Here is a 144,179-nt window from a genome sequence, read left to right as displayed (position 1 = left end):
GCTGGTGGAGAGAGACACCCCACCCCACACTGAGGTCATTTTGAAGAAATACTAGGTATAAGGTTCTGTGTTTGATGATGGGGACCCAACACCATATAAAGGATAGCTCTTCCACTTGAGGAGCTCATAATCTAGATGACATGTCTAGATCAGTACCTACCATTCTCCTCCCCAACCATCTATTTACCACATTACCACAGCAGACTCTCCAACAGTAATCATACCATTCCTGGAAAGGATGTGTGTCTATCAATTGCCCTGTGACTCTATTGACCATTTTTGTGTCTTCTCTAACCAAAATTTCTTTCTCTTATCATCCTTTAGCTAAATACATCATCTCTCTCTATTAGCATGTATGGTCCTTGAGAGCAGGAACTGTTTCATTTTTGATTTTTTTGTATCCCCTAGCACTCAGCACAGGGCCTGCCACATGCTAAACACTTAATACATGCGTTATTATTCATTAATTCATTCATATGGGTTTGTTTTGACCTTTCATTTTCCATACCTAGAATACTTCTCTTTCCCTTTTTTCTTCCTTAACCTCATTTAGATACCATACTATCCTTCAAGGCACTTCTCCTATGTGTAGTCCAACATGGCTACTCAGGCTCTCCCTTTCCCCAACTCCCATCACTTAAAGTCCAATCCACAAGGTTCAGCAGTTAATCACGTAATGATACATAGCTATCAAATAGTTTTATTGTACAATTTAGTCTCACTGACTAGAGTTCTATAGAGAGAGAATGTGGACCAGGTTGCCAATCAACCCAAGTTCTAGTCTCAGCTTTAACATTTAATAGTTGTATAATTTTGAGGAAGTCATTCCCCCTTCCCCCTTTGGGTGTATGGTTTCCACATCTGTGAAATGAGGGAGTTTGACTAGGTGACCTCTAGGGTCCCTTCCAATTCTGACATGCGGTGCCCTGTTAGAAGGCCCTTTTCATCTCTAAGTCCCTGTATGGCTATGGGGCCTGGCATAACACTGGGCAGAATAGAAACTTAATAAATGCTTTTTCAAAGTGCTCTAGTGGGGCAGCTAGGTGGCACAGTAGATAGAGCACTGGCCCTGAAGTCAGGAGGACCTGAGTTCAAATCCGGCCTCAAACCAAACACTTGACCTTGCTAGCTGTGTGACACTGGGCAAGTCACTTAACCCCAGTTGCCTTAAAAAAGAAAAGAAAGTGCTCTAGCATACTTTTCTGGGGTCCTGTGGTTCAATCAAGAGTTGGTATCATTATAATTCTAAGCTCAACTTGAGCTAATGTTCAGAAAAAACAAAATCTTGATCCAGCAAAGCACTATTTCTCAACTGATACATAAATTTGTGACACTTTGAGGTTGATAATTTACTTGCAAATTCATCCTTTGTGTTTCATAATATCCTGGGTTTCCCCATGCTCTATTGCCAGTTTTTGACCAGGGGGTGGAGGATGGAAGGTGGAGGTACAGGAACTGCTGAGGACAAGAAGTGTAGATAGTAGGACCAGCAAATGATTGAGTGGGATCCCATCAAGATCTGTAGATGTGCCCCAGGTACTGATCTAGACATGTCATCTAGATTGTGAGCTCCTCAAGTGGAAGAGCTAGACTTTACATGGTATTGGGTCCCCAGTGTCAAGCACAGAACCTTATACTAGTATTTCTTCAAAATGACCTCGGTGTGGGGTGGGGAGTCTCCCTCCACCAATCATATCACAAATCCTTAGTAGATCTTCTTTAAAAGTTTCCATGGTCAAAAATAGAAAAAACATCACTTGGTGACAATCCCCTGCTGATAAACCTGTCCACTATTAGCAATGATGGTCTTTGGATGATGAAGAATACATGGTCTGTCATTAGTTTCATAGCAAAACCTTCTCAGCCTAATAGAAACTCTTAAGTAGGTATTTTTGCAAGTAGTTTCAGCATAACATTCATATTTCCTAATTCCCCTCTTCAGACTCTTTCAGAAGGCAGAGTCTAGGAAAAACCATTCAGCACAGGATTATTTTCCTACAATGTTATTATAAGATCGATTAGGGCAGGGACTATAGCCATCATCTTTGTACTTTTCTTATTGCTGAGCTCAGAGCTGTGCATATGGATTAATATCTAGGATCATTGATATCTTCAAGCAGAGACTAAATGGCTACTTGTCAGGAAGTGACAGAAGGACTCATGTCTCAGGTTAAGGGCGTACTAAATGACTTCTAAGGTGCCTTCAGATTCTGAGGTTCTATGATGCTATGAGGAGGGGAAACACAGAGACCAAGACCGGCCAAAACTCTGCCTCTTCTCAGGTTTCATGAAGATGAAACCAACAATAAGGGTTTGGGGTGAGAAGGAGCAGAGTAGGAGACATAGAACTATATTATGACTTCCTGGCTGGCTCTTGGGGACGCATATGAAGGGGCAAGAGAGGTTGTATAGCAAAGAAAGAATGGGAATTTCTGGAGCAGAACATTGTGGCTGTTTGAACAATGATGTGAACACCTCCTGCTCATATTCCCTAACAGTATGGGACAGGGCAAAGCAGGAAGTGTGGTAATTAAATGGTTAGAAGGAATTTGAGGAGGAGGTTAATTTGGGGACAGGGATGAAATAATTTTGTAAAGACCTCTTTGAATATACTGAATGTTTACAGCTTCCCCAGGGTTTCTCTTTTGATATCATGACAAGATAGTGTTTCAATGTCCAAGGTGAACTCTATAATCACTTTGGGGTTTCTTCTGTCATACACACCAAACTTTGGAAGCCATAACTTAGAGCTGATTGGCTTTCTCAAATACTTCACCATTAGCTGCCTTCCAGCTTAACTTTGAAAGGATCTGTAGCAATTTTCCACTCCATTCATTAGAATCAGAGCTAGAAGGAACTGCAGAGTGCATCTTATCTAACCCCAAACTAAATTAGAATCCCTTCTATGAAATCCCTGACAAGTAGTCATACAAGTTCCAAGATGCTCAGTGAAGAGGGAAGCCACTGCCTCCCAAGGCTTCCCATTACACTTGTAGATGGCTCTTATTGCTAGGAAGCTTCTTCTTATATTAAGCTATTGTTTGTTGGATTGGATTGGAATGGAACTGAAATCTGTATCTCTGTGACTGCTTTTCACTGTCCTGAGCTTTTTTCCCCTTTTGGAATCAAAAGCAAAACAAGTCTGATCCTTTGTCAACATGCCCTATGAACATTTGAAATCAGCCACTGTGTCCCTGCCAAGTCTTCTCTTATATGGGCCAAATATCCCCCTTTCATTCAATCAATCCTTGCATGGTTTTGGTTTCAAGTTTACTCACCATGCTGGACATTCTCCTCTGGATACACTTCAGCTTGTGAATATCCTTTTAAAAATATGCCCCAAACTGAACACAACAATCCACATGTAGTTTGACCAGAACAAGAATATAGCAGGACTATCACTTCCTTTGCACTGGACTCTAAGCCTTTGTTAATGCAACTTAGAATTGAATTTCTCATATTTATATCTTCTACTTTTGTGTAAGTACATGTAGTAGTATCCAAATGCAGAAATTTACATATGTTCCTTTTAAGTGTAATCATTAAATTTATTCATATTTAATCATATTAGATTTGATGGAACCTGTTTAGGTCTTTGGCGATCCAGAATCTTTCATCCAGAATGTTAGCATCACCTTCCAGCTTCATGTTCTCCGCAAATTTGATAAGTATTCCATAATAATTTGGTTCAAGTCATTCAAGTCCTATAATTGTCTACTTAAGATTGCCCTTTAAGATAACATGGATTTGTCTCTGGGTGGTATATTCAGCTTCTTTTGAATCAAGCCAATCATGCTATCTATCATCTGAAACACACCTCTCTATCTTGCAATTTTTCCAAATGTTTTGCTGGAATTTAGGTATTCCATGTCTATAACATTTCTCCCATCTACCAGTCAAGAAATCCTTAAAAAAAAACAGGGAGATGGTCAATGAAGTTGATCAGCCATGCCTTGTACCTTTTTTAAAATTATTTTTTCATTTAATAAGCATTTGCTTCCCCCCATCTCCTTTTATTACTCCTCCTTCCCCTGAAAAAAAGAAAACAAAACAACAATTATACATAGTCACGGAGGGCACATTCCTATACCATTCCTATACATTGGCCACATCCAAAAATGCATGTCTCACTCTGCATATCTAGTCCATCACCTCTTTATCAGGAAGTGGGCAGTGTTCTAAATCATCAGTCTTCTGAAATCACTGTGTTGATCAGAGTTCTTAGCTCTTTCAAAAGTATTTGCTTTTACAATGTTGTTGTTATAGTATAAATTATTCTCCTGGTTCTGCATCACTTCAAAGTGAGGTTCAGGTGCGACCTGCTCCCCCCCCTTTCCTCATTCATGTGATCCTACTTATATCCTCTGATCAGGTGAAATAATAAATTACGCCCCCCATTCTTTCCCTTTTCTCTCCTAACTTCTCCCGGCTCTTTCTCCATTATAAAAACAACAAAAATGACTCCTTATTTGACTTTCTCTATGACCCCTGCTGGCATCACAGTTCTTACGGCATGATTGTATCATCCTCCTCTCCACATTCAAATGAAAACACTACATCCTTATAAAATATTTTGCTCACTCGTAATTGTCTTTTTATCTTTCTCTTTCCTCTCATATTTGTATTTCATAGGTTTTACTTAGCTCCTATATTTTATCAGGAATTTTCTGCTGCATTAAAGATCTACTCTCCTCCATTATTCTTTTGGAATATCATAGTCTATGATTTCCTCTTCTTTAGAGTTGTAGCTGCTAAATCTTTTTTATGATCCTGACTATGGTTCTTCAATACTTACACTCTTTCTGACAGCTTGTAGCATTTTTCTCTTTGACTTCAAAGCTCTGGGTTTGTGTCATAATGTTCCTGGGCATGTTCATTTAGGAATTTTCTTCAGGAGTTTGGTTACCAGTGGGTTCTTTCTATTCACTACACTTTCTGGTTCTGAGAGGGCTGGGCAGTTTTCTTTTATGATTTCTTGAAATGTGATACTCAGACTCTTTTTTTTCGTCACAGATTTCAGCTATTCTAATGGATCTTAAATCGTCTCTCCTTGATCAGTTTTCCAGGTCAAATGTTTTTTATGTGAGATATCTCATATTTTCTTCAATTAAAAAAAATATTTGACTATGTTTTAATTTTTTTTTAATTTTCTCATCCAGTCATTCACTTCTGTTTGGTCCATTCTAATTTTCAGGGAGTCTATCACTTAAGTAAGGTTTTGTATATCTTGGGCCAAGGTGATAATTGTCTTTCTAAAAGCCTGGTCTCCACAGGTCTCATTTCTTTTCCAACTTTCTCCATTCTTTTCTCTCATTTCAATTAGAATAACTTTTAAATTTCAATTATAATACCTTTAAAAACTCATCTTTATCTCTTCATTTCTTCTAGGAATTCTGACTGTGGGGAATCTGTGTTTTGCTTTGAGGCTTTGCTTCTAGGTATTTTTCACTTATTCTCTTCTTTTGGGTTTATATCTTGTATCTTGATAAATGATAGCAATTTATCTTTTTTTCTGTTTAGTCATACTTCTAGTAATATGCTCTGAGCAACCTGGCATTGCTACCCTTGCTTTGGAGGTCTTTCAGGGATAAATCTTTAATCTTATCTTGTGTATGAGGCCCTGTTGTGCTACCTTCCTGGTCAAGGGACTGAGTTTATAATCTGTTATAGACAACCTCATGATGGGGGCTCTGGGTGTTGTGGGAGGAGGGTTCTGCTAGGAATTGACAGGGTTTGGGGTTCTGAGCCCATTCTCCTCAAACTGTGGGCCCAGGCTAGAGCTAAGTCTAAGGTCAGCTTTGGACACTTCTGCTATCCAATCCTAGAATGGAGTTCTAGATTGTGAATCTAGAGCTCCAGGCCCCTCTGGGAGACCCTTAGCTACTGGCCTAGGCTGTGGCTGAGCCTTTGATCAGCCCTGGACAGTTCTGCCCTGGAGACTTGGGTTAAAGCTCTGGACACTGAATCTGGTGAGCTCAAGCTGCTAGCTTGGGCCTGGGTCATCTTTGACATGGTCACTTGACTATAGTTTGGATATGTGATCTTGGGCTGGAAAAATGACCCAATGCTTTTTATCCTTTGATTTCTCATTAACTACCCAATCCAGCATTCTTCTCAGATCATTGCTGGAGTAGTTATGCTTGGGGAAGGGGGACTGATGTATTTCTTTCTCCTACTCTGCCTTCCTGGCTGGATCTCCCTGACATACCTGGTTCTTAAAGAACCTATGCTAGCTCCTAGTGATCACTGCTTTCCTTCCTACGTGCTCACAGACCATTCCTTTGATAACTTATCTTGGTTGTTCCTCTCAGCTTCTAACCAGCAATGATTTATAATCAATATTCAATATGTATTCGTGGGTTGCTAAAGGTACTACTCTTCTCCTAGGGCAAGGGTTCCTAGAATGGAGAATCATCCAGAGAGCCCCGAATAGAAAGCTTGGGGTTCAGTTGTACAGTGATGTCCCTTCAAGTGCCACATGGAATTTCAGAAAGCTAACCTGCTTCCCCATGCCCCTGAACTAGAAGAGTTGTTCTTTGCTTGTTGTATTAGTCATCAAAGATGCAAAGACTCCAGGTCTCCACTAGCATGTGATGAATTCTGCATCTCTGACTTCACTACCTGGACTTGGGGGTAGGAGCAGTATGGAGACAGAGGGCCCACAGATTCTAATCCTTTAAGAGATCTTCACAGGAACAATGGAGTCTGTTGCCCTGAGGAAATTTCTTGCTTTCTCTTTTTCGATGATTTTCTCATAAAATCATAGATTTAGGAAGGAACCTTAGAGGCCATTTACTTTAGTTGTCTTCTTTTACAGATGAAGAAACTAAGAACCAGAGAGGTTCAGTAACTTGCCTAAGGTTACATGAGTAGTAAGTGGTAGAGCCAGGATTTGAACCTTCTAAATCCAATTCCCACTGAATTTGGAGGGTCCCTTTACAGTACAGATCTAGAACTGAGCAGAAAGTTCTTCAAACCACAAAAGAAAAATATTTAACTCTCACAGCACAATGTTTTCTTGAGCCAACCCCTACAGAAGGCAAGTGAGCAGCCCAGCTAGATGCCATTCACCTGAGCTACAGGTTCCCAGAAATAACAAGTTTATCAGCAGGACTTGATGATAATGGGTGTGGATGATTATAGAGTTCAAGTGTGTGTATGTATGTCTATATAAGTGTATGTATATATGTGTAGGTGTGAATGTGAGTTTATAAATATGAGTGCATGTGCAAATAAGAATGTATGTGTTTATGAATGTGTCTATAAATGCATATTAGGGGGCAGCTAGGTGGCATACTGGATGAAGCACCGGGCCTAGAGTCAGGAAGACCTAAGTTCAAATCTAGCCTCATGGGCCAGCTAGATGGCCCAGTGGATAGAGCACCAGCCCTGGAGTTAGAAGGACTTGAGTTCCAATCTGGCCACAGTCATTTACTAGCTTGTGACCTTGAGCAAGTCACTTAACCCTGTCTGCCTCAGTTTCCTCATCTGTAAAATGAAGGAAATGGCAAACCACTCCAGTATCTTTGCCAAGAAAACCCCAAATGAGTCATGAAGAGTCAAACACGATTGAAACGACTGAACGGCAACATATGTAAGTCTGTATTGTGCAAGACTCTTGCTGTTTTGTGAGGTTAGGTATATGAGTATGTGTGAATGTAAGCATGAATGTATGATCATGTATGAGTGAATTTGTGTGTGTGTGCACCTGTGTAAGTGTGTCTGTGTTTTTTAGTGTATGAATATGTTGTTGTAGGGAGCAATAGAAGGGAGAAGCACAGAGAATCACTTTAGAATCTTTTCCTAGAGAGCAGGGATTAAAGGCTAACTAAGCTGATAGCCCTTGGGGCCCTGTGGGTCGGAATTCCTATCATAAAGTCATAAACACCAGAGGTCAGTGTAAGCGGCCAGCTGGAGCAGGGGGACCTGCTTGGAACACTCTCAGAAGAGAAATCCTCCATGTGTGCGTAGAGTCCTGGATTTTGGTGGCTCCAGAGGGCAAGCAGCTCATGTCAGTCTCCATACAGCAACACACCAAAGCCATGTTTTCAAAGACCTCTGAAGGAGGAGACGCTGTAATTCCCCAGGGCACTCTGTTGGCCCAGGAGGTCTGTCAGCCAAACTTGTGAGAAATTAGACTGAGCCAAATAAAGCATCAGACTGCAGCTAGGGAGAATGTTCAGGAAACAGTAATGCCAGAACCTGGGGTCCACCCCATGTGTAGATGCAAAGCTGGGGCTACCTCTGTGATAGGCTTTCAGGGAGCTCCAAGTAGGTTCCTAACTCCAAAATAACGTTGTTCCTGCTCAATATTCCCCCACTACAGCTTCACTCCTTTGGAGCCACTTGGTGTGGTGAAAAGGATACTGGATTTTGGAGTTGGGGAACCTGGCTTTCAGGCCTGGCTTTGCCCCATCCTCTCTGAATAACTTCAGTCAAGTCTCTGCCCTATTCTGAGTCTTTCTTCTCTCATGTGTAAAATGGTATCTGTCGGCATCAGAAGTTCTTAACTTGGGGCCAATGAACTTTTAAAAAATATGTTTTGATAACTGTATTTCAATAATTAGCTTTCTTTGTAATTCTCTCTATCTTATTTTATGGATTCTAACACATTATTCAGAGAAGGGGTCCTCAGGCTTCACCAGACACCAAAGGGCTTCATCACACCAAAAAAAGTCAATGCCCCCTCACCACAATGATCCATAAGCTCCTTTCTAGTTCTACTGTCGTAAGATCTAGATTTAGCCATCAGGTCCAGAATGAGTTCCAACCAAAGTAGCGATTAAGTCTTCTATTTACTTTATACCCCTCCCTCTGCCATAGTCCTCCAGTGTCACAGTGGGAACCCCGAGTCCTATGTAACTATGGGAGTAGAGCTAGAGAGCAAGCCCCGGCACGTCCTATCATGCATGGGAAAGCTGGGGCATAATACCAGCAATGGACTAAATGTCTATCATCTGATGACCAACTTAGCTTAGTGTAGAGAGGGGCAGTGCTAACCATTCACCACTAGCCTATTAATTTTTTGACCACACTAAGACCTACACTGCCCATTAAGGACATGGAGTTAATAGGATCTGGATTAGTAAAAGGAACATAGACTCTAATGAAATCACCATCTTATCCATTTAGTCTTTCCTGATTCTTCCCAAAAGTTGGTATCCTCCCTAACTTTTGTTATTGTTAAGTTGTATCTAACACTTTATGACCCAATTTGGAGTTTGGTTTGGTTTTGTTGGGGGTTTTTTTGGCAAAGATACTGCAGTGGTTTGCCATTTCCTTCTCCAGCTCATTTTACAGATGAGAAAACTGAGGCAAATAGGGTTGAGTGACTTGCCCAGCATCACCCAGCTAGTAAGTATCTGATTTGATTTGAACTCAGGTCTTCCTGATTCTAGGCCTGGCACTCTATCCACTGTACCACTTTAGCTGCCCTCCCTTCCTAATTACCTTGTATTTATTCTCTTTACATTTATTGTGTATGTTTTTATACAGGGTGTCTAAAAAGTCTTAGAGCAGTTTAAACATTAATAGCTTGGTAAGCTTTAATAGGTTTAATTGGTTTAAGCTTTAATAACTTTAACTACCCTCAGACTTTTGGGACATGTCGCATATGTACTTACTGTCTCACAGAATGAGACCTCCTTGAGAGCAAATATTGCACTCTTTGCATTCTTATCCCCATCACCAAAATAGTGTCTGGTACATATTAGGTGTTTAACAAATGCTTTTTGGTTGATCATTGTCTCCCCTGTTACAGCACGTGCTTTTTGAAACCTCAGCCTGTTTCACTTTTGTCTGTGATCCCAGCGCCTGTCACAGTGCCTGACATATACTCGGAACCTAATAAATGCTTACTGATGGATTGATTGACCGAAGTGATGAAAGTATGCTGCTTTCTGGAATTCTGTATATAGAGAGCACTTGATAAATGGTGTCACTGACCTACTAAATGGTAGGACATTTTCCCCATGATAGGTACAATATTTTCACTGTGTCAGTGAACAGTCACTGGGCCATGAGTTTAAGCTAGAAGGGACCTCAGAGATCATAGTCCAACCTCCCTCTCCCCCATTTTATAGATGAGGAAATAAAGTCACAGAGATTAAATGATTTGCCCCATCCTCACACAAGTAACAAGTAGCATAGCTCAGACTTAAATGGAAATCCTTTGACTCCGAATCCAGCCTTCTTTCTATTGTGCTACTCTGGCCTCTCAGCAATTTGTGGTTAATTTGTTAGAGGTTGGTATTGGGGAATAAGGACCAGACCAATCAACGTATGTTTTATTAGTGATATAGAAGTTGGCCCCCTCTCCTTCAGTTCCTCATCATCCATCTACAGCAATAGCCTCCTCATCGCTCTCCCAGTCTCTTCCCTCTAATCCATCTTCCTTCTACACAGCTGACAAAAGAAATCTCCAATATATATACATACTTGAATATCGAATTCTATCTTACCCAATAGGGAGATAGGGAGATAGGAGGGAAGAGGGATAAGAGACATGGAGTTGGGGATGATAAGGGGGAGGGTGGATTGGGGGAGGCAGCATTTGGAAGCAAGACAGACTTTTGATGAGGGACAGGATAAAGAGAGACAGAGAGACAGAGAGAGAGAAGGATAAACCAAGAAAAATGAGATGGAGGGAAATACATAGTTAGTTATCATAACTGAATGTGAATGAGATGAGCTATCAGAGGGGGGAGTAGATAGCAGAATGAATTGGAAACCAGAATTCAACAATATGTTATGTACAAGAGACACACTTGGGACAGAAAGACACACACAGAGATGAAATGAAGGGCTGGAACAGAGTTTATTATGCTCCAGCTGAAGTGAAGAGGTCAGGAGAAACAATCATGATCTCAGACAAAGCAAAAGTGAAATTAGGTCTAATTCCTGATAATCAGGAAAACTGTATTTTCTTAAAAGGAACCATAGACAATGAAGAGATATCAAAAAGTTTTACAGCATTTCTCTGATGAACGCCTCCTTTCTTAATCGAGTCAAATTTATAGACAAAAGCCATTCTCCAATTGATAAATGGTCAAAGGGTATGAACAGGCAGTTTTCTGAAGAAGAAATCAAAGCTATCTATAGTTATATGGAAAAAATGCTCTAAATCATTATTGATTAAAGAAAGACAAATGAAAACACTCTGAGGTACTACCTAAAACCTATCAGAAATGCCAAATTCTGGAGGGGATAAAGAATTGTTGGCAGAGTAAACTGGGTCAACCATTCTAGAGAACAATTTGGAACTATGCCCAAAGGGCTATAAAACTGTGTATACCCTTTGACCCAGCAATACTACGACTGGGTCTATATCCCAAAGAGATCAAAGAAAATGGAAAATGAGCTATATGTACAAAAATATTTATTGCAGCTCTTTTTGTGGTGACAAAGAATGGAAATTGAGGGGATGCCCATCAATTGGGGAATGATTAAACCAGCTATGATTATAATAGAATATTATTGTGCTATAAGAAATGATGGTGAGGATTTCAGAAAAAAAAAACATGGCAAGACCTGTATGAAGTGATGCAAAGTGAAGTGAGAAGAATTGGGAGATCATTGTGCACAGTAAGAGCAATGTGGCAATGATGATAACTCTGAAAGGCTTGACTACTCTGATCAACACAGTGATCTAAGACAATTCCAAAGGACTCATGATGAAAAATGCTGTCCATCCCTAGAGGGAGAACTGATGAACTCTGAGTGCAAACTGAAGTATAATTTTTTCCCTTTTTCACAATATGGCTAATATGGAAGTATGTTTTGCATGGTTTCACGTGTATAAGTGTTATATTGTTCGCCTTCTCAGTGGGTGAGGAATGGGAGGGAGGGGAGAATCTGGAACTCAAAATTTTAAAAGAAAAAAAAGTTTTAAATAAATAATTCTTAAAATGAAATTGACAAAAAAATAAAAGAATCTTTTCAAATCGCGGTCTCACTGTGCCTTTATTCAAATGTCCTCAGTGGTTCCCATTACCCACAGAATAAAATAGAAATGTCTTAACTTGGCATATAAAGTTCTGCTCAATCTGACTCTAACCTACCTTTCATGCCAGCTAAAAGTCATTTCTCCCCACAAATTCGCAAGTATTTTTATCTGGATTTCTCTTTTGCTCTTATTATATTCTAATTAGCATTATACTTATACATGTATAATATACACCACTCATTAGACTGTAAGCTCTTTGATCTCTCTATATCAAGCACTTGTCACAGCACCTTGCACACAGTGGGTGCCTAATAAAAGTTTGTAGAAAGGAATGGGGTGAAATTAACTGAATAGTAGGAAATTGTCCTTATGAAGGTAAGCTATGAATATTATCATAGTCTCCTTTGTTAGAAGGTGGTGCTGACAAAGGCATACTTATCAGTCAAATGGAATTTTTTGCACATTCTTTGCCAGGTTTCTTTCACCTTGGAGTGGTTTTCAGATTGTGTCTTGGTTACCTAGCATTTTCTCTGGGCCTTTTGGAAAGAGTTCAGTATTTGGAGACTGAGGACCTGGGTTTGAATCTCACCATGCTACTGACTATGTCTGTGATCTTAAATAAGTCACATAATCTCCTTAGGCTTCAGTTTCCTCATCTGAAAAATGAGGCGTGGCTTAGATGATCTCTAAACTCTTTTTCAGCTCCAGATCTTATGAACCTAGTGTATTTAACTTGTCATCTCTTTTCAGTATCTGTTCGTACCTCCTGGAAAGCCCTGGAGGCAATTTTCCTGTGGTTCAGATGAGAAAATGAAGGCAGATAAGATAAAATGGAGTTTAATTTGCCCAAGGTCCTGAAAAGAGAGGTCCTGGTGTAGCTGAGACTAGATCCGAGGCAAAATTACAAAGTAGATGAAATGTGTTCTTGGTGCCTTCAAACCTTGACTTCCAAATTCATATCTCTTCATGTAGTATTCCCTTCTTCCTCAGGTGTTAGGTAGCCATTAACCTGGAGCTACTCAAAGTTACTATCACTACCCACACACCATGCTGACCACCCCCTTCCAGACTTCCTTTCCTCTAGTACTCCAGATCTCAGCAAGTTATTTGCAAGAAAGCCGGATCCCTGTATAAGTCGTATGATAGATTCCAAGGAGTATTTGTGGTATAGTATGGTGAAAAGATAACAGGATGGCAGGAGTCCTAGGTTAGGGTCTCAAACCCAGCACATACTGGTTCTGTTACCATGGGCCAGTCATTTAGTTCTTTATGCCTCAGTTTCCCCATAAATAAAGTGAGGGTAATAATATTTGTGCTACCTAAGTCACAGGATCATAATGAGTAAAGTGTTTTGTAAACCCTACAGCACTCTATAGATGTGAGTTGTTGTTTTGATTGTTTAAAATAGGATGTTTGCTGGCCCAAATGAATCTCTAATTATGAAAGTTGAGAGGATGAAAAAAAGCCTTAAAATCTTAGAATCCTAGATTGTAGAGTGGGAAGGGATCTTAGAAATCAGTAAGTTCAAATCTATAATGTTAATCATGAAGGGAAAATTAGGTCCAGAAAGGCATGGTCACTTGCAGAACAAAGAATTTCAGACCATGTTGTCTGAACATAATCATCATGAACATGATGGGGGAGACCCTTTGGGGACTAGGGAAGGTCCTATCCCATTTGTAGGAAATCTTAGAATGACAATCACAGTAGGTGATGGCAGGGATGGGGATGAGGCAAGTGAGGAGAGCTACTCTTGACCTTCTCCCCTATTTACAAGACTTTTCAAAACGAGATCCAGCCCATTCCGTGATACTTGCTCCTTGACTGAGAAAAAAACCCACTGATAGATGTTCTGAGATATGAAAATTTCCAAGCAAAGACGATGTGCAGCAGCAAAAGCTGCAGTAATAATAACAATAATGATAATAATAATAATGATATCCTATTTCTATAGTGCTTTAAGATATAACAAAGCACTTTCCTAGCAACGACCCTGCAAGCCAGGTGGTCCTCTGCCAATTCTGCCATTCACTATTTGTGTGACCTTCAGAAAGTTATTGTATTCTCTAGGCCTCAGTTCCTCAGGTTTAAAATGAAGGGTTTGGATTAAATAACCTTCCTCCAATCTTTAAAAATTATAATATTTTGAACCATTTTATGGAGAAGGAAACAGACTAAAAGATAAGAAATGACTTGTCCAGGGTCACACAGCAGGTAACTGTCAAAAAAAACCCCCCAAGGAATTGAACTAACTTTAAGAGTAGGTGGTCACCTATGTGGTATAATCTAAGAGGCCCTGGGAAGGCCATCTTACCAAACTTACCAAGTGAGTCTCATCTCACTGTACTCTGCCCCAGTAAGACTTTATCTAGAGTGTTATATTCAGTTCTTGGTACTACTCTAGGAAGAATATTGACAAACAGGAACATATCCATAGGAAGATGACCAAAATGGTGAAGGGCACTTGAAACTGGTCAAAGATAGGTAGAAGGAACTGGAAATTTTTACCCTTGAGATAAGCTTTTAAAAGGAGAGGATTATTGATTATTCAAGCATTTGTAGAACTGTTGTGTATGGAGCTTGGTGGCACAATGGATAAAACACTAGACCTGGAGTCATAAAAGTCTGAGTTCAAATCCTGCCTCAAACATATACCAGCGTGTGAACCTGGGCAAGTCAGTTAAGTAAGGCATTTAAGAAAAGTTCATTAACTGACAACCTCTCAGCCTCAGCCTCAGTTTCCTTCTCTGTAGAATAGAAATGATAATAGCACCAACTTCAAAGAGTTGTTTTAAGGATTAAATGAGAACACATATATAAAGTGCTACATAAACGCTAGTTATTGCTATCATCATTAGGGCATGGATGTACGATTCAGCTTGTTCTGTTTGGCTCTAGAGAACAGAAAAGCAATGGGTAGATATAAGTAGAGACAGATTTCAGCTCAATATAAACTCAATCAACTCTAATGCTTGGAGAAAAGCAGAATTGGTTTCCTCACAGGATAGCAGATTCCCTCCACACTGAAGGTCCTCAAGCAGAGGATACATGAGCAAGTCATTAGGGAAATTGTAAAAGAGATTCCTGTTCAGGTACCAATTGGACTAGATGGCTCTGAGGACCCTTTTGCAATGTGAAGACTTTTTCATTACAGTATTTGGGGACAAAAAAGATCATTTGGCCTCTCTAATGTACTCTGGGAAATGGAGAAAGGGGGGATGCTAGGATGAAGAAAGACAGGTTTTGTTTGCTGTTTACATTGCTGGTATGGATGGCAATGCCTACACACACATACACCAAGACTTGCTCGACTGGCCCAGCAGGTCAGGAGGAATTACACGGGGAGGGAGGCTATCTCCACAGGCAACTACAGTCAGTTCTATACCAAGGAAGGAAATAAGGCATTTGTCATGCCCTGTTAAGTAGGCTGACTGCTGAGAGCATGGGACTGTGAAATGACAGAGCCCTCACATGCTTTCAAGGCAAATCATAGTCCAGGTGGTTGGTTTCCTGGGACAGGAAGGTCTTCCAGTGTCTCCTTGTGCTGGCTGTCCTCTACATCTGGAAGCCACTCGCTCCTTATAGAACCCCTAGCTTCCTTAGTGGGCTAGCTTTAGGACCATCTTCTAGAGAGCAAGGGTCCTTTGCCTTTCTGTGTGCCATGGCCCTCTTTGGCAGTCCAGTGAAGACTTCAGACCCCTTCTCAGAAGAAGTTTCTTAAATGCATAAAATAAAATACATAGCATTACAAAGGAAACCAATTATATTGACATAGAATATATTTTTAAAACAAATTCACATGCCCCAAATTTTAAAATTCTTTTCTAGAGGAAGCCTTTCCTGGTCTCCCAACTGCTTAGTGCCTTTTTACTCCCTTTCTACCACCTTATGTATGTTTTGTACATATTATTTTATATAGAGAGTCAGTCAGTAAATCAGCATCTATAAAGTGCCTATATCAGGCACTATGCCAAACACCGAGGATACAAAGAAAGGTAAAAGACAGCCCCTGCTATCACAGGCTACCTGATATCTCCCTCATAGAGTGTAAATTCCTTGAAAGCAGCTACAATGTCATTTCTGCCTTTGTATCTCCAGCACCCAGCACAGTGCCTGACATTTAATGGGTGTTTAATAAACGCTTATTGATTGAGTGTTGATTTCAAAGCCACTTTTCCTTACAGCTTTTTAGCTCCAGGGGACCATGCCTGAAAATTGCTAGAATGACTCTCAGAAGTTTACTAGTTCATCCACCCTGTGAATGAAAGAATCACTTAATGCTAAGTAGTTATCTAGCTTCTCTTTTAGCCACTGTTTTTTCTACACATCAAAAAAATTATTTTGGAGGTTGACCACATTTCTCTTAATCCCACTGCTCAGTTTCTTTAAGGCCATATGTCATGATTGATATTTGGCAAGCAGGGGCAGTTTTTTGCTTGATATGAAGTCCACATCCTTTTAAAATGTTTGTAATTTGACATATTTTTATCAAAAAATAATAGCCCATATGACTTGGACATAATACATTACATCATCTGTTCTGCATAGCCCTTGTGTGAGGTGAGGGAGTACAAGGAATATTAACACCATTTTACAGATGAGACTTGAACCTCAGAGACTGACAAGTCCAAGGTCACACGAGTAGTAGAGACTGAATCTGAACAAAGATCTGACTTTCATCCAGGTTATACCCTGGGCCCTCTTCTCTTCTCTCTCTATACGTTTAAACTGGTGATCTCATCAGCTCCAATGGATTCAGTTATCATCTCTATGCTGATAATTCTCAAATCTACTTATCCAGCCCAAGCCTCTCCACTGACACCCAGTCCCATGTCTCTCATTGCCTATTCAACATCTCCAACTGGGGGTCCCATAGACAAATACAACACTTCCAAAACTGAACTCATTACTCCCCCCTCTCAAAAGAAACCCTCCTTCTTCTAACTTCTCCTTAACTGTTGAGATTCCAGTCATCCAGACTCAAAACCTAGGTGTCAGGCTTAATGCTGATAAAATAACAGATCAAGTCCAAAATAATAATAAAGATGATGAGTATAATCTGAAATGATGTTAGTGGAATACAACTTAGACAGTCTATTGTGATAGTCAGGTGGATTTTTGAGTGTTCACAAACTGTCTGTTGAATACAACATTTTGCATTTTTCAAGGGGATTAAGTTCCAATGCACTCAAAGCTGCTGTCCAGAATCTATGTTCTCCCTCCCCACACCTTTCCCCTTCTCCAGTCTCCTGACACTTCTTCCATTCTCCATGAGATAACCAATAGTGGCACCTCACTCACAACTACAAGTTCTTGCGATACTCTGGGATGTACTTAAATTGGTCCTATGTATTTGAACCCATCCAGAGTAGCTTGGTACTCTTTCCATCCCCTCATCTACACAGGGCTTCAATTTCCTGTTCAACATAGTTCATATAATCACAGAACTTCAGAACTGGAAGAGACCTCAGAAGCCACTTAGTCCAAAGAAGATAACCTTCTACAATGTGCTTGACAAGTGATAAGGAAACTCATTGGCTTTTTCCCAATTCCACTTTGGGACAGCTCTAATTTTTAGGAAGGGTTTTCTTATATTTATTCTACTCTTTCCAGTTAGAAATACATTCTTCTTAGCAGAAAAGCCGAACCAAAAAGAAAAGCTGAGTTATTCTTCTGTCTCTCTGTCATCCATTAACATGGCTCATCAGTGAATCTGACCCTTTCCTGTTTTTCTTGACTGGAAGATACCTTTCTCTTGTCTCTAGCAAGCTTATGACTTATTCACAAGCCCTGGATCATTCTGAGGTGCAACATTTTTTTTGTGTCAGTGAAACACCCCTATTTTGATCTTTTGGAACTGTCCTTTTAAAAGCTGGGCTCATCAGAGAGCCCCTGAGAAGCCAGCAGTAGTTTCTTTAGCTTTCTCGAATAGGTGGTGTTGTGGATAGAGCCCTGAGACTGGAGTCAAGAAGTCCTGAATTCAAATCCATCCTCAGACACTTATTAGCTGTGTAACCCTGAGCAAGTCACTTAACCTCTGTTTGCTCCAGTTCTCTCAAAATGAGGAGGAGAATATATAACTCCCACGGTTGTTGTGAGGATCAAATAAAGTAATATTTGTAAAGTGCTGAGCATAGTGCCTGACAAACAGTAGGCATTTGGGTAAATACTGGTTTCCTTCCTCTCACGGAGCCTCCAAATGTCACAGAGAGCTCAGATATTTCATGACTTGAGTGAGAGTCTATGGAGCAAAGTATCTGGCTTTGGTGCATGAGCGTTGTGACAGCTATTTGGGGTCTCAGGGAACTTTTCTTTAGGCAGTTGGGGTTCAGTGACTTGCCCAGGGTCACACAGCTAGTAAGTGCCAAGTGTTTCGTCTGAGTCTGGATTTGAACTCGGGTCCTCCTAACTTCAAGGCCAGTGCTCTATCCACTATGCCACGTAGCTGCCCCTTCAGGGGACTTTTTAAAGTATGTGCTCTGTGCTAGGCTGTATTCTGAGAATACCTCTGGGTAAGTGGGGGATTGCTATGCTTCTTCACCATCTCTGCACTGGGCTGAGGAATGTTTTCGCTCACTGGAGCAGTGATATCCATAAGCACTAATGTTTTAGATAACCGCTTCCCTCAGTAGAAAGAGTGCAGTAGTCAGGGAAGTCTTCATAGATGTGAGAACATGGAATGAACCTTAGAACCCACATAGATACAGGGCTTGGTAGCACATATTGTAGTCCTTGCTACTGGGGAGACTGAGGCTGGTTGATCTCTTGACCTCAGCAGTGCTAAGCTGCAGTGGGTTAAATCAACCAGGCATCCATGCTGAATGGAGCACCAGTATAGCAGACCTTTGAAGGGCAGGGAGGGAGAGGGGGAGGGGGAAAGACTAGACTGAATAAGGAAGGGAGAACCTGGCCAGGTCAGAAGTGCAGCAGGTCAAAGCGCCTGAGCCAATAAGCATTGGGATCAGGTTTGTGAGTGCACACTGCACTTCCAGACTGGGCAAAATAGGGGGATGTACCATAAGGAAAGGAAGGGGAAGGAAAGAAGGGAGGGAGAGGGGAAAGGTGGGAGGGAGGAAGGAGGGAAGGAAGTAAAGAAGGAGGGAAGGAGGGATAGAGGAAAGAAGGAAGGAAGGAAAAAGGAAAGGGAGAGAGAGGGAGGAAGGAAGGAAGGAAAATGAAGGAAGGAAGGAAGGAAGGAAGGAAGGAAGGAAGGAAGGAAGGAAGGAAGGAAGAAAGGGAAGGAGGGAGAGAGAAAAGGGGCAGGAAGGAAGGAAATAGCCACCACCACCACCACCCAGCCTTACTTTATAGAAGAAGAAACTTAAGGTTTATAGAAGGGAAGCCATTTGTCCATGGCAACATACCAGGCAAATGGAAGAGTTGGGATTTAAACTTTAAGCCTTCTGAAGTAGCTGTAATGTAGTAGAAACTAAATGGATCTGGAGTCAAAGATTATGGTTCAAATCCTAGCTTTGTCACTTGCTCTGTGTGTGTCTTTGGACAAGTCATCCTTTCTCTAGGCCTCCATATTAACACAGATAAAGACATTGGAAGCTAAGACTCCTTCCAGCTCAAAATCCCATGTTCCTATTATTCCAGATCCTCTTCTATTTCTACTATTCCATGCCACCTCAGTAGAGCAGGTGAGATTTGACCTGAGCCTTGAAGGATGAGTAAATTTAGATCATTGGAGGGAGGAGGAAGGACATTCCAGGCACCAAGAGCAAGCTGAGCAAAAACCTGGAGGCAGAGATGGGAGCTCCAGTAACACAGCAAAAAGGGCAGTAATTCAGAGAAGCCAAGAGCAGTGTGGGCTTTGGGTGGGGGCTGCAGGTGGGGGCTGATGTCAGGGCAGAGTTGGAGTATCATCAACCTGCAGGGCTCAGGCCTTCTGTCCTAGCACCCCGGGCACATCCATGTCTGCTAAAGAGTGATCTATTCCATTTAATTTAGCAAACATTGATTGAGCACCAACCAGGTACGTGGCTAGAGGCTATGGATACATGGGCTAGATACAAGTGCTGCTACACAAATCATTCTTAGGTTTGTATCCCAAAGAGATCATAAAAAAGGGGAAAGGACCTATATGTATAAAAATATTCATAGCAGCTCTTTCTGTGGTGGCAAAGAATTGGAAATTGAGGGATGCCCATCAATTGGGAAATGGCTGAACAAGTCGTGGTATATGAATGCAATGGAATACAATTGTGCTATGAGAAATGATGAGCAAGCAGACTTCAGAAAAACCTGGAAAGACTTACATAAACTAATGCTAAATGAAGTGAGCAGAACCAAGAGACCATTGTAAACAGCACCAGCAACATTGTGCAATGATTAACTAGGATAGACTTAGCTCTTCTCAGAAATCCAATGATCTAAGACAATTCCAAAAGACTTGTGATGGAAAGTGCTAACCACATCCAGAGAAAGAATATGGAGTCTGAATGCAGATTGATGCATACTATTCTCTCTCTCTTTTTTTTTCTTTCTCATGGTTTTTTCCTTTTGTTCTGATTCCCACATGACTAATGTGGGAATATGTTTAACATGATTGTACATGTATAACTTATATCAGATTGCTTATCTTGGGGAGGGAGGGAAAAAAATTATAACTCAAAATTTTACAAAAATGAATGTTGAAAACAATCTTTGCATATAATTGGGAAAAAACAAAATACTATTAAGAAAAAAGTGCTGCTATAAATATTTAATAAGCATTTAATAAGAGCTTACTATTTGTCAGGTACTGTGCTGGGGTTATTGTTTTGGGGGTACAAAGAAAGGCAAAAGATAATCTCCTGATCTCAAAGATCTCATGGTTCTAATGGAGGAGATAAAATGTAAACAACTATGGACAAACAAGCTATTTACAAGATAAATAGAAACTAATCAACTGAAGGAAGGTACTAGAATTTAGAATGATCAGGAAAGGCTTCCTGTAAAAGATTAGATTTTAGTTGGAACTTGAAGGAAGCCAGAGAAGCCAGGAGGGAGAGATGAGGAAGAAGGACATTTCAAACGTGGAGGACAGCCAGAGAAAATGTCCAGAGTTAGGATATAGAGCATTTTGTTTGACCAACAACTGGGAGGCCTACGTCACTGCAGCACAGAGTAAGTAGATGGGTAGTCAGGCGTAAGAAGATTGGAAAGGAAGTAGGAGGCCAAGTTTTGAAAGGCCTTGAATACCAGACAGAGGATTTTATATTTGATCCTATAGTCAATAGGGAGCCACTTGGGTTTATTGAATAGTAGGAAACTATGGTCAGAACTGCACTTTAGAAGATCCCTTTGACAGCTGAGGGGAGGATAAGACTGGAGTGGAAAGAGATGATGCAAAAAGATCAACCAGCTGACTTTTGTCAACTGATTTAAATTGAAGCTCTGACACCCACTAACTGAGTGACCATGGGAAAATCATCTCACCTCTCTCAGCTCCATTCCCCCATCTAGAAAACAGAGATAAAAAAATAGCTATATTTTTATGTAGGTATCTAGCTCACCAAAGTTTGTTGTGAATCTGAAATGAGATCATGTGTTCAAAATACTTTACGAAATTGAAAGCACTATCTAAATGATGCTTATTTTGTAGAGTGTACCACAGTCGTGCATTATTCCATAAGCCATCACAATTTCTTCCAAGGCAGCAAGGCAGTGAGATGCCACCTACCACCACGTTCATTCTAAAACATGAGAAAACAAGGCAAAGAAAGAGAAGATGGCAGGTAGGCAAGAGTAGCCTTTAGCAGGATTTCAAGTAGGCTCTCAAGAGTATGAGGCCGGCATCCCCAAAACCTCCAGGTTATCATGACTCATAAAAATAATGTTCCTTTCTGGACAGAGTGAATAAGCTAATAATGCATCCTCTGTGGGAGTGGGAGTGGTAGGGAACACAAAGTATTTCACTCCACACGGGCAACTGAGGTTTGAAATGGCAGCACTATCTGAAAAGGTACCACATTGACCTAAACTCAGAGTCAGATGTAAGTGATTGGTAGCATGTCTTTTCCAGAGCAGCTTTCTCACAAGAGGAGAGTAAGGCCACGCGTGAGAACACGGGACACCTGAGGCCAGTATGCACCAAGGGAGAGGGTAAAGGGCATGAGAGGCAATGTCTCTGTCACAATTGTGCCTTGGGCTGGCCCTGGCTGATCTCCTACAGAGGAACACTAAATAATAATAACTCCCATTTCTTCAGGTTTACAAAACACTTTCCTCACAATAACCCTGCAAAGCTGGTAATACAGGTGTGCACAAGTTTTATCATCTGCATCTTACATAAGAGGAACCTGATTCCCAGAGAGGAGACTTCATTTGCCAGGGGTCTCACAGCTGATAAGTGCCTGGGTAGAATTCAAACCCAGGTCTCTTGAAGCCATGCTCAGTATTGCTTTGACCAATACCATGCAACCCCTCCCCCATCCCATCACACCACTACTGAGGGGCACGTGGAAGTCCCAGGGGTCATAGAAAAGGTAAAAATAAAAATCACAGAGAAAGTAAAATTGTTGGAGAATGAGCCCCCAGAGGAAAAGTGAAATAGAGGCAATATCAATAAATTAATAGAGACCACTTGGCAAAGTGAGTTCAACCTGAGTTAAAATCTGTCCCCCAGACCCTTACTAGCTGAGTGACCTTGAAAAAAGTTATTTTACTGCTTTTAGCTTCTGTTTCTATGTCTGTAAAGTAGAGATAAAACAGCACCTACTTCACAGGATAGCTATGAGAATCAAATGACATAAGTAAAGTGTTTTGTAAGCCTTAAAGAGCTATATAAATGTTGTCTATTATTAGCTACTAATCAATTAACAAACATTTATTAAGTATTTATTGTGTGCCAAGCACATAATGCTTGGGATTCAAAGACAAAAAAAAAATCTTGCTCTCATAGAGCTACTCTAGTCCTTGGTCAAATGAATGGGAATTGATTCCATGGTGGTGGTCTCTAGGGATATAAAATGTTCTTAACAGTAGCTCATATTGATATATCATTTTAAAGTTTGGAAAGCACTTTACATGTACTGTCTCACTTGATCCTCACATAAATCCTGTAAGGTTAGTGCTATTATTATCCCATTTTAAAGATGAAGATACTAAAGTTCAATGAGATTGAGTAACTACTCTGGGGTAGACATTGAATCATCCAGATTTCCAATTAACATAATCTTCCATTTGCCTTCATAACCTCCCTCCATTGGTTTCCCTTATTCTCTCCCTTTCTAAATGAACAAAGTGTGTTCACCGCATTGCTTTTGAAGTACTGGTGCATGTGCATATTTTTAATAATATTTTGTTTTCCCCCTAATTACATGCTAAAACTTTTAAAAACTTTTTTTAAAGTTTTGAGTTCCAAATTCTATCCCTGTCTCCCCTCCACTCCCCCCTCTCTGAGATGGTAAGCAATCTGATATAGATTATGCATGGGCAATCATATAAAACATTTCCATATTAGTAATTTTGTATAAGAAGACAAAGAAAGAAAGAAAAAAGAAGGAAGGAAAAACAAAATAGCATGCTTCAGTCTGTATTCAGACAGTGTCAGTTTTTTCTCTGGAGGCAGAAAGCATGCTTCATCATGAATCCTTTGGGACTGTCTTGGGTCGCTGTATTGCTGAGAATAGCTAAGTCATTCACAGATGATCATCCTACAATATTGCGGTTACTATGTACAACATTCTCCTGGTTCTGCTCACTTCACTTTGCATCAGTTCACCTAAGTCTTTCTAGGTTTTTCTGAAATTATCCTGCTTGTCATTTCTTATAACACAATAATATTCATTACAATCATATACCCCAACTTGTTTAGCAATTTTCCAATTGATGGATATCCCCTTTTGAGGTACTTTTGATCTCAAGTTACTAAACACCACAGTGGATAGTATGTTGCACTTGGAGTCAGAGAGATCTGAGTTCAAATCTGGCTTTATAAATCCTTATGTTTGCTTAGCTATGTGACCTTGGGCAAATCACCTAACTCTTGTCTGTTTCCTCAGTTGTAAATGGGCTTCAAAGTAGCACCTATCTCACAGAATTGTTGAGAGAGTGTTCTCTCCTTCTACCTTTCCCCTAAAACTGGTAGCGGCAGAAGCCACACTTTTTAACCCCAATATTCTCCCAGCCATGCTAGGAAGATATGAATCATGAAATACCACCAGGTAAGAAGAAACTAAATTATATGGGAGCCAGAAGGAATGAAAAGACAGATGATCACCCTCACTCTTCTCCCTGGGGAGAACTGCTTTAGGTATAAGTAGGCTGAAGCCTATTATCAACAATAACTTGTGTTTAAGAAGTAATGTAAAAGACATGCTTAAGGACACGTATTCCCAGAAAAGATGGGCCGGTCATATATCAAGAGTCAGGGAGAATGGAGGAACACTCTGAATGCTACAGTGTCATCCAGAAAAATCTTAAAAGAACCAGAGGAAGGCCTGCAGTATGTTGGGTAGATCCACTCTAGAGGATTTTTGGAAAGACATGGCAAGAGAGCCACAAGGTAAGAATACCTGTGTGGATGGGTTTACACCAGCAATAAAAAAAAAAACTGTCCCTGACTGGTCCAGTTCAGAGCATCACTAAGTAAATTCCCATTTCTTTAAGCTTAGGGAACATAATCCTCACGCTGATGGGGTCAGGGATATATCACTGTATTCAAGTATAATGCTACATTGATGCTTTCTTTTCTCTCTTCACTAACAAGCACAGACTATTATGGACTTCAGTCCTGGTGAACTGGGACACAGGAACCAGAAATAGGTGATCAACAAGCATTTATTAAGCACCTGCTGTGTGCCTCTTCTATTTTAAGCCCTGGGAGCATGAAGACAGAAATTCAGTTGTCCCTGCTTGCCTCCAACGCCCTTAAATTCTATCACCGTGGCACAATGAGTCAAGGTCAATTGCCAGAATGGAAACAGAAAGAGAAGGAGGAAGAAGACAGTAAAGGCAGCCTGACTAAGGTCATTCTCACTTAATGTTTTCTGCACAAGTAGTACAATAGAAATATTACAAGATTTTCCATCAGGAGACCTTGATTAAAATCCCAGCTCTGACACTTACTGCCTGTGTGACATTAGATTTCTCTAGACCTCAATTTCCTCTTCTATAAAATGAAGAAGTTGGGTTTAAATAATCCCTAAAGTTCTCCCAAGGCCTTTGCAGCCAGCTTGAGCATCCATTACCTGAAGAGCAAGGAGTTATGTTTGGGGGTGTCTTCCAGCACCCAGACCAGGGTAGTTGAGACCAAGTCCTATGCAGTAGTCATGCCGCATCTGGACATGGATTTGGTGGGATGAGTGTTATGGAGGAAACATAGAGCATTCTCACTAATGTAGGGGAAGGGAGAGTGTGTTCCCAGATTCTGGGAGGGAAGGGAGGAGGAGTGTGTGTATATTTGTTCTTGCTATATCTTCAAAGGGGATTTCCCTTTGTAAAAGCTAACTGGTTGTCAAGTGAGTAAATAGAACTGGGGTATTGGCACCTGACAGTGGGCGAACACAGCCAACAGTGTTCGAGAAGAGATACCCTAACCACTCCCTCCCCCACCCCAGCCCTGAAAAAAAAAAAAGCTTTTTATAGAAGGTGGCACTTGAACTGGGTCTAAAAGAGTTTCCAAAAATCATTTCGGATCAAGTCAAAACATCTGAAGTTCAACATAGATGGATAGAGCATTGGATTTGAAGTCAGGAAGTCCTGGGTTCAAATCTCTACTTAGACACTTACCAGCTGTGTGACTCAGGTGAAGTCACTCAACCTTTCTAGGCCTTAGTTACCTCATCTGAAAAATTAGAGGATTGGACTTGATGAATTCTAAGGTCCCTTCAGCTCTTAATCTATGATCATCCTATGTCTCCCTCAAACCTCCCAACTTTCTCTCATTACTACTCTTCCAAGCTCAGTTCAGATGTCACAGCCTGCATGACATCTTTCCTGATCCCCCAATTGCTAGTGCCCCTATAAATAATCTTGTATTTTACTTTATGAATATTTATTTTGTGTGCAAATAGTTTATGAATATTTACACATGTGCAAGTTGTTAACATTGTCTCCCCTTGTAGAATGTAAGCTATTTGAGGGCAGGGGCTATTTTATTTTTATCTTTTTATCCCCACCTAACTCAATACTGGCATATAGTAGGTGCTTAATAAATGCTTGTTGGTTTTGCTGTTCTTTCTAGCTCTAATATCCTATGATTTATGATCTGCTTTGAGAGGTAGTGGGTTCTTTATCTGAAGACTATAGATCTTCAAAGACAGAATCACCACTTATTGGGTATGTTTTAGAGAGAATTCTGGTGGGCCTGAGTGGACTCTGTGGTCCCTTCCAGCTAGCTCTGAGGTACTGAGATTTGGATTCCTCCAAATGTAATTAAGTAGTGCATAAAAGCCAGCAGGAGAGCCAGCTCTGATGTTGGTGATCTGAGCTGCTTACTTTGGCACATCGTTTTGGTATGTGTGGATTGCAGACACGAGGCCTGATCAAGGCTTCAGAACTCAGAGACCCCCTCCATTTACAATAGCCTTAAAATTCAGTTCCTCCTCGCCCAGGAGAGTGTTGCTCATCAATACATTTGTTCCCATGATGATGTTGGTTATTGGGTTTAATTATTTAATGGGGTCTATTTGTTTAAATGGCTATTTCCTATACCCACACCCAGAGAGAGAGAATCAGTTGGACATCCTATAATTAATAAGCCAATAAGTATGTCCTCTTACCACTTGTGCAATGGTGCACTTGCTCTACCAGAATCTTTCCCGGTCCCTCAGTATTTGTTTATCTCTTCTCTAGGTCCTCCCATCTCAACCACTCATTTTAATTCAATTCATATTTGTTAAGCGTCAACAATGTACAGTACACTATGCTAGACACTGGAAACAATGCAATGAGATAAGATAAAATGTTCTTGCCCTCTGGGAGTTTACAATCTAGGCAAGGAGTATGACATAGGTATCTGTATATCATAGATGGGATATTAGGACTTGGGGTTCAGAAGATATGGCTTCACAACCAGGTGTGACCCTGAACAAATCTCTAAACCTTTGTGTACATCAGCTTCCTCATCTGTAAAATAAGAGCAGCCTGTAAGGCCTATTCCAACTTTAAATCGATGATATCAGATAAGTGCTATAGAGAGACACGAATCAGGTTGTGTTGTGATGTTAAAGGGAGAAAATGTTGATTATCAGAAGGGATCTGGGAAAATTTCCTGAGGAGGGACATTTAAAGAGTTAGAATTTAAAGGACAGATTAGAATTCAACTGGTTGGTTGGCTCTTGTCCTTTGCTCTCCAAGAGGACCAAAGTGACATCACTATGCCAGAGTCAAATTCCAGTGTGTCCAGCTGTGGCTGAGTAGACCAATACAAACTTGGAACCATAGGTCGGGCACGGATAGCCCCTGTGAACACTTGGGATGGACTCTCTAAATCTGCACATCTCACATTTCTTTTGAGCTACTTGAATTCTGCTTTGCTCATAGAGCACAGCACCTTCTCTGTTGAGGACACGTCATGCTAAGTGGTCCTGTGCTAGTGTCTCCCATGTCACACAATCAGTTCCAAAGTTCTTAAGAGAGACCTTGAGAATGTTCTTGTATTGCTTCTTCTGACCACCATGGGAATGTTTGCCCTGTGTGAGTTCTCCATAAAATAGTCTTTTTTGGCAAGCATACATTTTGCATTCGAATAATGTGGCCAGCCCGTTGGAGATGCACTCTCTGAAGTAGAGTTTGAATGCTTGGCAGTTTAGTTTGAGCAAGGATCTCAGTGTCTGGTATCTTAGCCTGCCAGGTGATCTTCAGAATCTTCCTAAGACAATTCAAATGGAAGCAATTCAGTTTCCTGGCATGGCACTGGTATAATATACTGTCCAGGTTTCACAGGCATGCAACAATAAGAATTCGACAGGTAAACAAGGGGAGTGAGAATACCCTTTGTTGTTCAGTCATTTGGAATTTTCTTGGCAGAGATACTAGAGTGGTTTGCCATTTCCTTCCCCAGTTCATTTTACAGATGAAAAAACTGAGGCAAACAGAGTAAAGTGACCTGCCCAGGGTCACACAGCTGGGAAGTATCTGAGGCCCAATTTGAACTCAGGAAGATGAGTCTTCCTGATCTGAAGCCCGGAGCTCTATCCACCTGCCACCTTGATGTCCCGTACTAGAATGAAAACACCCTAGCCATAGAGAATTGTCTACACAAAGGCAGGAGAGGAAAATATGTGTTCAGATAAAGAGGCTGGAGTGGAGGCAGTATATGGAGTGAGTAATAAGAGATCAGGCTGGAAAGGTATGGCAGGTCTAAATAGTGAAGAGCCTTAAATGCCAAACAAAAAAATTGAACCTGGTCTATAAATGAGATGAAAAGGCTGCCATCGCACCAGGTTTGGTATAGTCGTGGTGGGATACTCTTATCACTTCCACTCTTCGCCTGACTCATGTGCTCCTCCTTATCAAAAGGTCTCAGTTCTCCTGAACCAGGAAAAAAAAATAAGGCTTTCAGTTATTGACACAACAACTGTTCCAGTAGCCTCTGCAAAAAAATTTGGGGCCCTAGAAGCTGAAGTGCAGCTTGGAGCCCAAACTGGAAGTCACAGAAGATGTTTGTGCTCATTCAGATTCAACAAAATATGTTTACAATTCTTTTCAACCACAAAGTTTCCACAAAACATTGCATTTACACACAATACCCAGATGAGCTAAACCCTCTAACAGACCGGATGTAACCTACTTACTGAAGATCAATGACTCAGCTTCTTTGAAGGCTAATTCCTCCTGGGGTTCTGGTCTACTTGGAACCCTAACAAGACAATGGAAGGCAAGTAAGAGCCAGGCCAAAGAAGATGCTCTGTGCCAACTTTCTTTTTCTTTCCCAAAGTGGAAAGGCTATCCAGTCAGACCCTGTACTGGTGTGTGTGTGTGTGTGTGTGTGTGTGTGTGTGTGTGTGTTGGGTGGCGGGGAAGGCTACTTATGTTGCAAGTAAGAAAGAGCAAAGGGAGCCTCTGGGATTTTTTTTTTTAAATTGTGGGCATTATAGTTTTACATGATTGCATGTGTATAACCTATATCTGATGGCTTACCATCTCAGGGAGTGGGGAGGGGAGGAAGGGACAGAGGGATAAAATTTGGAGCTCAAAATGTTTTAAAAAAATCTTTAAAATTGTTTTAACATGTAATTAGGGAAAAAATAAAATATTTTTTTTAATTGTGGGCATTATATTTTAAGTTCTGAGGGCTTTTCATCTAAGTTCCCACCCCACCTGAACCAATAGAGAGCTATAATACTCTCACTTGAATACCAGCCACACTCTTCTAAAACACAAAACAATTCTATAGTGTTTACCCAAATACCAGGGATTGGCCAACTTTCTGGTCTGTGTTGTGCCCAGTGTTGGAAATTCTTTCCTGTTATTATGCAAAATTACAGAGGGTGGGGAGAAAAGCTGATGCCTTTTGATATCTGACAATTTGGGGAAGCTGGGGGTGTGATGAGGCACTGGCCACTCATTTGCACCACAGGTGGCTGGCAGCAGCTCTGACAAACTGTGTGGGGAGAGGGAATCACCGAAAGTGGCCCCCAGGGCCATGTACCATTGAAAACCAATGTGTGCAGCATCTTCACTTTTGTTACTGAGAATTATTTATATTGTGATGTAGACCTTGGAGGCTAGAGTCACAGATTCAATTACTGTCTCTAACACTTAGTATGTGAAAATGACCATGTAACTTCACCTTTCTGAACCCTATTTTCTTTACCTGTAATATTAGATCATAGGACCAGAGATATAGAGCTGAAAAGAGACTTTAGGAGTTTTCTAGTCTAATCTCTTCATTTTACAGAGGGTGGAAACTGAGGCCTAGAGAGGCTGAGAGACTGGCCCCCAGTCACACAGGTAGAAAGTAGCAGAGTAGCTACCTAACCAAACTACCTGTTTCATAGGATGATTGGGAGCAAAGTACTTTAAGACAATATAAGATATGAGTTATTATTATTGTTATTTTATCCCCTGTATGTTCAAATAGGTTTCCCCAAACATGGTGCCTGGTGTATAGTAGACATTCAACAAGTAGCGAATGAATGAATGAATGAATGAATGAATGAATGAATGCATTTTCATGAATGCTGCAGTGAAAAGAACAGTGCATGGGATGGTTGTGGTGGCAAGTTAGGGAGAGTATCCAGCTATGTTTAGTTTATGGCTCTTCAGTGAATTACTCACTACTCCCTAGAGCTGTTAGTGGAATGAGTGGGAGGAAAGAGCCTAGGTTTTAGATCAGGCTTTTAAAATTGGAATGCTTTTTTACCAGCATGCTAAGTTTTCATTGTGGTTCTGCCACCAACTAGCCGTATTTAGGCTTAGCCTTTCTATGCCTCAGTTTCCCCAAGTGTCAAATGAAGTAAGAGATTAGATGACTTTTACAGTCCCTTCCAGTTCTCAAATTCTACAATCTAAGGCCCTTGGCTACTGAAATCCCTATATTTGACAAAGGTGTTCTTCACCTTTTTGATGTCATGGACCCTTTGGACATTCTATGAATTCCTTCTCAAAATAACATTTTAAAATAAAGTATGTAGCACTACAAAGGAAATCAATTATGTTGATACAGTTATCAAGATATTTTTTGAAAACAAGCACATGGACCCAAATTTAAGAACACTTGATTTTGCAAATGAAGAAACTGAGGTCCACAGGTAGGAAATCACAGAACTAGAATTGAAACTGAGAATGCTTTCTCCAGATTCATTGCTCTTTCCACTATAGTATACTTCCTTCAGTTTGGTATATAAAATATTCTTGACTTCCTAGAAGAAATCAGATCATCTGGGAGGCCCCCTAATTGCCTCTAACTGTAACTTTTGGTTCACCAAAAGGCACCTGATCCCTGGTTTGATCCTTGGGCTTAGTTAAGGCTAACTGGTGCCCTCTTCCAGCTTCCAGGAAATCCCAGCATTCCTGCTGGATGAATCTCTATGTGGTGAGGGCCATGACCCCTCTCTTGGCACTTAAGGAAAGAAATTCCAATTGAACAGACCCAGTTTATGACCTCAGGCCGATGATCCCTGACATTGGTTTGGTGACAGCTAGAGGAGGGCCATGGAATGGCTGTGTTTTCTCTCTTTCCCTTGTCACTAAGGCTCTTCAATGACCTTGGTGGTGAATTGGAAAAAACATCCCCATTTGTGAAAAGTCCTGGGGAATGCTCAGTTTTATTCACTTCTAAGGTAAAATATAATTTTTCTATTGTGATTATAATGAAGGCCTGAAGTACAGAATAGTTCTGAATAAGTAGAGAATCATAGGATCATAGATTTAAAACAAAAAGAAAACTCGGAAGTTATCTTACCACATTTAAGCACATGTGCTTGGCACAGTCAAGTGCTTAATAAAAGCTTTATCTATGCAAAAAACTTGAACAAGACTATCAGAATTATGCTTATAGTAATGCTTAGTGAATCTGCTTTAATCAGCAGAAATTTCAATCAGCATAACAGTTGTATAGAAATGAATAACATTTAAGGGTTTAAAAGTATGTCCTCTAATCTAATCAGAGAAGCATGTGTAGCTCATTTCTACCTTCATGCCTAAGAGCCTGAACTAAGTAAAATTATAAAGACTCAAATTTTCACTTGATCTAAGGAACATCTTTTAACAGTTATTGTTCAGTTGTTTTTCACCCACGTCTGACTCTTCATGACTCCATTTTTTTCCCCCTTCGTGACCCATTGGGAATTTTCTTGGCAAAGATACTAGTTTGCCATTTCTTTCTTCAACTCATTTCACAAATGAGAAACTGAGGCAAACCGGGTTATTAAGTGACTTACCCAGTCATACCCACTTAGTAATTATCTGAGGTGGGATTTGAACTCAGGAAGATGAGTCTTCCTGATTCCAAGCTCAGTTCTCTATCCACTGTGCCACCTAGCGCTTCCTCTTAAGGGAGAGAGCTATCTAAATTGTAAAGGACCAGGCCAGTGGATTGATTGCTTGAATTCTGGAATTCTGAGATGCACTAATATGGTAAACCCTGGGGTGTGGGCATGACTACCAGGCTGCCCAAGGAGGAGCAAACTGGCCCAGGTAGGAAACAGGGCAGGTCAAAGCTCCCATGCTCCTCAATAATCAATGGGATCAGACCCAGTGAGTGGCCACTGTACTTCTAGCCTAGGTGAGATAGTGAGACCCCATCTCAAAAAAAACAAACAAAAATAAAGTGTAATGGGCTGCTTCAGGAGATTGTCCTGATGCTATGTTAGTAGTGATCTTTAAACATGAGCAGGATAACCACTAGTTAGATGCTGTAGATAAGATTCCTGTTTAGAGATAGGCTGCATAGATAACTTCTGAGGTCCATTCTAACTCTGAGATTCTCTTCATGAAGAAATAAAGGTAATGACAGTAACTCATTTATATATTATATTTATTTATTATAGGACAATGTGGTACAATGGAAGTAATGATGGATTTAGATGGCCTGGATTTGAATTCTGACTCTGGTACCTGTGTGACCATGTTTGTAAAATGGGGACATTGGACTAAATAACTTCTAAGTTCTTTCCTAAGTTCTTTAAACCTAAGATCCTGAAGTCTCCAAAGGGCTTTTCTCACAATGATCCAATGAGGCATGTTGTTCTCAACCCCTGCCCCACCATTAGCATGTCCTTCTCTCTCCTGCCTATCCCAAACCCACCCATTCTTCAAAACCCAACTCAAGTCTTCTCTTTTCCATGAAACTTCCTGACTTCTGCTCTCATCTTTAACAGCACTTACATTCTGAACCATGCTATTTTCCTATGTGTTCAACCCATTTCCCAACTGAGCTCATGGAAGGCAATAACCTTGCTTTTCTCAAACACCTCAGCATCTCCCTTATACCTAGTACAGTGAAGCATTGGCACATAAGGTCACTCAGCAAACACTTGTTTAATGGATAGCTGCCTGTGTGTGCCTCACCTTGGTCCAGGACCTCTAGCTCTGGCTATTTCAAGATCAACTGGATTTCAAGGTAGAAAAATCAGGATACATGAGAATTAAAGAGCATTTTAAACAATTGTTTGTTCTATGATAAACCTGGCTAAGAGAATCTTCAAGTTACAGTGGTTTTGAAGTAACAAATCTACAAGGGGACAAATGAGCAGGAGAAGTAGAATTTGGAAGGAAGGAAACTGTCTTTCAGATCTTTTCACAATAGTGGAAAACCCAACATCAATCATTCTGTGCTCCCAACTTCTGGTTCTTTGTTTTGAAATTTTCATATCATTTTTAGAGATGATATGATCCATCTGTTTCTAATTTATTTGTGCTTAAATCATCAAGCTGCTATTTGGCAAGTTCTTTTGAACCCTAAAGAGGCTTTCTGGTCTCTGCATTTTCTTCCTTCCTCCCTTCTCTCTTTCCTTTCCTTTCTTTTCCTTTCGTTTCCTTTCCTACCTCTCTCCTTCCTTTCCCTTCTTCCTCCCTTCAATCCTTCCCTCATCCTTCCTTCATTCCCTCCTTTCCTCCTTCCTTTTTTTCCTCAAAGGTGATTTGAGAATCATTGAATACTGAAAGATCCAAATTCACCAGCAGTGATATTAATTCATTCACTTATCTTTTTTTCTTTCTTCCTTTTTTCTTTCCTCCCTTCCTCCTTTCTTCCTTTCTTCCTTTCTTCTTCTTCCTTTCTTCCTTGCTTCCTTCCTTCCTTCCTACCTTCCTTCCTTCCTACCTTCCTTCCTTCCTTCCAAAATGTATTGAGCCGCTCATGACCTCAAATCTCCCTGGTGCCCAAATACCTTCACAGGATAGAGAGGGGAAAACAAAGGCTGAAGAATTGAACTGGTGTGAGGACTCTGAGCCCCTAGGCCAGCCAATGTAAAAAATGGTTAAACTAACATCACCTCCCAACTCCAGAATATGAGGGAGTGGCCCAGTGGCTCATGGAGCAATCTTTACTCTGATATCTATTGTAAAAAGTACCTATACGGGGCAGCTAAGTGGTGCAGTGGATAGAGCACTGGCCCTGAAGTCAGGAGAACCTGAGTTCAAATCGGGCCTCAGACCAAACACTTGACACTCACTAGCTGTGTGACCCTGGGCAAGTCACTTAACCCTAATTGCCTAAAAAAAAAAAGTGCCTATACCTTGCTAGAGATGGCATTGGAGATCTGGCTTACTCATTCACCATTCATCTTACCTAGGCATTTCTCACCAATGCAATCCTTAAAAGTCATGCAAGGTTGAGGTGAACTAGTAATGAGCATTAACTCAGGTCAGGCCTGCACTTATTCTTTGCAAGACCAGATTGAATCTCTTACCCACCCTGGATACCCTCTCTGGATGCTTTCCAAATTATCTGTCTTTTCTAAAATGCCTCCCCCAGAACGGAGCTTCATCCTCCAGATGTAACCAGACCAGAGCAGAGGACAATGGGACTATCACCTCCTTTGTGGGGATATGTCTCTGCTAATGAAGCCTAAGATGGCACAGCTGTCCGGTGGCACTGTTGACTCATGTTGATTATGCAGTACACTGAACACCCCCCCACTCACCCCCAGGGCTTTTTCCACGCAACCTGCTAGCTATCTACATCTGTCCCATTCAGTATTTATGTAGTTGTATTTTTGAAACCAAATGTTGGGCTTTATTTCTCTCATGATTAAATTTTATCTTATTAGATTCAGTCCATCACTCTAACCTATTGAGGTCATAGGATCACAGCTCTAGAGCTGAAAGGGATCTCATAGGCCATTGAGTCCAGCCCTCCCATTTTAAAGAGACTGAGCCCCACAGAAGCTAAGTGACTTCCCCGGGGTCACAGGGGCAGTAAATGTCAGAGGTGAGAGTCAAATCCATGTCCTCTCATTCCAGAGCCATCCTTCTGGGATCACATTCTTCTAGCCAAAATATTGATAATATCTTCTGATTTAATATGAGCTGAAATTTTAATAAGAACATTATCTGTGCTTTTAAGTCACTGCTAAAAATGTTGGGAGGCAGCTAGGTGGCTTAGTGGATAGAGCATTGGGCCTGGAGTCAGGAAGACCTGAGTTCAAATCCAACCCCAGACACTTACTAGCTGTGTGACCCTAGATAAATCACTTAATCTCTGTTTGCCTTAGTTTCCTCACATGTAAAATGAGCTGGAGAAGGCAAATGGCAAACTGCTCCAGTATCTTTGCCAAGAAAACCCCATGGATAACATTGGCATACAGGATACAACTGAAAGAGTTCAACAAAATTTAACACAATATTGAACTGAAAAAAGACAGAATGGGGCATTCATCTAGGTACCATCTCAAGTGATTTATCAATCACCACTCCTCAAAATGGCTTAATTCAATCAATTCTGAACCTACCTAACTGTACTAGCTTCCAGATCACATCTCACCCTGTTGTTCACAAGGATAAGCAAATAATCAACAAGCAGTTATTAAGTACCTAACACATGCAAGTCTTTGTGCTAGGATACAAGGACGAAATACAATAGTCTCCACTCCCAAGGAGCTTACCTTCTATTGGAGGAAACAACAGGTGCACATATAAGTAAATACAAAATATATACAAAGTGAATACAAGTAAATAAACATTTATTAAGTGCCTACTATGTGCCAGGTACAGTGGATAGAGTACCAGTTCCTAGAGTCAGGAAGACTCTTCCCGAGTTCAAATCTGGCCTCAGGCACTTACCAGCTGTATGACCTTGCGCAAGTCACTTCACTTTGTTTGCCTGAGTTTCCTCACCTGTAAAATGAGCCAGAGAAGGAAATGACAAACCACTTCAATATCTTTGCCCAGAAAACCCCACATAGGGTCCTAAAGAGTCAGATAGGACTGAAAAAGGGCTAAACAACAACAACGTGCCAGGCGTTGTGCTAAGAGCATTGGGAATACAAAAAGGCAATTTTTGCCCTCAAGAGGCTTACAATCAAAGGAAGGATGACAACACACAAAAAGAAGCTGAAAGGGCTAGGGGTGGTAGAGAGGACAGAAATACCCCAGAGTAGTGCAGCCAGATGAGAACTGAGATGTTCTGAACTGAGCTCCCTCCTTAAATGGAAGCTTTATAGTTCATGGCTCCACCCTCCAATCAGAGGAGCCGAGGGTAGTGATGAATTGGAGGCACTGAGGCCGAGGGCATCTAGTTTGGAGGGGGAAGACATTAGCGGCTTGAGAGGATTGGGAAAGGTTTCATGTAGAGGGCAGTACTGGAGCTGAGCTTTGAAGGAAATTACGCATTCTAAGAAGCAGAAGAAAATGGGAGTTCATTCCATGGGTGGGGACAGCTCTTCCAAATACACAGAATCGGAGATTCCATGATGTGCGTCGGCAAGCAGACCAGTTGGTCTAGACCACAGAGTATATAAAGGGGAATAACATAAAATAAACCTAGAAAGGTAATTTAAAGCCAGATTGTGACGGGCTTTAGATGGCAATCAGAGAAGATTGTACTTTATTCTGGAGGCAATAGGGAGCCAATGGGACTTCTAAAATGGGGTAGCTACAAGGTCAAATTTATGGTTTAGAAATATCTCTTTGGCAGTGAAATGGAGGATAGATAATAACATGAGTAATGTGGCTAAAACCTAGATTTACGACCTCTACCTGTCCAGCAACCCTTTCAACAAAGGAAATGGAGTTATTCTGATGTGACTCCTCCTCAGTGACTCCATGCTGGCTCACGATGATCACCCCTTTTCATTTTGTGCACTCGTGGGACACTCCTTCAATTAGACGTCCTGTCGAATCTTGCCAGGCCACAAAGCCAAGCTCACTGGACTAAAGTAGATAGAATCTACCTTCTTTCCCTCTTTGAAAATCAGGATAACATTTTCCATGCTCTAATCTGATTATAACTTCTCAAAGACAGGAAATTAATGAACACATCTGCATGTTCGTTCAATAATAATAATAACTAATATTTATAAAGGGCTTCTGCAAAGCAATTTACAAATAAGTACCTCATTTGTACCTCTGGATACAGATCACCTGAGCCTGACAATCTTAAGTTATTTAAGGCAGTCAGGTATCCTGTCAACATTTTTTGCTGGGCCTGGAGTCAGTAATACTTGAGCTCAAATCTGGCCTCAGACACTTACTAGTTGTGTGACCCTGGGCAAGTCACAACCTTTGTTTACCTCAATTTCCTCATCCATAAAATGGGGATAGTAGTAGCACCTATCAGCCAGGGTTGTTGTGAGTATCAAATTAGATGATAATTATAAACACATAGGATAGTGCCAGGCATATAGGAACATGCTATATAAATGTCATTAACATCATCATCATCATCATCATCATCATCATCTTGGAGTTTTAACTCCCTGCTAATCAAAGTCTTTGACACCCAAATAATTCCTTAGGCTCCCAAATGGTCATGACCAGCATGGCTCCCCTGCTTCTGTAGGCTTCTAATCTCCATTGAACTGTCTCTTGCATATTCAGCCATGGCCCCAAGTCTGAGACCCATTTAGCCCACAGACATAGGGTGTCAGAGGATCATAAAATAATAGGACTAAAATTGTAAAGGACCTCTGCGGCCATCTAGTCCGACCCAGTCATTTTATAGACCAGAAAACTGGAGCCCAGACACATTAATTGACTTGCCCAAGGTCACACAGGTGGTAGTGGGAAAAGCTTTTGATTTTCTGATTGACGTTAAGTTCCTGTGTAGCTTTCTAAGTGCAGTTCTAAATCCATGTTTGCCCTTAAACACTAACAACTCTTTCTTTGGATTTCCAGATAATAGAAGGGCCTCATTAGAAATGTCAAATTTTTCTGAGGAGCTATAGACATAGGAGAATAATAAGGGAAAATTTCAAGGTTAGGCAAAGAGTTGGTATTCAATTCTGTTCACCAAGAATTTATTACCCGGCCACCACATTCAGGGCACTGTGCTTTTCCCTAGGGGCACCAAAATGAAAATGAAAAAAGGCCCCTGCCCCCAAGGGACTTATATTCTACTGAAAAAATTCAAGGAGAGGTCAGTAAACTTTATTTTAAAATGAAAATGAAAAATGGCCCCTGCCCCAAGGGACTTATATTCTACTGAAAAAATTCAAGGAGAGGTCATTAAACTTTATTTTAAATAAGGAAAAAAACTTCCTAGCCATTAGAATCATCTAGAAGTTGCATAGACTGATGCCAATGAATTCTCCATCACTAGAAGGAAGGAATTCTTTTTTTTTTCCTTTTGGCTAGGCAATGGGGTTAAGTGACTTGCCCAGGGTCACACAGCTAGTAAGTGTTATGTGTAGGAACCCAGATTTGAACTCAGGTCCTCCTGAATCCAGGGCCGATGCTCTATCCACTGAGCCATCTAGCTGCCCCCTGGAAGGAATTCTTAATAAGCACTTACTATGTGCTTACTATGAGGCAGCTAGATGTCTGAAAGCAGATAGTTAGCTCAATGGATAGAGCATTGGGCCTGGAGTCAGGAAGACCTGAGTTCAAATCTAAAATCAGACACTTAGAAGCTGTGTGACCCTGAGCACGTCACTTAACTCTGCCTCAGTTTCCTCATCTGTAAAATGAGCTGGAGAAGGCAGTGGCAAACCATGCCAGTCTCTTTGCCTAGAAAACCCTGTGGACAGCATGGTCCATGAGGTCACAGAGTCAGATGCAACCGAACAATAACAACGTGGGCCAGGCACTTTCTAAATACTGTCTCATTTATCCTTGCACCAACCCCATTTTACAGTTGAGGAAAATAAGGCAGCCAGAGGTTAAAGTGACTCGCACAAAGTTAAACGGCTAGTAAGTATCAAAGACTGGATTTGAACTCAGGTCTTTCTGACTATTGACCCAGTGCTCTATGCACTATAACACCAATTGAGACTGGTGGATCATATGTTCCTGATGTTTAAGGGAGAATTTCTGACAGTGCTTCCCAGCTCTGAGATCCCATAATTGCATGATGCTATGAAATCACAAAACTCTGAAGTATTTTTGTCCCCCTTGGGTCTTCTGTCTTAGCCACCTTCTTAAGGATCCATGGGTACAGGTCTGTCAAATAATATTTAAGCACCTACTATGTGCTAAGCACCATGCTAAAGTGCTAGGGACACAAAGAAAGGCAGAAACAAAACAAAATAAAACACAACATCACTCCTCTCAAGGAGGTCACATTTGTAACAGACATAAAATAATACCTATCTTCAGCAGAAAGGAGGCACAGTTATAGTATACACCTACATTGGGAAAGGCTGCAAGAAAACCTTTTAAATTCCATAAGGTAGATCAGTAACCTTGAATTTTTAAAGCTGATCTCATGTATTCTACCTTCTACCTGAACTGGCAACATTTTGTTTTCAGCCCTCTCTTGTCCATATCTTACTCTTTTTCATGCTTCAAAAGATTTGTGATTTTGTTCATGTGCATATCCCCTTCCCCAATATTTCTCCCACTGACGTAGATCAACAGCTACTTACACACCTTAGTAAATAGTTTTATGATTTGCTATGGCCAAAGATGAATATAACATATGGTGACCAACCTTCCTGTTATGTGCCTCTTGGAAATTACAAAGGATCACAGATTTAGACCTGGAAGGGAACTTGAGTTATTTAGTTTAACACTTTCACTTCACATATATAAGAAAACTGAGGCCCAGAGAATTTAAGTGATTTGCCCAAAGTCTCACAGCAGGTAAGTGACAGACCCTGTCCTCTGACTCTAAATCCAAACATATTTTCTACTGAATCTTGTCTTGGGTGAGAGGCATATAGACTATCACTAGGCCAAAAACCAATTCAATAACTCAATAAGCATTTCTTATAGATGGCTGGTCGCACAGTGGATAGAGCACTGCACCTGGAGTCAGGAAGAGCTGAGTTCAGATCCAGCCCCAGACACTTACTTATTAGCTGTGTGGCCCTGGGCAATTCCCTTAACCTCCCTTTGCCTCAGTTTCCCCAGCTGTAAAATGGGAATAATAATAGCACTTGCCTCCCAGGCTTGTTAGAAAGTTCAAATGAGATAATATTTATAAAGTGCTTAACTCAGTCTCTGACACACAGTAAGTGCTATATAAATGCTTATTCCCTTCCCTTAAATAACAACTATGTGTGCCATACTGGAGACACAAAAAAAGATATGAAAAACATTTACTTCCCTCCAAGATCTTATTAAATTCTTACCATTCAGGTGTCGAGCTCAAATTCTTTCTTTTTTAGAAGGAACTGCCAAAGCTTCGGCTCCATTGGCGCACCCTTGAGAACCAAGAGTCTAACTGCACAATTCTAGGTGACATTATAGGTATTCATATCCACGACTTATTATCTCTCTTGTCATTGAGAAGTTATAGAGAAGGTGCCAACCTTTGTTGGTATAGGGAGTTTCTTCATTCAGGAATGCCTTTTCCAAGGAAATCAAAGGTCCAGTCCCCAGCTCTATCCTATCATCTCTCTTAGATTATAAGATTCTTGAAGGTAGATTGTACCTAACATGATTGCTAAACCACTGTCTGGAAAACTGTGCAGAATTAAGAGGCAGCTAGGTGGCACAGTGAATAGAGCACCAGCCCTAAAATCAGGAGGACGTGAGTTCAAATCGACCTCAGACTAAACACTTGACACTTACCAGCTGTGTAACTCTGGCAAGTCACTTAACCCCAATTGCCTAAAAAAAGAAAACTGTGCAGATTTAGATTGTTGTTGCACTGGAGAAAGCAAATGTCCTTATTAAAATTTCAAAAATGGGAAGGTAATGGAACATTAGAGAATATGTCTTCAATTCCAGGCAAAATTCTTAAATAATTTTTCCTATCTTTTTTCTTGTTCTTCTTTTTCTTTTCTTTTCTTTCTTTTTTTTACTCTTCCTTCCTTCCCTTCCTTCTTTCTATTTCTTTCTTTCTTTCTTTTTACTTCCTTCCTTTCTTTCCTTCCATTTTATCTCTTTATTTCTTCCTTCATTCCTCTCTCCCTCTCTGTCTTCCTCCCTCCCTCCCTGTCTTCCTTCTTTTTTCTTTTTTCTTTCTTTCTTTCTGCTACCTCTTCTCTCCCTCAAAAAAATAAAAGAAAGAAAAAACATGATCCTTAGAGCAAGTAAGAATACTCAACAAAGCACTTCCATACATTTGCCATGTGCAAAGAGGTATATCTTGCTCTGCACCTTGATTCCACCACTCCTCTATCAGGAGCACACTTCATTATCAGTCTTCTGGAGTCTAAAGCAAATTATTTTATTAATGGTTAATGAACATCTAGAAAAGTAAGATAAGAGCCAGCATGACTTCATCAAGAACATTGGTCATACCAGAATAACCCTATTTCTTTTTTTTTTTCCAGTGAAGCAACTGGGGTTAAGTGACTTGCCCAGAATCACACAGCCAGTAAGTGTCAAGTGTTTGGTCTGAGGCTGGATTTGAACTCAGGTCCTCTTGACTCCAGGGTCAGTGCTCTACCCACTGTGCCATCTAGCTGTTCCTCTATTCCCTTTTTTAGTGAGGGTATTATACTGTTAAATCCAGGGAAATGCTATAGATATACTTTACCTAGGTTGTAGCAAAATATTTAACAAAGTATCTCAAGTTATCTTTTTGAATGAGATAGAGAGATGTAAAGTAGATGATATACAGTTAACTATATTCAGAGCTGGTTGGATAGCCAAACACAGAGAATAATCATTAGTGGTTCAATGTTAACTTGGCAGGAAGCCTCTAATAAAGTGCAACAGGGATCTGACTTTGGCCCTATGCTGTTTAATTTTTTTTAATCAATGGCTTGCGTAAAGGCATAGATAGCATGCCTATCAAATTCACAGGTAATACCAAGCTGGAAAAGACGGCTACACTGTTGTATGAAAAAAATCAGAATTTGAGAAGTTCTCAGCAGTCCAAAATGTTGGCTCAACTCTTCTAAGATTAAATTTATGAATATGTGACCTGTGATTTCATAGGGAAGTAGAGATAAGGAACTCCCAGCATGGGAACTTCCTCTAGTAGTGGGTTGCCAATTGCAGCCCATTTACAATAAAATGTAAGCTCCTCAATAGAACGCAAAATCCTTAAGAAAAGAGACAGTTTTGTTTTTATTCTCTGTATCTACAATGCATAGCACATATAAAATGCTTGAGGATTCGTGTGTATCACATGTCATATATATGTATACACATATACATATACACATGTGTGTTACCTGCAGCACATATAAGTTGCAACATGTTCATGGGCACCCAGCTAACATCAGAAGCAGGATTTGGATCCAAATATTTCTGATTCCAAACCCAGGGCCCTATCCACTATGCCACACTGTATCAGATAGAATTTAATAGGGATAAATAAATCCTACACTTGGGTTCAAGAAATCAACTTCACAAGTTTAAGCTGGGAAAGCATCTTTTGTCAGCAAGTTGCCTGGAAAAAAATATTTGAAGCTTTTAGGGTACTATGTGTTCAACATCCATCAACTTTATGATGTGAAAGTTGCCCCCACCACCACCAAAAAAGGGCAACTGTGGTCTTAGATTGCATTAAGACAGGAAGAGTGTGGGGGACTAGGAAGGTGATGGTGCCACTTTAATCTGCCCTGATTAAACCATATCTATCTTTTTGTGTTCAGTTCTGGACACTACATTTGAGGAGAGACATTAAAAAGCTAGAGTGTCCAAGAGGAGAATAACCAGGATGTTAACAGTCTCAAGGTCATACTGTATGAGAACCATTGAAGGGACCACAGGTATTTACTTTAGAACAAAGAAGATGAAAAGGATACATTTGTTTGACCCCATAGGGAAGAACAAAGAGGAATGAGTAAAAGTCTGGGTGTCACTGCAAATAGAGCACTGAGCCTAGTGTCAGGAAGTCCTGAGTTCGAAACCAGCCACAGACGCTTACTAGCTGTGCAACCTTGGGCAAGTTACTTAACCTCTGTCTCAGTTTTTTCTGACCATAAAATGGGAGTAATACTAGTATCTACCCTCTAGGGTTGTTTTAAGGATCAGGTGAGATAGTACTTGTAAAGCACTTAGCACAGCTGCTGACACATAATGGATGCTTAATAGGTGCTTAATAAATGCTTAGTCCATCCACCCAAAAGAAGTAAAGCTTCCTTTGTCATAAGGAAAAGCTTTCCAACAATCTAAGCTATCTAAAAGTGGGATGGGCTGCCGTGGGGGAGGGGGAGTGTATTTCCCCCTCCCTATTGGTTTCTAAACAAACCTTGGAAGACCACTCATCATATATGCCAAAGAGGGAATTTCTGTTGAGGCATGGGTTAGAGTAGCTGGCCTTGAAGGTCTCTTCCAACTCTAAAACTCTGATTCTGCCTCATTTATCTTTGTATCTCTGAATTCTCGGCACAATCCTTGGCAGTGAGGCATTTAATAAATATTTTCCTCCCTGCAAATTGCAAAATCATAGAGCTGACAAGTTCTCAGAGCACAGATTTTTTTCTATTTCAAGATTTGGGACTAATCACAAATTAGTTTGACTCATCAATCTCTCTACGTTTTAACCAGCACTGAATTGTTTCAATGATTATTGCTTTGTAGTTCAGTTTGAGATCTCATACTTATATATCCCTATCCTTCTACTTTTTTCATTACCTTTGATGTTCTTGACTTTTTGTTCCATATGAATTTTATAATTTTATTCTAGCCCTATAAAATAATCCTTTGCTAATTTAACTGGTACAGATCTCTTTTCATTTTATACACTGTTTTCTTAGTACTGAAGTCCCTTTAGGCTACTCAACCAAATTTCCTCCACATCTACCCTTGGGAATTGTGTTCCAGGAAAAGAAAGCAAATTTCTAGGCAGAAGACCCCTTCACTCCAGTCAGTGATATGACTATTGAAAAGCCATTTCACCGTTGAAGGCATTAAGAAGGGCCCCTATATACAACAAAAATATTCATAGCAGCACATTTATGGTGACAAAGAATTGGAAACAAAGTGAATAACTATTAATTGGTGATGAATGAAGTGTAGTTTATGAACATAATGGAATATTATGATGCCATAAGAAATAACAAATATGAGGAATTCAGAAAAACTTGAGAAGACATAAAATCATAGTTCTGGGCTAGAAGGGGACTTAGAAGCACCTTATTTTACAGATTAGGAAACTGAGGCCCATGGGGGTTAAATGACTTCCCCAAGATAAGATAAGGAGTGTCAGGGGTAGAATTTGAAAGCAGGCTCACCCTGATCTACAAAATGAGACCCAGAGTGGTTTAGCAGCCTCCCAGAAATGAAGAAAGCAGAACCAGGATACAATATATAAAACTACAAGAATTTGAATGAAACACAATACTAAGAGGCGGCTGAATTCAGACTAACCGCACTGACTAATCTTGGTTCCAGAAAACAGATGATGAAATACTCTTTCCTCCTCTCAGCAAAGAAGTGATGAATTATGGGAAGCAGAACGTTATGTACATTGTCAGATTCAGTTGTGTTCTCAGTTGGTTTCCTTTACTGTTTTACTTTGTAACAAGAGAAGATTCAATAAAGTGAGTGAGGTATATTGGGATATGGCTATGGTCTGAAAACAGCATCAATACAACTTGTTAAAAAAAACTTCCCCTTTAAAGGACCTCCATTCCTCTTTTTATAAAACGTAGGCTTTGGATTGGACTATCTCCAAGATCCTTTTTACCTCAAACATTCTATATTCTATGCTTTAAAGTCTCTTCTAACTCTGGCATTCTATAATTGGATAATAATCTCATTGTTCCTTATTGGAACCCTTGTTAAATTTTGTTTCTTCTCTGTAGTTCATCTGTAGCTCCCCTCTCATTTGTAAGACACAGATGACTAGAGTAGCCTTAATTCATTGAACCATCTCCCCAAAAAGAAATTAACAAAGCTGAAAGCAAAAAACCAAACCAAAACAAAACAAACAAAAAAACAAAAAACCTGTTGAACTGATCAATCAGAATAGAAGGGTTTTTTTGGGGGGCACCTAATAAAATAGATAAATCATTAACTAATTTGATTGAAAAAAGAGAGGAAAACCAAATTGCCAATATGAAAAATGAAAAAGGAATATTCAGAACAAAGATTAAAGGAAATTGTTAAAAATTCTTTTCCCAATAATATGACAGCAAAACTGAAAACCAATGAAGCAGATGAATAATTACAAAATTACAAAATACTAATGTGACCAAAAATGGAAAAATTAAATAGCTCAGTTTCATGTAAAAGAAATTGAACAAGCCATACATGAACTCCTGAAGGAGAAAAAAAGACTAGGACTAAGTGACCTCTATCAAACATTCAAGGAATAATTAATTCTAATATCATATGAATTGTTTGAAAACATAGGAAAATAAAGAATTCTTTATAAATAAAGTAAGAATAAGTAAGAATAAAAATTTTATTATACAAATATTAAAACATTATACATTATAAGTATGTTGTACTTGGAGCAGAAATGCAAGATTGGTTCAATATTAAGAAAACCATACACATAATATTCATATAGTAACCCAAAAAAGTCCCATGATTATATAATAATATGTGCAGAAAAAACCTTTGTTTAAATCAGCATCCATTTCTGTTTTTAAAAATCACAAAAAAAAACCACATAGGATCAAATAGACTTGTTCTCAATGTGGTAAATAGTATCTCCATAAAACTAAGATCTAGCGTTATATGTAATGGAGAAATATTAGAGTCTTTTACAATAAGATCAAAAGTGAAGTATGAATAACTATCACTGCTGTTATTGTTCAATGGAGTTCTAGAGCTTAGGGTGTTCGGGGAAGGCTAGTCCCTCTGGTGTGAGTACTGCCACGCCCTTTTTAGGGCTATTTTCCACCTTTAGTATCCACCTGAATCAACCAGCTCTCCCCTGCAGCATGCATGGAAGCCACTACCACCCACCCACCCGCCACTGGCAAACTGGTTAAGCAGATGGGCTAAACCAGATTGAGGTAACTGAGGAGTCTCAGACATATTGGTGAGTTGGGGGGATGTGTACTCCAAGCACATGAAGAATTCCCCCTACAGAATGGGTGGATGAGAATAATTTGTTCCAACAAACATGAAGCGGCTGAAGCAGGTGCTATGCAGCTCTTAGAGCTTGGTTGGACATCAACTGTGAAGCTGGCGTAGGTTTCACAATTGAAACTAATCTAGTCAGTTCATATGCCTACCAAAAAAAGTGAATAACAGACTTTTGACTATGCATTTGCCACTTGCAGGAAAGTGCCTCGCCACCATCATCAATGCATATGCTCCCACCATGTCAAACCTTGATGGAGTCACAGAAAAATAAAAGGTTTTAGTTTATTTTCAATTTATGAAATAAAAGAAACATTTCCATAATATAGTAGAATTTTAAAAAGATGATTGCACATGAAACTGAAAATCTATTATGTACAACTGGCTGTTCCTTTCAAATATATAATAAAGTTATCATATCATTTTCTTTTTTTCCTTCCTCCCCACCCTAGAAATGGCTATCATTAGAACAAATATGTGTGTGTGTGTGTATGTGTATATATATATATATATATATATATATATATATATATATATATATATATATATATATTAGGATTATTCTATATTTATTTCTACTATCAGTTTTTTCTCTGGATGCAGATAGCGTCTTCCTTCATAGGTTCTATGTTGTTAATCTGGGTATTTATAATGGTCAAAATTACTTAGTCACTCAAAGTTGTTCTTAAAACAATATTGCTATTACCATATACAACTATCTCTCAGTTCTCCTTGTTTTGCTCTTCATTATTTTATGCAAGTCTATCTTAAAATCAATTAGCTCATCGTTTCTTGTAGCACAGTAGTATTCCATGATGGTCACGTACCACAATTTGTTCAGCCATTTCCCAATTAATGGGCATCCCTGCATCCCCAGCAAAATAACATTGTCTATGTTGTGTTGTAAGATCTTATTTGTTTTGTTAAACATTTCCTAATTACATTTTAATCTAGGTCAACCAGTGTCATTAAGTTTGATACCTCTGCTCTAGATAATTTAAGTAATAGGAACAGATTTTTTACAGCCAAGCCATGAAAAAAGTTCAAGCAAAGAAAGAAGTTCAAGGGAATAATTGGCTGGTCTGTGGAGCTGTTTTTCAAGGAAAATGGGATAGCTAGTTTTTGGCTTGAAAAAAATATCATTTGTCTATCAGATAAATAGAAATTTCTCCAAATGTGGATTCAGGTGAACTTTATTTGCATTTAATTTCTGTTTCTGATTCAGTGACAACCTTCAAGACGCATCTGTCAGACTGTATAGTGTCCTGTCTTGGCTGATGTCATATCATACCCATGTGGGCATGTTGGATAACAGATACTTGAGAATTTGTGTTTTTCTTTTAGTCGGATACCTTTGACACCATGAAGAGACCTAATATAAATATTTTAGAACATAGAGGTTCTTTTCCTTTTTCTCTAATCATCTTTGGAAATAGACCTAGTGATATTGCTGGGTCCAAGTGTGTAGACAGTTTAATAACTCATTGGGCATAATTCCAGATAGCTCTCCAAAATATTTGGATCAGTTCACAGGTCCACCAACAGTGAATTACTGTACCAATTTTTCTACATCCCCTCCAACACTTGTCAGTTTCTCTTTCTATCATTTTAGCCAATCTAAAAAGTGTAAAATTGTATCTCTAAGTTGTTTTAGTTTGCATTTCTCTAATCAATAGTGATTTAGAACGTTTTTATATGACTATAAACCATTTTGATTTTTTCATTGGAAAATTGCTTATCCATTTCCTTTGTTCATTTATCAATTGGGGAATGACTTGTATTCTTATAGATTTAACAAAGTTCCTTATATGTCTGAGACATAAAACTTTTATGTGAGAAATTGTCTATTAAAAAATTTCCCCAATTTTCTGCTTCCTTTTTATCTTGGCTACATTTGTTTCATTTGTACAAAATCTTTTTAATTTAATGTAATCAAAATCATTCATTTTATATGTCACATTGTTCTCTGTCTTTTATTTATTCATAAATTATTCACCTATCCATAAGTTCAGTAGGTAATGTATTCCATGTTTTTTTAAATTTTCTCATAATATCTCTCTTTATATCTAGGTCATGTATTCATTTTGGCCTTATCTTGCTAAGTGGTATAAGATATTGATCTGCCAATTTCTGCTAGGCTGCTTTCCAGTTGGCTCAACAATTTTTACCAAATAATGAATTTTTATCCCCAAAACTTAAGTTTTTATACTTGCCAAATATAAGGTTACTATATTCATATGCTGGTGTAAATTGTATACCTACTCTGTTCCACTGATCTACCTTTCTATTTCTTAGTCAGTACCAGATAGTGTTGTTAATTACTACCTTACGATATAGTTTAAGATCTGGTACTTCTAAACCTCCTAAAATAACTCTAGACGGTATAAAATACCTGGGAATATCCCTGCCAAAACACACCCAGGAACTATATGAACAACATTATAAAAACTTTTTATACAAATAAAATCAGATTTAAGTAATTGGAGAAATATTAATTGTTCATGGGTGGGCAGGAGCAATACAATAAAAATGACATTTTTATCTAAACTAATTTATATATTCAATGCAATCCCAATTAGATTGCCCAAAATTATTTTATTGAATTAGAAAAAAATCATAACAAAAGTCATTTAGAAGAAGAAAAAGTCAAGAATATCAAAAAAGCTAATAAAAAATATAAAAGAAGGAGGTTTAGCAAAGAAAAATTTTATGAAGACCTGGATACCTTCATCGTCAATGTGTCAAAAGAGGACAAGCTTATAATTCTGGATGACTTTAACAGGAGTAGGCACAGACCATCAGACATGGCAGGGACTCCTTGGAAGAAATGGAGTTGGAGGGGGCAGCTAGGTGGTGCAGTGGATAGAGCACAGCCCACTTACTAGCTGTGTGACCCTGGGCAAGTCACTTAACCCCAATTGCCTCACCAAAAAAACAAAAACAACAACAACAACAAAAAGGAGTGGAGTTGGAAATAGCAATGGTAGTAGTCACTTACTATACTGATGACTTGTACATCTCATGACCTTCTCTTAACTAACACTATTTTCCATTTACCTAAATGTAATAAAACTTCATCAATGCACCCTTGAAGCAAACATTGGCATTTATTGTAATGTTATTATATGGAAAAGAGACAGACTGGATATAAGTGCATGTTATTGTAAGGAAAAGAGACAGACTGGATATAAGTAAAGAAGATGATGTGTGGCAGAGTGCTGGACCAATCATAGACCTCTCTTCTACAAGCTAAACATTCACATTCAACAAAAGTAGCATCCCCAAGGCAAGATGACTACCAGAAGACAATGTTAACAGATTAGGGCACTTCTCTGAGTGTAAACAGTTTGTTGCTAAGATGAAGGGAAAGCTGAGCCAACATATGGCTGCCAACAGTGGAGCAGAAAAACAGTGGGCAGATCTCAGAGATTTGGCGTACAGCACTGCAATTACTCATCTGGGCCAGAACACTCACAAACATCAAGACTGGTTTGATGAAAATGATGGGGAAATTCAGAAGCTGCTAAATGAAAATCAAAAACTCCACAGGGTTTACCAGTAAGATAGTTCATCCATCTCTAAGAAGGCCAAAAGTATGTTTGACTATACAATTATCTTACAGAAAACTCACACAAGGCAAGTTCTCACATCGAGGTCAGAAGAAGTGACACAAGGATACTCTTACAGTCTCTCAGAAGAACTTTGGAATTGATTGTGAGATGCAGGAGACCTCGGCATAGGACTGCCCAGCATGGTGTGCCTGCAACAAAGAAAGTGCTGTATATTCTATGAGCAAAGCAGAATTGCAGTAGCTCAAAAGAAACCTGAGATATGCAGATTTGGAAACATCTTCACTCCAAATGTTCATAAAGACTATTTGTGCCCAACCTGTGGCAGAACCTTCTGAGCTTGTATTGGTCTGATCAGCCACAGTCAGACATACTGTACCTTGACCCCAACATAATGGTTTCATTTTAGTTCTCTTTGAGAACAAAGGACAACAACCACTATTTAATACAGTTCTAAAAATTCTAGCTATAGCAATAAGACGAGAAAAGGGAATTAAGGGAATTAATGTAAGAGAGGAAGGGGAAGGAAATAAGCATTTATATAATATCTGCTAAGCATCTTACAAATATTATGTCTCTTGGTCCTCACAACATCTCTGCAAGGTTTTACAGTTGAGAACAAACAGTTGAAACAAACAGACTAAGTGACTTGTCCAAAGTCACACAGCTAGTAGATATCTGATATCAGAGTTGAACTCAGGTTTTCCTAATTCCAGGCCTGCCACTGTGCCACCTGGCAGCCTAGAACATAAGCAAAGAGAAACAAAATGATCAGTTTTTGCAGATGTCATTATGGTCTTCTTAAAAAATCTTAAATTCAACTAAAAAATTAATTGAAGCAATAGCAAAGCAACCATATAAATCATCATCCTTTCAGTTTTAAGCTAGGCTTAAATATTTTTATTTTTAAATAGCTTTATTTAAACTTTAACAGCTTTAAACTGAACTAAGACTTTGGGGATACTCTGTATTCCCAATAAAACCATCAGGAGAGACTGGAAGAGAAAATCCATGTAAAACAACTGCAAAAGATGTAAAATATTTGGGGGGGTCTACCTACCAAATCACACAGGAACTTTATGAAAAAAAGCTACAAATAATTCTTTACAGAAATAAAAACAGAGATAAATAATTGGAGATAGATCAATTACTCACGGCTGGTGTCATGTGAACATAATTTAAAATGATGATATTGTTGAAACTAATTTACTTAGTGTCATACCAATTATACTACCAATTACTTTATAGTTAGAAAAAAAATCATAACAAAATTCATCTGGAGGAAGAAAACATCAAAAATTTCAAGGGAAATAATGAAAAAAGTGGAAAGGAAAAGGACCTAGCAGAACCAGATCTTTAACTGTACTACAAAGCAGTAATCATCTCAACTTTTTAGTACTGGTTAAAAAATAGAAAAGTTGACCAGTGATACAGATTAGGAATGTGACATATAGAAACAAATGACTTTCTAGCTTTCCTAGCAGTTTTTAATCTAATATTGCATTCTTGCTCTAGTACTTGGGGGTCCTTGGGTTTATTCAACACGGTGCTACTAATGAGTTCAAAGATATAAACAAGTAGTATTAAAGGGAAAGAAAGAAAGCTATCGATAGCCACATAAAAAAGCTCCAGATCACTAATAATAAGAGAAATAGAACATTAAAACAACCCTGAGGTGCTACTTCATAAAAAGTAGATTGACAAAGATGATTATTAAAAAGTAAAATTGCAATTGTTGGAGGGATTTGGGAGGCCAGAACACTGATGCACTGTTGATATAACTGTGAATTTTATCCTCTGTCCTGGAAGGCAATTTGGAAATCAAAAAGTCACAAAATTGTGCATAAACCTCTACCCAGCAATACCACTATGAGGCATATAGATAGATAGATAGATAGATAGATAGATAGATAGATAGATAGATAGATAGATAGATAGATAGATATAGACGTGTATACACAGAGAGAGAGAGATCCCAAAGAAATCAGAGAGAAAGGATTTTTGTGTACAAAAATATTCATAATACCACTTTTTATTATTGCAAAGGACTACAAACTAAGAGGGTGTTCAATTGAGGAAGGGTTGAACAAATTATTGCATATAAATAAATGGAATATTATTATGCCACAAAAAATGATAAAAAGGAGAAATTTAGCAAAACTTTGAAAGACTTATCAACAAATTCAAACTTTGAAAGAGGGAGTAGAATGAAGAGAGAAATGTACTACAATGACTATAGCTATATGGTACAGTGGATAGAGTGCTAGGCTTGGAGTCAGGAAGGCCTGAGTTTAAATCCTGCCTCAGATACTTACTAGCTGTAACCCTGATCAAGTTGCTTGACCCCTGTTTGCCTCAGTTTCCTCATCTGTAAAATGGAGTTAATAATAGCACCTACCTCTCAAGGTTGTAGTGAGGATCAAATGAGATAATTTTAAAGCACTGATCACAGTGCCTAGCATATAAGTAAGCATGATCTAAATGTTAGCTATCATCATCATGATCATTATTATCATAACACTGTAAAACAAAACTATTCTGAAAGACTTGAGAGCTACAGTAAAGATCAGCCTTGACTCCAGTGCAGAATGAGACATACATGTTCAGATGTGGCCAATATGTGCATTTGTTTTGCTTCACTGTGCTTGTTTGTTACAAGGGAGATTTTTTTTAATTGGAGAAGAGATTGAGGAAAGAGAAGTTAGTGATAGTGACTACATTTTCTTTAAAAGAAAGATAAAAGTGTCTTTGAAGCATTTTTTTAATGTACAGAAGAAAATTGAGAGGGAGACACAGATAAACAGGACAGCTTTGAAATTAAAGGTCTTCAATTTCTTCTATACCTAAAAATATAAGCTGTACATAATAGAGATTTTTGGTTTCACATATAATCCTCTTTTTCTGTTCTTTGTATATGGACAGCTCAAGTTTCTTGATATTTGTCAAATTCAATAATAAATAAATAAATACACACACACACAAATGTATATGTATGTATGTATATATGTATATATGTGTGTATATATAATCCTCCCAGCACAGATCTCCAGTTATGCTCACTTCCTAAGTTTTCTTTCATAATTTACTTAAGTGCAGAGTAAGGAGGAGGCCGTGTATCAGCATAGGTGTACAAAAGGGGGGGGGGGGGAATCTCATCTATATAGTGAAACTAGTATGCAATTTCCACCAAGAGGATTTCACAGATCCTGAAAGATAAGGCAGAAAGTCACCAAAGCAAAGAGCTTCTTTCACAACATTGCCAATGGCTGGTTATGGAGCTCAAGACTGCTAGGTGCAATAAAGCAGTCACTGCTTGAAAAGCCTGAATTCTCAATGAGATTCATTCAAGGAAGCATTTTCCCATGTGATGAGAACATGCCTAAGTTGCTTGGTACTTTTAAGGGGTGGACTCTACAAAAAAACCTGGGCAGGAAGACAAAAGAAGATCTGTAGGCCAGCTCTCCTAGCTAAGGGAGGTACCAGACCAAAAGCTATCCCTGTCTAGAAATAGCCAAACCAGGCAAGTGAAAAGACAGCTATAAAATCTCTGATCCAGATTTTCTCTGATCCACTCCCTTCATAATTCAAATAAAAATGTTAGAGGTAGAAAGGCAGATGGAGCATAAAAAGTAGATGAGGGGAAGAAGGGGAGCAGATTGAGCTAAGGATAGGAATGGATGTTAGAATATACAACATAGAATGCCAAGGCTATCAAGTATTTTTAAAAACAGATTATCAAAGCTAGAATGGACCTTAGAACCAAGAATGTTAGAATTAGATGGGAACTTAGAACACAAGATGAGATCTTAGAAGTTAGAATATAGAATGTCAGAGCCAGAAGGGACCAGGCTTAGAACATAAAATGTTAGAAATGGAAAGGACCTTAGAACATAAAATGTCAGAGATGAAAGGATTATTGTTGTTAAAGTTTAGAAAGAGACCACCTGATGCAATCCCTTTGTTCTACAGATGAGGAAGTTGAAGCCTGGAGTGGGAAAACAATGCCCTCATTCTTTTCTGCCAAGCGTTGTCCTTTAAAGCAAGGTAATCTTCCAATAAAATGTAAACTCTCCTTGGAGGTATCAAGCATCAATCTAACAATCAATTTGTTTATTGTTTAGTCATTTTCAGTAGCATCCCACTCTTTATTACCTCTTTTGGAGTTTTCTTGGAAATGGAGTGGTTTGCCATTTTCTTCTCCAATTTCATTTTACACATGAGGAAACTGAAACAAACAAGGTTCAGTGACTTGCCTAGGGTCACACAGCTAGTGGTGGAGGCTGACTTTGAACTCAGGTCTTCCTGACTCCAGGCCCTGTATTCTATCCACTGTGTCAGCTAGCTACCCCTAACAATCAATTACCAAGCATTTATTAAGCACTTGATTCCAGGCACGATGCTAGGGACTAAGGGAGTTACAGAATTCATATGTCCCTATCCTCATGGAATCTATAGTCTAGCAGGGTATTATGACGCACACACAGATAGAAACATATATAGATTGAATACAATACACAGATGTTGTTCATTCGTATCCAACTCTTGGTTTGCCATTTCCTTCTCCAGCTCATTTTACAGATGAGAAAACTGAGGCAAACAAGGTAAAGTGACTTGCCTAGGGTCACACAGCTAGTATCTGAGACTAGATTTGAACTCAGGTCTTCCTGACTAGTCCTGAAGCACTCTCCACTGTGCCACCTAGCTACCCTCATACACAGATAGTACACAGTAAAACAGGTTGGATTTATCAGAAAGGTACAAAGTGCTATCTGAGATCTTAGGGAAAAGCTAATTACTCCCCTGGTAGTAAGGAAAGATTTTTGTGCTGTGCCAAAAAGGTTAGAGAGTATGGGAAAAGGTGTGAATGGTGTTAGCCAGAGATGTGAATGGTGTTAGCCAGAGACGGGGATCTGGGGAAGATGAGAATGTCAGTGTGGAAAGGGGTGCTCAAAGAGATGTGGGTATTACTGGCCTACTTCAAGTTTTGCCCAGAGCTATCCCTGGGCACGTGATTCACTCTGGAATGCTGGGGGAAACTCTTCCCTTCTGCTATTGGGAAAGTGACCAGGAAGGCAGTTATCCCACAGGAAGTGCTCCATAAATCACAGCATCTATTGTGCCAACAGGGGCTTCCCTCAGGTTGTCTCCCAAGGAGTGGTGATGTATATTTGAACACCTGCCACTGTTAGTGCCCCAGATTCTAGTAGGCCTTCCCCACAGGAATTTGGGAGAGTAAAATAAAAAATACCACCAGTAAGACTGGTCACAGCATACCTGCAACCCCTGGAGAAGAGGAAGAAGACCTTAGAGGCCATTATACCTTCATTTTACAGATTAGGAAACTGAGGGCTAGGCAGGTTAAGTAACTTGTCTAAGATCATCTTGGTAGTAAATATTAGAGGTAGGATTTGAACCCAGGTCCTATGACTACAGCACTCTTTCCATCATATCACTTTGTCTAAAAACTGTAGTAGACTCCACTCTAGAAGGCTCATCTTGATCATCCCCTCTCCTCCAGACAGACAAGGCTGTACCCACACCATTCTAAAGTGGAGGAGCTTCCCAAAGTAAGGCTGATCAGGCTTGAGTCTGAGTCTCTCAGAGGAGGCTAGATCCTTTGTGTGACCTGAAGCTGATCATTTCCCCTCTCTGGGTCTTAGTTTCCTCATCTGTATAATCATAATTTGATTGGGTAATCTATGAATGACCCCCTGGTCTAAATCTTTGAGTCCTTATGCATTCCATAACAATTATTATTAGTAGCATAAAAATAACCTGTATTTCTAGAGTACTTTCTTCATAACAACTATGGAAGATAAGCAGTACAAGGATTATTCTAATTTACACATGAGCAAACTGCAGCTAGAAAATGACAGAGTAAAGATTTGAAGTCAGGGAAGCTAGGTGGCACAGTGGATAGAGTGCCCAGCCTGGAGTCAGGAAGATTCATCTTCCTGAGTTCAAATCCAGCCTCAGACACTTATTAGCTGTGTGACCCTGTTTGCCTCAGTTTCTTCATCTGTAAAATGAGCTGGAGAAGGAAATGGCAAACTACTCTGGTATCTTTGCCAAGAAAACTCCAAATGGGGTCACAAAGAGTCAGATGCAGCTGAAAAAACGACTGAACAAAAAGATATCTGACTCCAAATCTAGTGCGTGTTCCATTATGCCAATACCACATTTCATGGGCTAAGTGGTCTTGGGCTGCATGAAGGACTGAGGACCTTTTGAAAACTATAAGGATTTCTTCTGAACTCTTAGTGGTCAAATAAAAACTTTTTACTGACCCTTACATATATTTCAGAGTGGGAGTCCTTGATCCTGTGAATTAGCAGGCTATGAGTACACCTTTATAGTGTGACTTGAGAGGCACCTGGAGTGTCCTTCTCCACCCCAACCTCCAAAAACTAGCTCCTGAAATGTGTTACTAAAATTCCACCAATAGAGGTTAATTCCTTTAGTTCTATTAGAAGGAATAAGGAAAAGTTGCAGAAAGGGAAAATTGATGAAATATAAAGAACATTTTCTTATGTTTAGCATCATCTAAATGCAAAATGGGCTACCTAGATTCAATCCAATTTAATACATCCCAACAAGCACTTATTAGGTGTTTGTATAGGCACTGTGCTAAGCTGTGGTGATGCAAAGACAAAAATAAAATAGTCCAGGCCGTGGAGGGCCGTTAGGTGGCACTTGGATAGAGTACTGGCCCTGGAGTCAGGAGGACCTGAGTTCAAATCCACCCTCAGACACTTGATACTTTACCAGCTGTGTGACCCTGGGCAAGTCACTTAACCCCATTGCCTAGCCAAAAAATAAAAGAAAATAGTCCTTTCACCTGAAGGAGTTTACATTCTACTGAAGGGATACAACAAACAAATAAGTATATAAAAGATTATTTGAGGAAGGAGAAAGCACTAACAGTGAAGAATATAGGAAAAGGCTTCTCATAAGAGGGAACACGTGGGCTCAGCTTGGAAGCCATAGATTCTAAAAGATGGAGGTGAAGAGGCAGTACAATTGTGGCATGAGGGACATTCTGGGCAAAGACCTGGAGGTGGGACGTGTAGTAGAATGCTAAGTTTGGAGAATGCCAAGTGGGCTTGTTTGACTGGACGACAAGAGTGTGTGAAGGAGAATAATACGAAATGGAAAGCCTGGAAAATTAGACTGAAGCTAAATCGTGAAAGAATTTAAATGCTAAGCTAAGGTGTTTGAATTTTATGCTAGAAGCAAGAGGAGCCTGAGATTATTTTGCCAACTCTGTAAAAGACATCTGGGAGAAAGGAGAGACTGAAAGCCAGGAAGCCAAATAGGAGGCTTTTACAATAGTCCAGATGAGAAAGGAGGAGGGTCTGAGCTGGGCTTGTGGCCAAAGAGAGAGAAAAAGACAGATATGAGATATGTTATGGAGGTACATTCAACAAGACTTGGAAACGGATTGAATATGGAAGAGGGGTGAGGGAGAGGGAAAAGTTAAGGATGACACTTAAGCTGCAAATGTTAGTGATTGGAAGGATGGAGGGACCTTGGTGGAAATAAGGAAATTGGGCAGAAGAGTGATCCCATGGAATTCAAATTGAATTGAATGACCTTGAATTGGTCAAGCTAGATGAGCATTTATGGGGAAAGCTGAAAAGGACATTTTAGTTTCAGGTATGGGTTTGGCCAGATAACCTCTCAGGTCTTCTCATTCAAAGATTCTGTGATTGTCTTTTATTAGAATGGAAAAACCTAGAAGTAGGGGAATATAAGAATGAGTGAGTAAGCGAGTGAGCTAATAAGCATTTATTTACTTCTTGCCATGTTCCAAGTCCTGTACTAAGTGTTAGGGATACAAATTTTAAAAGTGATATATGCTCCCTGCCCTCAAGTCCATGTTCTAAGTCTTAACAACTAACACCCTGCCTTGCCCATAGGAAGAGCTTAGTAATTAAGCTTGTTGTTGTTAGGACTTTAGGGGGATTAGGATAGCTAATGGAAACCAAAGGCCCCCCAAAATGAGACACAGGACAGGTAGGGGCCAGGCAAGGGAGATAGGCAATGTGGGGCTGAAAGAGGAGGTGGCATTTCATATGGGATGGGAAGAAACCTCAGAGATTATCTAATCTGGCTCTCTTTTTTTAATGAAGGAAATTGGGACCCAGAGATGGGAAGTGACACATTGGTGAACTCACCCTCCCACCTTTTACTATCACTGCTGCTGCTACTACTACTACTATTACTACTACTGTTGCTGTTGCTGCTATTACTGCTACTACTACTACTACTACTACTACTATTAGTGCTACTATTACTACAGCTTCTACTTCTACAGCTGCTACTACTACTTTAATAATAATGGCTAGCATTTATATAGTGTTTTAAACTTTGCAAAATGCTTCACATAAGTTATCTCATTTGATCCTCACTACAACCCTATGAAGTAAATGCTATTATTATCCTCATTTTACAGATGGAGAAACTGAGGCTGAAAGAAGTAAAGCGATTTGCCCAGGTCACATAACTAGAAAGTGTCTGAGGCAAAATCTGAGCTCAGCTCTTCCTGACTCCAAGTTCAACATTTTATCAACTACACTGCCTGGCTGAAGAAACAAACATCTAGAACAAGGAAGAGATTTGCCCAAGGTCAAACATAGAGTGAGGAGCTGAGCAGGGACTCAGACCAAAGATCCTCTGCCTCTAAATGCCATACTGTCTCCTCTATCAGGTGAGGAAGATATAGACAGGGTCTTGCCTAAAAGCGTCTGACATAAAAACTGGTGAAATCAGATGCTTTCTCACAGGGGAAATCCGGATGTGTCTGAAGGTTCTAGCAGGAGGTGGCTTGGTCAGAGTTGGGGGGGAGGGAGTCAGAGAGTAGTGCAGTCCAGAGAGGGAGCTTTCTAAGTCCTGGCTGGGTTGGAATCTCCTAGTCACATGCCAGGTTCCCAGAGCTCCTTGTCACCAGACATCTTTTTTTTTTTTCCCTCTTCTCTCCTGGACTGTCTCTCCCTTCCCCCTAGGGTTCTGTGTTCTGAATTGGTTAAAATAGATGCAGACTCGGGTCCTTTCTATTTTTAATACCCAACCATTACATAATCCCTAGCGTAATTGCTGACTTGAAAATCTATTAGCAACAGTAGAAAATCCCCAGAGTTTTAAAAACAGGAAAAGGATTATTAAAACACAAAAGCTGTTGACAGTTTTACTGACTCGTTACTCACAGGAGCCAGATATAAAAGAAGCCATAATTTTCATTTTGCCGGTTTAAGTCACCCTCAGCCCTACCCAGCACAAGGGAACACTCACTCTCTGTTCTGAGGAGAAGCAGGTGGAGGGGGGAGAGAGAAGGGGAGGAAGAGCTGAGATAGGAAGAGCTGAGCTAGGAATGCCACCCCCAGAGGGAAAACATGAAGCTACCCACAGAGCTTTGCTGTGCAGGGGCCATGGGGTTGCTCAGGATGTAGCTGCTGACTTCGAATCAACCAAATTTTAGAAATGGAAGGAGCCCTTAGAGAGCAGGCCTGTACCAGATTTGGCTGTTAACTTTGCTAATAGCTAGGAGTTATATGGCATTTTAAGGGTTGCAAAGTGCTTTACATATTTTATCTCATTGGAACCTCACAACAACCCTGGAAACCCATTTTGCAGATAAGGAAACTGAGGCTGAGAGAGTTTAAGTGACTTGCCCAGGATTAGGTAACAAGAAATGTTTGAAGTAGGATTTTAACTCAGGCCATCATGACTCCAGGCCCAACACTCTTCCACTGTATCACCTTCCTGTGCAACCTTGGCCAAGCTGCTTACCCTTTCTAGGTCTCAACTTCTTAATTTGTAAAATGTGGGGGAGTGCAACTAGGTGGCGAGGTAGATAGAGCATCGGCCCTGGAGTTAGGAGGACCTGAGCTCAAATCTGGTCTCAGACCAGACACTTGCCACTTACTAGCTGTGTGACCCTAGGCAAGACCCCCAATTGCCTCACCAAAAAAATAAAAACAAAAAAAAATAAAATTGTGGTAGGAGGAGACAGGAAGAAGGGTTGAACTATGTGATTAGACCTCTAAGGTCCCTCCTAGTTCTAGAATCCATGTTCCTATGTTTTCTTTCAATTTCTGACATTCTATGGTCTAAGACTCCCTTCAGCTAAGGCCCAATCCCACCGTTTCACTGAGGAAGAAACTGAGGCCAGGAGAAGTGCCAGGTTGTGCTGTCATAGATCATAGATTTGGGACTAGAAGTGACATTGTACAATGACATGTGGTTATTATACAAATGAAAGAACTGAGGCTTAGAGTAGCAAGTTATCGGTCAACTAGCATTTATTAAACACCTACTACAGGTCAGTCACCGTGCCAACCACTGGGGAGTAAGTGACCAAGATAGGATTTGAACCTCTGACTCCAAATCTAGGGTCAGTGTCCTGATTTCCAAATCCAATCTTCTTTCTACTACAATGCACATAGGTGAGACTTCCAAGGGATAAAACAAACCAGATATTTCTGGATAAAGCATGTAGGCAGAAGAAATGAACGAATCAAGGAACTAAGAATGAATTAATAGCTTCCCACTGCCTCTGAAGGCCCCACTATCTAGGACCTTTACCCTTCTATTTCTTACTCTTCCTCCAATCTCACCACAAATTCCTAAGGAATACTTGAAAGTAAGCTTACTGTTTTTTAGATAGATTCATAGATTGTTAGATCTGGAGGAGGAAGAAGAGGAATAAGAGGAGGAGGAGAAGGAGGAGGAGAAGGAGGAGGAGGAGGACAAGAAAGAAAGAAAGAAAGAAAGAAAGAAAGAAAGAAAGAAAGAAAGAAAGAAAGAAAGAAAGAAAGAAAGAAAGAAAGAAAGAAAGAAAGAAAGAAAAAGAAGACCAGTATCTCTGGTTTTGGGGGCTATTTAAAGGATTACAAAGTATTTTCCATATAACAATACTGTGAGGATACTTAATCAATCACCAAGCATTTGTTAAATGCTATGTGCCAGTCAGTCACAGGAGATACAAAGATAAAAACAAAACATGCCCTGCCCTCTTATATTCCATGGTGGGAAATAACATGGACCTATGCAAGTACCCACAAGATAAAATCCAAAGTTTTTAAAGTTAGTTTCATTAGTTTTTGAAGGAAGTAGATATTACCACAGATAAAGAAACTGAGGTTCAGAGAGGTGAAAGGATTTGCCCAATATCTCTTAATTAGTAAAGGTTAGAGTCAAGAAGTGAATCCAGTCTGCTGACTTCTTCCACTAAATACCTCTTTTCCTCCAAGCTCCTTATTTTACGAAGGAGGAAAACAGATCCAGAACTGTGGTGAGGTCAGTTGTCTGCTCCACTAATTAGGAAGCTTATCTGGATGTTTTTCGAATTAAACTAAAGACTATCCTGTTCTCCACTGAAGGTTCTCCATATCGATTCAAACATCATACTATTTACAAATATAACATTTATCAGATTCCAAGTATGTATAGAATACTGTGGCAAGTACTGGGTATGAGAGGAGATAAAGTTTATAGAGTGATACTAATTCACATGCAGAATTTTGAAGGTTACAAAGTACTCTGGAGTCAGTGAGTGTCACAATAAAACTGTCAGATAATTGCTACCACTAGTATTGTTCCCATTTGATAGATGAACAAACCAAGGCTCAAAGCGATTAAAAAATATGGGGAACATCCAAGGTAGGATTTGAACCCAGGTCTTTCTGACTCCAAATCTAGTACATCATTCTCTATGCCAGCGCTTCTTAAACTGGCAACAGTAAAAAGGTTTCTGAATATACAATGACCAAAAATTAATTAAAATTCAAACGTGTGATGAATCTCAGGCATTTCTGGCAGTTCTTGCCTATGTTGGGCAACTTCACTGCAGCCTTAGTTCTGAACACAAAGCCTGTGCATTTTGCACTGTGCATGCCCTCAAGTCACACAACGTCAATGAACAAAGGCTACTGAAATGCAAAAAGGAGTGGAAAGAGTGGAAAATGTTTAAGAAGCCCTGCACCACACTACTTGTCAATTATATGTATGGATAATAGGATCGGAGAATCTGAGATTCTGAGCTAGAAGGAACCAAAGAGGTCATCTAGTACAATCCCTTTGTTTTGTTTTGTTTTGTTTTTAGTTTTATATATATATCTTTAATTTATTTATTTTGATTTATTAACAATCACTTCCATAAGCTTTTGAGTTTTACATTTTTCTCCCCCTCCCTTCCCACCTCCCTCCCCAAGACGGCGCACAATCTGATATAGGCTATACATATACATTCCTATTAAACATATTTTCACATTAGTAATGTTGTAAGTAAGAATTATAAACAATGTGAGGAACCACCAGAAAGAGGAAACAAAACACAACAGAAGAAACAAAATAGCAAATAGTATGCTTCAATCTGCATTCAAACTCCATAGTTCTTTCTCTGGATGTGGATAGCATTTTCCATCATGAGGCCTTTGGAGATGTCTTAGATCCTTGTATTGCTGAGGAAGGCTAAGTCTATCAACGTCAGTCATCACACAATGTGGCTGTTACTGTGTACAACGTTCTCCTGGTTCTGCTCACTTCACTCAGCATCAGACCATACAAGTCTTTCCAGGTTTTTCTGAAGTCTGTCTGCTCATCATTTCTTACAGCATAATAGCATTCCATTACATTCATATACCACAACTTGTTCAGTCATTCCCCAATTGATGGGCATCCTCTCAATTTCTAATTCTTTACCACCACAAAAAGAGCTGCTATAAATATTTTTGTACATGTAGGTCCTTTTCCCATTTGTATGATCTCTTTGGGATATAGCCCTAGAAGTGCTATTGCTGTGTCAAAGGGTATGCACATTTTTATAGCCCTTTGGACATAGTTCCAAATTGCTGTCCAAAATGGTTGGATCATTTCACAACTCCACCAGCAATGCATTAGTGTTCCAATTTTCCCACATCTTCTCCAACATTTATCATTTTCCTGTTTTGTCATGTTGGCCAATCTTATAGGTGTGATGACAATCACTTTGTTTTACAGAGGTAGAAACGGAAGTCTTCGTGGTCTCTGCCTTCATGGAGCTTATAACATAGTAGTGGGATAAGGCATAAACAAGGATAACTATAATACGTAGTACTCCATGATAAGTATATGATAAGCTGATATGGTACAAAATGTGTTCTTTGTGAAATCAGAGGTGGTAGAAGGGGGATCCAAGAAGGTTTCTTGGAGGAGGCAGCAATTGTGTAGGACCTTAAAGAATGGGTAGGATTTCAAGAGGCAAAGGTGGGAATCCTCCATCACCAACCACAACAACTAAACAGAAGGGAAAGGGCTGTTGGCACTAATCATGTTTCTATGGTATCTACAATCCAATTTTGGAAATACCAAATAAACACTGTTCCAGAATTTGAAGTATAGCCCAGTGATATACAGTGTGTCTAAATATCAGGGCTTCAAGAACATGGGGCAGTATATAAAGAGAAATCACAGGATTTAGAGCCAGAGGAAGTAGGTTCAAATCCAGCCTCTGCTACTTACTGGCTGTAAGTCCTTGGATGACTCATTTCATCTCTCTGAGCCTCAATTCCCCATCTTTAAAGAACAGGGGAGTCATACTAGATGAACTTTAAGACCCTTCAACCAAAACCCCAGAAAGGAGTTTCATCTTAGTTGATTGAGCTCTAGGGGGACTCTTGAAATCATTCAGAAGTCATCCAACCTAGACAATGAGAAGTTTGAGCATATGAAGATCATATCTTCTAAACTCAGATCCTTTACTCTTACTCATAAATGTATTTTCCTGCTTTTAAATACTCACATAGAGGGAGCATTTCAAGCCCTTTACCTCAACCGCTATGATTGTAAACTTCCTGATCTGCCTCTTTTGATAATTAGAAAGATGCATGACTTCATCATTGCAAACACACCTTTTTTTTGTTTTTTTTTCTTTGCAGACACACCTTTTGACAGCTCAGATCTCAACCCTTCTATATCCATTCCATGAGTTTCTGTGGTCAAAAGAAATTCATCACCTAGTAGCCAACCACCAGCCATGAACCTTTCTACCTTGAGCTAAGCCGGTCTTCACATGCCAGGCAGACAGTCCATCACTGGGTCAAACTTGAAACTTTTCCTATTTGAAAGACATACCAGAGCTTGTACTCCACTGGCAGCACCTTCAGGAACCCAGGCATTGTAAATAAACTTGGAATCAAGAAGATCAAATCCTATGTCTGGTATTTAACTGGCTGTGTGACCATGGACAAATCACTTACCCTCTCTGAGTCCCAGATTTCTCATCCATTAACGCTGGGATGATAAAAATAGCTGTAGTACCCATCTCATGCTATTGCTGTGGGGATCAGATTAGAGCATGTTTTTAAAGCACTTTGTAAATCTTACATCCTTATATAAATGTCTGATATTGCCTGTGAAAACTGATGTGATTGCTCTAGATAATCTCTGAAATGATGGGTTATTAGAGAGGAACATTAGGGAACATTCTATCTTTTTAAACAAATACATTTTATTAAATATAAATCAAAATCTGGACTTGGTTCTGGAAAACATCTGACTGTTACTCCTATTAATTCTATTCTTAGAATCCATAAGGATGATGTTTTCTCTCCCTTAAAACTAAGGAATTACTTTCTTTCCTCTCATGTTGTTCATTCATTATTCATTTTCTCAACTGTAATTTCCCATTAGAGGATACCATTTTCAATAGCTAGGGACCAGATCTGTGACACTGGCTGTCCCCTATTCCTGGAATTCCCTCCTCATCTTTGCCTCCTGAGTTCGCAAGCTTCTTTCAAACCCGGGCTAGTGTTGGCAGCTAGGTGGTACAGTGGATAGAGCTCAGGCCTTGGAGTCAGTAGGACATGAGTTCAAATCCAGTCCCAGACACAAGACACTTACTAGCTGTGTGAACCTGGGCAAGTCACTTAACCCCAATTGCCTCACCAAAAAAGTAAAAAAAAAAAAACCCGAGCTAGAATTCTACCTTCTCCAGAAAGCCCTTCCTGGTCCCCCAAATTTTAGTGCTTTCCCTCTGTTGATTATTTCCAATTTATCCTGTATGTATCTTGTTTGTACATCATCAATTTCATGTTGTCTTGTTCATTATGCTGTGATCTCCTGTCTTTTGCTTTTCTTTGTATCTCCAGTGCCTAGCACAGTGCCTGGCATGTAGCAGACACTTCATAAATGCTTACTGATTGATTGACTGACTGATAGTGATTTCATCAGTGTGGGGAACTTGGGGTTAAGGAAATTCCCTTTACCAACACAAGTCAGCACCTTTTCTGCAACTTAAAGTCTTAGAGATTTGCCTGGGGCTCAGAGAGTTTAAGTGACTTACCCAGGGTCACAGAGCCAGTATCTGTCAGAAGTCAACCTTGAACCCAGGTCTTCCTGGTTCTGAGCCTAGTTTTTTTATCCACTATGCCTCACTACCTCTACTATTATTACTATCAATTAATTACTGATTCATTCCGTAAAGGCTTACTCCAGTGAATAATCATGACATGGAGGTGATCCTGGGTTCTTGAAATCTAGGACCTGGGAAAGCAAGCAAGGAAGGCTCTGAGCACTGATGAGCAGCCCAAGGAATAGCTAAGTGGAGACAAGCTCATCATTGAAGGGTTGATGAACTTTTTCAGAAATGACAACTCATAGAGGAGCTGGGATCATGTGATGAGAACCCCAGTCAAGAAGACCACAGAAACCTAATGAATCAAATATAGATTTGCTTTTGGAATTGTTAAGGAATTACAAGCATGGGAACTAATTGCCTTACTCACAAAATGAGGATAACTTGGCTTCCTACAGGTAGGGGCCAAACTAATTGATCTTTTAAGGACACTTCAGCTATGTCCCAGTTGGCGTAGTATAGAGGACAGCATACTGAACCTGTGGTCAAGAAGATCTGGGTTTGAAACCCACCTTATGCTATTAGGGACTGTGTGACCTTAAGTAAATCTCTCCAAGGCTCAGCATCCTCATCTGCACAGTGGAAATAATAATAGCACCTGCCTCTCAGGATTGGTGTGAGTATTAAATGAGAAAATGTGTGTAAAACACTTCACACATTTTGAAGTACTATAGGTGATTCTAAGTGTTTTAACTACAAGAGAGAAAGACCTTCACTCATATGCAGGCATAGTGGACAATGAATGAGGCCATGATTTTACCCTTTGTCCTAGTCACACCACATCTGGAGGGCTATGTTGCAGTCTAGGAAGGGGAGAGACAGAGATAGACAGAGGCAGAGAGAGACAGAGACAGAGACACAGAGAGACAAAGACAGAGAGACAGACATGGAGGAAGACAGACAAAGGAGGAGGAGGGAGACAGACAGAGACAGAGAATTTATTAAGGCACTACACTAAGCACTGAGAATACAAACACCAGCCTGGTGCTTGCCAGGCACTGTACCAAGCACTGGGAATACAAATCTAAGCAACCAAGATAGATAGTCCTTGACCACCAGGTACTTATAACCTAATGGGTGGAAGACTCCCCATAAAGAGGAGCTAGAAGACAAGATGGAATGACATGGAAGCTTGGTTCTAGGCAATATAAAGCATAAGTTCATCTATCAGAGCTCAGGGTCCCAGGAGCAAAGTCCAAGGTTCTAGTGGAAGGAGAATGAAAAGTATATATGGCCAGATGGTTTGGAAATGGCCAAAAAGGAAATTGACAAAATGGAGCATGTCCAGAGAAGAGTGAAGTAGATGAGATAGGAGAAGATCTTTATACTAGAAGGAAGCTACAGCTAGTCTAGTCCAACTGCCTAATTTTATAGAAAAGGAAACTAAGGATCAAAGAGGTCAATGACTAGTCCAAGGTCACACAGTTAGTGTGAAAACCCAAGTTTTGTCACCCCAAACCCAGTACTCCTTTGAACCACTATCATTCTCAGATCAATTGAAGGAATTAAAGAGGTATGGCCTAAAGAAAAGTAGACTTAAGGGAAACATAATTGTTGTCTTGAACACATGAAGGAACATGATAGGGTAAAGGAAGATGAACTTCTTTGAATCTTAGTTGCAAAGAGCAGAACTAGAAGAAATGAATGTCAGTTATAAGCAGCCATATTTTAGCTCTATACCGGGAAAGGACATTCTAACAGTCATACTAACAAATGGAATGGATCTTATTTGGGGGCCAATACTCCCAAGGAGACCAAAGCCCTAGGCCCCATTTTAAACAAAATAATAACAATAGCTAACTCTTTAAAGTTTGCAAAGTACTTTACTCACTTAATCTTCACAGTAGCTCTGGGAGGTAGGTGCTACTATTGTTTTCATTTTATGGAGGAGGAAATTGAGGCTGTTTGTATTACTTGACCAGGATAAATATCTTCCCAGATGGGTAGGATTATGAACTGAGGGTCTGCCTAATTTCAAATTCCATACTCCATCTGCTCTACCACCTAGTAGTAAAAAACTGAAAACCAAGTGATGTCCATTGAGTGGGGAATGACTAAACGTGCTGGTGGTATCAGATTGTAATGAAATATTATAGTTCCATCAGAAATGATGACTATGAAGAATTCAGAGAAACTTATGAAGACTAGTACAGATTTATGTGTGGTGAAGCCAAGCCAAGAGAATAAGGTACACAATTATGACAATAAGGTAAAGAAAAACAACATTGAGAAACATCAGGACTCTAGTAGTACAATAACCAGTCTTGATTTCAGAGTGCTGAGAGTGAAATAGATAGACATCGAGTGACAGATTTCTCCAACCAGAGACATTTAGGAGACTCCAATCTATGGAGTATCCCTACCCACCCCCACCCCATCCCAGGTCACTCAAGGAAGTTTTAATGCTGAGCTATTAACATTAGGGTGCAGAATTGCCAATTAGTGAGGGGTAAATCCTTGTATTTTGGGTGACTCCTGCACCAAGTAAAGGTCAAGGAGCCCAAGTGAGGTCTCCTAGACCATAGCTCAGATGGCAATCTGTATTGGTGAAAGAATACTATGGAGTCTTGAAGTATTTAGGTCCAGGATATTGTAGTAAATGGTACTTTCTGCAGACTAAATACCTATGGACACATTCTTCTCTGGGGGTACTAACTTTCTCTTAACATCAAGACTTGGCCTAAAACTAGAGGGAGAAAGATTACTCACTGGATTTGGAATCAGAAAAATTTGGGTTTGAGTATTGATAAACTTAACCCTCTGAACTCCATTTCTCTCATCTGTAAAATGGATGTAATAATACATGCACTGCTACTAGTCAATATCCTGAAAAGATCAAAGAAAGAGGGAAATCATCTTTGTATACAAAATATATGTATACCAGGGTTTTGTTTGTTTGTTTGTTTTGCAGTGGTAAAGAGCTAGCAAGTAAGGGAGTGCCCAAATTGGGAAATGATTAAAGAAGATGTGACATATAAATGTGATTGAGAGACTGTTGTTTTCTGTAAGAAATGCTGAAGGGGATGGTTTCAGGAAAGCCTTGGAAGACTTGTATGAACTGTTGCAGTGAAGTGAGCAAAGCCAAGAAAACAATTTAGACAATCATAACAACATCACAAAAATGGTGACAGACTTAGGGACTCTGATCACCCAAATGTCCAACTAGAAGAATTCATGATGAAACAAGCTGCCTACCACCTGACAGAGAGGTGATGATTCAGAGTGCAAATTGAGACATATTTTATTTGGACATGGCCAATGTGGGGATTTATTTTGCTTGATTGTACATGTTTGTCATAGGTATTTTGTTTTTCTTTCTTTCTTTCTCATTTAGAGTGGAGGAGGGAAAAGTGGGAGGGAAAGAAAGTAGATTTTCATTGATTGATGCGAAAAAGTAAAATTTAGTTAAAAACCAAAAAATAAAATAAAAATACATGTATCACCTTTCTCACAGAGTTGTTGTAAGGATGAAATCAGGAAATATATGGAAAGTTCTTTGAAAACTATAAAGCACAACTTATTATTGGAAACCATCTGAATGAACAAAAACTCTAAAATATAGAATGTGTTTAAAACAGTACAATTTTATTGCCTTTAAGCATAAAGTAACTAGAACTAAAACTAATAAAATGGAATCCAAATGTAGATTCTTAGAAGGGTCTGCTGTAATGGTTAAGACCATCTTGTAATTAGTAATAGCAAATAGTAACTAGGCCTTGCAACCTTGGAAAGGTCACTTAGAATTCATCATAGAATTTTGACCTTAGAGATCACCTAGTCCAACCCTCTTTTTTTTTTTACAGCAGAAGAAATCGAGACCCAAAAAGGAAAACCAATACAAATTTCAACTTCCTCATTCATAAAATAGTAATTCTCTTTTTACTACTTGATTCACCAGGTTGGTTTGAGGAACAAAAGAGATAATTAGATGAAAATGCTCTGAAAACTAGCTTTATATGAGGCATTGTGTTATCAGTGTTATTATGACCAGTATAGTTCCTACTTTATTAATATATATGCTCCCCCAAGTAAAGGCCTGGGGGTGGAGATGAGCAAGAGGGAAAGGGAGGGAATAAGCATTTATTAAGGTTGACCATGTGCCAGACATTCTGCTAAGCACTTCACAAATATTTTCTCATTTGATCCTCACGACAACCCTGGGAGGTAGGTACTATTATCATCCCCATTTTACAGATGAAGAAACTGAGGTTGAGAAGTTAAATGACTTGCCCTGAGTCACATAGCTAGCAAGCATCTGAGGCTGGATTCAAATTCATGTCTTGGGGAAAGTGCACAAAAATGTCCATAAAAATCTTTATACCAGTTCTTTTTGCAGTAGCAAAGAGCTGGTCACTGAGGTGGTGCTTAATGCTAGGCTCTTTTTACCACACTACCCAGCTGCCAAGAGACAAAAAGAGACAATCCCAGAATTGGCAAGGATTTCAGTTTAAATCAATTCAGTTCAATTAAATTGAATTAAGAGCAAGTAGTACAATGTAGTAGAGCAGCTAGGTGGACCAGTGGATAAAGCACAGGGCCTGGAGTCAGGAAGAACTGAGTTCAGACCTAGTCTCAGACATTTACAAGCTATGTGACCCTGAATGAGTCACTTAACCCTGTTTGCCTCAGTTTCCTCATCTGTAAAAGGAGCTGGAGAGGGAAATGGCAAACCACTCCACTATCTCTGCCAAGAAAATCCCAAAGGGTCACAAAGGGTCAGACATGACTGAAACAACTGAACAACAAGAGTAGAATTGGTTTGGAATTATGGGATCTGGTTTGAGTTCTAGCCCTGGGACTTCCAACCTTTGTGACACTGGATGAGTCACTTTCCCTCTCTGAGTCTCAGTTTCCTACTTTGTGAAATGAGGAAGTTAGAAGACATGATACCTAAGGCCCCTTCCAGCTATGAGCAATTCAATTCAAGAAATAGCTGAGATCCTTTGCTCAGCTCTGTTGATTCAAAGATGAAACGACATAGATTTTGCCCTTGGGAGCTTAAGGAAAGTGGCACATATACAAATTATTATGATTCAAGGTCATACTTATGAAAGGGGAAGGGGAAAGAGAAAGATCCCGGCAATGTTTTAAGAAAGGATGAGGGAGAGATCACATTATTTGGAGGGACAGGGAAAGTCTTCTCAGACCACCTGAGTTCCTTCATCTTGCCTTAGATTTCTCTTTGAACTTATCTTCCTGTCCCTTACACCAGAGTCGTTGCTGGACTTCTTGCTGAGCCCCACTCCCTTAGATTCTAACCTCCTTGACAGCAAGAAGACCACAAAGAATCGGCAGGGCCTTTGTGACATAAATGTTCTTCTGATTGAATTGAGAAGGATTTTATCATGTACAGATGCAGAGAGAGCATATTCCAGGGATGGGGGGGGGGCTGACCTTTGTGAATCTACAGGGTCTGAGAGAACCAGAGGAGGTCAGGAGCAGGCAATGGAGTCCTCTGGTCAGAACACAGACGGTGTTAAAGCGAGGTGTGTGAGATACGCTTGGAAAGATGGGCTTGAAGGCAGGAAGTTGGCATCATTCCTCAGACTAGGTGTATGACCCAGGGGAAGTCATTTAACCTCTCAGCCTCAGTTTTATCATCTGTCAAATGGGAATAATAATAGCACCTACCTCACCAGAGTATTGCAAAGATCAAATGAGTTAGCATTTAAAACACTTTACAGACCTTAAAGGATCGTGTAAATGCTAACTTGGTGGCAATGGTCTTATTACTGTCATTTATTAGACTATGGAGGGAGGGCCTCTGATTGAAAAAATTCAGTTGTAAGAAACTCACTAGTGAGGAGGTTGGAATTTCTGAAATGGACTGGGAAATAAAAGTTATCCTCTGCATTCCTCTCCAGAAAATAAGCTCCTTGAGGTCAGGGACAGTATTTTTTTAAACACCTTATATTTATAGGATTTAGAAACCATCTAGTCCTTAGAGACCACCTAGTCCTATGAACTCATTTTGCAAATGGGGAAACTGAGGCCCATTGAGAAGAGATTTGCCCAGGGTCATACATGTAGAGAGCAAGCTTCAAACCCTGGTCCTCTTACCCCACAGTGAGGACTCTTTCCATTCTTTCACTAGTATCTGGCACTAACTAAATATTTGTGGATTGACCAAAATGCTTCTTTTTCTGAGGTCCATTGGCCTCATTTGTATACACTCCTCCTCTTCCACCCTCCTTTCCACTAAAATCATCAGACCTTTTTCAGGCAAACTAGTATCTAAACATACCCCTTCCCCATTTCATACATGAAGTCAATTGTTTGAACCCAAGTATGAGACTTTACATTTATCCCCATCAAATTTCAACTTCTTAGACTCAACCATCATTCTGAGATATTTTTGGCTCCTAACTTTGTCATCCAGTATGTTAACTATTCTTTCCAGCTTTTTGCCATTTCCAGCTTTAATAAGTATGCTATCTATGCCTTTGTCCAAATCATTATACAAATGTTAAACAGCAAAGGGCCAAGTCTAGACCCCTGGAGCATTCCATTGGAATCTTCCTGCCAAACTGACATTAATGATTATTCTTTGAATATAGCCATTCAACTAGGTCCAAAAACCATCTAATTGCAGTAGCATTTAGCCCACATCTCTCCACATTTTCCACTAAGAGAGAGGAAGAGAGAAAGAGAGAGAGAGAGAGAGAAAGAGAGAGAGAGAGAAAGAGAGAAAGAGAGAAAGAGAAAGAGAGAAAGAGAGAAAGAAGAAAGAGAGAAAGAAAGAAAGAAAGAAAGAAAGAAAGAAAGAAAGAAAGAAAGAAAGAAAGAAAGAAAGAAAGAAAGAAAGAAAGAAAGAAAGAAAGAAAGAAAGAAAGAAAGAAAGAAAGAAAGAAAGAAAGAAAGAATTTTGGCAGTCCTACTTGATAAAGATAGCCTGGCTCTTTGTGATCACTCTTTCCTTTTCAGGATGTTAATTAACCATATCTTTGGTAACTCATCCTAGAATTATGCCAGGAATAAAAGTCAGTCTCCCTGGATATAGTTCACAGACTCTGTCCTCCTCCCCCTGCCCCCACTTTTCTTTTTCAAAATCAGGACATTTACTATTCTTCAGACCTGTGACACCTCCCCCATTCTCCACAGTCTCCAGTATCCCTGACCCATTGGCCAGCAGTCATATTCACCACTTTTTTAAGCATCTGAGGATGTATAAGTGACTTATCTCTCTACTTTTCTTGGGGTTTTATTGCATATTAGCCATTTTTATTCTCTCATTTCTCTCCTTGGCAGAGAAAACAGAAACGTCTTAGGAACTGAGCAGCTCTACCTTCTCTGTGTTGTCAGTTACGTCATTAGTAATGTGCTGCAGCCTATTTACACCCACCACATGTCTTTCCATTGCCCTTTGGGACACTTGTAATTTTGATTCTTCAAAGTTTGCCTTATTCCATGAATCACAGACAAAGCATTACTGGGAGAATATTCATAGAACCACAGATTTAGAAGCTACAGGGATCTGTAATGACTCAAGGTCATCTGATGCAACTCCTTCATTGTACAGGTGAGGAAACTGAGGCCAAAAGAAATGACGTGATTTGCTCAAGTTCACACTGGTAGTTAAACTAATATTTAAGCCCTGGTCCACAGATTCCAAATCCACGACTCTTTAATATTACACCACACTGGTCTTAAGGAGATTGACTTTTGTAGCAGCAAACAGTTTAGAGTTACTGAAAGCATATCGCATTTTCCAAAATGCAATCCTGATGTCTATCTTTAACTCAGTTCCAGGCTCAACTTAACTATTCAAGTACAGCACCAGTCCAGGTTAGATATATTGATAAAGGTTAATGGGCTGCCCATCTGATTGCATGTCACACTGTGAACAGTGTGTGCTTTCTTTTGCCAGCTAGACCAATCTCTTTCCCACTATCTCAGTCTTCCTTGGGGGAGTTTTGGTAGTATTCCAGGGCTCAGGGCTATTAGATAATATCACCTGTGAATCTAGATAACCTCAGCATTTATGGGGAACTTCTCTGTTTGGACTCTATGCAGAACATCTTCCATAGCACTGGTTGAGATCTTAGACAAGAGTATGTCTCCTTGTTTTATGCCTAGTTTGATATATTAGTACTTGGTACATTATTGAATTGTAATGATGCGGTCATACCTATCATATAATCATCTATGAATTTTCTATAAATTATATATACATATATGTATCATATAATCTTAAGGTAAAGATTTTTAGCATGTACATGGAGGAGATCTTGTTTAAGGAGAGCTTATAAGGGAAAGTAGGTGGTGCAGTGGATAGTGCTGACCCTAGAGTCAGGAGGACCTGAGTTCAAATCTGGCCTCAGACACTAGCTCTGTGACCCTGGGCAAGTCGCTTAACCCTGTTTGCCTCAGTTTCCTCATCTGTTAAATGAGACAGAGAAGGAAATGACAAACCAATCCAGTATCTTTGCCAAGAAAACCCGAATAGGGTCATGGAGAGTCAGCCACAATTAAAATGACTCAACAACAACAACATCTTCATGAGTAGTCGTGCCTGAAAAAGTTACTGAGCTAATGACCAATCTTAGGGTGATGAGAAGCTCCTTGAGGAGAAATAAAGGAGACATGCAACATGGGCCAGTGAAAAGAGTACTGGATATGGAACCAGAAGTCCTGAGATTAAATCCTGCCTCTTCCACTTATAACTTCTGTGACCTTAGTCAAGTAATTTCAACTCTCTGTGCACCCCAGTTTTCTCTTCTGTAAAATGAGGGGATTAGATTCAATGACTTCAAAGGTCTCTTTCAGCTCTAGATCTATGATCCTTGTTGGAAGGAACTATATTTTACATTTCTTTGTAACCCCCACAGCATCCAAAATTCACAAATATCCATTTGATTAAGGTCAAGTTTTGATATCTCAACTTTTCTTACCTTGGTGCCCATCTGTACAGTAGGCAGACAATTCACCAAATCATGGAATCTTGGGGTCAGAAAAGTAGCTGGACTAAAGATTGCCTTAGTCCAATCTCCAACTAAAGAGTAATTCTAGGGTAACATAGAGGCTAAAGGATTGCTCTTAGTGTTAGGAAGACCTGGGTCTAAACCCTGCCTCAGATTCTTACTAGCCAGGGAAGACGTTTAATCGCTCTGGGCTTCAATTTCCTGAGCTGTAAAATAAAAGGATGGAACTCAGTGGCATCTAAGGTTCCTTCCAGCTTTAAACCTATGATCCCAAATGGACATCTAGATCTGCTTGGGAAACTTCACTGGTAGGAAGTGTAACACCTCCCAAAATAGCCCATTCCATTTTGGGGCACCTCTTATTGTTGGGAAGTTTTTCTTTCTATTCAACTAAAATAGATCTCCCTATAACTTTCCCCCATTGATTCCAGTTTTTCCCTCTGGGTTCAGATAGAACAGGTCTGAACTCTTCCAAATTTTCAAAGATAGCAACCACAAACCCCACAAGTCTGCTCTTCTTCATATGCCCATTTTTTCCAATTAAATCTTATATACGGTAGTTTCCAGTTTCCTCACCATGTTGGTCACTTCTTACAGAAATGCTCCCTTTTGTCAATGTCCCTCCTGAAATAGGTGCACAAAACTGAATGTAATACTTCAGATGTCACAAGATCGGGGCAGTATGCCCAGGCACTATCACCTCCTCTATTCTGAACGCTGCTCCCCAAGGGGAGGAAGCTGGACACATTGGCTAGAAGCCTGAGCAAGGTGGTAACCCTTTAATTCAATTCAATTCAATTCAATTCCACAATTTATTAAACATCTATTATTGGCAAAGTTCTAGGCTTATTCATGCCAACAGCAAGAGAAAATTTCAGGAGTTTATCCAAGCTCATGAACTGGATACTCCTTCGGTGACAATCTCCTTCCCATATTTATTGAAGAGAAGAACCCAGCCCTCTAATTATTGCCCAGGCAGAAAGCTAGACTTGGAGGAAACATCCTTGAGGATGAAATGTGGGCCAAGAAGGCAGGACAGGAAACACAGGGTGGGGCCAGGTAGAAAGACCCAGTCCTCCTGGAGCCAAGACCGGAACTAGCCTGTTTGCTTTGCCTTCACCGAGGGTATCATTTCCAGTTGGGCTGAAAATCGCTAATGACACAGGGCCAGAGGGGAGGGTGGGGTAAGTAGATGCCAAAGGGATGAGCATGGCACGTCCCTGAAATAGACCCAGTGGGGAGGAGCAAGACCATGTTGGGGACAGAGGAATCACCCACAGGAGGCATATAAATTGGGTGCCTGGCTAAGGTGCTATGCATATGGTGGCCAACCTAGCAGGATTTGACCAGTCTGTCAGGTATTTAATTAAAGAAGTCCATTCATTCTCACTAACGTACTGCAGTAGGGCCACCTTTTGTTTTTAGTTTTGATAATGCTGACACTAACTATAAATGATGGTGATGTGAAATCAGCCATGTGCATAAATCAGTTCATTTAAACATTTTGGAGTCAGAAGACATACATGGTTCAAATCTTGACTCTGCCACTTACTATACTGTGACCTTGGGGAAATCACTTCTCCCACTCTGGATCTCAGCTCCTTCAGATGTAATGATATCTAATGCTTGTATAGCACTTTAAGGTTCACAAAATGTTTTACATATGTTTTCTTATTTGATTCTCACAACAACCCTAAGAGGTAGATGTTACTATTATCCCGTACCTTACAGATGAGGAAAGTGAGGGTCATAGAGGTTGAGTACCTTCATATAGGTAATAAGACTCTGAGAAGAGAATTGAACTCAGATCTTGGTAACTTCAAGTCCAACACTTGACCCATAACCCCAAGCTATTTGTATAGCCTCTATACATTTGCCTGTAAGTTTTCTTCCAGCTCCATATGTATACAACTATGATCCAAAAGCTCTCCCTCAGGGGCCCAGTCCTTTTAGCAAAGAGAGTGCCTGACTGCCATGTATATATTCATCTGTTTGCCTATTCCTTTCCCCCAAAATGCAAGTTCCTTGAGGGCAGAAAGTGCTTTTCATTACATCTGTCTATCCCTAAGGGCTAGCACAGTGCTTTGCATGAAGAAGACACTTCCAAAATGTTTGCTAGATTAGACTGGATTCTATTGAAACTTCTATTTTCTGTGCCTCTGTTTCCTCCCACCTCATTATATGATTAGAATGATGATACTTGTCCACAAATAAGTCAGCTGGAAAGTAACAAGGGTACAGAAAGGGAATCCTACTCCACAGTGAACCAAGTTGACTTCTGGCTTTATCAAATGTTCAAGCTGGAAGTAGAGCCTTAGGAAATATGAAATGGATGGTTGTGAAGCAATGGAAAAGGCACTGGGATTCGGAACCAAGGAACTGGGTTTGAATTCTGGCTTTAACTGGCTAAGTAGGTGAGTCTGGGCAAGTCATCTTACTTCTCTGGGTTCCAGTTTCCCCAGCTATAAAATAGAGAGAAGGTAGGGTTAAACCTAAGATCTCTCATACATCCAAATCCACAACACTGAATTATAGAGCTTAAATTCAAACCCATTAAATTCAAACACTGATTCCAAATCTGGGGCTCTTTCTACTCCTTGGGCAAGTCAATCTCTCTGTCTGTCTGTCTCTCTCTCTCTGTCTCTCTCTTTCTCTCTTTAGTGGTATTTTCTTTTTTTCCAATTACATGTAAGAACAATTTTTAACATTCTTTTTTTCAATTGAGTTCCAAATTATCTCCCTCCTTCCCTTGCCACCCCCTCCATAAGACACTGAGCGATTTGATACAGGTTATGAGTGTGTGATCATGTAAAATATATTTCCATTTTGGTCATGTTGCTCTCTCTCTCTCTCTCTCTCTCTCTCTCTCTCTCTCTCTCTCTCTCTCTGCCTCAGTTTCTCTCACTACAAAAGGAAGGGTTCGTATTAAATGATCTCTCAATGGTCCCTTCCAGCTCTAAATCATTGAATGTTAGCCGGTGACAATCCAGGTTCTCTGCTTGAAAACTCATTACCGCCCTCTGAGGCAACCAAGTCTTAATGAAGAGAGAAAGGGAGAGTCAGTGGCAACTGACGTTAATAGCTTACGTGTAGATAGCACTTTAATGTTTGCAAAGTGCTTTATAAATATTCTCTCATTTGATCTCAAACAACCCTGGGAGGAAGGTGTGGTCCTCATTTGACACTCAAAGAAACTGAGGTGACTTGCCCAGGGTCACTCAGGAAATATCTGAAGCTGGATTTGAATTCATCTCTTCCTAACAAGAGGTCCAATTTTCTATTTGCAGTGCAACCCATCTACCATGTTACCCATCTAGATGCTGGGCAACTCCCTAAGAGATTTCTGTCGGGTAAAGGCTTCCAGATTAACTTGTGCTTTTTTTTTTGATGAGGCAAGTGGGGTTAAGTGACTTGCCCAGGGTTACACAGCCAGTGAGTGTCAAGCGTCTGAGTCCAGATTTGAGCTCAGGTCCCCCTGACTCCAGGGCCAGTGCTCCATCCACTGCATCACCTAGCTGCCCCTCAGATCAACTTGTGGATGGCAATCAGGCGTATGCTGGAGCCAGAGCTGATTGTTAAATTTTTAGTATGAGCGTTTACACTTTGGAAATCTGCAAATGCTACAAATTGCAGCTTGATTTATTGTTTCATTGATCGTCTAGACTTAAAGTGATGGAGAAAAATATGAATAATGCAGGTTAAATTGAAAAGTATGTTGTTGTTGTTGTTGTTTTTCAGGAGCCAGATGTTTAATATTTGTCAGCATACCCACTGCAATCTATTGCTTTGAACAAAAACGGATTTAGTCAGAGGCCAAATCCATTAGGGGCTAAATGTGAATTTTGACGGCTTAGAAGAATAAAGCTCTGAACAGGGAGTCAAGGGACTTAGTCCAATGCTTCCTTTCTCCATGTGTACCTGGGCAAGTCACCCGATGTCTGTATACCTCATTTCCCCCATTCCGCAAATGAGGCCATTGGACTGAGAGCTCTCATCTCTTCCAGCTCCAACATTCTATGAATTTAATTGAATTAAGCATTGAAGAATGGGGTAGGATTTTGCTGTGCACAAAGTCCTTGTAGGCATAGGAGGGAATAGGAATTTATATGGTGCCCAGTGTGTCCTGGGCACTGCGCTAAGTGCTTTGCAAATATCAGACCGGTTGATCCTCACAATGACCCTTTGAGGAAGGTGCTGTTGTTATCTCCATTTTACAATGGAGGAAACTGTAGAGGTTAAGTGACTTGCCTAGGGTCACACAGCTAGCTAGTAAGTATCTGAGGCTAGATTTGAACTGAGGTTTTCCTGACTCCAGGCCCAGAGCTCTACCCACTGCACCACTTCGCTGTCCTGGCATAAGATGTTGTTCTTAGGATTTAGAATGAGAAAAGACCTTTAAGATAATCTACAACCCCAACATTTGGCAACAGCCAAAGGTTTCTGAGTGCACAAAGACAGAAAATTAATTAAAAATCAAACACGTACTGAATCTGAGGTGTTTCTGGCAGCACTTGCCCGTATGGCACTGCACAGCTTCACTGCAGCCTTGGTTCTGAACACAAAGCACGTACACTTTGCACTGTGCACGCCATCATGCCACACAACAGCGACAATGCTGCTGAAACTGGAAAAGGGGTCTCAAGTGAAAAAAGTTTAAGGAGCCCTGATAGTCTATTGCTCCATTTTACACATGAGAACATCTGCCAAAAGCCAGGAGAAATTAAGAGACCCGAGGTTGAACAGGATCTGGACAGAAGTCACCTGACTCCAAATCCAGTCCTTCTTCCAAGTTGCCCAGTCCTCTCGTCTTACCCCTATTCCCATTGAGGCCACCTATCCTTATTGAGGGAAAGCACTTAACCCTATACAAGACAGCTAGTGAGTGGAATACAAAACAAAATTCAGAGCCAGGCTTCCTGATTCCAAATCCAGGGCTCCTTCCATTATACCATCTCTCCTCCCAGCAGTGGGCACAAAAGCAGGTAAGTTTAAACAGGTTCAGAGAATAGCAAGAAGTCTAGAAAAACTAGGGCAATTTCCTGAAGGAAATTGATGATCATGATGAGGACAACAATGATGATTTCAATGACTTTACATAGTGAGAGATGGGCTGGAAAGGATCTAGATTAAAGAATATATGCCGTATTTGTTGGTTAATAGGGATCCACTGAATGTTTTTGAGCAAGACTATCAAATGACTGGTCAGAACCTATGCTGATGGTTGGCTTTCTCTAATTTCCTTTGTGATTGGTTCCTAAATAACCCAACTGAATTTCTCAGTGGGTTTGGGTTGGCTTCAAAGGCACGCACAGTAGGGCCTGGGAACACACAGGTGTTGGCAGGTCATGAAGGTGAGCGTTTCTTTTTCTGGATTCTTCACTCTAGTACTCACCAGATGTGTGACTGTAGGCAGGTCTATCCCCATTAACTTCCTCATCTGTAAAGTGGAGATCGTAGTCTTTGCCCTACCTGCCTTGTGGGGCCATTAGGAGGAATGCAATTTGTCATCCTTAACATATTATAGAAATGAAAATTATTATGGGGAAGCAGTATAGTATAGTATAAATGTCATTTAGTATGGTGTGCAGTGGTACAGTACAACACAGTAGAAAAATCATGGGCTTTGGACTGAAGCAATCTAACTTCACATCCTGGCTCCAGTGAGTGCTGGCTGTGGGACTGGGCAAGTCCTCTGAACCTCATCTTCCTCCTATGTGAGATGAGGATAATTATCACAATAATAATGATAACATTTATACTACCCACCTCATTGGACTGTTGTAAGGAAACCTTAAAATGCTATATAAGTATGAAGCATCATTATTAACCCTTTCATCTTCTTTGTGGGTGGCAATATACTATTTGCATTGAATACTGGAACATGTCCAAAACTGAGCTCATTATCTTTACCCTCCAACCCTCCCCTCTTCCAAACTTTCTGGTCAATCTTCTGGGTACCACTTCACTCCCAGTTACCCAGGCTTGAAACCTAGGGTCATCCTCAACTCCTCACTATCTCTCACCCCCTATATCCAATCTATTGCCAAGGCCTATTGATTTCACCTTTGCAACATCTCCCATGTATGCCCTTCCGACATTGCCACCATGATGGTGTAGGACCTTATCACCATATTCCTGGACTATTAGAATAGCCTGCTGGTTGGTTTCTCTTCTTCAAGTCTCCAGTTCACCCTCCACTCCTCTGTCAAAGTGATGTTGCTAAAGCGCAGGTCTGGACATCTGACCTTCTCCTAGTTCAGTAAACTCCAGTGTCTCCTAATCACCTCCAGGATCAAATGTAAAATCCTTTGTTTGGCATTCAAAGCCCTTTATAACCTTTATAACCTGCCTCTCCTTTCCAGTTTTATTACATCTCATACCCCATGTACTATGTGATCCAATGATACTGGCCTCTTTCTTATATCTCAAATTAGATGTTAAATCTGCCAGCTCTGGGCATTTTCTCTGATTGTCCTCCATGCCTGGACTTCTCTCCCTTCTCATCTCTGCCTCCTGGATTCCCTGGCTTCCTTCAAGTCTCAACTAAAATTCCACCTTCCATAGGAAGCCTCTCCCAATCCCTTTTAATTCTAATGCCTTCTCTCTCTTAATTTTCTCCAGTGTATCCTATATATAGCTTCATTGTCCAAAGTTGTCTTCACGTTGTCTCTCTCATTAGATGGTGAGCTCCTTAAGAGCAGAGACTGTCTTTTGACTTTCTTTGTATCCTCAGAACTTAGCGCAGTGCCTGGCACATAGCAGGCACAGACTGACAATAAAGAGCCTCCTAAGTGGGGTTTGTAATCCCTCAAAAATAGTTTGGCCTGGGGCAGGTAGGTGGTACAGTGGATAGAGCCCTGGCCCTGGAGTCAGGAGGACCTGAGTTCAAATCTGGCCTCAGACACTTGACACTCACTGGCTGTGTAACCCTGGGCAAGTCACTTAACCCCATTGCCTAGCAAAAGACAAAAACCAACAACAAAAATAGTTTGGCCTAAATGTTCACACAGAAAGACTAAAAAGAGCTGGGCCCAGAACTGGAAAAGGAGGAGATGAATGGGATGGATTGCCTTGGGGAAATGGAGCAATGCTTTTAATGATCCCAAATTTCTCCCCAAAACAAAAGCCCATCTTCATAACAGTATTCTTCTTTCAGTGATGCATGACTTCCAGTCATGTAATACCAGTCTCTAATGAATTACTATTGAGGGTCACCCAAAGGGCAATGGAGGGATTCATGGTGCTTGTCAATAATCTACAACACGTTAACAAGGAAGGATGAGGTAAGAGAAGCCATGTAAGCAGTGTAATCAGATATGAATGATCCAAAAAGAAGGTGTGCTGGTATTACCAATGGCCAGCCTGCGTGATCCACAAGTACCCATGAGGACCTCCAGAATATTAGTTTATACTCCTCCTAACCCCATGGAAGATTTATAGGAAAACATGGACAAGAGAACCACAGTATAAGAGGGCATTGATGGGTTGTAATCTGAATTGTTGGAGGGAAGGAACATACCTATCAAATCACATTTCAGGAAACTGTTTTTTTTTTATCTGGCCTTTTCGGAACTATGGGAATATCACACAAACAATCCATCAGCTTCCTTCCCCTCTACAATCATGTCAGCTGGAAGTCTGACCACTTGCCCACCCTGATGGACTGAAATAGTGCGGGTAGCCTCCTCACCCACAGATGTGGAATGTGACCTTCTTTCCTCTAGTCACCTACGAAAACATAGACTGGGTTGGCCCTTGGGCTGTAAAAGGAAAAGGATTTAGGGGGAAGGTGGAAGATTTATTAAAATGACACACCCATCCCATAAAGAGAGAACAGGGAATGAGAGAGCTAGAAAGAGAGGGAGGGAAGGAGGGAGGGAAGGGGAAAGAGAGAGAGAGAGAGAGAGAGAGAGAGAGAGAGAGAGAGAGAGAGAGAGGTAGGCTCGTGAGCACAGTCAAAATCTTGAGTCAGCAAAGAGACCAGAGGTGTTCATAGAGCAGGGGAAGGTCCTCCTTGTAGACAAGAAGTTGTCTCACACCAGGGTGTGTGTGTCCGGGAGGAGAGGCTGAGAGGTTAACCACATACAATGTTGAGGGAGGGGCTTGAACTGACTGTCAGAGAAGCCTTACCTACCTCAAATCCAGAAAGTGATGACATTCATGCCCACGACGACATCACCCCATGGCCACTTCCTTTTTCAATGGGAAGAAAAGGGAAGTGGGGAGGGATCCATAGGTGTGGAGGGTTAAAGAAAATATAGCCGTGAGGACCCTATTTCTGCCCCCTCCCTTTTGAGCTATCTCCCCGATCCTAGGAGATGGAATCAAGAGAAGAGGGTTCAAACCCTGGCTTAGGCACACACTTAGCTATGTGAGCCTGGGCCAGTCACTTGAAATTTCTGGGTCCTCAGGTATCGGTCTTGGGCTCTGAGATCTCTCCCATTCTACCATGATGACCTTACACATGAGAGCAAGTGTTCAACTAAGTGGTGCTATTTTTGAAGAGCAAGAGGAAGGACATGAGGAAGACTTTCTTTCCTAAAATATATCCCTACCTAGTTGGCCTTTAGTATACTGGAAAAAAGATACTCCCACAGTCTAGAGAGCTGAGCTTTGTTTCAACGGTTCCACAAAGCTTTTTGTTCTGAGTTCCAGTTTTCTTGTCTGCAAAGTGTTTAGCCTGGAGAAGAATTAGAAGGGAATATTATCACGGTCCTCATGCAATTCGATGGGTTGTCATGGGAAGAGGGAATAAATAGATTTGTTTGATTTGGACTCAGAACTGAGAGCAATGGGTAGAAGTGACAGAGAGGCAGCTTTCAGCTCGCTACAAGAAAAAACTTCCTAACAGCAAAGCCTATCCAAAAATGGGATGGGCCGCCTTGTGAGGGGGCAGATTTCTGTCACTGGACATTTCCTAGGAGAGGCGGGATGACCACTTGGCAGGGATGTCATGGTGAGAATTCTCTAGATATGGGTGGGTAGGACTCCGTGTCCTGTGAGGTCTTTCTAAATCTGAGACTCTGGGCTGGGTAAGGTTATGTTTTGGGCCCAGTGGCACAATGGATGGAGCACCTGGCCTCAGACACTTACTAGCTGTGTGACCTTGGGCAAGTCACTTCACCCTGTTTGCCTCAGTTTCCTCATCTATACAATGAGCTGGAGAAGGAAATGGCCAACCACTGCAGTATCTCTGCCAAGAAAAGCCCAAGTGGAGTCATGAAGAGTCGGATAAGACTGAAATGACTGAGCAACAACAGCAAGGTTATACTTATTGAAGTGACATGTTACAGTGGAAAGGGCTGGATTGGGAGTCAGAAGAACCTGGTTCAAATTCCAACTCTGCTAGCTCACTTTTCAGTTTGACCTAAAGCAAGTGGACCTCAGGTGCAGAATGAACGCAATTCTAGTCTTCAAGCTAGAGAAGGTCTTTGGGGCTATCTGGTCCAGGGGTGGGGAACCTGCAGCCTCGAGGCCCCACGTGGCCCTCTAGGTCCTCAAGTGCAGCCCTTTGACTGAATCCTTTAAAGATTTGTTCTGTGAAGTTTGGATTCAGTCAAAGGGCTACACTTGAGGACCTAGAGGGCCATGTGTGGCCTTGAGGCTGAGGGTTCCCTCCCCCTGAAGTCCAACTTGTTCATTTTACAGTTAAGGAAACTGAGGCCCAGTGACATTAAGCAACTTAATTAAAGTCACAGTTAAGGAATTTCAGAGGTAGGATTTGAACACAGGCCTTCTGGATCCAGAGTCAAGTCTTTCCAGTCTTTGGCACTAGTTGGATTAGGTGATCTTTGAAGTTCTTTGCAGTGCTCCCATTCTCTGCATTTACTATAAAGTATTCCATTTCACCAAGGAAGCCCAAGACCCACTGGACCATGGCTTATTGGAGGTTGATTTTTCCTGGCTTCCTAGCAGACAAGTTCAGCCCAGAGATGTCAGATGACCTTATCCAGTTCACACAATCAAACAGTTCTCACAAGTAAGAATTTTCCCTAGACTCTCAGCCTACTTCTGGAACCATCAAGCCAAGTTTTCCGATGCTCATGGGAAGGGGGTTCAACTTTTTAAAGTATATTACAAACAAATACATTTGCCCTTTAACACTCTTCAGGGGAGGTGGGGAACAGATATGTTCTGTGAAGTTTAGATTGAGTCAAAGAGCCACACTTGAGGACCTAGAGGGCCACATGTGGCCTTGAGGCTGAAGACTCCCTGCCCCTGCTCTAGGTAAATCATGTGGATTCAGATAACTGGAATGAAATTGGAAGCCCAAGACAAGTCCTCCAGAATTGGAGCTGGAGGAGCATTACCAAGGGAGAGATCCCTACAAGCTAGCACAGGGAGCAGAAACTTCCTGACAATGTGAAACACCACTTCCTTTGGGCAGGGTGGAAAGAGAGTTGGTTACCCCTAGCACCAAGTGACTTTGGTTTGTATCCTGGTCCTGCTAACTGTGTTGCCTTGGGCAAGCCATCTACCCTCTCTCTTAGCCTCAGTGGTTTTTTTTTAAATCTATGAAATGGAGATGATAATCCAAATTACCTCCATCACAGGGTTTCTATGAGGAAAATAGACTTGTAAACTTCAAAGCTTGATAGAAATGTCAGTTGCTATAAAGCTTTCCTTTATTCCTCTCCCTGTTTCAATCTTCCTCAAACCTCTCTTTGACCTCTCTTGTCCTGAATTGCAAAATAACTTGTATTATAGTTATTTTCTTGTACCTAGGCATAGTAGTTGGGCTTGAAGAGCAAGGGCTCTATTGATTTTTTTTTTTGGCATCCCCAGTGCCTTTCTCAGTCCCTTCCAGGTGGTGAACATTTAACAATCAACCAATCAACATTTATTAGGCACTTACTAGGTGCAAGGCCCTGTAGTAGGTACTGGTCATAGAATAGCAAAAACAAGCCTTTTAAGAAGCTTGATGAATATCTGAACTGGATTGGATTGGATTGGAGAGGTGGGAGTTCTGAGACTTTAAGAACAACAGAGTTTTTCAGACACTTTAATATGATGATAGGACTTGGAGCTCAGCTGTGTGCCCAAAGCACACTAAAAGTATCACCCAGAGGGTACAACAGAGACGCCATGGTGTTGTTACTAGACAAGGAACCAGGAGACTTGGCTTCTAATTCTCTTCTATCGCTAACTTACTGTGTGATCTTGGGCAAATCCTTCTGATCTCTGGGTCTCAGCTTCTTCGAGATGTCAAAAGAGAGGATTCTTCTAATATTCTTTGTTTCTGTGACTTACTACTGTGGCGAGCCAATAGGTTTTCCCTATAGATAGCTACTTTTTGCTCAAGTAGCAAAAAGTGAAGAAGCCCCCAATCTCGGCCTCAACCCGTCTGTAACATGGCAGGAGGAGGGGTGGTTTGGGGACATCTGCAGTGTCCCTTCCAAATCTAAATCCTATGAGCCCATGCTGAGATTTGACTCCAATGAGCTACCCGAAATGAATAGAGGGCAACCTTCTCAGGGGAGGCCTCTCACAGCTTGTCACACCTGACCCTTGATTTTAGTGGCATATGCTGTATTTTGTTGTTTTTGCTGTAGTGTTTGATGAGTTGGCTGCTTTTCAACAGTAAAGCAGTGTCCAGTTCTGCTCATTAGGAAATCTAAAAGCAGAAGTTATTCACGAAGAGGTGGAGGAAATGGCCTTTATTGCCATTGGTAGACTAGCTTTCAACACCATTTTGCAATGTTTCTGGGAACCTGCCCCTACTCCCTTCCTGGGGCCTGGGGTGGCCTTGTCTGAGGACGTAAGAGCAAACCACAACCCGTCTATCCCTTATCAAATTCTGCAAAGGTTGCTTTCCCAAATAAAATTGTACCCCAACACCCAACAGGTTTATGGAAAAGAGGCAAGGGAGATGTGATGGAAAGAGTATTGGATTTGGAGTTCAAAGACCTAAGTGTGAATTCTAGCTGTGCTATTTATTCTCTGTGGGACGTTGGGCAAGTCACTTAAACTCTGTGGGCCACAATTTTTCTCCTCCATAGAATGTCAGGGTTGGACTTGATGATTTCTGGGGTCCCTTCCGGCTCTAAGTCCTACAAAATTGCATTTGCTTCACAAAGGAAAGTACACATGAATGATATTCCAAAGTGCTTATGTGTTTCAGCCCTGGGAAGGCACTTTGTTCCAAAGATCTCTAAGCATTTCACCAGAATTCCTTTTTCTTTCCATGACCAAGTGGTATCTCTCCCCACGAACACCTATACACAAAACCAGATATTTTGGTAAATAGGAATGCTGCATCTAAAAGGCTCCTCTTATGGAAGGATAAATGAAGATGAAGAAGAGTTCTCATGGCCCGAGGCGGCATTACCAGGGTCAAAGAAACAAAGATCTAGAGTTTGAAGGGATCTTCAAAGTCATCTAGTCTAGCCTCTCACACGCAAAAACAGCGATTCAGGGAAATTAAGTGACTTGTCCAAGGTCACACAGGCAATAGTAGCAGAACCTAATGACAACTTAGATTTACTTTCCCAACAACACTGCTACCACCCTGGTGCAAGCACTTGTTACCTCACACCTAAAGGATTGCAATAATCTTCTGCTTGGTCAAGACTGACCACACCACCCCTCCACCCCCTTTTTCAATAAACTCCCACGGCTCCCTATTACTTCCAGGACCAAATATAAAACCCTGTGTCTGGCTTTCAAAGTCCTTCCTGAGTCCTTCCTGCCTTGCTAGTCTACTTTACACCTTACTCCCCTCTCTATACACTTCCATTCAGTGATGTGGGGTTCTCTGCTGCTCTTGGCACAAAACACTCCATTTCCCCACTTGGAGCTGCTGGAACACTCTCTCTCTCTCTCTCTCTCTCTCTCTCTCTCTCTCTCTCTCTCTCTCTCTCTCTCTCTCTCTCTCTCTCTCTCTCCACATCTCCATCTCCCTGTTCCTTCAGGGCACAGATAAAATCGCACCTTCTGCAGGAAGCTTTTCGCAATCCTTTATTTTAATGACTTCACTCTCACATTATCACCAATTTACCCTGTATATATTTTATTTGTATATAGTTGTTTGCCTGTTGTCTCCTCCCTTAGCCTATGTGGTCCTTGACTGCAGAGACTATCTTTTACCTTTCTTTGTATCCCCAGCACTTAGTATGATGCCTGGCCCATAGTAGTCACTTAAATAATGATAGTTGACCGACTATTTGACTGACTGACTGCTTTAAAACACGTGTTGCAGGACTACTAAAACTGCCCTGCTTATTCTTCAGACTCAGCATTCCTCCTTCTGCTGCCATGCTTTTGTACAGGCCAGCCGCTCCACACCCCTGGAATGCTCTTCCTCCTATCTCCTTTTCTTAGAATGTCCAGTTTTCTTCAAGGTTCAGCTCCATTGGTAACTGCTCTGGAAACCTTTCCTAACAAGAGGCAGCCTCATGCAGTAGGGAGCTGTGCTGGTCATAACAATTTGGGAACCACTGGGGCTTTTAAAACAGGGGAGTCACAAAGCCAAGGACTAAACTTTAGAATTATCTCTTTGGCTACTAACTGGAGCGTGGATATGAGTGATATGGATTAAACCTAGATTTATGACCAGTAACCCTTCCAACAGAAGGAACTGAGGTTACTCTATCAATCTGTAGTGCCTTTGGGATGGTAAATTGGGCTATCTTTTTCTCAATTCTTACTTAGCCCTTTGTCATTGAATGGGTGTTGCCTCTGACAAACTGAGACCTGGGAAAGACCTCAATTTAGAAAGGCCAAGGTCATCCACCACATCCTGGGCCATTGCCAGTTGTCTTGACCTTTGTCTAGTCGCTGGACTTTGATGACCCTGGAGGAGAGAGCAAGGCTGATGACTTTTTGCAGCTCTGTCTCATTCAGATCCAATTCCTGTACAAGTCAAGACATACACACATGACGTCATTGGTCCTCTTTGAGAACAAAGGACGAGCAACTGCAAAATCAACAAGTGCCTTAAAGCTGACAAAACGTTCTTCTCACAATAATCCTATGGGGTAGGTAGTCCTCGTATCTAGCCCCATTTTTATATATAGGGAAACTGAGGCTACAAGATATGAATTTACTTGTCTAAGGTCTTACAGGTTGGAATTTTCAGAGGCCAGATTTAAATCTAGGTTTCCTAACCTCAGGTCAAGCCCAAGACAACTTTTTCTATACCACACGGCCCCTCTAAGGCAAAAAAGGGGGGCATTTCCCTCACCTTCCTCTTCCCAAACCACCCAGTTCCTGTGGCTGCCCAAAGTATACCACTTCAGGTCTATCTCCTGCACCAAAATTATCCTTCTTCTCCTCTGTGGACTATATATATCATTTTGCAATTAAGAGAAAAGTAATGTGATTCACTAAAGTATGAATGCTGACTTAGTGCTTGAACTCTGCCCACTGTATCTGCATTGAAAAGAACACCTTGTGCGCTTCATTGAATGGGTCACAGGCCCCTTGATCTAGGGATGCATGAGACCTTAGAAGTTAATATCTCCCAAACTTTTCATTTTAAACAGAGGTGGTTAGGAAACTAAAATGCAGAGAGACTGGTTTGCTCAAGGTCACAAGGCAGAACACCAGCCCTGGCCTCCTAACTCCCAGGCCTTTCTACCACCTCTCTAGGAGATGCCAGAAGTGATATTTGGGGGTTATCCCCCTTCCTCACCCCTATAAAATAGCACCAGGTAAGAGGCTGCTGTCTCTGTTTCTGTAGAAGGCTGGCCCAGCTTCTGACCCTGTCCCTGGGAGGCAAGCCCATATTCTTCCCTCAGCACTGCAGATGAAAAAACAGAAACTGCGCGTCAGGGCAGCTTCCCCAAGGTCATACCACAAATCAACAGGAGGGCCAGGAATAGAACTTTGGAGCCTCCACCAGCCAACACCTCCCTAGGCAGAAAGTTTTGTTTTGTTTTCAAAATCTATTTTTAACTCTTTGGCATTGCCTAGCAGTCGATCCTAGTCACAGACGGAGGCTTGGACTGTGTGTACCCGAGAGGCCTGGGCTCTTTTCCCAGCATGGCGGCTCACTCCTTTGAATTCCACTGCACAATGGCTTCACCTGATGGAGCCTCACGGGGTGAATCTGTACAATGGGGAGAAAGAACTTCCTCCCTGACTGATGGCCAAAGAACTTGAGTGAAGGACAGAGGAGACTGTCTTAGGTCCATTGGATTTAGTAGTACAAATATTTTGGAGTCAGCAAGACCTGAGTTTGAATCCTGCCTCTCTCACTTACTATCTGTGTGATTGTGAGCAAATTGTTTAATTTCTCTAAACCTTAGGTCCCTCATCTGTAAGATGGAGATAATTCTTCCTATACTACTGAGGTCACTGGGTTATCATAAAGCTCAAATAAGATCATGTATGTAAAATACCTTCCAAACCTTAAAGATAATTTAAATTTTGCCAGATATTGGGCAGCTCGGTTCAAGTAGCACATCTGATATGTACTGATCGTGTGACCCTGAGCAAGTCATAAGACCTCTGGGCGCCCTAGGTAATTCTCTGAGACTAAATTATTGAGCCCAGTAGTGATCTGCACTGGTTTCTCCTTTACACGATTTTCTGGATCTGGGCCTTTGTACCTGCTGTCTCCTATCCTTGTAATACCTCCCTCTTCACCTCGTTACTTCTCATAGAATCCCTCACTTCCTTCATGATGCAGCTTGAGAAACTTGGCAGAAACTCTTTCCTGTCCCCCTCCCCCAACAATTAGCACCCTCCCTCTCAAAGCATGGCAGTGGGGAACTTTCTTTGTGTTTAACTACCTTGAATTTATTTTTACTTGTTCTATGTATATAATTTCTGTATAGTGTACACGCACACACATGGTGTCCCCTGGCCAGTCCCTTGAGAGCACAGATTGTTTCATTTTTTGTATTCCCAGCATCTAGCATGGTTCTGGTATGTAGCAGACATTTAATAAATGCTTGTTGATTATTGATTAATTGGTAGAGAGAGCTTTATCACCTGAGGTTCCCCATAGCAATCAAATCACAGATCCAAATCAAATATTATTCTCATTATTATTATTTTACAGTTGAGAAAACTGAAGACCAGAAAGCAGTGTCCATAAAACACTTCTAAACTATTTCACACTGAAATGTGCTAACAAAACCTCTGAGCTATAAGAGACCTTTAAGGTCATACATTGGTATAATTTGCAGTGATTACTATTTATTACGATACAGTATTTATATTCATCATGAAAGCATACATACTTGAAGGATCCACAATTTTCATCAGGGTAGATGCTCCCTCTTCACTGGTATAGACCAGTGTGGCATAATGGAAAATGCCAAATTAGGAGTCAGATGATATAGGGTCAAATTCCATTCTGACACTTAGCCCCTATGTGATATCAGGCAAGTCTTTTAGTGCCTCAGTTTCCTCATATACGAAATGAGAGGACTGGACCAGATAAGTAGAGGTCCCTTCCAGCTAGAGGCCTATGAGCCCATGGACTCTGGATTACCTTCACATTATGAGGAAACAGCGGAGGAAGACTCCAGTGCAGACTTTAATAAAGTAATGGGTCCTAAAATAATCATGATCATGGTAGCTGGCATTTACATAGCACTTCATGGTTTACAAAGTGCTTTACAAATATTATCGCATTTTTATCTCCATGACAGCTCTGGAAGTAGGTGCTATTTTTGTTATCTCCATTTTATAGGTGAGGAAATTGAAGCAAACAGAGGCCAAATTGATTTGCCCATGGTCACAACTGGTAAGTGTCTGGGGCCATATTTGAACTCAAGTCTTCCTGACCTCCATTTCAACATTATGCCTTACTGATGCAGGTTGTAAGCCATCTATAGTTTAGGAAATAGTTTTAGGTGCTTGCCTGAGTCTCGGAAGGGTTAAGGACCTGCTGATAGATACAAGACCGATAAATGCCGGAAATGGCAAATTCCCACAAATAACTATACTGTGCATTTAGAGAAGTACAAGAAAGGAAGACCATTGCTGAGTCAGGGGATCAGAGAAGGCTTCAAGGAAGAGGTGAATTTTGAGTTATGCTTTGAAGGACAGGTAGGAATCCAGTAGGTAAGGATCAGAACTCCACAAAATAATGGGAGGTAGTACATCTCTTCTTGTATCTTCTCTTACAGGAAGTCATTAATACAGGTTTTAGTTACCCTCATCTCATGAAACTAAAGTTATAAGCCAATTCTGTTTTCATTTCTAAAAAAAATAAACTGTCATCCATAATGACCATTCTCGGCCCCAGAGAAGAGATAAGGAAATGTACCTCCCTTCTTTCAGGAAAGATGAAGAAGGGACTACAGTTATCCCTTCCACATTATGGGGTTAGGGGAAGGCAGCCCTGAAATCTAGAAAATCCATGCAAAACTTTATGGCGTTGCCTTTGTACCAGAGAAGAAGTCTGAATTTTTATGGTATTAAAAGATAAAATATGTTGATAGTACATATATTTTATGCATTTCTGAGTTTCTAAACTTTTTCTGGATTGTCTGCTGGCTTTCAGGTGTTGTCTGCTGCTTCTGCAAAACTTACAAAAAATTCCCATTTAATTTCTTTTGCCGATCCATAATAAATCAAAACTGCAATAGAGAAAGGCATGATGTGGAAGGGGTAACTGTACAGGTACAGTCTTTTGTGTATCCTTTCAGTCAAAGCCCCTAGACTGGTTGGTTATGTTTAACTAGTTTCTTTGGCCCAAGGCAGAGTTCACTGGGGAAGTGAGACATGATGGAGGAAGGAGGGAATTGTATCTGAAAATGACTGTGATATAAAAATAAAACTAATTTTTAAATAACAGAAATAAAAATAAAACAAATACTGATCATAAATAAATAAATAAAAATTTTAAATAACAGAAATGAAATTAAGATAAAAATCATTGGGCTCTTTGGACTTGCAAAGATTGCTTTGAGTCAATAAATATTTCCCAATGATGTTCCCTCCCTTCTGAGCCATAGGCTTCCATTCCTTTCTGGCCCACAGTCTGATCTTCCATAGGCCCCTCACCTATCTCTCTTCGACCCTAGACTGATGAGTCAGCACCTCTTTTGGTGGCTTTTTTTTGGTGGCCACATTTAAAGTGCAGTCATCCCTCGACAATCAAGGCTTTCCCATTCATGGTTTTGGTTATTGCGGGTTGGCCATCGATAATTAAGTGGGAATTTTTGGAGATTTGCTGCACATTGCAGAAAAATGCAGATGATGTGCATGTATAAAGAAAACTTTAAAAATTAGTGACTCATAAATACTGCACATTATTCATCTATTTTATCATTTACTACCTTAAGTATACATACATGAATTTATTATAAACAGTTAATTTTTGTTGAAAGTTTCAGTGTACTAAAGAACTACAGGATACTCACTCTCTTTGGGAACATCTCCTCTTTGTCACTCTCTGGTCCAGACTCAGTCCCTTGGTTTTCTTCCACAGTGACCACTGTATCTTGCATATTTCATAAGAGAAGGAAATCCATGAAGCAGTTGCTGTAGCTACACCACCAGCTACAAAGACTCTCCAGAGCGTGCAAGATGCAGACTTCTCTTTCGTAGAAACTGCAACTTTTTATAGGTACAATGTGTTGTTTTCCTTATTTTGTGTAACAAATATGATCAGAATTATTAAAAATAAAGGTTTGGTGTGGGGCCTAGAGTTATCTCTGGTTTTTCATATTTGCAGGGTTCCTATGCTCCTAATTCCCTACCAGTGTCAAAGGATGACTGTATAAGAAGCCTGGTTCTGCTCTTACTGTACAAAATGCCCAATTCTACTCTTACTGGTAATGAATTTACACTCTCCAGACTTGAGAGGGGGTCTTTTTCTCCATCACCAACCTCACTATTTGACTCTAGAACCCAATCAATTCTAGAGCTAAATTGCTTCCCCATTTTCTAGCTAGCTCAGAAATGTGGGTTCATGACCTCCAGGTCCTGGGTTGGACCCCTATGTGATCCCGAGCTTTTTTTCTGCTCAGTAAACATGGACAGACCAATTCTCTCACCTCTGATGGGCCATCTCACTAACATGTGCCATTGAACATAGGGAGAATTAGACTACGATGAGTTAGTGTAAATAGAAGCACACTCCAATAACAACTACTAATACCAGCAAAAGTAGTGGGAAGTTACTTTTCTCAATATACTCATACAATATTTTGTAGTATAGTTATTTGTGTGACTATCTCACTTCGGACACTTACTAACTATATTACCACAGGTTAACATTTATATAGCCCTGTAAGGCTTTCAAGGGTTGCCGTAGATAAAAAAGCTAGACCTGGAGTCAGGATAGACCAGAGTTCAAACTTTGTGCAAATCATTTCATTTTGCTTGGCCTCAATATCTTAATTGGTTAAATGGAGATAATAATAGTATCTACCTCACAGAGTTGTTGTAAGGATCAGTGAGATAACGTGTGTAAAGTTCTTTGTGAATCTTAAAGTGTATATATTATTATATTGTAAATAAATATTATATAATATATGTAAATATTATATATTATATGTAAATATATTATAATATAATATGTTATGTACAAATATTACATATTATATAGTGTGTATTTATATATAAAGCATTGTATAATATTATTGTTATCTTATTTCAGCCTCACAACAACCTGTGAGATTGATGTTATTATTATCTCCATTTTATAGATGGGGAAATGGACCTAGAGAAGTTAAAGTCACTTACCCAGGGTCACATAACTAATAAGCGTCTGAGCTAGGATTCAAAGCTCATCCTTTCTGATTCCAAATTCAGTACTCCATCCACTATACTGTGAGTCTCTGTACTGGAAAAACAAGCCCAGGCAGGCAGTCTATTGAAAGTGAATAATGGACATCACGACTGAACATTATTTATTTATTTATTCATTCATTCTTTCATTCATTTGTTTGTTTATTTTATTTTTATTTTTAGTTCCAAATTCTCTCATTCCTTCCACCCCCCTTAACTCATCAAGAAGGCAAGAAATATGATACCCACTATACATATGAAGTCATGCAAAACATATTTCTGTATTAGTCATGTTACCAAAAAAAAGCAAGAAAAATAAAGTGAAAAAGTATGCTTCAATCTGCACTTGAGATCACCAATTATCTCTCCGGAAGTGAGTAACATTCTTCATCATGAGTCTAGAACATCACATTATTAATGTCATTATTAGTCACCTCCACTAAAGCCTCAATCTGGCAGAGAGGTGACCTTGGTTCTTCCAAGACAACAGGCCCAAGGCTCTGTCAGGTCCCACCAAGCTGGAGAAGCGTGAGTATGAGCCAATGATGGACTATGTCTTTTGTCAAAAGACCAGCTTAGCCAAGCATGTAAAGGATCATCACCAGACAGGGGTCAACAGGCAATTGTTTGTTGTTATTGTTATCAATTCATGAAGACCATCCACTGAGGAAAGAATTGAAGGGTTGCCTGCTGCACCCTTCTGGAGTAGGGCAAACCCACACCATTGAAAACAAGAATCTGTGAAATATTGATCCAAGTCTTAGCTCCCTCAGGGCCAACCACCAGCTCTAGCCCCTCTCTTCATGACTGTGCAAGGAATTCAGGAAATCAGCAGACAATATTTCCAGGATCTAGGGAGGTGTCCCCACCCAAGTTGTGTGAAAGCATTTAGGGTTGTTGAAGGGAAATGACATCACATAGAGGCATAACAATTAAGAAAGGGAACAGCCACGCTTTAAACCGAGCAGAATTTTCACTCTAAGCATGTGCTGCCCTTCCAAGTAGTCACTTATACTAGTGATACTTCCATGGATTACATCATTTTGGGAACTCCACCTCAAACAAGCCATCTCTGTGACTTCTTTGACTTTACTGCAAAAGGAAACTTGAAAGGACAGTCCACACCCTTTCCCCAGAGTCAAGAGGTTAAGGGTCAGAGCTGGGACTTGCCTTGGGCTTCCTGGTCCCTCAACAAGTTACATTACCTCCTGAAGGGCTAGGATAGTTAGAAGAAAATGAAAGAGAGAGATAGAGAGACATGTTGATTCACAAGATTGATGGCAAGTCACTACAGGTCAGAGCTTACTCACCTTACTATTGATGGCCTGACCTTCTAATAATTGAAGATTGAGACAAAACCAACCCTGTCTCCTTTACTCTCTCTCAGACCCAGGTCAGTAGATGGCCTCAGGCCAGGCAGCTGAATGGCCTATTCAAGCCTAAGCCACTCTTCCCCCTATATCCTAAGCCTACCCAAGAAAGCTGCCTAAAGTAACTAGACAGGCTGGTTGGACTGGGATGTTCTTTCCTTTGGGATGAGGTATCATGTCAAAGTATCATGGATACTTTGGAATGGAAGCTGGAAGGGACTTTAGAGGTCACTGAATGTGACACACCCTTGTTTTTTAACTGAGAAAATTGAGGTCCAGAGATTTTAAATTACTTGCCCAAGGTCACACAAGTAAGTGGCAGAGACAGTATCTGAACTCTGGTCATCTGAATCCTGATCTGCTACTTTTCCCTCTATACCATTCAGGAGCAACCTGTACTGGGAGGGGGAGAAAGTGCAGCCTTAAAGCTCACATTTTCACAGCAATTTAAGATTTACAAATAATTTTTATCCTTAAGATCCTTTGTTGGGTTGTTTCCCCCAAAGCTCAATCCAAGTGCCCCTTTCTACAGGAAATCTTTCCTAATCTCAAAAGCACTTGGTGCCCTCTCCCCAAAATTATCTTATTCATATTTTGCATGTAATATGTATGTGTATATATGATACAATATATGTGTATATACATATATACATGGCAATACATATAATAGAAAATTTACACAGGTATACATACATATACGATTTCTTCCCCAAATTCCTTGAGGGAAAGGACTATTTAATTTTTCCTTAGCATCTAGCACTGTGCCTCGTACATTGTAGGTAATTAATAAATGCTTGCTGGTTGATTGATTATCACAATCACTCTCTGAGATAAATAATGAAAGTATTATTATCCACATTTTGTTGTTGTTCAGTCTTTTTCAGTCGCGTCCATCTCTTTGTGACCCCGTGTGGGGTTTCCTTAGCAAAGGTACTGGAGTGGTTTGCCATTTCCTTCTCCAGTTCATTTTACAGATTGAGGAACTGAAGCAAACAGGGGTAAGTGACTTGCCCAGGGTCACACAGCTGGTAAGTGTCTCAGGCCAGATTTGAACTCAAAAGAGGAATCTTCCTGACTTCAGGCGTAGTGCCTTATCCACTGCACCACCTAGATGAGGAAACTGAGCCTTTAAGACATGGTTCCCAGGAGCCATCATCTCCCAAGTGATGAGATGTAATATTGAGGGCACAAAATGTGGAGTCCAAGGACCGAAGTTCAAACCCTATCTCAGGTACTGACAACCTTAAAGACTTTAGGGAGTTTCTTCTTTCCAGACCTCTGTTCTTGTAAAATGAGGCTGTTGGCCTAAGACAGGGTTCCCCATGAACCTGCGGCCTCAAGGCCACATGTGGCCCTCTAGATCCTCGAGTGCGGCCCTTTGACTGAATCCAAACTTCACAGAACAAATCCTTTTATTATGTGAAGTTGAATTCAGTCAAAGGACCTAGAGGGCCATATATGGCCTTGAGACCGCAGGCTCCCCACCCCTGGCCTAAGAGATACTAAAGGTCTTTTCCAATGCTAACATTCTCTGTGCTTTGGAACCAGAGTCCAAGTCCTCCATTCTTCCTATTCTGCTGGAATGGTCTGTGCTCCTTAGCCCTGCAGGAAGCCAGGGTGCAGAGCAGGGGGTTTGAGTATTACAGAAGGGGGGTGATGAATTACTGAAACCTCTTCTTCTCGCCTTAGCCAAAGAACGGCTTTGCAAAAACTAAGGGACACTAGGAAGGTTCTGGATCGAGAACATCTCTTCTGCACCTCCCATCATCATCAACATGATCAACAAAAACAGCAAACATGGTGTAGGGGACCTGCATACAGATCCCACTTCTATAATTCTTACCGTTTGTCCTTTGTTTTTGATTAAAACCAATGACATCACAGGATGATGTCTTGACTTTGGGGTGAATTGAATTTAAGAGAGGCAAGTTGTGCAAAGTGGTCAGCTCCACCGTCTCTTCCAGAGTCATTGAAGTCCAGTGGCAGGACAAAAGACTAGATGACTGGCAGCATGGCCCAGGATGCGGTGGATGACCTTGGCATCTTTGATGTCTGACCAAGCTCTAATCTCTCCACAGAACCTGCTTTAGCCTCCTTCATGGCCATTAGAACAAACTGTTCTCATCTGCCCATTCCACCAAGGGTAGTCTTCATATGCTCGAGGTAGACATCCCCCTCACTCACTAACGGCTCTGAGGCCTGTGGGTTACCTTCAAACTGGGTTAGCCCAGCTGCTGAGAAGGTGGCCACTTCACAAGCTCCAGCTCCTTGGAGCCGCAGGTGAGGATTGGGTGAAGCAGGTGGACACCAAAGTCAATAGCAGCCCTCACACCAGAGGTGCCAGCCCTCCCTGAGCACCCCATGCACCCCACCTCTACTAATTACTACCTGTGTGGATTTAGATAAACCACTGAAGCTCTTTGAGCCTCAGTTCCTCCTTGGCAAAATGAAAGGTTGCACTAGTTGGTTGTTAAGGGGTCTTCAAGCTCCACATCCTATGAATAGTAGATGTATATTAAGGACAGGGATCTGGAGATATGAAGATGTGTAAGCAAGGTCCCTACTCTCAAGAACCTCAAAGTCTAATTGAGGAGACAGGACTTCCACAAAGAAGCAGAATAATGTAATAGAAAGAGCACTGGTCTCAAAGTTAGAAGACCTGAGTGCGAATCTTAATTTTGACTAGCTAGCTATATGCGGTCCTGGGCAAGTCACTTAACCTCTGCCTGCCTCAGTTTTCTATTCTGTAAAATGAGGTAATAGCACTGACCCCCAAGGTTGCTATGAGAATAAAATGAGACGCTATGTTCAAAGCACTTTACAAACCTTAAAGTGCTATGTAACTACTACTACTTATTATTATTATTATTATTATTATTATTATTATTATTATTATTTATAAAATAGGAGTGATAATCAATGAAGAAAGCATTTATTAAGTGATTACTGTGTGCAAAACACTGTGCCGTGAGCTGGAGCTAGAGGTGGAAAAGTGAGACAATCCCTACTCTCAAGGAGCTCACATTCTAACTGAGCACACAATACACATGGAAAGTTTCAGCCACAAGGCAGATGGAAAGTTCCCATGATCCTTAGGTGGCAGGGGCAAAACAGATGCTAATACGTCATTTACACTGATAAAATTATATCAGTTTCTACTGTTGAACCGTTTGACTATACCAGGGACTGGAGTGGGGAGAGCCTTTTCTGGGTCTTCATAGCTGTGGCTAGAGCACCTATAGGACCAATTGGCAGACTGCATGTCCACATGTACATGTTGCTTCCCAGGGTGATAGACTAGAAGCATTGCTATCCCCAAGGCTCTTGGGGACAGGGTCTAAGAGGAGATGGTCATCAGTATGGTGATGCTGGCTTGACTTGCCTGTCACATACTGCCTCCTGTCTCTACCTCGGGGTGTTCTGCTGCCTCAGTTAGACTAGTTGTTCTGCCCTGTGAACATATGCCAGTTTGGTGGATATTGGTGGAGATGACCAGAATCCCTCTCTATGGGAGTGGCTTCCCCAGATGATGGCCATGGAGGCTGGGCTAAAAGCAGGGATGGTAGCCCGGGACATGCTGCTGCCCTCTTGTCTCCTGTGCCCATCTGTCTACTGGTGGCAATTATATACACATTATAATGCTTATACTATGTGCCTCATAGGTCTATTGTGAGGAAATCACTTTTTAAACCTTCAAGTTTAGAGGGGTTAGTGATGACTCATAATTAGGGTGGTAGGAGCTGGGCTTCATAAAAGATAAAACTTGAGCTGGGCCTTGAAAAAAAAGATTAGACTTTGACTATCTGTGAGTGGAGAGGGTGGAGGTAGGGAGAGGAGGGCATGCTAGAAGAGTTATGTGTGAGCAAAGATATTCAGGAATTCATTTGTTCATATATGCTTGTTAAATAATTTAATCGGACATGAGGGTTTGGCTAGGGGGAGAAATAGAAATCCATTGTGGAGAGAAGTATAGAGACCAGATCAAGGAAGGCCTTGAATGGTACCTTGCAATCAGTCATTCAGTCAGTAAATAGTCAATAAATAGTTAATAAATATTCATTAAGCATCCACTATTCGTCAGTCACTGTGCTAAGGACTGGGGATACAAAAAAAGGTGAAAAATAGACTTAAAGCTGGGAAGTACCATGTGTTTAAGGGGATTAATGCTGAATGCTTGGGGGGGCAAGGGACATAATATATGTCTTTAAGTATTTGAAGTACTGTCATGCAAGAGGGATAACATTTGTTCTACCCAACCTAAAAATCTAGTCAACAGATATTTAAGTTTTTACCATATGCCAGTCACAATTCCAAGTGCTAAGGATACAAAAGAGGGAGGGGGGGGGCAAAAATAGTCCCTGCCTTCAAGGAGCTCAAATTGTAATGAGTGAGACAACATGCAAACAACCGTATATAGACAAGACATAAATGTAAATGTAAGGTAATATCAGAGAGAAGGTACTAGCAGCTGAGGAGGTGGGGAGAGAAAAGACTGTGGAAAGTCTCCTGCAGAAGATAGAAATTGAGCTCAATCTTGAAGGAAGCCAAGGTAGCTAAAAGGTGGAGGTGAGAGCAGAGCCTTCCAGACATGGGGACCATTGAGAAGGTATGAGCATGGGATGGCAGCTCCAGAGTGAAGAGCAAGGAGCATCCCAGTAGAGCCAGATTGTCAAGTGCATAGAGGAGTGAAGACTGGAAAGATAGGAAGAGGCCAGGCTACAAAGACTATGCCAAATAGAGGATTTTCTATTGGATCTTAAGTATAATAGGGGGCCATTGTAGTCTACCGAGTTTTGGTGAGATGACATGGCAGACCTGCTTTTTAGGAGATTGCTTTGGCAACTGGAAGGAGGATAGATTGTAATGGGGAGATACTTGAGGCAAAGAGACCAACCAGAAAACCTGTCTACTAAAGTAGTCAAGACCTGAACTGATGAGGGCCTGCACCAGATTGGTGACAGTGCCAGAGGAAAGAAGGGGGACATACAGGAGAGATGTAAGGAAGGGAGAAAGGCAGGATTTGACAACTGATTGGATTTGTGGGGTAAGAATGAAGAAATGCAAATGACACTGAAGCAAACTAGGAGAATGGTGATACCCTTGACAGTAACAGGGAGAAGGAGGAGGGTTTGGGGGTACATCAGAGAAAAGATAATTACAGCTAGGTCCTGAATTGTGGGAATAATGAATTCCTCTTAAGTGGTCACATTATTTGAATTCACATGCATATTTGGCAGGAACCAATTACCATATTTCACGTAATTATAACTTTGAATAGTGCAAATTCAAACACCTCACCGTGTTAGGGGATTCATTATGTGTCCTAATTAGGACCTAGCTGTAGTTCTATTTTATATGGAGATTCCTATGGGACATCCCATTTGAGATGTCCAAAAGGTAGTTGGGGTCATAAGACTAGAGCTCAGGAGAATGGTTAGGGCTGGGTATATGGACGTGGGGATCATTTGCATAGAGATCACCAAGAGAAATCATATAGAGAGAAAAGACAAGAGGTCCCCAAACAGAGCACAGATGGACATTCACAGTTAGTGGACATTACCTTGGTAATGAGCCAGCAAAGAAGACTGAGAAGGAGCTGCCAAATAGGAGGAGAATCAAGAAAAAGCACTATTATGAAAACCCACAGGGGAGAGTATCTAGAAAAAGGGGGTGGCTGACAGCATCCTAGGCTACAGAGACATCTTGAAGGTTAAGGACTGAGAAGAGGCCATTACTTTTGACAATTAAAATATAACTGGTAACTTTGGGGAGAACTGTTTTGGTTGAATGATGAAGCTCAACATCAGATTGCAGAGCATCTAGAATTGAGTGAGAGAAGGGGAGTGGAGGCACAGATTTTCCATGGCTCTCTCAAGTAAGAAAAATGAGTGGAAAGTACAAAGAGGCAGATTTCAGCTCCATGTAATGAAATACACCCTGACAATTAGAGCTGTCCAAAAGTGGAATCAGTCATCTTAAGAGGTTGTAAGCTTCTTCTCACTAGAGGTCTACAAGCAAAAATTGGATAACCACTTGGAGATGTTGCAAAATTGATTCTTATTCAGTTATACATTGGACTAGGTACTATCCAAGTTCCTTCCACCTCTGAGATCTTATGATTCTGTAATCTGGTTATGTGGGTACAACTGGAAAAGAAAGAGACTAGACACAGAAACTATAAATACAATTGAATTCAATTTTAAAATTGTATTTATTATGTGCTATGCACTATTATTCACTGGGGATAAAAAATCAAAAATGAAACAGTTCCTGCCTTCAGGGAGCTTACACTTTACTGGGGAAACACCATATAAAAAGATAAGTAAATACAAAATGTACACTAAGTAATACGTAATGATAGGGAGGGGCAGTAGGGAGAGTACTGACAATGGGGCAATCAGGAAAATCATGGTATGAGGTAGCACAAGGCCTGAGCTATGAAGGGAGCTAAGTGTTTCAAGAGGTAGTGTTGAAGAAGAGCATTCCAAGCATGAAAGACAACCAATGCAAATATAGAGGGCAGGGGGTGAAATGTTGTGTACAAATGAGATCTGGTAGGCTGGTGGCTGTGTAGAGGGCCAGGCCTGCAGTCACAAGGACCTCAATTCAAATCTGACCTTAAACACTTTACTAGCTGTGTGACCCTGAGTAAATCTCTTAAGCCTGTTTGCCTCAGTTTCCTCATCTGTAAAATGAGCTGGAGAAGGAAGTGGCAAACCACTCTAGTAGCTTTGCCAAGAATCATGGAGAATTGGACTCTACAAAATAACAACCAAAAAAAGCCAATTTACCCGAAAATTAGAGGGTATGCAATCAGTCCAGAAAGATAGGATGGCACCAATTTGTGAAGAGCTTTAAATGCCAAAAAGAAGTTTGCATTTTATTCTAGAGGTAGCAATGGGGAAGCATAGAAGATCCTTGATCTGGGGAAGTTGCACAATCAGATGTGCTTTAGGAATATCAATTTGGCAGCAGTGAGGAGAATATATTAAAGGGAAGGGCTGGAGGCAGGGAGACCAATTAGGGGCAGTTGCAGTAGTCCAGGTATGAGGTAATGAGTGGATGTGCTAGTACAAAGATGACAGGTATGAGAGATGCTGTGAAGGTAATGTCTCCCAAACTGAGCCTGATTGGACATGCTTCCTAAAATGTGGCACCCAGAAGGAAACATAATGTTCCAGAGGCAGAATAAGAGGATACGGGAACAGGACAATGGGACTGTCACCTGCTTAGCTCTGGACTCTGCCTCTGATGTGGCCTGTGATTGTGCTAGCTTTTTTGGCTAATGAGATTATTCAGCATTCACCAAATGTCTGTTAGGCCCATATCTGAATAAAGAACACAGCACACTTGGTACTCTAGAGAAGCAAAGATAAATTAGTCACAGTGGGCTAGTAAGTCAGTCAACTAGCATTTATTAAGCACCTACTATATGCTTCAGGTGCTATGTTAAGCTCTGGGGATACAAAGGCAAAAAAAAGTCTCTGCTTTCCTGGACCTCACTGTTTAATGGAGGAGACATTAGGAAAACAACTACGTACAAACAAGATGTATGCAGGATAAAATGGTATACTCAGAGGGAAGGCACTAAAATTGAAGGGAAGCCTAAAAAAGGCTTCTTGTAAAAGGTGGAAGTGAGATTTGAAGGACAGCTAGGAAGCAAAGATGAAGAGGGAGAGCCTTCCAGATATGGGGGAGAGCTGGCAAAAAAATGCCTAGAGTCAGGAGAGGAAGGGTTTTGTTGAAAGAACAGCAAGGAAACCAGTGTCACTGGTTCATAGCATATGTTGGAAGCATGGGCAAGGGGTGGGCAGTACTGGAGGGGTTGTAAGGTATAAGACTGGAAAGGTGGAGAGGGAACAGGGCTTTAAATATCAACAGGAGGCTTTGGAGTTGATCCTGCAAGCTTCAGGGAGCCATTGGAGTTTATTGGGTTAGGGATGGTGGTGACGTGGTCAGACTCATACTTTAGGAAAATTGGCAGCTGAGTGGAAGATAATTGAAGTGGAGAGAGAGATGGGAGGCTGAGAAACCAACCAACAGACCATTGGGGTGGCCAAGGAGTGAGGCGATGAGGGCCTGAGCCAAAACGGTGGCAGCGTCAGAGAAGAGAAGGAGGCTTGTGTGCGAGATAGTTACGGAGGTGGAAACAACGGGACTTGGTCACTAAACAGATATTGGGGAGCTGGTTTGAGGAGAGTTTTGGATACTTAGGTTTGGAACCTAGATGACTAGGAGAGGGATGACGCCTTGGACAGTAACACAGAAGGTAGGAAAAGGGGCAGGGTTTGGGGGGAAAGATAACGAGTTCAGTTTGAGATATGTTGAGTTTTGTCAGATGTCTTCTCATAGCAGGACAGATAAAAAATGTATACCATATAACACAGCAGCTGTATGTAAAAGAAGCCAAATAAGTTCATTAGGAGCCTTGATTAAATTGTTACCTATTAATGTGAACACAAGCAGAAGGCTCAGAAGGGATCCTCTCTCCTCCTCCATACCCCCTCTGCATTTCTGCCCAGGTTATTCCAGATGACCCCACTTCCCAGCTAGCCCAGGAACATGGAGCTCATGAAGTATGGGGTCATGGGTATGATGATACTCACATAGAAAAAGCTCTGACTCTGGAATCAGGGGACCTGGATTCAAATTCTGTCTCTGATGATTGCTACCTATGTCACCTGAGCAAATCATTTTTACCTCCCTGAGTCTCAGTTTCCTCATCTGTAAAATGAGTGGAGTAGACCAGGTGGTCTCTAAGATCCCTGCCAGCTCTAGATCTAGGATCCTGAGCCCATGAGTTCTGATTCTGTTCCATGAACACAGACAGATTCCTCTGTTTATTCTATATAGTACATACTCTATATATAATAGGGAGTATATAATATATACTCGATATATTCCCCTAAACTACCATTTCACAAACATGTCATGGAGTATGAGAGAAACAGACAAGAGAATGCAGAGGAGTCCACGTAAATCCCCTCCTACCACTAGAAAGACAACCCAAAGCACACAGCTCCCATCACAGGATGGTACATTATTGAGGCTCTTTTTAGTTGCCTCTGTGAAATGTTATCCTAGAATGCCAGAGACCCTGGGCTCTTGAATGGCATATCCATAGAGTGCAAACTGGCAAGTCTTCAAGGATGGGCCAAGTGACTGACAGTCTGTTGTCTGAGACCCAGCCTCACTATGTAGGTCACCTGCAAGGCTGGAGAATTTTTGGCCATACCAAACTCTTGAAGACTTTCTATTGAGCTCTATAAACTGGTGATTATCTGTGTCATTGGCAGGAGTACCCACACTGAAAAAAACATCACAGATTCGTGTAGTATTGAAGTATTATCTTTTACCTCAATCAATCAATAAGCATTTATAAAGGGCTCACTGTGTACCAGGTCCTATGCTAAGCACTGGAGATACAAAGAAAGGTAAAATAGGGTCCCTGTCCTCAAGGAGATCACAGTCTCATGAGAGAGATGGTTAACACACAAGTAACTATGTGTTGTTTGGGTTGTTTTGGTTGTGTCTGACTCTTCATGACCCCATTTGGGGTTTTCTTGGCAAAGATACCAGAGTGGTTTGTCATTTCCTTCTCCAGATCGTTTGATAAATGAGGAAACTGAGGCAAAGAGGGTTAAGTGACTTACCTAGAGTCACACAACTAGTAAGGGTCTGAGGCCAGATTTTAATTCAGGAAGATGAGTCACTCCAGGCCCAGCACTCTATCCACTCTCCTAGCCGAGAGTATCTAGCACAGTGCTTTCTCTGGATATTTGACTTAATAGATATTTGTTGGATGTTGAATCTCATTAGCCAAAAAAGCTAATTTGATCTTGGGCTACATTGAGAGGCATGGTATCTAGGAGCAGGTAGGAATCATCTATATGGCATCTCCCACAAGTGGGAGACTCAGCTTGAAGATCTTCAGCCATGAGAAGGCCATACTCTCCTGAAGAGACCCAGTCCACTACAGGAAAGCTCTTATTATTTGGAAGCTTTCCCCTAAATGGAATCCCCTAAATCTCTACAATTTTCAACTGTTTAGTCTTACTTAGCTCTACCCTCTGACACCCAAGCAGGACAAATCTAATCCCTCTTTCTTGTGATAGGAATATTTGTATATTAAAAGAGGACCAGAGGAAATGGGCAATGCCCAGCCTATAGCATGGATTCTGTGGCACAATTTCAGACATCAAAATGAGGTTTATTTATTTATTGGTAGGACAGCTAAGTGGCACAGTAGATAGAGAAGGAGGCGAAGTCAAGAGGACTTGACTTCAAATCTAGCCTCAGATACTTACTAGCTGTGTAACCCTGGGCAAGTCACCTAACCCTGTTTGCCTCCGTTTCCTCAATTGTAAAATGAGTGGGAGAAGGAAATGGCAAACCACTCAGATATCTTTGCCAAGAAAACCCCAAATGGGATCAGAAAGAGTCAAATATGACTGCAAATGACAGAATAACAAAAACCGACAAAAGTTCATACTATGTGAGAATCACTTGAAGGAAGGAACTGGGGTTGTTTAATTAGAGAATAAAAGACTCGGAGGGGAATTTGGGGAGTAGGAGGACCTGATAGCAATCTCCTAGTGTTTGAAGGAGGAGGGATTCAGCTGATTTTGCTTGGGCTGAACTACAAACAAAGGCTCGAAAGTTGATGAAAGGCTGGTTTGAGTGTGATGTAAGGAGCATGTTTTCAGTACTGTTGAAAGGAGGCATGTGGCTGTCCTGGGAAGCAGAGAGCCCTCCCTCTTTGAGAGGAGGCTGCATGATCACTTTGTCAAGAGTGTTTCAGAAGGGGCTCTGGATCAGATATGTGTTAGACCGGATGGACTCGGAGGTCACCTCAGACTCTGTAAGCTGGGTACTCCAAGAGTCATTCTCCCCTTTTCTCCTTCAATCTCTCCCTCTCTGCTGCTTACTTTCCCACAGCCTGCAAACTTTTCAAGTCTTTCTTAAAAAACAGACAAACAAGAACAAGAACAACAAAAAACGCTTGTTCTTCCTACACTTTTGACTATATCACTCCCCTTTTTCACAGTTGGAAAAACACTGACTTTGGCATCAGAGGCCCTGGATTCAAATCCCAGCTCTGCCACTAACTAGCTGTGACTGTATGTGGATCTCATTATCTCCCTGACTAAACAGAAAATAAAGAGGTTTGGACAAGATGACTGATAAGGCCCTTTCCAGCCCCGAAACTATGATGTTATGATTTTTCTGTAAAGAATAGTCCACACAATCTGCCTCCACTTCCTGAGCACCCACTCACTCCCCCCACCCCCACCCTTGGCTTTCATGCCGACTCCCTCCCCTCTCCCCACTCTACTAAAACTGTGGTCTTGAAGCTCTTACCCATGACCTCTTCTCCAAGAGAATGGCACTCTACCTCAGAGTTCTTGGGGAAGCTGTCCTCTCCCACACACATTCACACACAAATAAACAGGCCCCAGAGGCCAAGTAAATGTTTATGATCACCTGTTCCCCCACTCTTGGGGGGAGGAGAGAGGAGTAGTCGAGAGTCAAACCACCTGGATGAATGTGAAGGAGCAGTAATACGAGAGGCACAGATTCCTGGTTCAAGCCAGAGCCTAGACATGCCCTTGAGTTCTGGCAGTCATTCGCCTCCAGAGACCTCCGGCAGGTTTTGGGGGAGGAGACCCCAGAGGCAAATACATTCCAGGCTTCTATTGTCACTTTCCCAGAAGCTGTCCATCTGGAAGGGAGGGTTCCTCACCAACCAGCCTCTCCAACCCTCTTCTGCCCAGAATCATCTACCTCAAATTGCCAACTTTATATTTCCCTCAGGCTTTGGAGTCAGGGAACTTGGATTCAAATCCCATAACCTCACTGGGCTTCAGTTTCCTCCTCTATTTTCCCATCCAGCTCTAAATGTATGATCCTAGTTCATTGTGAACATGGGAGTAAGAGGAAAGGCCCTGAGTGAAGGACTCAGGCAAGTCAGGAGGAGACAGAAAGGGGACATTATCTTATCTGAGAGTTTCTAGGACTGTTTCTTGGTTTCATTCTCTTTCTATTTAGAGTGGTAATCCAACTTCAAACATTTATTGAACTTGCTTCAGTGTGTAGAATATACTAGTTTCTGGAAGAGACAGGTCTGGGTCCCCGCCCTCCTAAAGTTCACAGTCTAGTAGAGAGACGAGATGTTACACAATATAATATGACTGTGTTAGACAGGTGTGAAGTGAGGGGAAGGTTGTAACTGACCAGGAAAATTAGGGAAGACTTCTTCGAAAAAGTGGCCTTTCAGTTGGACTTTCAAAGATGGGTAGGAACTTACCAAGTACCACAGTGGAGGACCTTGATGAGGTGGGGTTGGGAGGTGGGGTGTAGAGAGGACATTCCAAAAGAAGAAAGGTTTTTTTGTTGTCCCACATACTTTGAGAAGTTCAGGAAGAATTGCGTATACTTAAAAGCTAGATGAAGTCACTGGGCCTCTCAGTCTCAATTTTCTCATTGTCAAATAGAGATAATAATACTTAGACTAAATAAAAAACTTTTCTTAAAATACTAGAGAAATGTGAGTTTCAAGGGATCTATCAGGGCAAGTTGTTAAAAAAAAAAAAAGACTATCCCAGCCAAATCAATTAATCAATCAATAAACATTTATTAAGCATCAGCTATGTGCTGGACACTGCCCCTTTATCTTAGATAACCCTTCAGGAGACAGTAAGGCAGGAAGGACCTTTCCTTGAAACTCTCAAAGAGAAAGTCTTTGGGTTTTAGGGTAGCCCTGGAAGTGTGTGGGGGGGGGAGGAATTGGGCATCAAGATGGCTTGGTCCATGCCTGAGAGGTAGCACAGAAGATAGAGACTTCTCGTTTCCTGATCGCCAGAAAGGAAGGTCACCAATGTGCAAAGGAAGGAAGTTCTGGTCTGTTGTGGCCTGCCACTAGTTCTGAATCAGAGACCTTCCCTCTCCACCTCTCTACTTCCTTCCTTTCTTCTCTCCTTTGACCCCTTTCCCCCAGGACGTGATTCGGCTTAGAAGAAAATAGGATGAGAAGTCAGGAAACCCAAGACAAGTCCCAGCTATTCCTTAGCCTTATGACTCTCACAAAAGGGTGTGAACCTTCCTAGGCCTCAGTTTCCCTTGGGGGGAAATTGGAGGAATCCAAAACAGGGCTTTCTTGAGGTGGGAGTTCCCCAAATGGCATGAGCCATGGAAGCATCACTGGTATAAGTGACTATTGGAAATGACAATGTGTTCTTAGACATATGAGTTTAGGCATGGTTGATATATCACTGTCCCATTACTTGATGAGCCCAAATAAATCAACAAATCAAATTAACAAATGTTTATTAAGCACCTATTATTCTAGCAGAGGTACTGTTCTAGTCTAGAATCAGGACTCAAACTTGTGTCTTTTGACTCCCAGCCTTCTTTTCATGACTATACCATGCTGTAATTTAGTCTCTCTAGGCCTTGGCTATAAAATGAGGGGGTTGGGTCAGCCAGTTCTAAAGTACCTTCCTGCTCCTGATACTGTGATCATGTGGTAAGCAAGACAACATGTCAGCCCACACGTCCTCCCTGCAAGCTGCAAGGTGGTTGCTTATGCCTTCCCTGGCAGCTGATTCACCACCAATTAGCCAATATCCCACCCCACTCGGCCTTAAGTCACCGTCAGTCACATTCCAGGCAGCTCTGGGAACAAAACAACTTTGGGTATCAGGGTCTGGTGAGCTGTCAAAGTCCTCCCGTGGACTGGCCTCGCCCTGCACAGCTTAATTCAACATGGCAGGTTTGGTTTCAAAATCGAAAGAACAGGGCAGGGGAAATCCAGTCACCAGTACAGACTGAAACAGGTGTTTCCCGGCAGAGAAGGGGCCAGATGGAATTCAAAATAGAAACTGAAGTGCTGATAACACAGGGTTTATGATGTCTGTCCCCGAGCTGTCAGACGCCATTTTATATTCTCACATGTTTACAACAGGGGCATGACTACACTTGCCTGACTCCTGATAACTGCACGAGCCCAATTGTCCAGTGTCTGAGCAACTCCCTGTCTTGTGAAGTGGGTGCTTTGGAAAGCAGCCACATTACAAGGAAGAGAGTGCCAGAACCTTGCAATCAGGACACCTGGGTTCTATGTCCTGAGTCTGAAACTTATTGACTAGGTAGAACCTCAGTTTTCTCATCTGTAAAATGGGAGCAATAACTCATACACTACATACTTCCTAGAAGATGTTGGAAAGAAAGAGCTCAGTAAACCTTAAAACATTATAGCATTTAATTGTTACTGGGGGAGCTGCAATGCTAGATGCGAGCATTCTGTTTAGTGTTTGGTCCTGTCCTTTTCATAAGACAAATCTCACCGTTTTAATAAATACTATGACCAGCTCTTGTTCATGTCTAACAAAATTATTTTCCAAACCTTAGTATTCTATATGATAAAATTTAAATCCAACAACACTATTTGGAGAGCCTCATGGAGTTCTTGTAGCCTTGGACAAATATCTCACTATCTCTGGGCCTCAACTTCCTTTTCCATAATATGAAGACCCTAAGGTCCCTTTTCGTTTTTAGCTTCTGTGTTCTATGATTTGGGCAGCCAGGTGGTACAGTGGATAGAGCACTGGACCTGAAGTCAAGAAGACTCATCTTCTTGAGTTCAAATCTGGCTTCAGACACTTACTAGTTGTGTGACCCTGGGCAAGTCACTTAACCCTGTTTGCCTCAATTCCTTCATGAGCTGGAAAAAGAAATGGCAAACCACGCCCGGATCTTTGCCAAGAAAACTTCACACGGAGTCATGAAGTATCAGACACAAGTGAACAACAACCACAGTTCTATGATTTCATTCCCCTTTTAATTCTGATTTTCTAAAATTGTATGAGATCTGCCCTGGCATATCTTTGTCTTACCGTTTTAATATCACAAATCCCATATTAGCCTGACAAATCAAACAGGGCATCTAGAAGGGCCTGATTGAATCCGCAGAAGCAGTTGACCATCAGAGTAGTTGACCCTCAGCCAGGCTCTGTTCTCTCCAGGATGCCAAACAGAAATGACTATAAATCCACGTACAGTCATTCAACAACATTATAATACAGCTACTCTGTACCTAGCACTAGTGAGAGGTCATCTAAGGATTGAGGATTGGGGTGGAGGGAGACGCAGAAGAAAAACAATATTAAGGGCAGCTGGGTGGTGCAGTGGGTAGAGCGCCAGCCCTGAAGGAGGACTTGAGTTCAAATCCAACCTCAGACACTTACTAGCTCTGTGACTCTGGGCAAGTCACTTAACCTTGACTGCCTAAAGGGGAGGGGAGGTGGGAGAAGAAGAAGACCTGGAGGTGTTCAGGTAGAGTCTAGGTGGTCATTTTTCAGTACAGAAGATTCCTACATAGTATGCAGCAGCTGAACTAGAAGACTTCAGTTGAAAGATTCTCAGAGTTGAAAGAGATTTCAGAGAACATTCTACAAAGGAGGAAACTGAGGTCCAGAGAAGAGAATACATTTGCCCAAAGATACACAGATAGAGAGTGGTAGGCACAAATCAAAACCCCAAGTCTTTCTGATTCCCAGGCCAGGTTTTTGCCCATTCTCTATTCTACAACCATAAATTCATACAGACTTACGTCTGGCTCCAGTCCAACGCCCTCACTTTCCAGATAAGGAAATGGAGGGCCAAGGAATTTAAATGTGGAAACCATAATTGGAGCCTCTCTCCTACGGCATCACTAGCTGCCGGTGGTACCTCCTCCTTCACATAGGTTGGAGGACAAGACTGTGTTGCTTCTACCAATTGGCATGGGCACAGGGCCATTGTTCATCCAATTTTGACCACTACATCAAGAAACATGGGTTCTCTGAACATCAAAAAATAAGAACCCTTTCACTTCTCCCTCCTCCTTTGGGCTTGGCTCATATTCAGATTGTGGGGAAGAAGGAGAGGATGCAGCTAAATTAGAACCAGGGGGAGAAACTGAGTCAGCGATACACTTTAGAGCCAAAGGGGAATATATAGTTTATCTAGAAGGACCCCTTCATTTCACAGATGAGAAAATCAAGACCCAGCAAAGGGAAAAATTTGCCCATGGTCACAGTCAGGATATGAACTCAGGTCCACCATGGACTCCCAACCCATTTCCTTCCAATACAGAGACCAGGGGCTGATATGCCTATAGTCACGAAATGAGGTAAGCAGAATTCAACCTCAGCTCAAATCTTTTCCCCTGACGATCATCGGAAGACAGGCCTGTTCAAAGTAACGAAGCAGGGGCAAGTGCTTTGCCAACGTGTCTCTTTGGAACTGTTCCTCTGGGCTTCTCCAACTCATTTGCCAAGAATCCAAGGGGCCCTGGGACTTGGATGACTTCCTGGCTAAGTTGCAACCTCACCAGACTGGGATGGGTGGTTTTCTGCCTCAGCACTGACTCACTCAGTGGGTGTGGCATTAAGACTCAGTTTCCCTCACTGTGAAACAAGCATAAACAGCATCTGCAGCAAAATGTAGGTTCCCGGACTAAAGCAGTGAGTCTCCTGCACGCTGGCAGCCGCAATGTGCTTTTCTAGACCATGCAATTTTCCCATAAGCTCTAAACGTATTTGCAGTGCATCCCATATGGGCAGGCCCCCGGGCTGCTCCACTCGTTCCCTGCTGCTTAATCAGCAATAATACTTCCCTTTTTGCTGTTTTTGCCACTTTGTTCGGTGGTTCCCACAATGACACTCGACGGTCCTGTGCTCACAGACAAAAGCACCTCGGGATATTGTCTTACCGTGATTTAGTTCAAGGTCCAGCCTCTGGGGACACATTGCATGTCAAAAGGCATGTGTTTGCCTCGCTGTGGTTTTGTTTTGTTGCTGCTGTTTAGTTGTTTTCAGTCATGTCTGACGCTTCATGATTCCATTTGGGGTTTTCTTGACAAAAATACTGGAATGGTTTGCTGTTTCCCTCTCCAGCTTATTTTATGGATGAGGAAACTGAGACAAACAGGATTAAGTGACTTGCCCAGGGTCACACAGCTAGTGTCTGAGGCTGGATTTGAACTCAAGTCTTCCTGACCTTGGGCCCAGTACTCTATTCACTGTGCCACCTAGGTGCCTGATGTGTTTTTACCCAATAGTTAATACTAATAACAATAATTAATAACAATAACAATAGCAAGCATTTATATAATGTTTATGGCTTGTAAAGTCCTCTACATAAGTTATTCCATTTAATCTGGAGAGTAGGCACTATTGCTATCCAAGTAAAGAAACTGAGGCGCAGAACAGTTAAGTGATTTGCCCCAGGTCTCACCAATAGGTAGGCAAGTGTCTGAGGCTGGATGTGAACACAGATCTTCCTAACTCCAACTACAACTTTCTATGCACTGATGCCTCATTCAGGCATGATGGTACTCTGACGCTCTCAAAGGCTGTAAGAGGAAACATGGACTCCAGAAGGCGCTGCCAAGCTGGAAGAGTCTGGATGGTCTATATGTCTGTTTTCTGAGGACCAGCCTGGCCACCTAATGGTGAACCTTTTTTTGACTCCTCCCAACTCACAAATACTATCTGCTAAGACGTTCGTTACCTGCCCTCTCCCCCTTCTCATCAGACTGACTCTCAGGATGTTCCACTTTCACAGCTTTCCATCTCCTACCCACAGGCTTTTGAAGTGACTAGGATTCCCGACCCCCTAGGGCAGGAACCATTTATTTTTTGTTGTCATTGATTTCTATTGTCTTTGTGTCTCCCAGGTCCTAGAACCATGCCCACCACCTAGTAGGGGTTGTTGACTTGTAGGAGGAACTGAAATGAAATCACCAATAATATAGGATCTCTGAATTAGAGCCTGGAAAGACCACAGAGGTTCCTTAGTCTTAAAAATCATAAACTCAGAGCTAGAAGGGAGCTGAAAGACCATCCCAAGGCCACACGCGGCCTCAAGGCCGAGGTTCCCCGCCTCTGACAGGCCAACTAATTCATTTTATGGAAGAGGAAACTGAGGCCCAGAGAGAATGAGTGACTCCCACAGGGCCTCGGAGGTGGTGTCGGAGGTGGGATTTGAGTCCCGGTCCTCTGATGGTCAAGTCAGTACTCATTGTGTGTCCTCATTTTTCAGAGGAGGACACAGAAGCTCAAAGAGCTGACTTAGCACCAGGATTCAAATGCTTGTCCTCTTATTGAACAGTCCAGCTCTCTTTCCTCCATGCCACATTGTCTCCCTCTTCCTAAAGCATTCGAGTGTATGGAGAACACATTTTCTGAACCAAAAACAAGGACCCAGGCCAGCACCTAACACAGTGTCTGATGCCTGATGCCTGATGATGGGTTGACTCCAGTTCTTACAAAGGGTATTCCTCAATTCAATTAAGCAAACATTTATTAGGCATCTACCATATGCAAGACACTGTGGGAGGGAATTGGAGCTACAAGGAGAGAACAAGAGTCCCTGTTCTTTACATTGTGTCTGAGACAGAAAGGCAGGCTGGGTCTATTCCATGGGAAGGGAGATGTTGCAGATGACTAGGCTTGGCAGCTAACAGGCAGCTAGACAGAGCACTGGGCTTGGAATCAGGAAGACTCATCCTCATGAGCTCAAATCCAGCCTCAGACACTTACTAGTTGGGCAAGTGATTTCACCCTGTTTGCCTCAGTTTTCCTCATCTATAAAATGAGCTGGAGAAGGAAATGGCAAACCACTCCAGTGTCTTTGCCAAGAAAACCCCAAATGGAGTCCCGAAGAGTCTGACATATAACTCGAACAACTGAAATGACCCAATAACAACGTGCAAATGAGTCACTAAGGGATAAACAAGCCCTACCCTCTTGGAAGCCAATAAGCCTAGCCAAACAGTCAGCTGACTGGACAGATAGATGGATGGATAGATGGATGGATGGATGGATGGATGGATGGATGGATGGATGGATGGATGGATGGATGGATGGATGGATGGATAGATGGATGGATGGATGGATGGATGGATGGATGGATGGATGGATGGATGGATGCATAGATATTTATGTAGATGGGTAGGTAGGTAAATAGATGAAAGAGATGGCTAAACAAGAGGAAAGATGAGAGATAGATAAAGCATTCATTAAGTATTTACTGCTGAGGATATGAATATAAGGGAACAAGATGCCCTACCTTCAGAGTTTACATCCTAAAGGAGGAAGACAATACATATACGTGGAGATGGAATTAGAGGGGAGGAGGGAAGAAAGGGTGAAAGTTTCTTCAGTACAAAAACAAGGTATGCAGATGGGGGAAGGAGAGTGTGGAGGGAGGGTATTTATTAAGGGATTTAATAAATGCTTACTATGTATTTGTGCTAAGTGCTCAGGATACAAGAAAAGCAAAGACACAAACAAACATAAATAAGCCCTTCCCTCAAGGAGCTCACATTCCAATGGGGGATAGCATATGTAAATAACTAGGTAATTAAAAGATAGATACAGAGTAGATTGAATATAATCTCATTGGGAAGCACTTGGACTTGAGGGGAATGAGAAACGCCTCCTACAGGAAGTGGGTTTTGAACTCAGCCATAAAGAAGTCAGGGAAGCCAGGAGGCAGATGTGAAGGGGCAGAGAATTCCAAGAGGGGGATCCAGCCAGCTCAAAGAGAATGGAGAGGAGAGACAGAGGGTCCTATTTGAGGAACTGATATTAGATGAATGTAGTGGGATTGTATAGTCAGTGCATGGAGGGGAATGCAGTATAAGAAGACTAGAAAGGTAGAAAGGGACCAGGTTATGAGGAATTTACATTTGGTCTTGGATGTAATAGGTAAAAGCAGAACCCCATGCCCAATAAGTCGGAGGCCCCAGCCCGACAGTCACCCCATAAGTCAGCTTCCAGACTTAACTTTGTCATGGCAATGAGCAATATCCCATTAGTGCCATCGCTATTAGGTTCACAGTAAGTGTTTTTACAAAGGTGTTTGAAAAACTATTAAAGTTCTGCAGAAATGTGATGTTACTACAAGGGCTCTGGTTTCTAAGAAGCAGAAACAAAGTTATATAATGCCCTGTTTACTTTTCCATGCCTTCTGTTCCAGATAGCATCTTATTTTTCAGAGAATGGCTGTTGGCATAAAGTCAACTCCTAATTTTCTATGTGTGGATTGTACCTTGACCCCACTACATATCAGGGCCACCCACACCTGTCATCATTTTGTGGAGCTTTAAGGAAGAAGGTAATCTGATAATACTGTTTTATATAAAACAGAATTATAGAAAGACATATAATGGAGGAGACAGGGGAGAATAAGATATTTTATGTAACCAAACAGAAATAATTGTGAAGTCATCAACAATTTTGGATGGGGCTCTATTTAGTTTAGCAAGTTTTTTTAGGATGTAGTATGATAACATGGTGAAATTGCTGGACCAGACATCAGGAGAACTGAGTTTGAGTTCCAGCTCCACCGTTTAATGGCTACATGACCACAGTTCCTTGCTGCTCCAAATCAAGGTCCCAGTCACAGGAAAGAAAGTCAACGTAAACTCCCAAATTCTATATCTTCTCTTGGCATCAATTTTCTTATCTGTAAAATGGGGAGAACAACTCTTGTACTACTTGCACTTGCATCCTAGGGATATTATTAGGAAAGTTCATTATAAACTGTTAGGAATGTTCTACAACTGGGAGCAGTTCCAGACTCAGTCCTGTGCAATGGAGGAATCTAAGAACTGGTAAACCAAGGAGCAGGGAAATTGCTTCTATTCTGTTTGTACTGTCCAACATTAGTCTTTAACTATGGCAGCTTGGTAGAATGGCAATAATACTAAACTTGGAATCATTCGCAAGACCTGAATTTAAATCCCAGCTCAGCCACTTACTGCTACACGTGATGTTGAGTAAATTGCGTAATCTCTCTGGGCATTGGTTTATCCATCTGTAAAATGGAGAGGTTGGCCTAGAGAGCCTTTAGTCCCTCCCAGATGGAGCTTTATAATCCCATGATCCTATAAATTACTATGAATTTCTTTCATGCACTAGTTAATCTCTCCAACAACATTGTAAACTTCTTTAGTACAGAAGCCACTCTTATGCTTTTCTTATTCCTCCCATGTCACTTGAAAAGTTCAGGGAATGAATGCTTTGGTGATCTGGCTTCAATAAAATCTAAACAACGAATAATCTGGGACAAGTGTTTTCTTGAGTCTCCATAAAAGTTTGTCTCTATAACAAAGGACCTGGTGTGTGTGCTATTTGCACTGTGAATGTGATCAAGAGAACAGAGCAATTGGTATTTTTGTTCTTCCATAGAGTGGTAATTATCCTAGGAGTCCTTTCATAGGATCATTTTTGGTATTGACCTGTGATTTGATAGGTAGAGGGAATTTCTAGTGCAGACACTCTGTCCACTATTGCAGATTGGCAAATCATCTGTAATTTTAGAACATCTTCTGGGCCACTGACTTACCTAGGTTCTTGCACACAATAGGCATAAAGCAGGCAGTATGTGAAGGCAGGTGTTCCTGACTCTGATCTACTGCACTGCACAGCTCCTCACATAGGTTTATTGGTTTTACAATGAGAAGGTACGTTAGTGATCAATTTAGATCCAACCTCCTCATTTTACAGACAAGGGAACTCTAAAGTGAAGTCCTGAGAAGTTCAGTGATTTGTCCAACATCATACAACTGTCAGGACTAGTATTTAAACTCAGGTTTCCTGACTTCAAAAATAGTTCCTTGTTGCCCCAAATCAAAGTCCCAACCACCAGAAAGAAAATCAGCCAAAAATTCCAAATTTTGTACCTAAATAAGGTGGTAAGTTGGAAGATGAGACAAAGAATAGGATAGGCACAACAGCTTCCTTTTTACCATGCGATGTTCAAAGCATTTCCTTCAAGTTCATAATGGAGAAGCAGAAGCCCAGATCTCTTTATATCAATTAATCCTGAAATATAATTTCTAGTCATATTTCAACAAAATTCTGTTACAACCAAACAACCTGGTGGCCTTGTGGAATTCATTATAAGGGAACTTAATCTGTATCATCTGCTATCCTCTAACCAGCTCTCAATTATCTACATTAATGGAGTAGGGGTTCAGATAATCCCAAACAGCTGATAATACAAAAAAAATCATTCTCATTCAGGCCCAAAATGCCCGGTGTGGTTTGGGCACTATAATTACCATAATCTTGCTAAGTCAATTTAGCTGACGCTAATATTAAAATGTGTTGGCATTTGCTGTGTGCAACCCAGCTGACTGAAGAGGGAGGAAAACCCTGTGGAAGGGGCCATTTGAGAATTTTAAAATTTGTCCCAGCTGATCCAGTCCCATGGTGATTGTATTACACAGGCAGACCCATAACAAGCTGAAACTGTGCCTGGAGTAAATTTATTGAGTGGGGGGAACTGCGGGGAAGCACCCAGTTTTTACCAGTCATTCAACAAATATGTATTAAGCTCTTACTATGTGCTAGGCACTGCATTAAATGCTTGGAATACAAAAACAAGCAAAAAGAAAGATAGTCCCTGACCTCAAGGAATGTATATTCTAATGGGGAATACAATACATCAAAAGAAGCTAAAAATGGGGTGAGGGGAAGGGAAGAAGGTACCCTACATGGGAGAATGGTGGAAAAGTAAAGAGTGCAACCTATGGAAAGAAGAAGAAATGTCTGACTAGGTGCCTAGAGATTCTGGGAGGAGCCATGCAATCAGAGGGAGGGATCCTAGCGGCAGAGGATACTTCAAAGGTGGGAATTCCAGGGCCAAAGTAATCGTCCAGGATGAAGAGGTTTGTGGGGCATTCATCTTGGGTTCATTCACACTTGAAGAGGACTACCCATCCCCCAGAGGATCCCAAGGGGCAATGTCACCTTAAGCTACTGGAGGCTCTGCATGACTAGGGGAGGACCCTTCCCAAAGTCAAAGGGCACAATTTCCTTCTTGCTAGTTATGGTTCTACCCACAGGCTTGTGATGCAGACCATTTCTGCTGACCTTTTCATAATGAGCTCTGATACCCTCTGTAGGGGAAGATCAGTCAGTCATTATTTATTAGGTACCTACTATGTGCTAGGTGCTTGGAATACATAAGAAAGGCAAAAGGCAGATCCGTGCCTTGAGGACCTCACAATCTAATGGGGGAGACAATAAGCAAATCTGTACAAACAAGATACCTACAGGATATATAGGAAATAATTAACTGAGTGAAGGTGGTAGAATTAAGAGGGATTGAGAAATGCTTTCTGTACAAAACTTTTATCTCTCCCCCATGAATTTTTATTCAGAACAACTTAAAAATAGGTAATGTTCAGGACTTTTTTTTCTTTGTCATCATCACTTTTGACTGTGAACCAGAGATAGTGCAGATTCAGAGCCTGTTAGAGCTGGAATCAATCTCGGACTTAGGGCTGAAAGGAAGCCCTCAGGTCATCTAGTCCAACCCCCTCATTTTATAGATGGGGAAACTGAGGCTTGAGGAAGTAAAGTGACTTGCCCAAAGTCACACAACAGAGAAAGCTAGATCTTCTCTGTCTCCTCCTCCAAGATTCTTTTCATAACATCATACTGATTTCTATCTTCATTAGCCATCATGACATCATTACCAGCAAGCATTTATTGAGCATGTCCTCTTTCTGAGTTGCCGTCCCAGACACTGAAACTCAGATATTGGTTTCTAGAATTTGCTCTCATTATTGAGCTGAATAAGCCAGGCAGCTTACAGGACACTAGGTGGTCAAGTGGGACCAAAGCCTTTCTTCCCTGAATCATCTACAGAATAATTCTGGGCATTAGAAGATATATTGTCCGTATTAGTGGTTTCATTCAATGTGTTTGCACAAATATTGTGGGCTGTTGCTACCAGGGAAGCTTCATGGAGGATGTTGGACTCGCCCACACTGAGTGCTCCCATTTCTCTCTGACCCCCGCATAGGTTTCTCCTTCTCCTCTTCTCCTATCACTTAGATGCCATCTGACACTGTTTTCTCCTTTACCCCAGTCTCATGTGAAGAGGTATCTCTTCTCCTTGACAAGGCAAATGCCTCTAACATGCACAAGTGATCCCATTTCATCCCATCTTCTCCATTTTGCCCCTTCTATTAATTCCCTCCTTCTCACTAATCTTAAACCTCTCCCTGGCTTACTTCCTTACTGCATAAAAATGTGCTTCCTCTACCCTCAAAAAAAACCTCTTACTTGCTCCATCCATCCCCATTAGCTATTATCCTAATATCTTCCTTCCTTTCATTGCTAAACTGGAGAAGGCCGTCTACCACTGGCGCCTCTACTTCTCTCCTTCTCAGTCTCTGGAATCTGGCTCTGACCTCATCATTTAACTGAAGCTTCTCTCTCCAAAATCACCAATGATCTCTTAATGGCCAGATCTAATGGCCTTTTCTCAGTTCTAATCCTCCTTGACCTCTCCACAGCCTTTGACACTGTTGATCGCCCACTTCTCCCTTGAAACTCTCTTCTCTCTAGGTTTGTGTGGCACTGTTTTCTCCTAGTTCTCTTTCCTCCTGTTTGACCACTCCTCAATTTGTTTTGCCAGGTCTTCATCCAGGTAATGGGTTCTCTTCTTTTCTCCCTCCATGCTATTCCCCTCGATGATCTTACTGACTCCCATGGATTCAGTTATCACCTTCATGCTGAGGATTGGCAAATCTAATTACCAAGACATAAACCCTTTCCTTATCTCTGGTCTTGCAATTCCTATTGCTTAATGAACATTTCTACCTGGATATTGTCTAGACATCATAAACTCAATATGTTCAAACCTAAACATGTTTTCTTTTCTCCAAATCCCTCTCTCTCCCTAATTTTCCTTTTACCGTGGAAGGCCCCACCATAGATGCTTTTATTATTCCCATTTTGCATCTGAGGAAACTAAGGCAGATAGGGAGGGGTTAAATAACCTGACCGGGGTCACAGAGTATGAAGTGTCTGGGACAAGACTTGAACTCAGGTCTTCCTGATGCCAGGTCCAGCATTATATGCTCTGTGTCACCTAGCTGTACAAGGTTCCATGCAAATATAGGATGTTATTTACAATTTCAGGAAGAGTTGGGACTTGTCTGAGAGAGTCACCAGACAGCAGTAATTTATAGTCCACAATATTTATACTCATTTAATGTCAATAAGTGGCACAAAGTCTTTCTCAGTAGCCTGGCATTAGTATAATCCAGTCCTACTAATCCCCTATCTGTTTCTTTATTTGTGTGGGTTTAATCATGCCAAATTGGCCTCAGAGTGATGTCGTAGGTATCCCAGGAGAATATATAGATGAAAATGCTGAGTAAAGCAAAAACAAAAACAAAAACACAGAAACAACAGAAGGAAGTAGAAGGGGGAAGTCAGGGAGGTGTGGAGAGCCTGACTGGCAGGTAGGCCTGGCTGTTAAATCTGGACCCTTCAGGGTGGCTGACTCACCTGGGCCCCTTAATGACTCCGTGGACACTCAGAAGGCAAGAGAGGAGGCCTGTGTGAGGTTGGGAGGGTGGAGCAGTGACTACCCAATGACTAACTGTCTGCTGAATATTGCAGCTATCTCAGTGGCCTCATCTGTGAAATGGGTGCTGGACTTCACCCCGCCCTTCCGCCAGATAGGACAGAGGGGTGGAGAGTTTACTGTAGGTGAGTAAAATATTTACACAACCCTACCCCTATGGAGGCTAGAAATAACCACAGTCATAAAAATGTCACCAATTCCATCTCCTTCAGAAAGACTGTCCAATAGAAGCATAGGACGCCAGAACTGGAAGAAAGGTTAGAGTTCATCTGGTTCGTGGCGGTCTGGAGAGCTGAAGTAGACTCGTGGCCCCTGACTCGTGGTCTCATGCTTTGGGAGCTGTACCTATACACTGCCTCACCCTGATAACGGCAGCCAGTGCTGCTGTTTCGGTTTCCTGACTGCCTCCCAGGCTATCAGCACCATCTATCAGCAGCAGCCATGTATCTTGTGATTAAGTGCAAGGCATCGGGTGCGGGTCTCTGGGGGAAGATGTGAAGAATTTTAAGGCATGGTCCCTACATCCTCAAGGAGTGTTCGATATGATAGCGGGGTTAAAATGCATTTTCAGAGATTTAGACTCCAAGTTGAAAACATAGGATCCTAGAGTTGGAAGAGACTTTAGAGGATATAGAATCCAGCCCATTTATTTTACAGATAAGGAAACTGAGGCACAAAAGAATAAAGTGACTTGCCCAGGATTATACAACTAGTAAGTGGTGTCTGAGGCAAGATCTGACCAAGTTCTTCTTGACTCCCTATCAGTTTGAGACCTCAGAGTTTATCTACTTGTTTTCCCTGGTCTGGACCTCTTATCTCACAGATGTGTGGAACTCCCTCTTTCAAGACAGATTGCCAAATCATATAATATTTATAGTCTCGAAGAGTTGCCTGGGTCACTGAGAGATGAAATAACTAACTTGAGATGATGAAACTAGTAAGCATCAAAGGCAGAACTTTAATTCCTCTGCCCAATTCCACCTCTTCCTACTAAAACTAACTAAAAACTTGGATAATTCACAATCTCCCTGGGTCTCAGTTTCCCCATCTGTAAAATTGGCCTCTGAGTTCCCTTCCAGCTCTCCCTTTATGATCCTATGACTCCAAGACTGGCTTCCTACCCATGATGCCACAATAGAGGCAGCTTGGTGACCCAGTGGAAGAAGAGCTAGACATGGAGTTTATTAGCTGTGTGACCTTGGGCAAGTGGCCTAACTGCTCTCAAGCCTCAGTTTCCTCATCGGTAAAATGGGGACAGTAATAATATCTACTTCCCAGGTTTGTTGAGAGGATCAAATAAGATAACACATAAAGCACTTTGCCCATCTTGAAGTGCTATTGCTATAGTTCTGTCTTTTCAGTTGTGTCAGACTCTCTGTGACCCTATTTGGGGTTTTCTTGGCAAAGATACTGGAGTGGTTTGTTATTTCCTTTTCCAGCTCATCTGACAGATGAGGAAACTGAGGCAAACAGGGTTAAGTGACTTCCCCAGGGTCACACAGTTAGGAAGTGTCTGAGGTCACATTTGAACTCAAGTCTTCCTGACTCCAGGCCTAATACTCTATCCACTATACTGCCTAGCTGCCCCTTTATTAAAATACTATATATGCTCAGGGCCAAATGAGGGGCGCCCACATAAAGTGCTGCAAGTGTTCAGAAGAAGGAGAGCTGTGTCATCAAGGAAGGCTTCTCAAAGGAAATGAAACTAAAACTAGGGCCTCAAAGTAAGACCTAAAGGAATCTGAGCCAGAGGGAAATCTATAGAACAGCTTATCCAGCTTTCTCATTTTTTTTCCCCCAAAATTTTACAGACAAGGCAACTGAGGTTCCGAGAGATACAGTGACTTAGGTAAGGTCATACAGACTGTAAAGTAGCAGAGCCAGGACTGGAAACTTGATCTCCCAGTTCCAGATCTTGCCACCATACCAAACTGTCTAAATAAGCCAGTGAAAAAGACTGGAACGGTGCAAACAAGACAGGAAGGGAAAGAGAAATGTTCCAGTGGGGCCAGATTGTACTGGGCCTTGAATGCCAAAACAGAGAAGACTTTGCACCAACTGTGGACAATAACAAACACAATTATTGTAGATAGTGCCATGCTGTTGTTCTCTCATTGTTTCCCCTGGCTAAGTCCTATGTCTTCCCAGAATTATAAGGTCTTCAGGCTATAAAGATCCTTGCCTTATGCTTTCATATACTTCACAAGCCCAGCCTGGAGGTGAGCAAATGTAGAGAGGCAGGATGGGATGTTGGAAAGTGTCCCTTATTTGAAATCAGAGCATCAGATGCAAGTTCTGAGACTTTCTAGCTGAGTGACCAAGGGAAAGTCACTTCATCTCTCTGAAACTCAGTTTCCTTATTTGTCAAAAGAGAATTGGACTGGATGATCTCAAATGTCCCATCCAGCTCTAAATAATATTATCCCAAAATGATGCCAGCACCCAGCACTACCTGGAACGTATCAGGTGCTTAATAAATGCTTGGTAACTGGACTCAACAATTTGAAATAACAATAACAACATGAGATAAATATTTGCCGAGAAAAGGTGATTGATCCCAGGAGTGAAACTTAAGCAATTTTTCCAGTGATAGGGTGACGGAAGAAGGAGGCTGGCAGATACGATGAATAATCTGTGAGTAGTTGAGAGAGAAGAATGAGTCAGATAGAGGCAGAAAGGTGCTTCCTCCCAGAAAGCCAGAGAGACATGGAGAGTCATAAACAGACTTGTGACATATTTCTGAACTGGAGGTGATATTGGATCACTTCAATTCTTTCTGCTCCTGCCCTAGCCATCGTACCAAACCCCTGGAGCTGGTAAAGGTGTGTCCCACTTCAGTTTTTATTTTTAATGCAATATACCAAAAAGAAAAATCTGAACTTCCAAAATATTTTTTAAAGGATGATTAATCATTCAGGAAAAGGCTTTGTGAAAAGTTTCCCTACAGGCATCCTTTTTAAATATCAAACTCAACCAAGCAACTTAATATAAGAGTTGGCACACAAGAATTCAATTTACACAAAGTTACACAACCACAAAGAAGGCACAGTGGAATTTGCCATCAGAACATCTAGTCCTGGCTCTACCAGTGGTGTGTGTTACGTGATCCTGGGCATTTCAGTTCAATTCAACAAGCATTTATTAAACCCCTCTCATGTGCCAGCCACTGGGCTAGGTACCTTAGATATAAAGATAAAAATAAAAATGCCTGCCCTCAGAGAGCTTGCATTCTACTGAGAGTAAAGGGAAAGGAGATGAGAGAAGGCTTCCTAAGGAAGGAAGTGCCAAGGGGATGCAACATATACACAGATAGTAGATACAAGGTAATTCAGGAAAGGAGAGAGGGCTAAGTGTATGTGGGAGGAAGTGGGGGGAAGATCAGGAAGGCTTTCTATAGGAGGTGGCAGCTAAGCTGAAGTTTGAGGACATCATAAAAAGCATAGTTAACAGAGAGAATATTCCAGGCACCTTAAATAGAGGTGGGGTTGGGGAAAGGGAAGGAACGGGGGTAGTCTATGCAAAGACACGAAGGGATGAATTTGAATGCTGAGTTAGCATTTTGACTTAGACAAAATCAATGCTGATGGTTTCAGTATTAGGAAGTTCTGGGTTCAAATTCTGATTCTGACTGTCTAAGGGTTGTGTGACCCTGGGCAAGTCACTTCATCTGAGACTCAGTTTCTCCTCTGTAAAATGAGGGGATTGGCCTAGATACTACTCAATCAACTCCAGTGGCTTCCTCTTACCTCTGGGAACAAATATAAAATCCTCTTTGGTTTTCAAAGCCCTTCATACTCTGCCTCCCACCTCCTTTCCAGTCTTCTTATACCCTGTACCTTCCCACACACATACTCTTTGACCCCATTGACATTTGATCCTTCTTACTGGCTGGTAGACAAGATACTCCATCTCTCAGGTCTGGGAATTTTCATTGGCTATCTATCCCCCATGCCTGGAATGCTCTCTTTCCTCATCTCTCTGTCTTTTTTCTGCCGTGGCTTCCTTCAAGGTTCAGCTAAAATCCTCTACAGGACGTGTTTCTCAATCCCTTGTAATTCTAGTGCCTTCTTCCTGTTCAGCTCCAATCTATCCTGGCTATGACTTATTTGTACCTAGTTATTTGTATGCTTTCTCCCCCACTAGATTGTGAGCTCCCCAAGGGCAAGGTCTCTCTTTTGCTTCTTTTGGAATCCCCAGAACTTAGCACAGTGCCTGGTGCACAGTAGGTATTTAATAAATGCTTAATGACAGACTGATTAGATGTCCCTCCCAGTTCTACACCTATGATCAGATGAAAGTGAGTCACATGAAATAAGTCTGGAAAGTTCGATTGGAGCCAGATGGGGAAGGGCTTTAAATGTCAGGCTGAGAAATTTATATCTTATCCCTAAAAACAATAAAGGTTTTTGAGCAGGCAAATAATATGGTCCGATCTGTGCCTTAGGAGGATTAGTTAGGCAGCTGTGCAGAGAATGGACTGAAGAGAAGAGAGACTAGAAAGAGGGATGCCAATTAGAAGACTATTTCAATAGTACAGGTGAGATAAAAGAGCCTGAAATAAGATAGAGGCCATGTGAGAGGATAGAAAGAGGCAGTGGTAGCAGAGACAATATTTAGTAACTCATTAGCTCTAGAGAAGGGGCAGCTAGGTGGGGCAGTGAATAGAGCATCAGGCCTGGAGTCAGGAAGACCTGAGTTCAAATCTGGCTTCAGACACTTACTAGATGTGTGACCCTGAGCAAGTCACTTAACTCTGTTTGCCTCAGTTTCCTCATCTGTAAAATGAGGCAGAGAAGGAAATGACAAATCACTTCAATATCTTTGCCAAGAAAACCCCAAATGGGGACACAGAGAGTCAAACACTACTAAAAATGTCTAAACAACAGCAAAAGCTAGAGGGGTAAGGTAGCTGAAAGAATCAAGGAATACTCTGAGGTTATTTGGGTGATTAGAGGATGGAGGTGCCTCAAAAGCAATAAGCAAATTTAGAAGAAGAGAAGGTTTAGGGAAGAGATAATGAGCTCCATTTTAAATACTTGAAGCTTGAGATGTTAACAAGGTGGAGGTATCTAAAAGAGAGTTGATGATTTGAGACTGGTGTTCAAGAAGAAGATTTGGACTAGATATAAAGATTTGGGAGTCACCTGGGTAGAAACGAAAATTGACTCTTTGGGCTCAGATGAGATCACCAGGAGGGAGCACAAAGAAGAGGCCAGGCCCAAAGAGAGCCTTGGGAAACAACCCAACTTAAGGAGCTAAAGACAGATGACAATCCAGCAGAGAAGATGGAGAGTGAGCATAGAGACGAGTAGGAAGAAAAATGATGGAGTGGTGTCTCGTGGAAGCCAAGGTGGGTGAGTGTCCAGAAGGAGGAGATGGTTGGCAGTGTAAAAAGCTGAGGAAAGGTCAGCAAGGATGAAGTCTTAGAAAAAGCCATTCCACCTAACCTTAGACAGCAGTCAACTTGGAGAAGGACATTTCAGTGGAGTGGTGGGTTTGGAAGCCAGGATGCAGAACACATGGCTTCATTTCACTGAGCCTCAATCTCTCCATCTCTAAAATATGGAGGTTGAACAAAATGGAGAAGATGAACACAGAGAAACCTACCAGCTCTATTCGTTCATTTTTCTATAGGGCTTTAAGATTTGCTTTCTATGTCTCTGTGAGCAAAGTAGTGCAAGGGATATAATCCTAATTTAATAGACAAGGAAATAGGCTCCTGGAGGTTATGTGACTTGCCCAGGGTCTCACAGCTCTTAAGGAGGAGAGCTGAGACCTAATCTGAGGGCTCTTTCCATTATGTCTGGCTACCTCTCACTCAAGATGGAACAGCTAATAAGAGGTATGCCTGGGCCTGGAATAGCTTCTTCTTCCTCTGACCTCCCAGGAAGCCTTGTCAATGGCAAAAGCCACACAAAGTTCTTTTCACAGACCAGAGTGTGGAGAGCAAAAGGATAGTTTACCAAGTTTGATCCCAAAGACTATGAGAGTTTGAATGTGGAAAGGGCACTGAATTTGGAGTCAGATGACATTGGTTCAAATCCCAGCTGTGTAGCTCATTAGCTTTGTGACCTTGGCCACATCACGCCCTTGTTCAGGGCCTTCTTTCTGTCTTCTGGAGAAAAAAGAGATGGGACTCAGCAGTCTTTTTTGTTCCTTCCGCCTCTAAATCCCATTCTTCCCGTTCCTTGCCCTATTGCTTTTCATGAAGTGATGAGCTTGGTCTGGGGAAGTCTCCAGGAAAACTACAGTTGACCCTTCCACATGGTGACTTTCCCCATCTTGGCTTCGATATGTCATGGGTCAGCGTAAGAAATTAAATGGGAATTTGGGGGGAGTTTTGCGGAAGCTGAAGACAATGCTTGAGGGCCCCCAGGCACCATAGAAAAAGTTTGGAAACTCAGAAATACATAAAATATGTGCATAGCATCATATGATATCAACATCTTTAATCTTTTAATACCACGATAATTCAGATTGCTTCTCTGGTATGAAGGGAGACCAAAACTTTTACACGGATTTTCCAGATCATGGAATGTATAAGGGATAACTGTACTTAATAATAACAGCTAGCATTTATATAGTGCCTACTACGTGCCAAGCACTTGCTAAGTACTTTGCAAATATTATCTCCATTAAGTTTCACAAAATCCCTAGAAGGTAGGCTATCATTATCTGAATTTTACAGTTGAGGAAACTGAGGTAAGCAAGTTAAGTGACTTGCCCAGGGCCACACAGCTAGTAATGGATTTGAACACAGGTCTTCCTGACTCTAGGAAGCTGGAGTATTAGCTGCCCATAATCATAAATCCTCTCAGGTGATTAAATTAAGGAGACTACATTCAAATCCTGACTCAGCTACTCTATCCCTGTGGCCTCTGGGTGAGTCATTTAACTTCTGTGCTATTTTCTTAACTATAAAATGAAAAGGCTAGGCTAGATGTCTTCTGAGGATCTTTCCAACTCTAAGCCTAGGATTCTATTGGACAGCTTGGTTGGGCTCAAAGGTGAAAAAACTTGGGTTGGAATTCTGCCCCAAGCACTTATTAGATTTGTGATTCTGGGCAAGTCACTTAAACTCAGACTCAGTTTCCTCATCTGTAAAATAGGAATGATTGCAGTGTTGCCAAAAGGATCAAATGAGTACCATCCGTAAAGCACTGTGCAAACCTTAAAGCACAGTGTAAATGCTGTCATCATCATCATCGTCATTCCTCAAAGCAGCAATTCTAAAATTTCTTGGTCAGTCACCTTAATTCTACAGGTGTTATGGGAATAAGCAAACACTTCCTGGAAATCTTGCCTGGGCAAGTAAGCATTATTATGGCTATATTTAAACGTTCTTCATTTTTAATGTATCTCCAAATGTACAAAAGACTTTCACACACACACACACACACACACACACACACACACACACACACACACACAGAGCCAGCTACCCTTGATCATTAAACTACACCAAGTATTGTTCAGTGTCCATGGCGTGGTGAAAAGACTAGCAGAGGAATAACTTTATACTCAGTCTGCAGAAGTGCAGACCTGAAAGAGACCTTAGAAGAAAGAAAATAAGTTGTAAGAGAACTTTTAACATAAAATATTTAACATAAAACCTTTTAACATAAAAATAGCATAACTGGAAAGGCACTTAGAACATAGAATGTTAGGCCTAGAAGGGACCTTAGAACTTAGGATATCTGACCTAGAAGAGACCTTAGAACATAGAATCCAGCTTAATGTATATTGACTATGTTCCAGATACATGCATGGCACTGTGCTTAACGCAAAAAATACAAACTGGTTCCTGTCCTCAAGGAATTTATATCCTAAATGGGGAAATATGCTTGTATACAAATAGCCATTATTATAATTTTTTTTTTTGGAAAAGGAAATGGCAAACCACTCTAGTATCGTTGCCAAGAAAACTCCAAATGACTCATGAAGAGTTGGACACAACTGATAAGGACTGAATAACATCAAATGGTTGTATTTTAATATTCTGAGTATTTGAACAAATAAGTATAATAGACAGAGATTCGAGTAAGAGGAGAGAGACATGGAAAGACATGAGGGAAGGGTTATTTGGGGGTTGGTTTTTTTTGGTTTGCTTTGTTTTGTTTTTTGGTGAGGCAGTCCAGGTTAAGTGACTTCCCCAGGGTCACACAGGTAGTTCCTATGTCAAATGTCTGAGGCCGGATTTGAACTTAGGTCCTCCTGACTCCAAGGCCAGAGCTGCAACACCTAACTGCCCCGTGAAGGAAGGTTTAACAAAGAATGTGGCCCCTGAACTGAGCCTTCAGGAAAAACAAGGATCATCAGGGACATAAGTGAAGAGGGAGTATATTCCAGGCACAAGAGACATTCAAAGGGATGGGGATGAGAGATGAAGTGCTAAGTCCAAATCTTTTGGAATATAGAGCTCATGCAGTAGACTGGAATGAAATAAGGCTAGAAAGCTAGGTTAAGAGCCAGCCTGGGGATGGCCTTAAACACCAGGCTGAGGAGTTTGTATTTTATTCTAAGAGCAATGAGAAGCCACTGATGGTTTTTGAAGGGAGAAAGTGATGTATTCAGACCTGTCTGTGCCTTGGGAATATTAATTTGTAAGCATTGTGAAGGCTCTATTGAAGGAGAGAAACTGGAAGTGGACAGACCAATTCAATCCATCAATCAGTAAGTATTTCTTAAATACTTGTTATGCAGCAGGCACTGTGCTAAGTGCTGGGGAAACAAATACAAGCAGAAAAGAAAAACAGTACCTAGCCACAAAGAGCTTCCATTCTAATGGGGAACAGACGACACATAAAAGGAAGGGAAAGGGAGCAGATGTGTGGTAAACAGGCACAGTAGAAAAAGTCAGGCAGGTAGGCTGAAGATGAGACATGACTGCCCTGGACACCCTGAATGAAGGCTCTGGGAGGAGCACTACCCTATTGGAGGGAGAGGCTGCAGGGGCAGAAGATGCTTCCAATGTGTGAATCGCAGGGCTGGAGTGAGGCCTCAGAATGAACAGGTTCCTTGGGCATGGCAGAGGAAGTCCAGAGTGTAGCCTGGAGAAGAATGAGGAATGAGGAAGCTGTTGCAATAGTCCAGTTGATAAGGGCCTCAGAATTAGGATGGCAGCAGTGTGAGTAGAGAGAGAAGAGGACAGATGAGAGAGATGTAGTGAAGGTAGAATCAAAAGGATCTAAAAACTAGATATGGAAAGTGAGAAGCAAAAAAGCCATGGATGCGTCTGAGGTCGGAAACATGAGTGACTGGGGCAAAGAGACTGTCTGAAGGCTAGGTGGATGGGGGAAGACGATAAGCTCTATTTTGAATGTGGTACATTGGAAGCCTTATAGATTATGCAACAAAGACGAATCTGGGATTTGTGAGCAGATTTATTTATTGTGGGTAGTAGTACAGAAAGGATTATAAATATGTGTTATATTCATTTTGTGAACATATATAATATGTAAATACTTCAATATTTCAATGGCTGTATGCACTCACTCACCCATATGGGTACTGCTTTCAGTGAGGCAGATCACAAACCATTCCTGCCTTTGCATCCTATATGACTCTTATCCATGTTCTCCCAAAAGTCCTTGAAAGGGGGTCCGCCCAGAGTGCTGGGAGAGACTCTTCCTCTAGATCTCTTGGCATTACATGAACACCAGTGGAGGGCTGTCCCTCTGTTATCTTTCTCTCTCTCATCATATGACCAGCTCTCCCTTTTCTGTAGTCATAGATCTCTTTGATGACGTCTCTTGATATTGTTATTGGTACATAATCCATCACCAGAAATACATATAGGAAGCTGACCCTTAATTATGCACTTCTTTGCACTTTCAAATGCAATTGACCTGAATACAAATGAACCGAAATTTTATTTCTTTGGAGATGACCTTTGTTTCAGGGAGAGGCTTGGGATCATGGAAAGCTCTGTTCAATAACCTCAACACGATCCATCCTGTTTCTTCATCTTATCCCATTTTGGGCTCACTTCACTATCTATCTACAATGTCTGTTCAATGTATCTGTACTAACAGACCAGTTACAAGGGCTAGCTTTTCATCTGACTACATGGCATAACCTAGACAATAGGCATTTTTCATCCACTTGGTTGTTCTTCTGTGGAGAGTTAGACCAAACTCTTCTGAGTGATTATGGATCTCATTTAGGGGGCTCTGTTATGTTACAAGATGTGATCTAATCAGCACATCATCTGCAACCAGAAACATATGAAGAACCATCAATGGCAGGTGTCATTTTTTATATCATACATCCTTTGAACAGTCTGGCAAAACCTATGGACCCCTTCTCAAAACAGTGTTTTTAAATGCATAAAATCAAATACATAGGATAACAAAGCAAACCAATTATGTTGAAATCATTATCAATTTTTTTTAATTCACAAAACACTAATTAAGATCCCCAATGCAGAGTCTTTCTTTCATTTAGATTCAAAACATAATGGCAACAAACCTTTTTGTCAAGAATATGTCTCCCTGTTTTATTCTACACTTAATATTAATAAACAGAGAATCATCCATTACTCTATTGTTATATCTATCAAGAAATAATTTATGATCTTAACATAAGAACGGAAGACATCTTGTTGGAAGACAGCCTATGAGGAAGAATTTTGTTCTACTCAATCAAATTATAACTAACAAACAAGAAACCCAGTGGGCTTTTGTATTCTCTTACCTTTTAGTCTATATATTTATATATTACATATCATATTTTATTATTGTTTATTTGTATATTTACATATTATATTATTAATTTGTATATTTATATTATATAATTATTTATTTGCATATTTCTTTATATTTATATTCATATTTATATGACATATGCTATATTGTTTATATATTATATTTACATAGTATGTTATACATAATATTTATTCTTAATATTTATTTTATCATTATATTTATAATATTGTATATTATTTTTATATTTATATGTATTTATAGTGATAAGGTCTTTCACATATTATCATTTTCAAAAGCCTGTCCTCTTCTCTTGTTTTCATCATAAATGCTTTCAACACATGTGTGAATCATTCTCATAGTGATCTTATAGAGATGATAAAGTAGGTACATGGGTTAGTAGTTATTAATATTTTTCCAGTCACCTCTTTAAAGTAATAATATTGTGATTTTTCCACTCAGCATAATGAGCATAACTTTGACTATTTTGAGCCTCAACCCTTCAAAATTGCTCTCAAAATTGGTTAACATCCAGGATGTACCTCCTCTCTATTTACAACTGGTTTTTCCCATCTTTGTTTTCTTCAGTACCATTTCCACTTCCCCATGTAATGTAATAGTCCAAAAGTGGCAGTTCTACTGTCATTGAGAAAATAGTTTGTTGTAGAAATCTTGGTGGAGGTAGTGTGGTGTGCTGGCTAGAGCTGCAGACTATATTTATTTGTTACACAAGGAAGACTTCTATTAAGTGCTGTGGAGACATGCAGAGTGATTTAGTTGGCAGTGATAGACATACATACATACATACATACATATATATATATATATATATATATATATATATATATAAAGAAAAGATCAAAAAAACATTAAAAAGTACACAGAAGAAAATTAGAAGTTTAAAAGGTCAGAAAGGGACAAAGAGGGCAATTGTATTACTGCATCATTAAACTTAATAAACTTTTTTTAAAAACCGTACATAACGTGATGGACCCTGAACCCAAGAGCCTTTGGAATAACAATGCTTCCAACCCAATGTCAGATGGTTCAACATCAGAAACAGATAGGTTTTTTTTTAGTAATTTTTTTATTGCTAGAAATCAGTACAAGGCTGTTCTGAAATCATGCAGTCAAGAGCCAGCACAATCATTGTTAAAAAAAAGAAAAAAGCAAAAACCACAACAAATCAGGAGGTGAACTAAGATCACAGCACAATTAATGAAGTGCATGAGTCAACAGAAATATTAACATGTACTTAATTATCTATTTTACAAACAAAATTAGATAGTAACAAAAAGTGATGGGGATACTACTGTGAGGGGAATAAGTATGTACAACCTTGCCATTCTAGCCGAACTGAGGAACCTCCCCAGCCCCAGAAAGAAGACAGTCCTCTCCTACACCATGTGGCTGGATTGAAATCCCTGAACCTCCTATTGTGATTACTCACGAGATCACTAGATCATAAAGTCACTGGACTGGAACTAAGACTAGAAAAGCCTCAGACTATCACAGCTTAGTAAAGAACTACTATGTGAGCACAGCAACAGAATTATGGACAAGAAGTTTTCCTTTCAAGATTAAACAAATTTAAAATAAACTTTTTTAGAGTGCTCCAATACTTAGTACAAACATTTAAAACACTGATTACAAACATGGCACAAATGAGATTTATTGTGTAGTACATATATTTCAAAGGGCAATGAGAACTGCTGATGGAAAGAGTTTTTGAAATGCTAGGAAAAAAAACACAGCTAGAAACTGATATGATTTTATTGGTTTGTTGTTGTTGTTCAGTCCTGTTCAACTCTTAATGACCCTGTTTGGGGTTTTCTTGGCAGAGAAACTGGAGTAGTTTGCCATTTCCTTCTGTAGCTCATTTTACAGATGAGGAAACTGAGGCAAACAGGGTTAAGTGACTTGCCCAGGGTCATACAGCTAGTACGTGTCTGAGTGGGCATTTGAACTCAGGTCTTCCTAACTCTAGGCTTGGCATTCTATCCACTGTGTCACCTTGCTGCCCTGATATTATCAGTAGAAAGATATTAATGAAGAAGTATTACCATCTCTTTTTGTCCTTGCATTTTAAGGACCATGGGACCTTTTCATCTGACTTTAGAATGTGAGCTACCTGAGAGCACAGACTTTTGGTTTTTCTGTTTGTATCCCTAGGCTTTAGTATGGTGCTTTACACATAGCAAACACTTAATAAGTGCTTTATGCATTCATTTAAAAACATAAATTCACACTTCCCCGTATGATCCTTTTGTATGTTGAAATATTTGTATTTGTTAAGGACTGTTGGGTTCACAATTTTAAAAAGAAATTCTGAAAATAGAACTCTAAGCATGGAGTCAGAAAGACTGGGGTTCAAACCTCACCTTAAAACGCACACTAACTACAAATTAATTAAACTCCCTTAGACTCAGTTTGCTTATTTGTAAAATTTTGATAAAAGCACTTTGTCTCCTGGTGTTGTAAGAATCAAATTAGATAATATAGTAATGTACATGAAGCTCTTTGGAACCCTTATAGGTGCTACGTGTCAGATACCATTATCTTTTCCATGTTTTTTTGTCTGTTGCCTTTTAGAATCACTCTTCTATAAATGCTCTTCAGATTATCTGGCTTAAATAAGGACTTTCTCAAAGCTTTCCATAAAATAATTACTAATTCTTACCATTTTATGAAGCAATATTGCTCATGATCTTCTGCCACAAAAATTTATAAATGACTTTATATTTTAAGCTGATGTTGCCCTTGGCTACCATACATCTCTTGGCAAGTAAATCTAATGTTTGTTCATTAAAGTGATTTCTAGATGGTTTTTGACCTGCTCAAGCTACTCTGCTTCCTTTCAACTCCAGGAACATCATGCCTCCCCCAAGGTAAGCCCAATCACCTGAAATCTCATCAGCATGAAGACCGATCCAGGTTTAATACTCAACAACTTCTTAGTACTCTCAGTTACCTCCCTCCCCACCTCTTCCCATTAGAGGACTAGAGGACAAAGCAATAAACTTCTCCTGAAGCTTTCTTTTTATAGAGGACTCTGAACTTCTCCACTAATTTCATTTTCCATCAGCTGCTCTACTTGAACTCCACTCCACAAACATCATGTCCCCTGTACAGGGTACCCTCTGATACCACCCCCCAATCCGTTTCCAGCTTCCTTTTATGTATTGTCTTCCCTCATTAGATTTGTAATGAGAGCAAGGACTACTGTTGTCTTGTTTTGTTTTTCTAATTTATCTCCCAGCCCTTAGCACAGAGCTTGGCACAAAATAGATGCTTAATAAATGTTAATTGACTATTGGTTGTTAATGGCTACTTAATCAAACAGTTAAACTTCCTTAGGAAATTATGATATTCCATGTCAATGTTTGTTCTTATATCCATTTCCTACTTGGATCTTAAATAGTTTGCTTAAATAAATTAAGATTATTATGATATCATACCATTTCAACCCATTGTAGCTCTTCTAATTTGGTATTTGTTTTAATCTTTGCTCTAACAGATAGACAATCTATTATACAAAAGCAACTAATTTGGATTTGAATCTCACAAGAATAAAATTATTTTCAGTTTCTTAAGATATAGGCAATTGCATTTCGTATGATGGTATTCTTTTGTTTGTTATATACAATGCCTTCCAACTCCTTTAGGACTCTCTTCTTGAAGAGTTGTTGTTCAGTTGTTTCAGTCCTGTCTTACTCTTTGTGAACCCTTGTGGGATTTTTCTTGGCAAAGATACTAGGGTGATTTACCATTTCCTTCTCCATCTTGTTTTACAGATGAGGAAACTGAGGAAACAGAGTTAAGTGACTTGCCCAAGGTCACACAGCTAGTACATGTCTGAGGGCAGATTTGAACCCAGGTCTTCCTGACTCTGGACTCTGAGCTTTATCCACTGCACCACCTAATTGCCCCTTCCTGAAGAGACTGTTCATAATATATAGGCATGATAACTCTGTAGGCCATAAGTGTTTGTTTTTTGAATCTAAGCGTCATCAGCATATTTGTTGATTTAAAATTTGAGAGCTTTCTCAAGTTCTCTGGAGAATTTCTCTCTTTTCATCATCTGCAACAAATATTGGCCGAAACTGCCTTCATGATGGTATTTTTGTTTATGTTCCTCATGACCAAGCATACCATAAAGTGGTATTTCTCTTTGCCTTTGGAAATACAATAAAACCAACTCTAGTCTCCTCCTTTATGTGAATTGCTTACTACGTACCAAGTACTGTGCTAAGCTCTGGGTATACTAAATAGAAATAGTAAAAGCAGGGGGCAGTTAGGTGGCCCTGAAGTCAGGAGGACCTGAGTTCAAATCCGGTTTCAGACCAAACATTTGACCCTTACTAGCTGTGTGACCCTGGGCAAATCATGTAACCCCAATTGCCAGAAAGAAAGAAAGAAAGAAAGAAAGAAAGAAAGAAAGAAAGAAAGAAAGAAAGAAAGAAAGAAAGAAAGAAAAGAAGAAGAAAGAAAGAAAGGAAAGAAGAAAGAAAGGAAGGAAGGAAGGAAGGAAGGAAGGAAGGAAGGAAGGAAGGAAGGAAGGAAGAAGAAAGAAAGAAAGAAAAAAGAAAGAAAGAAAGAAAGAAAGAAAGAAAGAAAGAAAGAAAGAAAGAAAGAAAGAAAGAAAGAAAGAAAGAAAGAAAGAAAGAAAAGAAATAGCAAAGGCACAGCACTTAGAGTCAAAAGACTCAGAAGACATAGATTCAATCCCACCTCCATGCTTCCTACCTGTGTGATTTTAAGCATGCTTACTTCAGTCTAAGGCTCAGTTTCCTCATCTGTAAAATTAGGTGGTTGGACTATTAATCTTGGAAATTTCCTCCTGCTCTAGCATTCTGTGACTACGAGTTTGCTATGGTCGATTCCAGTTCCAAATCCTATGACTAAGAAGTAGCTCAGCTAGTTCTAAAAACTACCTGAGATTCATCTCCATACAATAACCCCACCTTCTTCTGACCTCTCCTGGCACTTTGTTTGTGTTTCTCTGATGCACTTATGACCTATTTTATATCATGGTTGTTTCTATCTGTGTTGCATCCAACTACTAGACAGTGAGTTCCAGAAGAAAATGGAGCAAAGCTAATTAATTTATTTTACATTAATTTTGCCCAGGAGGCACTTCATAAACATGTTATTACTGAATCAGCACATACCGACTCCTATTGCACACAAAGCAATGGGTTCTGAACACTTCCCCCTCTAAAATAATAAGTCACTATCTAGCCATTTGGATTTACCCCACAACTCTAAAAGGATGGCCGTATTACTATCCTCAATGTGCAGAGGAGGAAACTGAGTCTCAGAGATGTGCAGTCATGTATCCAGGACAACAGAGCTGGTAAGTGTCAGAATCCAAGTTCCTGGTTCCAAATCCAGCACTCCTCCCATTACCCTAGCTACTCTGGCTGGCTGCCTCACTCATTTTTACCCTCTTATGGCTTCTCCACCGTTTCATTTCCCTTTCAAGACTGTTCCTTGATCAGCCACGTATAGTAAGGACTGCACATGTTTCCAGCATTTCTTGACAGGAAGCAGCAGAGGGGACTGTTTCCAGGAGAGCCATGATGATGAGTGATGAAAGGGCCTTCAGGAGATTGTGACCAATATGTCTAGACATTCTGTGGATGGAAGAAGGCTTCTTCTCCATCACGAGTCATCATGACTGTCCTGGAAGCAGCCTCTCTGTGGATGTTGTCAAAGGCACTTTGTGCATGTGCCTGTCCCTGATATACAATCTTTGTCAAAGTTTTTTTTTTGGGGGGGAAGCAATCTGGGTTAAGTGACTTAACCAGAGTCACACAGCTAGTAAGTGTCTGAGGGTGGATTTGAACTCCTGACTCTAGGACCAGTACTCTATCCACTGTACCATCTAGCTGCATACCTCCCCCTCCATACACAGTCAATAAACAAGCATTTATTAAGCTCTTACTGTATGCCAGGCACTCTGCTAAGTATGGGAATGCAAGTTGTTTTTTTTAAAGGCAAAAATGGCCCCTGCTCTCAAGGTGTTTACAAGGGAGACAACATGTAAATAAATAGGTACATACAAGATATGTATAGTGTTCATGGAAAGTAGCTTTATTGTTCACTCCAATCTAATTTTACCTGGATACAAACTTTGAAAGGGGAGCAAATCCTACAATGTAATTTATCCTGAGGGAGAGAACCCTGGACTCACCCTGGCAGGTGAACAAGATGATTTCTTGAAATCAGCTTTATCAACCTAGAGCCAGACTAGAAGCCATCTGGTTCCAACTCCTACCCCCACTTCACAGATAAGGAAACTGAGGCCCCAGGAGGCCTAACTTACCTAAGGTCACACAAGTAATAAGCAACAGAGGCAGGATTTGAACCCGGGTCCAATGACTCCAGAGTCAGGGCTTTTTCTATTATACTCCCCTTCTAGCCTGATGACTCCTAGGACTGTCTTACTCTCTGTGCCCAAGCTGGCTGTGACAGCTTTGGCCCATTTTGGACCATCACTGTGAGAAGGCTTGGCACAGTGAGAAGAGAGTTGGATTTGGCATCAGAGAACTGGGGTTTAAACCGAGCTTTGTCAGTTATGAGCCATGCAATCTTGACTAAGTCATTTCCTCTCTCTTGGCCTCAGTTTCTTCAGCTGTCCTCCAACACTTCATGATTTCACGAGGTGTGGGTATTCCCTCCTCTGACACAGCTTGTAGCCCTTCTCCAACCTAGAAGATGACCTTCAACAATGGCTACGCCCACAGAATTCCTCCCACTGTGGCCAATCTTGTGATGAGCCTCTGCACTCTTGGCTAGTCACTGTGGCTCTCCAGCAGCAGTCAAACAGCCTATCCCTAGGCCTCTACTTACCCAATATGGTAGCACCAGCCAGAGATCAAGGCCCACTGGCCAAGCTTGGAGCACCCAGAGTTACCTCCCCAGTGGGATGAATCATGAGAGGGATTTAGCAGAATTTCCTCATCTGTAAAATGGGGATAATAAAACTTGCAATACCTCCCTCACAGGGTTGTTTGAACAAAGGCTTTACAAACCTCAAAAGTACTAAAAGAAATCTGGGGCCACTTTCCTGCATCACAGGATCAACATGTTAGGGGAGAGGGTGGGGCTCCGATGTCACCCAGATTAACATTCCTCCTGACCAGGCTCCTGAGGGAGGCCTTCTGTCACCAGCTACCGTAGAAAATAGAATTGTTTTCACAGGTGGAGGAAGAGTGTGTGTGTGTGTGTGTCTGTGTCTGTGTGTCTGTCTGTGTGTGTGTGTGTGTGTGTGTGTGCAAATAGTCTTCTGCGGTAGGTAGCAGCTGGACTCCCTCCTGATCAGGGGTGGTGTAAGCTCTCCACCCTCTCTTCCCAGAGCTTCCCAATATCTAGGGCTTCCCCCCTTGCTCCCCCTTCCCTGTCAGAGGCACATACTAAAGTCTAGAAATAACTCTCCCAGGCCACCTGGGGTAGAGAAGGTGAATTTAGAAAGCCGATTAAAAGGAGGTCATATAGTGTTGACTAGAGGCAAAAGCCTAGGGCAGGAGAATAGGAAACTCCCATTTCCTTGCTGTGTGGCCTTGAGCAAATCCCTATCCCTCTCTGGGCCTCAGTTTCCTTCATTTGTAAAATCAAAGTTTGGGCTATCAGGAGTGGGGAACCTGCGGCCTTAAGGCCACATGGGGTCCTCTAGGTCCTCAAGTGCAGCCCTTTGACTGAAAAGGCCTCACTTGATGACCCCGTATGGCCTTGAGGCTGCAGGGTCCCCATCTCTGACAGGGTAATTGCCACAGGTTTATTGTTGTTTATCCTTCCTTCTTGAAGTGGACAATGACATTAGGTCTATTCCAAATCTAAATCCTGGGACCCTAGGGGATCTCCAAGAAGCCTTTCTAGTTCTAACAGTCTATATGTCTGTTAAGTTTGTTAAGTGCTGAATTCGCGGTTGAGGAAAGGAAGGGGGGAAAAACAGGCAGCTGTAGGAACCAAGCTGGGGAGGGAAGGCCTTGTTTGCCCAGAGATGCTGTGGTCAGTGGGAGAATACATAGAACTCAGGGTGGGCTGTGATACACACACACACACACACACACACACACACACACATCTGTCAACAAAGGTTGTTATTACAACAACCAAGTGGCTTATGCAGAAACAAAGAAGTCTTCTAAATGCCCCAGCTGTGGACAGTGTTAAGAACAATTGATTGGCCAAGAAGGAAGTATTTGGGGGCCACAAGGCAAAGGGACCACCTCCTACCTAGAATTTCAGGGTGAAAGCCTTATCCTTTCCCCAGCCTGGCATGTCTGAAAGAGCCCAGTGCCTGATGCCAGCTCCAGTAAGTCACAGGACCATGGGATTTTTAAACTGGAAGAGATGGAAGTCATTTATAGGTAAGGAAACTGAGGCTCAAAAGCAGAGCCTCCTCTGATTAGAGCTCCAGGGTTCTTTCCACTACACCAAACTTCCTACTATGTGCCCAGCACTGTGTTAGGTACTTTGGGGAGCAGTAGAGAAGGAACCTCTGTGCTCATGGAGATTAAAGCCTCACTGGGGAGATAACACATAAAAATTCCCTAACAATACAAGAAGTGTCTGACGACCTATGGGAGAGCTGAGTGTGGGCTGCAGTGTCATCACCCTCCTTATTACCAACAAACATTCACTGAGCATCTGCTGAGTTAGCCTGCTATAATTAAAAGGGCAGGGAGGAGTCTCAGAGGCAAAAGAACTCAGTAGGATTGCAGCAAGAGTCAGAGGAGTGGAGTTCAAATCATGCCTCTATTACTTACTGCCTATAAAATCTGATGCAAGTCACTAACTCTCTCAGACTCTGTTTCCCCATCTTTCAAAGGAGAGAGGGGGCTAAGGAGGAAATAAGCATGTGTCAAATGTCTGCTACATGCCAGGCACTGCACTTACTGCTTTACAAATATTCTGTCATTTGATTCTCATAACAATTCTGGGAAGGAGATGCTGCTATCATCCCCATTTTGAGGAATGAGAAACTCCGACTAGATCAGGGGCTCTTAACCTGGAGATTAACCCTCAGGTGAGTGGGCAAAAATTTCAAAGAGTCTGTGAATTTAGGGAAGAAAATATACCTTTATTTTCACTAATCTCTAACTGAAATTTAACATGTCTTTTGATTGCTTAAAAACATTTTTCTGAAAATAAGCTTCACCAGACTGCCAAAGGAGTTCATGAAGTCATCAGGTATTAAGTGCTTACTGTGTGCCAGGCACTATGCTAAGCACTAAGGAATACAAAAAGATGCAGATAATCCCTGCCTTCACATTCTAATAAGAGAGAAAACAGCCAACAAGTATGTACAAACAAGTTCTGTACAGGATAAACAAGAAGCAATTAAGAGAGGTTGGAAAAGAATGACACCCAAAAGTTTAAGAACTCCTGGGTTAGACAGTACCTACATTCTCTTCTGGCTCTGAATTCTATGGTCCTATGACCTGAGTTCAAGTTCCAGCTTTCATACTTAATAGCTGTGTGTCCCTAGACAGGTTAGTCTATCTCACTGGACCTCAATCTCCTCATTCAGCAGCAATGGCTCTCCTCAAATGAGGATAATTGTTCTCTCACTACATTCCTCACAGGATGTTGTTTGGAAAGCCCTTAGTAAAGACTGACATGCTGTAGGAAATATGATTCATTACTATATGCAGGGCACTGGATAAATCAGCAACAAAGGTGTCTAAGGATTCCTGCTTTCAAGAAGAATAAAGTCTAGTTGGAAAGGTAGGACCTGGTAGTCCTAGAGTGATAGAAATAGTTCTACACAGGGGGTATAGTGCTGGATTTGAATTCTGAAAGACCAGAGTTCAAATCCCATTTCTAACATTTCTAGGTATATGACTATTAGAAAGTCACTTTGGTATCTGAGTGAATCTCAGAGTTTCTTCACATGCAAAGATGAGACAGATTGGACTAAATGGTCCCTGAAGCGTCCTCCTCTAAATCAATGGTCCTAAAATTGGGAGAATAATGCCTGTAGTACCTCCTTCATATCACAGGCTTGTTGTGGCGTTTATATGAGATTATCTGAAAGCATTTTGCAAAGCTTAGAACATTATATAAATGTCATATATTATTATGATACATTCAAGATATTCATGACAATTGAAGGTCAGCTATGTTAAGTGTTCAGTGAGTGGAAGAGATTAGTAGAACAGGAACCCAAGAGAAGAGGAGGAGGGCACCACTACAAGGGCTAAAGCATTCCAGAAAAGCCTCAGGAGGAGGTAGGGCTTGAGTGGCTTGAAGGTAGGGCAGGACTTAATTGGTTAGGAGTGGGGAGGGCATTCCAGGTCAGGGTAAGTAGTGTGAGTAATAGCTCTTGAATACTCCAATGAATCCATGGTCTCATTGGTGTTGGTACTCCCTCTAATGGTGCAAATTGCAACCCATCTAGGTATTCTCATCCTATGCAATTGCTGTCCATGTTCTCCTATACATCCAATGCTTTATGTGCTTAATAAATGCTTATTGACTGACTGACATCCCTCAAAGAGGATCCACCCAACATTCTATGCACTTTCCTCTAAATCTCTTGACTTTAAAGGACTACCAATGCAAAATTCAAGTTGTCTGTTATCCCTCTTTTCTCACAGCATGCCTGGCACATGACCTCCTTTTCTCTCAACCACTTTTTCTGTTTTATGAGACAATTGAGGTCATAGTATGCCAAGTCCCCTCTGCAAGATTATACAAATGAGTCGAGCCTTTATTCAAAACCAATATTGCCCTTAGCTGTCATGTCTCTCCAATAGGCAAAGAGAACAAGAGTTTGCTGGCTAATGAAGTTTCTGGGTTATTTTGGCCTCCTCTGTGTCTCAGAAATGAAACCTTTATCAGAAAAAAATGCTGCAAAGATTAGGTGGTCAGGTGGAGTGAGCTCTGGACTTGAGTCAGGAAGACCTGCTTTTGAATACTGCCCAAGACACTTAGTGCTTACATGGTAATCAGAAGAAGTGATACAAGGACACTCTCAAGGTCTCTCTTAAGAACTTTGGAGATGATTGTGTGACATGGGAGACATTGGCCCAGGACCACTCAGCATGGTGAGCCCACATCAGAGAAGGTGCTGTGCTCTAGAAGCAAAGCAGAATGGAAATAGTTCAAAAGAAATGTGAGGTGTACAAATTTGGAGAATCCGCCCCAAATGTTCACATGGACTCTTTGTGCTTGCCCTGTGGTAGAACATTCCAAGCTCCTATTGGTCTGACCAGCCATAGTCAGACACACCGTAACTTGACTCTAGCACAGTGAGGTCATTTTGGTCCTCTTCAAGAGCAAAGGACGACCACCAACCAACCAACCAACCAAGACACTTAGCAGCTGTGTGACCCTGGGCTGGTCACTTAATCTGTTTACCTCAGTTTTCTTATCTGTAAAATAGGAATAATAATAATAGCACCTACCTCCCAGGGTTGTTGTGAGGATCAAATGAGATAATATTTATAAAATGATTTGCAAATCTTAAAGTGCTTCTATAAATGCTAGCCATTATTTTTTTCCTAGTTCATTGTTTCCCTTTTAATTTTAATTTACCAGTACAAAATTGTTTTCATTACCACTTTGTAGAATAGTTTTGAGATCAAAGAATAGTTTGGCACTACTTTGTTCCCATCTTTTTTTATTATTATTTCTCTTAAGATTCTTTACCTTTTTTCCCTCTACTGAATTTCATTATTTTTTCCTAATTCTATGAATTCTATTACATATGTAAGGAACTGATTCAAATTCTTAAGAAAAAGAGCCATTCCCCAGTTGATAAATGATCAGTATATGAATAGATAGTTCTTAAGGTTATCTATAGCCATATTTTAAAATGCTCCAAATAACTACTAATTAGGGAAATACAAATTAAAGCAATTCCACCTCACACTCATCAGAGTGGCAAAGATAACATTCTGACAGTTGATTTATAGAGGCTAAACATCTGAAGGAAATGGTAATAGTCCATGTTGAAGTCTGTTTCTTTATCACTTTCTAATTTTTCATTATCAATGGCTTATTTGTTTTTTGAAGTCTCAACATTTTATTCAAAGTGTATTTTTAAGTGGTGGTAAATTCAGCATTTGGAGGAGAGGGCATTTCATTCTATATCAATGGAAGACTCTAAAATGTATCCATTAATTTGCTAGGAAAAATATTAACGTGAGAATACCAACATAAGTCCAGTTTCTATCCCAAGTGATGCCACTGTGCAAACACCCTCCTCCCTGCTTGTAGTTCTGTGTCCTAAGAGCCTTTTTGTATGTAACTCGGCCTAAGAGAATGGAATCACAACATGAACTAGGAAGTACTACATGATTGACTGGCTCCACAACAAAGTAGTACAAAGTCAACACCTGGAGGATTTTGTAGACAACTTTGGGCAGAAGAGGCATCTAATCAAGGCTGCAACAATTCATGAGCATTTCTTTTCTTTTCTTTTTCTTTTCTCTTCTTTTCTTTTTTTTTTCAGATTCTGTTTTCAGACAAGTTTTTATTCCATCAAGAAATAAGCCTCTGTAGACATAGAACCAAATTGATTGCAATGAAGAAGTGAAAACTTCATTCATTTACTCAGTACATATTCACAAAATACCTACATGTCATTATCTTCTTGCACTAGCAACTATCTCTAGATATAAAGTGTGGCTAATGCCTCAGAGAATTCTGAAAGCTGTTGTGGGAATCACCAGATATCCCCAAATACCTGGAGCTGAAATAACCTTTTTTCCTGAGTTGGGTTTTTCCCAGCTCTTGAAAGATAACACTTTTAAACTGTAACATCTTTAACCCAGAGCTCTGACATGATTAATACATAGTATCCCAATATCCCACTAATACATTGTATTCCAGACATGCAACCGTGTCATTAATTTCTGAAGGTAGTAGCTATCCTGAAAGTTTAAAATTAAATGACTATACTGTTTTTTATGCTTGAAATTCCAGTCCTAGACCAAGCTTGTGGCATTGCCAATAGCTAATTGAGACAGGTCAGTTTGGAGCTGTTTGGATTATATGCCATACTGTCTCATTTTTGCTCTTTCTAAAATTTGGTGTGAATTTTATTAATCTTTGTTCTAACAAGCTGATGCTTTTATGTTGTCATTTAATCATTTCATTCATGTCTGACTCTTCATAATCCCATTTGGGGTTTTCTTGGCACAGATACTGGAGTAGTTTGCCATTTCCTTCTTCAGCTGATTTTACAGATAAGGAAACCAAGGTACACAACTGG

The 144,179-nt window shown here is 40.9% G+C and overlaps 1 long non-coding RNA gene across 3 annotated transcripts; it reads right to left on the bottom strand.

Annotated features, from left to right (window-relative positions):
• Positions 1-48,950: 48,950 nt before the first annotated feature.
• Positions 48,951-106,274, bottom strand: LOC110207618 (uncharacterized). Of its 3 annotated transcripts, none has more exons than XR_013484579.1 (4): positions 106,170-106,274; positions 93,394-93,493; positions 92,067-92,262; positions 48,951-50,172 (listed from the first exon to the last, which is right to left on the bottom strand). It is a non-coding gene; the product is annotated as an uncharacterized LOC110207618 (long non-coding RNA). The 3 variants fall into 3 exon arrangements; XR_002324247.2 differs by lacking the exon at positions 48,951-50,172 and adding an exon at positions 82,342-82,426; XR_002324246.2 differs by lacking the exon at positions 48,951-50,172 and adding an exon at positions 86,708-87,597.
• Positions 106,275-144,179: the final 37,905 nt, after the last annotated feature.

The sequence above is a fragment of the Phascolarctos cinereus genome, unplaced genomic scaffold (genome assembly GCF_003287225.1).
Source record: "Phascolarctos cinereus isolate Bilbo 61053 unplaced genomic scaffold, phaCin_HiC Scaffold_2;HRSCAF=192, whole genome shotgun sequence".
Classification (NCBI taxonomy): Eukaryota; Metazoa; Chordata; class Mammalia; order Diprotodontia; family Phascolarctidae; genus Phascolarctos; species Phascolarctos cinereus.
This window is presented reverse-complemented; position numbering and strand designations above follow the sequence as displayed.